Here is a 136,635-nt window from a genome sequence, read left to right as displayed (position 1 = left end):
GCGTTGGCATGTCCATGATAAAACATGCCGAGCCGAAAGTGGCCGGTGGCCTCCGATCCAGGCCACTTCTCTCCTTTTGCACACCCCTGCGTGCGCATCATGGTGCCATGCCCCAAAAGCACCACGTACACTCCACTAAACCCCCACTAGCTGACCACGTACTCGAGTGGCACGGGTGCATGCATTATTGAGAGAGAGCTTGGTCTAGTGCCCCATAACAGCCGCGCGCTGAAGGTAATGAGGCTCAACTCATCGACCAAATTAAAGGCCGTGGCCTTGTCATGCATGCTAGAATGTGATGCAGTCCATGTGTAGGACGCATATGCAGCTCGACTGCTATCCCCATCACTTGCAGTGCAAGATAAGAACAATCAAACCTGTTTTTCTTCTTCTTCTTCTTCAAAGCTCAGGATGAGCATAAACTAGGAAGCAAGCAAGTCAGCAAGAGGTATATGGCTGCAGTTTATTCGCTGGGCACTACCGATGTTTTTATGCCGTTTTAGCTCTTTGCTTAGTTACTCAATGTTGCCGTTTTAGCTCCTTTCTTAGCCAGCAAATCTTGTTGCAATTAGTACCACCAGGTTGCATCGCACTCTTCATAGAAAGGGGTCTCAGCAGTCACACCGAGGTTCGAGTTACGTTTGAAACAATTATGTGTCCTACTCAATTACCTAGTGTATACTATATGCTGTCTTCAAAACTGGCTTTAATTTCCATGTCCATCTGATGACTGTCCACATCATCGGCGCCGTTCATTTGAGCTGACCACAAAACCATAATCTAGTGCAATGCATTTTCAGATCAGGGAGAGACAAAACACAGCTGCCAATCAAGTGGATCACGTACACGCACCGCGGCGACAGATTTGCGCGCCATGGTCCATTCACAAAAAAGATCCTGCCACAGAGACATGAGCTGATGAATTGTGCTGGAGCGGTGGATGGAGCCTCGCACCGGCCAGGAGCTGTAGCTCCCAAGCCCCCATGCCTATCTTCTTTACCCAGCGCTATCGAGTGAGCACGTACCTGCGCCACACGTCGATCGGGGCGCAGGCAATCAACCTATTTGCATTCAATCGCCGCATGTACAGTACAGGCGATCATAGGCACATGGTTTGCATTCTTGTGATGTACCTATATATAGGGGTACCATGCCGCCTGCAAAGCTCTGATTTGTACTCCAGCTCCGGCTCCGGCGCCGCCGCCTACCTTGCTTCCGATCGATGCTCGCACGATGGGTACTAACACAACTCCCGTAGCCGCCATTGCTCCCCGCACCCACAGGCACCTCGTCATCACGTTCGAGCTCAGGCAAACCATGCTGCGGCTGCTCGCCGCCGCCGCCGTCACGGTGCTGATCGGGCCGGCAGCCGACCCGCGCGGCGGGGCCGTCGTCGTCGCGAGCCCGCCGGCGGACCCCGTGCAGTGCTCGTCGTCCGGCGGCGGCGGCGGCTGCACCGTGTCCAGCGCCTACGGCGTGTTCCCGGACCGCTCCACGTGCCGCGCCGCGGCGGCGGCGTACCCGGCCACGGAGGCCGAGCTGGTGCGCGCCGTGGCGCGCGCCGCGGCGTCCGGGACCAAGGTGAAGGTGGCCACCCGGTACTCCCACAGCATCCCGCCGCTGGCGTGCCCCGGGAGCGGCGGCGGGGAGGGGCTCGTCATCAGCACGCGGCGGCTGGACCGCGTGGTGTCCGCGGACGCCGCGAGCGGGAGAATGACGGTGGAGGCCGGCGTCACGCTGCGGGACCTCGTCGCGGAGGCCGCCAGGGCCGGGCTCGCGCTGCCCTACGCGCCCTACTGGTGGGGGCTCACGGTGGGCGGCATGCTCGCCACGGGCGCGCACGGGAGCTCGCTCTGGGGGAAGGGCAGCGCTGTGCACGAGTACGTCGTCGGGATGCGCGTCGTCACGCCGGCGCCAGCCGAGGAGGGGTACGCCAAGGTGCGCGTGCTCGCCGAGGGCGACCCGGAGCTGGACGCCGCCAAGGTCTCGCTCGGCGTCCTCGGCGTCATCTCTCAGGTACGTGGTAACTTGCTCCGCATCCATCACCTGGTTGGGTTGGATTCCATTGCTTCGTTGGTTGGCAACTGTTTGTACTGCAATTTCTTTTTCTTTCAGAAAAAAAGGTATTCCAAGTTTTCAAAAAAAAAATTTCATTTTTGCAGTGCAATTCTAAATGATTTATTTATTTTCTGCTTCTTAATTAAGCTTGCATAAGCTAATAAATTTCTATCCAACCCAAGCTAGTAACAGCATCCACTCAAGTAATCCACTGAGTTCTGCAGTGATCGCTAGATGTGACTATTTTCACGACCTTACCTGAGGACATTATTTTTCATCAAGAGGAAGCACTAGACTAGACGTGACTTGGAATCAATGGCGAAAAATTAGGCGGTTGTTTTTCCAAGCAAATCCGTTTCTTAAAAGCAAGAACACATGCCTGCTTGCACACTCAACTCAAAAGCGGTGCGTACCACAACATTTATTCGTGGAGTGCAAACATTTTGATGAGCCTTGGAGTAGAGAACATGACACATCAAGTACAAATGAAGAATAACAGTCGAAAGCACCACGTTGTTGCCACACGTACTTATTCTTCCATAGGAGCGATCGATCACTTTACACCATGCCGCTCTTCTTTTCTTCACATGCCGGCATGGCATAAGCTTACTTTTCTTCCTTAGTTATTTTAGGGTAATTTTTTTCCGAGAACTTGCCTAGGCAAGCATTAGAAGGAGGAATTTTTTTATTATTCCAATTGCCTTTTTAATCTATTTTGGTACTCTTCCATTCGTTCCAAATTATAAGTCGTTTTGATATTTCTAGATGTATAATTTTTGTTATGTATCTCAACATAGGTGTATATTTAGATATATAGAAAAACTATATATCTCTGAAATTTAAAACGATCTATAATATTGAGGAGGTAGTTATGAGCCAACAATGATAGATCAGTTCGTATCTTATTTCGCTCGGGAAACAATGGCAGCCTGCAGATCCCAAGGCAAAAGGAACCGACATTGGCCGTGATGGTACCACCACCAGTTTATGGACAGATTTTCCTTTCCTAATTTAGGGCAACGCTAGCTACGACACCGTTCCCATTTTGGGTACGTGGCCCATGGGTGCACGTGCACGTGTGTTCACGGCATTGGTTGCCTTCCAATTCCATTATCCGATAGCAATGGCCAGACAATTGCTTGATTGAACAGTAAATGGCGAGCCGACAGAAATTTGAAACTGGCGATAAATGGGACGCACGTGCTACAAATCTCTTTGCGGGCCATATGATCCATGCTGGTAGATAAGCTGCCTGATTGTTCCGGCCCATTCTCAATCCATGGGCCATCCCCCCTCCTCCCGTGTCCATAAAGTTACTGCTCTGTTTCAAATTAGGAAAAGGTTCAATTTACTCTCGTTAAGTATAGCTAAAGTTTGAATAACCCTCTAAACTATAAACTATAAATTAGTTCAATTTACCCTCTAAACTATACCATTTAGTTCATTTTACCCCATAATATAAATTGTCTTTTTTATTTCTCCATGCACAAGTTGAATTTTAATTTCAAATTTTGCAGGGTAGTAGTGGACATCACAATGCATATTAAAAAATTGTTATAATTTTTTATTATTATTTTTCATATAATTATGAACTCCAATGATTAAGTTATTACTAAATATCCTAACCCACCAAAATAATGATAAAAAATTAGGATGTATTTTTCTAACATGTGTTATGATGTGTAATATCGTCTTACAAAATTTCAACTTAAAACTGCACTATGCATGGAGAAATAAAAAAGATAAAATGTATTAGGGGGTAATTTGAACCAAATGGCATAGTTTTTTTTGGGGCGGGGGGTGGGAGGGGTTAAAATAAATTAAAAGATAGTTTAGGGGGCTATCCGGACTTTGGCGAGTAATTTAGACTTTTTCCTTCAAATTATATGTTGCTTTATTTTTCTGAGTATATATATATATATATTACTGTACGGTGCACAGTTAAACATATGCTATATGAAAAAAAATCAAAACAGTAAATTTGGAATGGAGGGAATAAAATTTACATATTTACACAAATAAACAATGCCGTATAGGTCGTACGGTGTCGTTGTCAGATCGGAGTAACGGTGAGGTAAGTGAAGGTTAAAAATTTGAGAGTGATCTAAAGGCTGTAGCCTCTAGCGTTGGCATGCCTAGAGGATGTATATAATTTTACTGGAAATTTCCACTGTATACCTTATTCCTATAATTAATCAAGTACGAACTACAATAGCGCACAATCGTCTAGATAAATTTAATTTGTTATTGCCATTTCATAATGGAATCGATTGCAGGAAAACACAAATGGCAGAGTATTACTTTTTGAGACTTTTTTTCCAAATAAATGATGCATGAGCAAGAATATATGCCTACGTGCACAGTCGTCAAGAGCAGTGCGTACTGCAACATTAGTTATTAATTGGTGGAGTGCAACATATACTAAGGAAAAATCTTGGAGTAGAAAACATGACATCTCAAGTACAAATCAAGGCACCATGTGTTTGGGTGCTTGGAAGAAAAGCACCACGTTGTTTGCTTCACTGATTCCGTAGGACGCATCACTTTTGACGATGGTGTTCTTCTTTTCTTCACATGCCGGCCCGGCATGGCGCATGCAACCCGTTCTTTTACTCTAGTCAATATATAAACCTGTTCTAGGTATTGGAATAATTTAACCTGTTTTAGGTATTTGGAATAATTTAACCTGTTCTAGGTATTGGAATTTATCTTCGGATCTACTTTAGCATTTATGGGTTGATGAGCTTTGATCGGTGTGTGTTTACTGTTTAGGTTAGCCAAATTCCCCACAGGTTGTCTCAAACAAACACATGAATCAGCAGCGCATGTTTGGTTGCTGGGCAAGATCTAGCTAGGCTATGATACCCTCCGACTCCTCCCGTTCCCAACTTCTTTGGCCCCTAGTACATCCTCACCTACGCCATGTCCACCTTCCAACACCGTAGATCAGCAAGCAATGGGCAGACAACCCAGCCTGGTCCGATCCCAAGACAAGAAGGGTCCTAATTTGGGAGGACGTTATTACGATAAATACCACGTCGTGTTCGTGTGGTCACGCTTCAGAACCAACTTGCTCCAATTCTGTTCTTCATCTTTGTTGCATTCCAATTATATTAAATGGCCAGGCAGCGGTTTAACTCAGCAATACTCCAACGACGGTCGGGTGTTGCCGAGTGCCGACATAATGCTAACCCTAACCACGCATGATGTTCAGCGCCCACTAAAGCCCCGTCTGGATCCATTCAGCTAATCCATTAGCTGATTAGCTAGGTTGAACCAGCTAATTGGATAATTATTATAAAGCTAGTTAGAAAGACTTTAGCTGCATATTAGCTGATTCCGTTTGGATCCATCCTAACTAAAATTAGCAGCCCGTCAATTAGCTGGTGGATCCAAACATACTCTAATCTCCACTCAGAAAAAGCAAATCGGCTTCAAAGCATACCTCGCTCTGAGTTACTAACAAATAACCATGCATGATGCGAACATAAACTACAGAGCATGATGCATGATTGCATCACATGGGTCAAATGCTGCCCTCCGGAAACATATCTTTGGCATGTTAATTTACTTGTAAGGGTCGCTCATTTCTGCCTTGAGATGAGTATAGCATGAGGTCTCAAATTTCTCATATTTCTGATATATGAAAGGCTGTCCATGGTCAATTTGCTATTTATTTGATATCTTTGGACTATATTTTTTTTTGTCGCACTGCAAAATATGGCAACATATCAGGTGCAAACGAGGGTATCCGTGCAAACTCCATGCAAACCAACTAACAAAAGTCGCAAAAAATTCTCAAAAAAATTATGTATATACTTCATAGACTACTCTACCACTGTATAAAATTTCAAATTCAAATTCATCATATGTTAAGAGATACTAAAAAGAGAAAATTCTGAGAGATAAATAAAAGAGAAAACTCTTAAAACTTTATCTTTTTTGTATCTCTTAACATATGATGAATTTGAACTTGAAATTTTATACAGTAGTAAGGAAGGCTATGAAATATATACATAATTTTTTTGAGATTTTTTTGCGACTTTTGTTAGTTGGTTTGCACGGGTTTGCACGGACAGCCTCGTTTGCACCTGATATGTTGCCGCAAAATATTGGTGCAAAAGAGAACTACTGTCCACTCAGACCATGCAAATATGTTAATGTGAAACGGCTGTGTGTGACGTGACGACGCAGGTGACGCTGGCGCTGCAACCTCTGTTCAAGCGCTCGGTGACGTTCACCGAGCGCGACGACGGCGACCTGGAGGAGCAGCTGGCCAAGTTCGGTTACCAGCACGAGTTCGCGGACATCGCGTGGTACCCTGGCCACGGCCGGGCGTTGTACCGCGTCGACGACCGGCTGCCGCTGAGCGCGCCCGGCGAGGGCGTCCTGGACTTCATCGGCTTTCGCGCCACCCCGACGCTGGGCATCCAGGCCAACCGCCTCGCCGAGGACCTCTTCGAGCGCGCCGGCAACGGCACCGGCAAGTGCGTGACGTCGCGGCTGACCCACGCGGCGCTGTCGGTGGCCGGGTACGGGCTGATGCGGCGGAGCGGCGGCGCGTTCGCGGGGTACCCCGTGGTGGGGCCTCAGCACCGGATGCAGGCCTCCGGCGGGTGCCTGGTGGGGCCCGAGGACGCGCTGCTGACGGCGTGCCCCTGGGACCCGCGCGTGCGCGCCAGCAGCTTCTTCCACCAGACCACCTTCAGCCTGCCGCTGCGCCGCGCCGCCGCGTTCGTCGCCGACGTGCGCCGCCTGCGGGACCTCAACCCCAAGGCGCTGTGCGGCGTCGAGCTCTACGACGGCATCCTCATGCGCTACGTCAAGGCGTCCACGGCGCACCTGGGCAAGCCCGCGCCCACCGGGGACGACGGCGGCGGCGACATGGTGGACTTCGACATGACCTACTACCGCAGCCGCGACCCGCGGCGGGCGCGGCTGTTCGAGGACGTGCTGGAGGAGATCGAGCAGATGGGCATCTTCAAGTACGGCGGCCTGCCGCACTGGGGCAAGAACCGCAACCTCGCCTTCGCCGGCGCCGCGCGCAAGTACCCCGGCCTGCCGGAGTTCCTGCGCGTCAAGGACGCCTTCGACCCCGACGGGCTCTTCTCCAGCGACTGGAGCGACATGGTGCTCGGCATCGGCGGGGCGTCGCCGACGACGGACGCGCCCGGGTGCGCGCTGGAGGGGATGTGCGTGTGCTCGCGGGACGAGCACTGCGCGCCGGAGCAGGGATACGTCTGCCGCCCCGGCAAGGTGTACAAGGAGGCCAGGGTCTGCACCAGGGTGTCGTCGTAGACACTTAGAATTGGTTAGGCACGCCTGGAATTCGATTTTTCTAGAAATTGAAGCAGAATTCTCCTCCCGGGAATTTGGTTGCTTTCTCCATGATCCCAAACAGAATTCGGTTGCCTACTACGAAGTTCAGTTATGATTCGGAGTATGTATCCTTCATTCCTTCGTCAAAAAAAAGTATTTCACCTGTTACTGCCGAAAAAACGCTTTCAATTTGTCAAAGAATTACCTTAAATTTTGAAACGGGGGGAGTACACGGTACAGTGTGATGCTTGCTGCAGTTTTAATCAGAACTACTAGCAAATCAACTCCTAAGTCCCTAGTGATGATCAGACAGTCGCAGCCGAGGAGGGAGCTGGTGGTGAAGGGTTGGATCAATCATCAATGGCGAGGAAAGAGGCGAGAGAGACAACAAGAGCTGGCACTTTCGACAAGATCTTGGGTAGCAAGGATGCATTAGTCGGAGTTGATAAGTGCGGATATCTCTCATCTTGTATTCTATTTCTTTTTTCCCCTTCAAATCTGACCGGACATGGATAGCGTCGATCGAACACCCATGAAAGCGTGTTAAGGTTTCAGAGTCGCTCCGAAAGCGGCAGGCCTAAACCACGCTCTGTTTGTATCCATAGAGCCGAGGTAAATGAGGCGTTCGTCCGTAGCATCAACCATAAACTTTTGGCCAATGCAAGTTCTTGCTAGTGGAGCCCCACACAGGATTTGGCTACAGCTTCACTTCACTTCTTCGTTCAGGCCAGACATTTCAGCCGGCCGGCCGGGCACCATAAGCCGCGGCTCCCGCCGATCGGAGAAGCCAAAACCGGCATGGCGAAGATGACCTGCAGTTTCTTCAAGCAAGTTGCAACTCCAGCATGAACCCAGCTGCGTGCATGGTGGGGCGCGGCCCCTCTGCGGCGCATCCTAAGCTGCCACGATGGCACCGGTGGGTCTCTCTATTGGCCTTACCTAGTGAAAAAAAAGTTGCAACTCCAGCATGAACACCTGTAACTAGCTAGCTTCATGTCGTAATCGAGCAAAATTGTTTTTCACCAAGTAGAAAACGAAGAGATGTACTGCATGGACGTATCTCCTTGGAGTAGCGCAGAGATCTGGAAAAGGTCAAATAATGGTAGTACGTCCGCGTCAGCACTCTCATCATGTACGTACGTCCTTGTGTTCTTCCTTGGCAGCGAGCCTATAAAACGGGCCGTTGCTCCGTGCTAGCTAGCTCATCGCAACCTGCTAGTACTCGGATCCATCTAGGATATCCTGATTCCTGAGCATCGGGCAAGGGAAAGGTCGATGGCAGTGACGATGCCTAGGGTAATCTCAGCGGTTGTTCTGGCAATGGTGGCCTGCCTTGCGACGATGGTGTCCCCGGCCATGGGGACCGCAGGAACCGCAACTTTCTACACGCCACCTTACACACGTAGGATCATTCTTTTCTCTTTTTTCTTTTGCGAGGACACACGTATGATCAATTTGTCACAGCATGCACGCATGGCATGGCACCTTGCATGGTATAGTATAGATGCAAGTTTTGTTTCCTAATTATAAGTAGAGAAAGAATGTAATTTTTCCGCTTAGTAGTAGAAGCTAAGGTGTTTGCATGGTCCGATGATACGCGTTAATTTAACAGTATATAATATAATGCAGCGTCGGCGTGCTTCGGCAACGCGGCGGAGGGGACGATGATCGCGGCGGCGAGCGAGGTCTTCTGGGGCGGCGGCGCGGCCTGCGGCGACCAGTACGTGGTCAGGTGCACCGGCGCGACGAACCAGGGCGTGCCGCACCCGTGCACCGGCCGGAGCGTCACCGTCAAGATCGCCGACCTCTGCCCCGGGGGGTGCCGGGGCACCATCGACCTCTCGCAGGAGGCCTTCGCCGTCATCGCCGACCCCGACGCCGGCAAGATCGACATCGAGTACAGCCGGTACGCCGATCATCGTCGCGTACACATGCACTGGCATTGGCATGGGCGCATGGCATGAACTAACCCGATAGGTTCTCTTCACAATTAATTTTGGACACTGCAGGGTCTAAATTTATTTGATGACAAGCTCGCCGCCGCCGACGGATGGACACGGTACCAAGTGAATAAATACGGGCTTGAAGCAAAATAAATGCGTGCTCCAGCACTCAATAGCAACTTGAATGGTCGCATGTGAAGGAAATCTTAAAAATAATTAGGCTTTCTACATGCAATTCTACACATACAGTACTGTATGCTACAGTCAGTTTCTGCCAGCTTTTGGCATATGTTTGTACTCTCACTGTTCAAGGTATGTTGGTCACCTCACCTGGCCATGGTGTGCAAGTCCCCTTATCGAAAAAAATGTGTGAAAGTCAGCTTGGTTTTGGCCTGGAACGCATGAAATCCAAACAAAACCATCACAGAAGACATGAAAATGACATTCAATTAAGCTTGCACAAGATGCTAATTAAGTATATGATGGATGTACGCAAACTTCGAATCTAGCTCATATAGTAGTTGTAGGGTGCAACTAATCTAGCAAGTTCGCCTTCGAATCTAGATAACTTTCCCCAAAAATGTCACGTTAATAAAATTTATATTTAGAAAAAAATTTATGCATAATCGTTTCTGCAATGAACTTAGTCTGTGATAAAATAATTGACAATAAGTGTATGAATCACTTTTTACATATTGGCTGAGCTTGGACACAAGTGATATTTTGAGCTGCCGCATTTGTAATTGGCAAGGTTGCAAACTTTGCAGGTGGTTGGGCTTTCATATTCACAATTGGCTGGTTGGTAACCTTTGCAAATGGTTGTGTAACCTTTGAGATTGGCTGGGCTCCAACTTTCAGTGCAGGTTCAGCAGAATGGGAATAACCAACCTTAAAGATTATTTTGGAAGCAGTCACTGGCTGTTGACCATTAGTCATCGGTTGAGGCCGGATATAACTTGCATTCGTATGGTAACTTGCAAGCCTAACATTAGGCTTCTGGAGGCATAACTTGCAAATCAAATTCGAAGTAGCACTGCCTCCTTTGCCACTAACAGATCTTGTAGTGCACTCTTTGTGGCAATTACCTGAAAGCCATCATTAGATAGCAAAAATGTGTCATATGTATGGAAAGCTTAGAAATCTATCATTATCATCTTGAATACTGAGGAGAAAGGAGCAAAATCAAACGACTTAAACAAAATGCCAGCAATCATACCTTGACAAGAGCTGCATTTAACAACATCCCTGCATGCAATTCATCCAGAAGCACAAACACAAAAGATGAAGATAAAGCCAGTATTTTAAAGAAGAATAAATGAATAAAAGGTAGTAAATAGGAAAAGCTGAAAACCTGAATAGAACATCCTTCTTGCATGAGGTGCAGGGATACACATCTCCCTTGTGAAAGAGATAAGAAAAGACATCCCCAGTATATGCTTTTACTCGTGTTGTGATGAAATTGGTGAAATAGTTGGAGTTTGAAATTCCTGGATTAGGCAACGAGCTAATCCCAGCTTTCAGCTCAAATTCTCGCAACATGTACAGTGGCACATGGTTGTCAGAAAACCACAATTTGCTATTTTCATTATGATTACCTTCTGCTTCCATGATATTTCTTGTTACATGCACAGGAAGATACTTCTGGTTGGGAAACTTAAGTGCGTATCTTATCTTATTGTCAATTATTTTTTTCTCACAGACTACGACATATCTGAAAGCAGAAAATACACCATTAGAACTTGCTCCATCTAAAGGAATTTGGTCTGGAGGGATGAGTTCCTTCCATCTAATGTGGGCATCAATACATCTAACCTAAGAGAAATGGATTCTAGGATCACTGCTAATGTAGGTTGACATATTACTATTTGCAGCATCAGGACAGAAGGTGCTAGCCTGCAAAGCAAGTTGAGACGGATTCTGGCTTAGTCCAACACATGCTCTCCAAGAAAATTGCTGAGATTGTCTTGGAAAATTAGAACATTCATGGTAGCATAAACCTGCTATCCTCTTTTTATCACCTAGAGGGCAACAGAATGTATCAGGTTGTACATGTCCTGGAGACTCATAGAGGATTAAACAGTAATAGCAGTAACAATAGTAAAAATGCGCACTACCTTGACGAGCAGCCTTTCTTATGGATGACCTTTGAAGAGCCCCCCTCTGCAGAATACGTTTTGAAATATTTCCGCCGATCCACCAAGTCCAGCTGTTGTCAGCATCAAATAGTAATACCAGATTCAGATGCTAACGAATGCTTTATGTGCTGCCTTCCATCAGCCCTGCGTTTTAGGTATGCTGCAGGACAAGATGCTCCAACCGATACACCAGGAGACACCACATGCCAGTCATCTATTGGCTTCAGCCAGCTTTCAGAAAATGCTACTCCACGGATGTTACTCTCCAACTGCATAGGACATGTACCGATATTTATATAATAACAATTGTATCTGCTTTCTACTGCCACTATGCAAATAACTTTCAGCAATGAAGTTCTCCAGGAGCAATTAGTATGAACAAATTATTGCAGTAAATATGCTACTGTTATATTGACTATATGAGTCACGCTTGTAAAGCACTAGAGACCACAATGAAACCATGTCAAACCAACAAAATCTTGGTGGTCCAAGTAGCATGGATACACCAGGGAATCAGCATGTCCTGCATCAGATAGTGTACAATATGGACACATGGCTGAAACACGACAAATGTGCGTATCAAAATACAAGTCGAACCAGTAAATTTTTGGTGGTCTTCATATCACCGTTAAGCCAGGGAAGGAGCATATCCCACATTGGATATGTTATCCAATACGGGATATGTGGCTGATTTGAAGGGGAAAAAAATCAATGTATCAAAATACAAGTCAAACCAATATGTTATCCTCGATGTATATAGAAAAAAAAAAGAGTGTTCAAGCTATGGGCCCAGAGGCCTAAATTGGGCCAGCAGCAGCCGCACAGAGGCATGTGTGTGCTGCTGCCTCGCTGCAGGAGGCGCAGGCATCCTAGGGGCGCGCCCACGGCCGCCATCGGGTCCACGCTTATATTGGAAGGGAAGCGTAATTTAATCAAATCAAACAGGTCTAGGATATTAAGTGAGGGACTTGTATGGCCCAGTCCATAGCAGCCTGGACACCTGGCGCAACATAAAAATACATGCAAATACTAGTTTACAGGGCGAAAAGAATTGTTTTGCCTGGTCCAAATCGAATTTACTCTTCCTTTTAAGACTGAATTAGTTTATTTCTCAAATATGCCTAATCAGTTTACGTCTTCAACTTCAAATAGGCCTTGTTAGCTTGTTTCTTGAAACGCAACCCCTGTATGGCTGTATGTTACCTCTAGGGCTCTATATGCTGACATTGTTGAAATCGTTCCATAAAAAATTAGACCTAGCTGTAGGAAGCATGGTTCAACCAGGCTCAACTTCTACAGGTTCCTGCACATGCAGCGGCTAGTCACTCAGTCTAGATTACAAATAGGTTTGGACTGGACTTACAATTAGTGAATTAGCTAATCCAGCCCAGCATGCATGTTCTGCATATTCGCATCCTAAATCGTAGCCCTCGCTTTCTGCCAGAAGCATCAAATAGCACAAGCCCCTAACCTCCACCTAGTTTTCACAATCCGCATGGCAATCCCAAATTAGTGATAGGACGCTTAGTTGAGTGCTTTGTTTTCCTGCTGAGTCAAATCTCAATGGTTTAATGGAACAATTTTAATTAGTTTCTATTTCGAGTTAATTTCCTTTATCCAAAAAATACATATAGAGATATTTATGTATCTAGCTCAAGCTGCATAAGAAATCTGAGAAATGTGGCTCTATTTGATGCCATCTCTCACTGCCAACATTCAGAGGCAAATACTAAATCATGAATTAGTTGCACCATATTGACAAGTAACAAAGGATGAATGAAAAATATTGACTGAATATTATTACTCACCTCAAGCAAGAGGGGTATTACAGTTCTACAGTTGGAAGCTTCTCGTAGTTGTTGATGCCACCGTTGTTTGTGCCGCATGTCTTGTAGTGAACTTTCTTCCATGTTGGCTAAATAAGCAACAATGCTGGGGAAATGGCTATCAGAGTTTCTTATTACATGCATGGCACTAAGAATTCGAGCAGAACTTTTAGTGGCATTTGCAGCGGCCATGTTAAGAAAACATGCCTTTTTATTTCCAATTGCTGAACTTCTACGGGCAAGGCACCAATCACATCTATCACTTGGGACTTCCATAAGCTTTTTTTCAGTACTTGGCCAAACAAATTGTGCGGCTGCTGAGGAAAATACTTTCACTTGTAGGGCATTGTCTGCAGCCATTTTCTTCCTGGAGTTTGTGGTCAGTTGGGATGATGAAACTTTACCTTGATCAGCTGTAATAACAGCTAGATTAGCAGCAGCACATGCTGCAATGTTGCCATGATTGTATAGATTCATGTACGCCTGTGGTTTAAAAGATGACAACTTTGCTGCCTTATTGCCACCACTCATGTATTCCTTTATTTGCCTGCATATATCCATATATGCATCTGAGAGAGCAAGTACTTCGAGAACTTTGACAACAACATGATGGTTGTAATATCTTGTACAAGACTCTGCATTTGAAGACATTTGAATCCTGCAGGATTTGCTAGAATTACCATTAATGGAAGTATAGAACAAAGTAGCAGGTCATGCTAAAAATCCATTAGTAAAATCAAACATTGCAAGACTGATTTTCAAAAACTTACATCAGCAAATAGTTGCAGGATCCTAAGAAGATCCTCCCGCCCATATCAATGCCAAAAATTTGGGATCCTCTTGCACCACGCTCAATTCTTGCTGAAGTTGGTGAGAGATTGCTAACCACACATTCATGACAGAACCAAGCTCCCTGGGGAAGAAAACATTTGTTTTGACCAATACACCTTGAATGATATGTCCATGGGCAGCCATCACAGCGTAACACAGTCCCATTCACTCCACATATTCAGCAAGCATCACGGTTGCCATCCTGAGAAGCGTTTTCTATAACAGCTTTTAGATTGTTCACATTTGGAGCTCTTCCCAGGCTTTGTAGATCACCTGTTCTTTTATAAGCAGAGGCCTTTGCAGCTCTAGCAGAGACTGCGCTTGAACCAGGCCCCAAGAAAACACTAGGATCAGTCTCATATTCCATCTCCTCGTTGTAGCCTTCTCGAACCTCCAGTTCTGTTTTGAGTTCTTCTGAATCAATTACATGATCACAGAGTATTTGCAGCACCCTCAGCTTATAGTATTCAGTGGCTAGGAGGCTTCTAGCAAAACTCCGAACTCCTAGATTCTTAATGCAACCCATCATGTACAGGTATTCTAGTAAGAACGCTGGCCAAGTCAATGTGTCTATTAGTGTCCAATCCAGATACCTGCACACAGCTCAAGGAAAGTGACATTATTATAAGAATTTTCAGTAGCAAAACGACACTTAAGAAACAGTTATCATACTTAAGAGGGGGTTAATTTAGTATGTACTTAAAGCAATTTGAAGCAAGCTTAGTGGATTCAGATTCCAGATGCCGCCTCAGTGCCCGCAGTAGGGAGACATGTACAGCATCCAACAAGTTATTCTGCACGGTGCAATTAAGGGCTGCAACAAAATCATCCAGCCCAAATGGACTCAGGAACAGCTGAACACTGAATGACCGCAGGAAGTTATAAACAGCAAAGAGATAACTTATGGACTCTTCTGGCACATCAATATCTCCCGATGACGGTGGCAACTCCACAGCCTGCACTGGAGGGCATGGCTCGGATGGTTCTTCTTCACTGAAATCTGACGAATTGCTGGAACATTCAATATCATCAGAAATATCCGACCCGACCCTGATGCACTCTGCTGTGGCGCATCAGGCATGGTAGGCAGCACACATCCATCAACCCTCTGCCTGGTACTCGCTGGCTCTCTGACATCCAAGGCGCTCCCTGATGGAACCAGCAAGTCCAGCTTCCTCTTCCTGCAGCTGACCTCCATGCCTAATGTGCCATTATACTCAGACACGAGAAACTCCTGGAGCTTAGCAAGTCCGAGATCCTCACCCTGTCCGTCCTCAAACACCACGCCAAAGACCCCAGTGGTGCTGTCATAGGACACAACCTTCCCAATAAGAATGCTTCTTCCATGCCCTGGAGCGCTCCGGCCAATGTACCGGCCCACCACGCATTCCCCCCCAACCTCCTCTTCCACCTGAAGGCCACCAGCGCTTGCCACAGCTTGCTATAGTAGTACGCCCTTGTTCGGCGATGCCGCCCTCATCCACCTTCATATTCTCTTTCGGCACCACGTGAGCCGGACCCAGCACTTCCCCTGGGACGGTTCCCCCATTTGCCCCGCTCCCCACAGGCGCCGCTCCGCCCAGAACGCGAGCTTCATCCGCCTCCATGTTTGCTTCGGGCACAAACAGGAGCTAATGCTAGGCGCTGCCATGCCCCGTTAGCGTCGCTCGCTGCAGGCACCGCAGAGCGCTACTCCGTCGCCCCGTCGACCTCCGCCGCAGGCTCGCCCACGGAGGGCCCCACGGCATGCTCGTGCTCCGCCAGCGACGCTTTCACCCGCCGATCTCGACCTTGCGCGGCGGCGTCAGCGGCGGGTGGCCTGTGCGTGCGGGCGATTGGGACCGGGGCAGTGAGGACGGGTGTGATCGGTGGAGGGCCTGCAACCCTGCGAGGGCGGCCGATGGGAGGAATGGGAAGCGGAAAAGGGAAGGGGAGAGAGAAGTCCAGACAGAGCGGGGCGGAGCTGGATTCGGCGAGTCACGGCGCGACTTACCTCCTTGTATCCGACGTCCATAACAGATCCGACGGCTGCCAGCGTTTCCAAGCTTGCTCAAGCCTTCGCACCAGAAACAGCAAGGCCGGCGCGGGAGACGAACAAATATTTGTTGTCGAACACAGTGGTTTGGATGTTGAACAGGCCTTCAATTTGAGGCGTGCTTAGCGTAAGATTTGTGTTGCTCTCTCCCGACCATTTGCAGCCTTGTATTTATGCGTAGCAAAAGACCAAGAGTGCAGGACATTGTAGACATTTGCAGCCTTTACTCGAGCTTTTCTTATTTTGCATATTTTATCAACTTGGTCACTTGAAGTTTAATTTAAAGTCCCGTTTGAAAACTTAAAATTGAATTACATTCTAATAATCATAATTTAGATAGCTAATATGATTATATATAGAATATATTCATATACTATTGTTAACCATACGAGAAAAATACTTATATGCTATATTTCTACTATATAGCAGTAAGCGAAAGAGCATGCTATATGTTACGGAATAGAAATATAGTTTGGTGATATATACAATCAATTTTTATCTCTCATCTATAAATTTAGAATAGGTTTATATCTAAATTTTGGAAAGTGGTGGGATGTCAAAAGAAAATTCAAATGGATGGAACGTTTGTTACTGATCTGTTAGTGGCGGCCGATTTGTCGGTATATCCACGGTAAATCTTTCCAAGGTTAACGGTTTGTTTTTTTGGAAGGAGTGATTTAAGGAATGCCTCTGCGCGTATTCCGTATTCCTCCGAACTAATCGACTCCCACATCTCCCCATTCTACCGTCCGGAATCTCGCCGGACTTTCTTCCGCCACCGCTATGTAGAGTTGCGCGCCGCCTCCGCTGTTTCACCGGCCGGCGTCACAGCCACATTTCTCTACTCTTTTGCATTTTTCATCTTGACTAGAGAGTTTCTCTGATCTTTGATGGTCTGCGTAGGCACGATCGACAATGGCGCGGCCGCGGATCGACAGGGCCGAAGCGGACGCCGTCCTCCAGGAACTGCGCCGCCGGAGGGACGAGGACGACTGCGAGAACTTCTACCACTACGAGTTGGACGCCGAGCAGCGCCTGAAGAATCTCTTCTGGGCCGACATCGACTCCCGCCTCGACTACCTCTTCCACGGCGACGTCGTCGTCTTCGACACCACGTACCGGACCAACAAGTACGGCATGCCGTTCGTCCCCTTCGTCGGGCTGAGCCACCACCGCACGCCCGCGTTCTTCGGCTGCGGCATCATCTCCGACCAGTCCCTCGACTCGTACGTCTGGCTGCTGCGCGCCTTCCTGATGTCCACCTACCAGGACAGGCCCAAGTCGGTGATCACCGACGGCGGCGACGCGGTGGCCGCGGCCGTCAAGATCGTGTTCCCGGAGTCCAACCACCGGATCTGCTCGTGGCACGTGGAGCAGGCCGTCGAGGAGCACCTCCGCGGCTCGTCGATCCGGAACGAGTTCAGGTCCCTGATGTGCGACGCGTGCTCCCCGGCGGCGTTCGAGGAGCGGTGGTACGGCTTCATGGCGAAGCACCGGACCGCCGGGAACCAGCGCTGGCTGGACGCCATGTACGGCAAGAGGGAGCTGTGGGCCGCCGCGTTCGTCCACGACAAGTTCTTTCTCGGTATGGCTAGCGACCAGAGGACGGAGTGCCTCGCCACGCGCCTGCACACGGGGCTCCACGGGGGCATGTCGTTGCCCGACCTGCTGCGGCACGCCGACGCCTGCGCCGACGGCCTGCGCCGCGGCAGCGCCGCGCTCGACGCCGAGGCCGACAGGTCCCGGGTGGAGCTCACCACCGGGCACCGGTACCTGGAGGAGCGCGCCGCGCGCTGGTTCACGCCGGCCAACTTCTACCTCCTGCGCGAGGAGATAAAGATGATCGACAGCTTCGAGGTCGTGGAGGCGACGGCCAGAGGCCACCCCACGTTCGGCAAGAAGGCCTACACGGTGGTGTTCAGGCAGCGCCGGGGCGTGCTCTTCCACGTGGAGTGCTCCGGCTCCGGCGACGTCGTCAGATGCAGCTGCCGAAAGATGGAGCGCGAGGGCCTCCCCTGCCGGCACATCCTGTGCGTGATGCGCCACACCAACTCGTCGCGGATACCGGACTGCTGCGCGCTGAGGCGGATGCGGCGGCGGGGCGACGCCAAGTCCGAGAGGCTCGACGAGATGGAGGAGCTGGGGCGTCAGGTGTTCGATCTGGCCTCGGAGGACGCCCAGGAGTTCAAGGAGATCAAGGAGTTTTTGGAAAGCTGGCTGGAAGATAGGAACGCTGGCCTTCGCGGCTCCGGTGGTGCCGTTGCTGTAGTGGACAGCAATACTGCAGACGACGCTGACAGCGTCACGCCGGCGACAAAGAAGACAAAATTGATCGAAGGCTGAGGTGCGGGTGCGGCACACGAGAGATTTCCGTGCGGGCTGAATGCGTTCCTTGCATCTAGTTTCTCATTCGTGCTTGAATTTTTTTATCGTAGTAAATGAAATAATTTTATTCATGTTTGGAGTTCAGAGAAAAATTTGTCCCTATGAATGAATTCAATAAGTTTGGAGTGCTCACCACGCCACTGCCTAGTGCCTGCTACCATAGTACCGCGTGCTTGCCTTTGATCCCTCTAAGCCCACCCACCTCCACTACCCACACCTCTCGACGGCTCACCAGCATTGTCGACTAAAAGGATGGGAAAAAAGCGCTTGTAGCATAAGAGTAGAAAACATATGGAGATAGCTAAAAAACCATGTGAACCGATCGTCGCATCATCCCTCTCCACAAAGCATAACCAGCTTATACATCTAGGCACCACAAATTGTAATGCAAATCCACTTCACTGTCACCGTCACCGACGAGTAAGAGCTCCTTTGGCAAGATTTTTTAAAAGGCTCCAAAACAGACTTCACAAAACAGCCTTCACAAAACAGACTTCATAAGAGCTCTCCCAAACGGTGTAATATCCAGCAGCTCCAAACTTGGAGCCTCCGAAATCCCGCTCACTGTAGCGGATTGGGCGAGCCGGAGCTAGAAATCATGGTTCCGTCCGGCTCCAGGTGCACGCCCGCATCCCGCTGCCATCTTTACCCCCGCGATCTCTTCGCACGTTCCACTCCTCGCGCGGTGGTGGGCGCGAGAGCCATCGCGCTGGAGGCCGAGCAGCGGGAGGCCACGCGGCGGCAGGCGTGGCCGGCTGTGGGAGGCCGAGCAGCGGCGGGCGGGGCTGCCACGCGGCGGTGGGCAGGAAAAAAATAAGAATAAAAGGAAAAAATAGAAAAAGTATAAGAGTATTATGGATATTTTCTTCTTCAATCCATCCATGAGAAATAAGGTGAAGCCATTTTACCAAACGTTTTTTAAAATAGCTTCAACTCCATTAGAGAAGCTACTCCAGTAGAGAAATCGGAGCTGGAGCCATCATTTTTTTTTAAGGAGCCGTAGCCACTTCTGCATTTGTTCTATGTTCCAGGAGCTTCTCCAACAGCTTCACGACGAGCCCTGCCAGACGGGTGGGGAGCAAATGGCTCCGGCAGCAGAGCCCCTCGAAACCCGCTGACTGGAGCCATTCCACGGAGCGGGAGCTCAAAATACTGGCTCCCCGCGGCTCCTCCATGCCGTTTTCCACCGCTGTCCTCGCGTGCGAGTAGGGAGGCGGATGGAGGGCGGTGGGCGCTGAGGCGGCTCGCGGAGGCGGCCGCGGAGGAGAAAGATAAGAATTTTGGCGCGGTGGGGATGCGGTCGGCCACGGGAGCGCACGACGGCGGAGGGGACGGTCGCGGGAACGCAAGGTACCGGAGGATGAGCATCGGATTTTGGCGCTGATTTGGAGTAGCGGCGGCGGCCAACATCTAGAACATAAATTAATTTCATTGAATAATTATCCACCATAAAATATAATATCTTGATAGTGCATTTCTTTAATGCAATAGATATTAATATATTTTTTATAATACGGTCGAAGTACTAAAGTTTGGCTCAAAACAAAGACAATGTGAACGACAGTTTTAAAAATATTTTATGTCCAATCATACGGCATGATCAGCTCTATATCGGTGGGCGCCACCAATGACACGAATCCGATCCACTGTCATCGTGGGCAATGCGATTTCAAGCACGCAAAGTGAAAACTGTGTAGTGTCACTACGAGACCACAACAAGTTGTCCCCTCCATCACCCACGAGATTGGTCGCTGTCGTCTCCCCCGCGGCTGGAACGAGTGTGCTCTCGCTCGCTGGTAGCTGCCCGTGCCCATGGACCCGCGGAGCGGCTTCTGCCCGGCGACGAGGACGTTCCGCAGCCTGCGCCCGCCGATCGCGCTCCCGCCGGAGGACGCGCCCGTCTCCTTCCCGTCCTTTGCTCTGTCCCGCCTCCCCTCGCCGCTCCCGGCGCACCCGGCCTTCGTCGACGCGTCCACCGGCGCCGCGCTCTCGTTCGCGGCGCTCCTCGCCCGCGTCCGCTCCCTCTCCGCCGCGCTGCGCGGCGCGCTCGGCGTCGCCAGGGGCGACGTCACGCTCGTCCTCGCACCGCCCAGCCTGGACGTCCCCGTGGTGTACCTCGCAGTGCTGTCCCTCGGCGCCGTCGTCTCGCCGGTCAGCCCGCTATCCACGGCCGCCGATGTCGCCCGCGCCGTCGGCCTGTGCAGCCCGTCCGTCGTCTTCGCCACCGCCGCCACCGTAAGCAAGGTCCCCGCGGCCCGGGAGCTGACCGTCGTTCTGCTCGACTCGCCGCAGTTCGAGTCCTTCCTCCACGGCCACGAACCGGTGGAGGCGGACGGGCCACCGGCCGAGGTGCGGCAGTCCGACGTGGCGGCGATCAGCTACTCGTCGGGGACGACGGGGCGAACGAAGGCGGTGGCGCAGTCCCACCGGCGCCTCATCGCGTCGTCGCTGCAGGTCCCCTCGGCGCGGCCGCGGGCGCCCGGCGGGCCCGTGGTGACGCTCCTGGGCGTGCCCATGTTCCACTCGTACGGCTTCCACATGCTGATGCGCGGGGTCGCGGCGGCCGAGACGACGGCCGTGGTCACCGCGCCCCGGGGCGGCGCGGCGGCCGTGGCGGCCGCGGCAGCGAGGTGCCGGGCCACGCAGATGTTCGTGGCGCCGCCGGTGGTCGTGGCCATGGCGCGGGGAGGCGGCGGCGGTCCGGAGGGGTTCCCGGACCTTGTCCGGGTCGACTGCGGCGGCGCGCCGCTGAGCAGCGCGGCGGCGTCGGCGTTCCAGGAGAGGTTCCCCGACGTCGAGCTGTCGTTGGTAAGTGCGCTGCTGCCCATCTTTGACGGTGACATTAACTTTTGCCATAATTTTGGCATGCTCGCTTATTTTTAATTTGCACCTTGCCCACAAGGATCGCGATCGAAATCTTTGTGGTTCTCTATTCGGGGTGGAAGTTCTCGTTCTCGCGTGGCTCCGCGTTCCGAACATTTGGTGTTTGGCGCCAGTCAGCAACAGTCACGTGGCGACCGACCCACGACACCTCTGGTGCGGGAGGGGGCTGCATGTCAAACTTGTTTTTATTCATATAAACACTTCAAGTGAAATTGCTACATTTACTCTTTCAAAAATAGTTATTGGATTTGTCCTTTAAAAAGTTGCCGGTTTTGTAATTTATTTATATAAATAATCACCATCAGCTGCATCTTAATATAATTTTTACAATATTGGCACGTACATAATATCTGGGAAAAGAATATGGACCATGGGTCAGATAATACTCATTTCAGCTAGAATCAAGAGATGATAAATAGGCACTGTTCCCAACCTGTTTTTTTCTTTTGGATTTGCCATGGTTTATCAAAAAGAATGTTAGGGAAATATTGTTGTGTTGTGCATCCTAAAGTAGTTGTCTCAAATGTCTGAAGGCCTTCTAAGGTGTAAAAACCGTTATACAACTTAATCCCCTAAATCAGTTTTGTGGCTAGATGAAAACTAGTTGGTTCAACTCATCTTAATTTCTCTAGTTTAGGGGACTAGCTGACCTGAATATAATCTCCTTGTATGCTAGTTACCAAGCATGACGCCAAGCTAACATGCTAGCGTTTTAGGTCCAGCTGAGGGGTTTCTGGACCACGGCTGGCACACTCTCACTTTATTCTTTGTATAATAATAAATCTTTGATATGGTTTACAAATAAAGCACAGGCATTAGGATCAACTGAGGGTGGCGTGATATCAAAGATGGTTGGTCATCACGAATGTCATCAGATAAAATCAACAGGCCGACTATGTAGTGGTGTTGAAGCCAAAGTTGTTGACATTATCAGTGGTGGCCTCTTATCGACCAATGAGCAAGGAGAATTATGCATTCAAAGCCCAAGTGTCATGCTAGGTAACTGCGTCACTACTTCATCTACTTAAATTTGCATCATATATCTATCTATCTATCTATCTATCTATCTATCTATCTATCTATCTATCTATCTATCTATCTATCTATCTATCTATCTATCTATCTATTCCATTTTGAGTACAAAGATCCAACAATAAGGTTCCACATCACAACACTATTTTTTTTCCAAATGCAATCGAGAGCCCAAATAAAAAAGTTGTTAAACAAAAGGCACTCAACTATTGTTAGGTATTCTAAGTAATATTAAAAAATTATCGTTTCATGTGTATCACACACAAAAATACAAATTATTTATTAATTACATGATATATAGAAATATTTATTTGTAGAACTTAATATGTTTCCAAAGTAAGGAAAGAAATGCACATCTCAGAAGAATGTCCAGTTTCAATGCTAATATAAGAATGGTGTTAAAAAATGCTAAAAGTTTAATTATAATAAAGTTGCTGCACTAATTTTATACTTTTTTATGAATTTTTATATTTACTTGTATCAGATGATAGTATGTATTATGTGTCCTTATGTTTTTATAGTATTATGCTTAGTTGATGAGTAGTCATGGTCACCCATTTTTGTTAGTTATTTGAATACAATGACAATGTTTGTTTAATCATGACACACCTTTATCAGATGATCAATTGCAAACGTTTCCACCTAAATTTAAAATGCAACTAAAAGTATGATACAATATCCACATGATGGTCCAGTTTAACATCGTGCAACACAGGCAATAAACAAAAATTGCTACATAGAAAAAATAGTATCATAAAAAAAATTTATCGAGTTATTTCCCAATTCATGGCACTTTATGAATAAACAATAGAAAGCATCATTGTAATTAAAAATATAACATGGCAAACAATTCTGAGGAACTTACTTTTTATCACAAGTTTCAAAGTAATGATTAATTTTACCAACAGCTTCATGGGAATGTTAATTCTATATCAATCATATAGGATATGTTGGAGGTAACGAAACAAGAATTTCTGCATTTGACTCCGATGGTTGGCTTAAAACTGGAGACCTCTGCTATTTTGACGAAGATGGCTTCCTTTACGTAGTTGATAGACTAAAGGATCTCATTAAGTACAAAGCATATCAGGTATTTAACATGTTTCTCCTTTTTTATGATTTAGATTTAGTTCCACGGTTAGCATTACCACATTTTGTGCCCTTACATGCAATACATTCATTTTGTACTTAGGTTGCACCAGCAGAGTTAGAGGACGTGCTACATTTGATTCCAGGGATATCTGATGCAGCAGTTATCCCGTACGTTCTCTTATATATACCTAAACAAATGACATGCACCATGCTTATTTTTCATGAACCATTTGAACGATATTTAGATTTCATGGTAAGGTATCCTAATAATCATATAATGTTTCAATATTTTCATTGAAAACTGATATAATGATTCACCAATGATGATTGCGTTGGCACTAAGAATATTTTATTAAAAAAAACTAAAATACATCTCTCAGAACAAAATAAAACATCTATTTATATTATTTCTAAATAGATAAATCGTATTGCAGGTCTTTATCTGTTTCTTTATAGTTACAACAAGATATGTATAGGATAACTTCATATCAATTCAACATAATTTCACTCTAATCAAAACACATCCAATCACATCAACGTGTCTATGTACTCAATATGTATGTAACTATGTACTATACAAATAGGATGGGTATTAAGAATGTCTGCTGTCCAAGAGTTACTGATGGTTTGTTATTTTCAACATTACATGTTTATGAGATTTAAATTTACTCCCTGTTGTACTTACATATAGATACCCGGATGAAGAAGCGGGACAATTGCCAATGGCACTTGTTGTCAGACAAAAGGGGAGCAATAATCTTACAGAGGACCAAATAATGGAATTCGTTGCAGAGCAGGTACATACATTGGCTGCCTAGAACTTGATCACATACTGCATGCATTAACTGACATCTTGCATACAATATATTTACATACGCTAATCGAGTTAACTTTCATTAGGTTGCCCCTCACAAGAAGATACGCAGAGTTGTTTTTGTTGATTCAATACCACGGCTGCCATCTGGCAAGTTGCTGAGGCGTGAGCTGCACAAACAAATCACACGTTCTCAAAGTATTAGCCGGTTGTAGCACACACAAGCCGCTTCTAGCAACGGATGAGGCCAGCCAAGCAGTCAAAATCAATGCGAACAAGGGAACAGCTGCCAAAGGTCCTTGGTTAGAATTATTGTATAGAGATGATTACCAGAGGTCCTTGATCACAATAAACACATGCCCCACATGGCGATAGCTTCCGGAACTTTCTTTCAATCTTTCGGATGGAAGGGAATGTGCCATGTTTAGATACAGCCGCATGCAAAACAGATAATGAGAATTGTGCTTGGAATAATACATGTCCATATGGGCATTTGGCCTACGGAACGCCTCGGGCATTTCTCCCGCATCACGCAACATGGATGCCAGAGCTATCATCTATAGTTCTATACAAACAGTGAAAAAACAGCTGGAGGCAAAAGTTTTTTACTTTTTTCTTTCCGAGGAACAGCGAGTTGGATCTTTGAATCCATATTTTGTCCCCCACATAAACACAACTTTAGATTGCGATCTTAACATTCATCTTTTTTTTTCCTTTTGCAAAATATAGTAACATATAGATTATCACAGACACGCACGCATACTCATTCATGTGAGTGCAACATTAATTGGATACACAAACTTACATATATTGTTTTTGTTTTTTCCTAAGCCAAAATTTCAAACTTTGACCAAGCTTAAATAGAAATATACTATCATATTCAATATCAAATAAATCAAATATTAAGGCATATTGCGGTGGATCTAACAGAACTGATTCGATGTATTAGATGTTGGTTATTTTTCTATAAATTTAGTCAAAGTTAGAGAAACTTAACCTATGACAAAAGCAAAACGACATGCATTCTTGAACGAAGGTAGTATAAACAAAAAAAAACAGAGCAACTAAAAAGTAATTGCAAAGTACATTGTTACATGTTACTCGCCATATAAAAAGGAGGAGGTAAAATACACAAGTGATGAAGTGAGTACGTAAAAGAAAAGAAAAATCGACCCACGATCGGATTCAGCCCAACACTCGGGCTGGCGCCATCCATCACAGGCAATGGATCGGATAAAATTCTGCGTATGAAACGAGAGCAGAATTGCCATGGCTAGAAGTGATCTTTATCCTAGTATAGTCTTCTATATATTGAAGTGGTAATTCTTTTTCTAGTTTTTTAATAAGACCCGTTTGACCTCGACAACTCCTTCTACCCGAGCGTGCTCGCCTAAAACATGCTTGGTAAGCATGGTAAAATTACTCTAGCCCAAGCAAGCAATACTGTAATTCAAACGTCATCCTCTGCGTGCCCAGCAAAAGCTTTGCTTCCTTCTACGGATACCTGTAACGGAAAGCTATATGACAACCGTGTATTTCTTTTATTTCCATCTCACACCCAAATTTTGCTTCTTCCTCTTCCTACCAATTCAAGACTTCTTCTACCTCCTTCCACCTCCGGCGAGCTTCTTCTCCACCTCCGGCGAGATCTCCGGCGAGGTTAGGATTCGAAGTTAGGGTTTGGGCTCCGGCGATCTCCATTGCCGGACTTAGAAGGAAGACCGGGGGTGGCAGGCCGGCCCGGCGGAGGTTGCGGGCGCGGGGACGGTGAGGCCGGCGGCGGTGGCGCCGTCGGGTGGGCTGGTGGAGGAGGCCAGTTGGGCCAGGCTGAGGCGAGGGCGACGACTTCCGACGATGGGAGGAGCAGGCGGAGGAGCCGCCGGCGCGGGAGGAAGGAGGTTGAAGGAAGAAGATGAACAGTGCAAGGAAGGAGATCCATCGTCATATCTTGATCTAATGGCAAAAAAATTCAGGTATAAAGAAGGGAAAAAAATATTCGGGTGTGATATAGACAGCGTCACGCTGTAATGATGCAGTAGGAGTAGAGTAAGCCATACTCCTGTGTTTCTGCCCTTGCTCCCCGCGGCCGTGAGGAGTTTGATCGAGCTTCACCTCCACACGCAGCAGAGACCACCCTGCAGTGGCATGTGGTCTGCCACATGCCGAGTGAACTGTCGCTAGCATTCCGAGGTGCATTAACGAAGCGAGGGCGCCCTTGAGTGCTCCCAACTCCACCGGCGACCCGATCTCTAAAACCGGAGCTGCTTGCCCGATCCCGAGACCATACTTCGTCGCGTCGATCTCTCCGCCTCCACGGCCGGGCACCGACTACTACTCATCGTCGTCGTCATGGCCCTGAAGGTGCCGCGTCATTCCCTGCTACTGCTGTTGGCGGTCGGCGCGGTGCAAGCCGCCGCGGCCTCTGCCGCCGTGCCGCCGCCGCAGGCCCAGCTGCAGGTCAGCTTCTACGCGCGGTCGTGCCCGCGCGCCGAGGCCATCGTCCGCCGCGTCGTCCGCCGCCGCGCCGCGCGGGACCGCTCCGTCCTCCCCGCGCTCATCCGCCTGCACTTCCACGACTGCTTCGTCAGGGTACGCACTCGTCGGAGAACATCTAAGCGGCCGTGTGCCATTGGCGCAGCGACCATGTCCAAGAGATTTCGCCGCCTCTGATGCCGAGAGTTTTGGCCATGTGTACTACTACTCCCACCAGGGATGCGACGGCTCGGTGCTCATCGACAGCACGCCGGGTCACCCGGCCGAGAAGGAGGCCCCGCCGAACCTGACGCTGCGGATGCTCGACGTGGTCGACGACGCCAAGGCGGCCGTCGAGGAGGCGTGCCCGGGCGTCGTGTCGTGCGCCGACATCGTCGCGCTGGCCGCCAGGGACGCCGCGGCCATGGCGGGGAGGGTGCGCTACGAGCTGCCCACGGGGAGAAGGGACGGCACCGTGTCCAGCGCGGCCGAGGTGAACCTGCCCAGCCCCTCCGCGTCGTTCGCCGAGGCCCTGTCCGCCTTCCGCTCCATCGGCCTCGGCGTCGTCGATCTCACCACCTTGCTAGGTGATACACATTCGAAATTTCCAATCGAATTGTGCCAAATATTACTCATCTGATTTTGGATCAAATATTTCAAACCAAATTGGTAGCATTTCGTCTGCGCTTGTCTTGAAATCAAAACAAACGTGGCAGGTTCGCATACCATGGGGTTCTGCCACTGCGGGCTCATCATGAACAGGCTCTACAACTACAACAGCACCAGCCCGTTCGACCCGACCATGGACGCCGGCCTGCTCGCCGTGCTCCGGCGCCGGTGCCCGCCGCACGTGGTGACGCCGCAGAACCAGTCGCGCGACGTGATCGTGCCCATGAACTTCGTCGCGCCGCTCGGCCCGTTCGGCCTCGACAACTCCTTCTACCCGAGCGTGCTCGCCGGCAGAGCCGTCCTGCAGATCGACCAGGAGCTCGCGTCCTCCGGCGCCGCCCGCCGGATCGCGGCCATGTTCGCGTCGCGGCCGGGGAACTTCCGGGTGCAGTTCGCCAAGTCCATGGTGAAGCTGGGGGGCGTGAACGTCCTGACGGGGAGGCAAGGGGAGGTCAGGCTCAACTGTCGACGGTTCAACAGCTGATGGATGTGGTCGTGTAGAGTCAGAAATCCGATGGCACAACCTTACGAGTTCAGTGTCAATGCAGAGAGTAGATAGTAAACTGTTCAGTTGTTCTCTATTCATACCTATATATATATATATAGTAGTACCAATATAATGTAACAATGTTGGTTGATTGTTCTTGTGCAGAGTTAAACTGCGCAGGATGCCAAATGTTGGGGAGCAGAACAATCGAGTCAATAATACATGATCTTTTTTTATGATTTTCTTCCTAGACATGAGATGATTATGGACAAACTTTTTTTTATTTTTGAACGATATGAATGGAGTATGAAACTTCGTAATTTGTTTTTTATATTGCAAGAGAACCAGCAATGCATTTCTTGCAATGTAAAAAATCTGTTGAAGATAAATCGTCGGACTTAAACGTGTCATCACAATGGGCTTATAATTATGATGAGCCGAAGTGGTTCAAAACTGCTAAATTTCTCACGTTATATCCAACTCCGATCCCTTTGTTCCAACTCACCACGAAACATGTCAAGATAGAGAATCTTTTAATATAAATGTTAATATATGTTTTGCTATGAACTTAGCTAGGCAAAGCTAATAAAAGATTGACTTCGAACAAAACTAAGTTTTGAGTAATTGCTAATGGGCTTACGGTGGCCAAGCACTCAAAAAGAGTCCAAAAACGTAGGTGGGCTTGCTAGCCCGTCTAGACATAAGGATGCCAGCCCATTAAGCCCACTATCCATTTCTTTTCATTTTCATTTTTTTTCTTATCCATTTTCCCTTCACATCTGTGATTCTAATTTTCTTAAATTTCATATATGCTCAGTAATAGTCCAAATAAGCAAGGTTCATTCCAGCCTGAGCCAGACACAACCATTCATTATTACAGGCCAATAACAAGTAGTAAAAGAAAGGTGCTTTGGATCTATATTGAAGTGCTTAAAACTTAAGCAGGTTTAGGGGTCTTAAACTATAGTTTAAAGGTAAGGACCTAAGTGCTGCAACTGAGGTACTGTGGCATTCGGAGCCATCGAGGGTGCCGATGTACAAGCACACTAGAAATGGAATGAGTTTCAATAAAACCGCAGTCATTGCTGATAATCATAGGATAACCATCTTATTCAATACTTCATTTCTGTCAAGTCGCACGCGATGGCATGTGAACTTTATTCACCGGTGTTACACATGACACTGATATCTATCTAGCATGAACAACCAGCAACACATTGCTGAGGATAGGCCAGGGGGTTCCTCATGGCTGCTGTGCTGTACATGTATGGGAGCTGCATTGGCATCTGGCACATGGAACCACACTGGCACCGGGGTGCCATCACGCCTTGCATCACTGGAGGAATGCAGTACTGCTGCATCTGCATCTGCTGTGTGATCGGGAACATGGCACCAAGCTGCTGGCATTCTGGTGACATGATGCCCTGCATCATTAGAGCCATGCAACGCTGTTGCTGCAGCATGGCCAGTGGATATGGTTGCATCATTGGCGGTGTGTACCGAAGGTAACTGGTTGCACTAGCACTAACAGCACAGAGAGCTAGGAGGGCGAACAAGGCGAATACCTTGGATGATGCCATGGGGTCCAATAATTACTAGGACTAGATTGTAGGATGATGTGTTTTTGATAGATTTGGCTGTGATGAGTGGGGGAAGTGAGGACCTATTAGGTCCTATTTATAGAGGAATCCATGCTACAAAGTTCATGTAGAAAAGCAAGATATTTGGCCTTTGTGAAATAGAAGGTTGTGTTAAGATAAGAATGGCATGACATGGCATTTGGTCAATCTGGAAGTAGAACAGCTGTTTTTTTCTTGGAAGAGAACGACAGATTCAATGGTGACATGCGCTAAATGCTTGCTGAAGTGTTGGATTGGTGGCCCCTTCTGATAAATGGGTAAGGGGAATGTGATTACTTTACTTTCCATGTCAATGCCACATCAGAATGGTTTGATGGTTCATAAATGTAAGGTTGTAGCGTGATGAGCCCCTGATCTTTATGAAGAGCCTTTTCCAACCAAATTTGTCTTATTTTGCTGTGATACACAAGTCACAAATGGATGGGGGATAGTGTACTTTCCATGTCAGTGCCACATCATATTTGTTTGCTAGTTTGTAAAAGTAAGCATGTCGTAGTGTAACTTCATTAGGCTTACGGCATCTCACTAACTGAATTTGTTTGTCACCATTTGATATAACCATATGAAATAGTACAAAAAACTTGTTAGACAAATGATTCCTGAATCTAACGGTAGCTAGTATTTAAATGGTAAAACTAAAATATAAGCGATTTTCAAAATGGAAGATGTTTAATCCAGGGAAAATAAGTATCATTTTGCATTTGTAGAGAGATATTCAAAAAATTATAAAGCATTAATATGCGATCAGACAAAAAAATATTTACCTAAACAATGTATCCATCGATGAGATCTAGAAGCCCAAATAATCGTCAAAATTTTGAGCAACAATGATTAAAGAAAAGAAGACATTGCAATAAGGCATTCTCCAATGGTGCCAAGTCAGCTAGCTTGTAGGAGTAAAATATAATATTTTATCTAGATGGAAGAGAGAGAAAGAGATGAAAGAGAAGAGCTATCTTTTGATCCAGAGATAGTCTCGTACTTATATACTTTTAAGTGAGGCTGATATTTAGATCCATCTATATCTTAAGTTGTGTGCTAAGAGTTAGACCACTGAAGAAGTGATCTTTTATGCTATCTATTTTTAGTTAGTATGAGTTAGCAGTTGGCTCAACCTTTGCAGGAGGTCTAAGAAATCAAGGGTGCGTGAGATGGTGAAGCAACGTGCAGGGTGAGTTTGCAGGTTTGAACACCGTATGTATTCACGCGAAAAGGTGTGTGGCATGCACTACCACTACCCCAAATAATAAACTTTTTGTTATATACCAATCACGTTGGATACTCGGATGTCAGGCAGGTCGCCAATGTTTCCTTTTTCTTTTACAGGGCAGGTTACCAAAGTTACTTAACTACGACACCAACTTATGTCCATGTTTTAATTAGCCGCCTACTATTTACGTGCATTTCAGCCCAAGTATCACCGTGAACAGCACAGAGAGCAACATGGGAAGAGGCCCACGGGCCACAACACGAGCAGTGATCGATAGTCCCGTGGGCCCGTTTCTCAAACCAACAATATACTAGGCCATAAGATAAATCCCTCAAATCTTTTCTTCCTCCAAACCTGGCCAACACAGCTTCACTATAAACAACTGAACTCATTTTGACTGATACATCACAGATTTGGTCCAATGTCCTACAAACACTTTTCTTTCACAAATGAAGATGCTTTTAAGTATAGTACAACATACACCGTTAAATGTTAATGGGAGTGTATGTAGGCTCAAAAAAAAAATCGCTAACAGTTTCTTGTCAGAAAATGGACCATGATGACTTGTTTGGCAACTGACGGAAAGCTGCAAGAAAGTGAAAAGCACGGCCGCTTTATAACAGCAAAACTTAGCTTTCTTGTGGGAGAGCTTATCCACTCCACCAATCACTCAACACTGTCTGAACTGTGCCGTGCACTTTAACGAGTGGATCCTGCTCCTGCTCCTGGTATGATTCATAGCCAGCATGCTACTCTCTCTGTTTGCTCCTACTTTTATGGCTTCTTCTCTGATTCCTGTTCATAGAAGATCTGCAAACGTTTGTCTCTGCTTGCTGTCAAATCCTGTAGAGTACAAACTTATTCCTGAATACCTGCAAAAGAAGAAAAAAAGAACTTGTTCCTGAATCAAACAAGCAAGTACTTCCTTTAGGATGCCTAGTCAGGGCCTGTTTAGTTCCACCAAAACGCAAAAACGCAAAACGCAAAATTTCACTGTAGCAAAGGAATCTTGCTAATTTGAAGTACTAAATGAAGTCTATTTGCAAAATTTTTTGCATGGATGGGTTGTAAATCGCGAGACGAATCTAATGAGCCTACTTAATCCATGTTTTGCAACAGTGATGCTACAGTAACCATCCGCTAATTATTGCTTAATCATGGATTAATTAGCATCATTAGATTCGTCTCGTGATTTACAACCCATCCATGCAAAAAGTTTTGCAAATAGACTTCATTTAGTACTTCAAATTAGCAAGATTCCTTTGCTACAGTGAAATTTTGCGTTTTTGCATTTTGCGTTTTGGTGGAACTAAACAGGCCCTCACACACAAATGCCAAATGGCGCCCGTCTCCATAAAAGGTACCCTATGTTCTGCATTCGTTTTGATCTCACTCTCTGTCTCCATCAAACAAGAAGCTGGACAATATGCTTAACCTCTGAAGGGAAGACAACTACCTGTGTTCACAGTGTGCTCAGTGAGTTAGTGACTAGTAAAAACTCAATCATGTGTACCTCTTCTAGAAAGCTGAACAAAATACACACAGCAATATCAATGATAAGGTTGCCCGTATGTATTGTGAACAAGGGCAGATGCAACCTGTTCTACTGGGAAAGCACTTTAGACTCCGTTGGGAGAGAGAAAAAAAAGGTAAAAAGACCATAAACCACTTTCCCTCATCTGAGGATGAACAACAGCAGTAAGACCTGGGTCAAACGCGCCCTAAACAAAGTGCACCAGATAAGATCTCACAAGGGCAATCAGGTCGCCAATAATAGGGCTCCAGCAAACAAATCCCTATCCGATCCGACCACGTGAGCCGCACTTGGGGCCTTGAAGCCCGATCCCGTCACAATTCTAATCACTGCTCTGACGCGGCTGATCTGCTCAACTACTCCTTGTCAGGGACATCTCCCAACCATTCCCAAGTAGTAAATCATTGGTAAATGACACCTGTTAAACTTCGTGTTCCATGAAGCCGCCCTCTATCTCATACACTCAGATATCTGACTGCATCACAACTTGTGTTCATACCTTGGGTGTAAATAAAGTAGATGTCGGCTGCAGTTGGATCTAAGAGCTACGCCTCTCCTGTTAAAAAATAATGTCCTCCCATAAGGTTTATAGTGTTTTTTTTAAAAAAACTTTAACCACGTTTCTAAGAGCATTAGGCTTTGTAAACATCCTAAAAATTTGACAGCCATATTTCAGTGATGCCATCCAATAAACCTCTTGTAAAAACGCTTCCTTTTTTTGAAACGAGAAAAACGCTTCTTCTTCTTTTTTAACGATACATCAGACATTGTACAGCGGTAAAAGACGATGGAGTACATTGTACTAATCCACATCGTAAGCAACAAGTAACTAAATCAATCCTGAGCAAGTTACCACAAACTTAGGCGGAGTATTTGCAGACGGCATCTCCATCAGTCACATACATAGCCTGTACATTAGCACACCTCCTAACCTAAGAACCCGGAAACCCATGGCCAATCACATGGCATCATGCCCATGACAGCCGGGAAAAACGACGCTGTCACAACGCTGCCCGAGATCTCGCCGACCGATGGCATCCACTCCCCAGTCCCCACCCCACCCCACCAGCTTTCTATATATCCCGCGGACGCCGGCCGGCCGCCCGGCTGATCACGCACCGCCGCCTGCTCATGTGCGCGGCGCGAGGCTCGAGCCGCCGGAAAAGAGAGCCCAAGCCAAGCAACCGATAGATTATTTTTTTCCTCCACCGAGTGTTGGGGACAAGCTTGTACTCCCTGGTAGCTTGCATTGGCAGCTCTGCACTACCATGGCAGTGCGAGTGCTTCCTCTGCTGCTGGTGCTGGTTGCTTCAGTCCATGGCTACGGCTACGGCCATGGCGACGGGAAGCTCAGGGTTGGGTTCTACAAGGATTCGTGCCCGGACGCCGAGGCGATCGTCCGCAAGATCGTCGCCAAGGCCGTCCGCAAGGACCCGACGGCCAGCGCGCCGCTGCTGAGGCTCCACTTCCACGACTGCTTCGTCAGGGTATTCAGAATGGCCTCCTTTTCCTGAATGCTGACCTTGTCTTTGCTTGCGGCTTGTTCTGTTGGTGAAGGAAGGAAGTGAGTATAGAAAGTATCTAGCTAATACTGTAGATTCTTTTCAAAATGCCTGTCCCTTTCTTTGATTCGTCTCTTTTGGATGCAAGGGCATCCCATGCTGGTTCATAGAGATTCAGTCAGTAGACACAAAGTGAGACAGAAAAAATGACTCTGAAACTTTATCCGGGAAACGGGGGTTGATAAGATTCCCCACGCGGACGTCTCAAGATTGTCTTTTCCATGCCCTTTGTTTCTACCTCGCAGAAGAACATACATTTGCCATGGACGTTTCATGTTTGGACTCTGAAGTTCAAACCCACTCTGTGAAGTGATATGGTGTGGCGGCCAATGTTAATTTCTTCTCCCCATTGATGCAGGGCTGCGAGGGGTCGGTGCTCCTCAACTCCACCAAGGGGAACACGGCGGAGAAGGACGCCAAGCCCAACCTCACGCTGGAAGCCTTCGACGTCATCGACGACATCAAGGCGGCGCTCGAGAAGGAGTGCCCCGGCAAAGTCTCCTGCGCCGACATCCTCGCCATCGCCGCCAGGGACGCCGTCTCTCTGGTCATTGCCTACAACAGCTTGCTTCTTCAGTTTCCATCCATGGCTGCCGCCTGATTCCTTCTTCCTTGTTCTCCAAATTGGCAATGGCAATGGCTGCATTGAGTCTGATTGCTATTGCGTTGAATTGAATGGAACAGGCCACGAAGGTGGTGACCAAGGGGGAGTGGAGCAAGGACGGGAACCTGTACGAGGTGGAGACCGGCAGGCGGGACGGCAGCGTCTCCAGCGCCAAGGAGGCCGTCAAGAACTTGCCCGACTCCTTCGATGGAATCCGGAAGCTTATCAAGAGGTTTGCGTCCAAGAACCTCAGCCTAAAGGATCTAGCTGTTCTGTCAGGTATTCATCTATACAAACTGCCTCATTAATCTGAGTGGGTTAATTTGATAAATTTTATCTGATAGTATGTGTACAGGTGTCAAGAAATGGTATTTTTAAGGTGTCTCTTTTTTGCTTTGTGAAAGTATTTCCTTTTTGGCTGGTGGATTTGTAAAAGGGGCCTGCACAAGTACTGCAGTACTGCTTATTGAATGTGAACTTGGTACATCATTAGGAATATAGTATACATTAAGTTTAACAAACAGGAAATCAGCTTATAACTAGTTAAAACTAGAAATTGATAGCATAGTAGATCTAAGTTATTAATTTTTAACGAATATAAATGGCTCAAATTTTGTATCAAGAAAAAGGTTGAGTTTTTTTTTTCCGCGTAGAATGCTTACTATTCATCGTTTACTTTCGAGACAACCCTTAACACCAAGTGTCGTCTAATTTTATCCTTAACCTTACTAAAGCCCACCCATGCTTTGACGGTGTTCAGTTTTCGGATAGTAACTAGATTTTGTGTTTATTTTCCCTGGAATGTAGTAATTTTTCGTTTTTTCTCTTCTCAAAAGTTAGGGGCACACCATCCAAGAGTCACTGAATACAGTGATGATCTCACGACATATTACTACTCCATAATAAGTTTTGAAATGATCGAAATCCAATGAAGCTGGTTTCAATTCGGTTTGACCTAAGTGGTCCAGCGGACGGACCAAGTTCATGGTGATGTGCCATGCTCCTTGTATTTGGGAACTGAATTGACATTGGGTCCTGGCACGTGGCATGTAGAATTATGATCTTCTTGAAAGGGGTAGCACTCACTGCTTTGCACAATCCAAGAAACAATCATAAGGATATTGCAAAAATACAAAACTTATGAAAACATCGAAATGCTCAAACAGGATAAAGTCAAATGGAAGCGAAAAGAACCCAATCACCTCAAATTTCACTCTTCTACTTCAGAGATCTCCTTGTGATCGAATTTGCAACGCTAACCCATTACACGCATGCTGCTGCCATCCCAGGTGCCCACGCGATCGGCAAGTCGCACTGCCCGTCGATGGCCAGGCGGCTGCGCAACTTCACGGCGCACCACGACAGCGACCCGACCCTGGACAGGGCGTACGCCGACCGGCTGCGGCGGCGGTGCCGGAGCCCCCGGGACAGGACGACGGAGCTGGAGATGGTGCCGGGGAGCTCGGAGACCTTCGACGCGGCGTACTACGGCCTGGTCGCCAAGCGGCGGGGCCTCTTCCACTCCGACGAGGCGCTGCTCCGGAACGAGGTCACCCGGGGGCTCGTGCTCCGGTACAGGGACGCGGAGGAGGCGTTGTTCCTCAGGGACTTCGGGGCGTCCATGGTGAACATGGGCAGGGTGGGCGTGCTCACCGGCGGCCAGGGGGAGATCAGGAGGAGATGCGCCTTCGCCAACTAGCTAGCTAAGCAAGCTACTAAGCGAGCTGCTTGCTATGGTGTCTTTAATTTGTTGCGTTGCCTGTGTTGGTGTTTTGTTGTAGTTTCGAAAATCTTCCGTTTTATACAGGTTTAGGGATTGTTTAGGTTCTATATGATTGTGAACGTTTGGTTTGATGTTAATTGTAACTGAAACTTTGGTGGAATGTGATAACATGTTCCATAATGTGGACACAAGCAGAAGACTAGCTTTGATCCTGGCCGAGAAAGGATGCTTCCTTTTCCTCCTGTCCCGACACCCCCACAATGTGAGGATTTGCAACTCCACAGTGGTAGTTAGTCTTGATGAGTGTCCCGTCAATCTGTTGAAAGATTGAAAAAGGTTAGATATTGGAATATACAAATCTAAAATTATTATTAAACAGATTAGAGATTGGAAGGCATATATATTAACCTAAAAAAGTAGTAAAATCATTTTCTAATTCCTGTCTCTTAACATTCAGAAACAGGAATTCAGAAGGACTTTTGGTCCAGTTGAGGTAAACAAGTAGGGAGGAAATTCATATAAAGCTGAAAGGTGTCTCTTTGGCTGATGGGATGGATATTGTGACTGGGTGCCTGGAGAAATCATGGTGGTTTCCTACTACTAGATCTCTGTACAGGAAACTGGGATTTGGAGGGACAATTGATCAGTGTGCACCGTAGACATTTGGTAGTATAAGATCCAACTCAAAGTGAAAATTATGGATGACCTTTCAGGCAAGGTCTAGTCAGTAGTACAATTGAAGAAGAGACAGTGGAGAGGATAAATACACTACAAAATATGTAAGCAAGGAATTTTTTTTCACCATATTCTCTTCTTATGCCCCTTAGCTCGTTTTCTGTGGACTTTATTGAAAAATGTCTTTAATATGAACAGAATTCCAATATTGCCTATTCCAATGTAGAAGTACCAAAAAATATAAAAAAATGGACGGGGTAGAAAAATGGGACAAACAACAGGGGGCTCCGGGCCATCTCTACGGGAAAAACAAGAGGATAGATTCTGCACGTTCCTGGCGTGCAGCCGCAATGGAGAAGCCAACACCGCCGGCGTTCGTTTACCGGATCAGCACGGCCGACGAGTGGGCGGAGCTCCAGCGCACGGGCGCCACTCTCGGCGGCGACCTCGACCGCTCCACCGGCTGCATCCATCTCAGCGACCTAGGCCAGGTATCCTCCCCCCCCCCTCCCCCACACCACCCAACTCAACACCGCTCGATTTCTTCCAGCGTACGCGCTCCCTAAATTTCCCTAAATCTGCAAAGAGATATCGACTTGCTTTGGCAGATTTGAGCTGCTATTGTGTTGCTTGAGGTGTGGTATGAAATCGAGATAGGTCATCCAGTTCTCAAATCTACGACTTGGAGCAAGACAATGTTGTCTGGAGATGCCCTTCGTTCACTGCACTCATAGATGCGCTATGTTATTTGAGAATTCTAGTCCATTTTATCATAGTTTGTCTTTAAGGACTTCTTGGTGGCAGTACGCTGGGTAGAGGCTTGGGGCTTTTGTTGCCTTCTCTTTACCCAATTATCCATGGTAGATAGCACTGCCGAATGAATCATTAAACTTATATAGGGTGATTGTTACTGGCCGTAAGATATTACTAGCAATTGAGGAAATTATCTATGTATTCAAGATGCGGAGGTCATAATGATTTTTAGCTTGTAAGCCTGGTGGAACCTACAATTGCAATAAGACATTTCTTGTGTGTGGTATGATGCAACCGTACAAATAAATATGTCTGCTGATTCAGCTTGCACTTCTTTACTCTATGAAATGTTCCTTTCCCATTTACAATAAGTTCTTTGTGGGAGCAGGATACATATAAGGTGCTGGTCCAAAAAACAATCAACATTAAAGTATAATTTATCAGAAGTATTAAATTCTAGAGTTTATTCGCTTAAAATGTTCTGCTGATATATGTGCATTATTCCCTCTGTATTTGAGGAAAGGGGTAAAAAGATAATCTCTTGATATTATCTGAAATCCCTACAATTGGTGGAATGAATTTTTTTAAGTGTTTTATTATCTTTACTCCTTCAGGAAGGACATTGTTAACTTATTTGTATATTGGCAACATTGTTAAAATGTTAGTCTTTTACATCCTGCGAGATGCGTGAATTCCAATATGTTTAATCCACTAAAATCAGTGTCATTTCTGTTGTTGATAATTATTTCAATCATATAATTATAATAAAAATCTGTGGTTCAACCTACAGGTGGTTTCCACATGAATGCCATCCATTTTTCATTTTGTCACTCTTCTATAAATTTTCTCGAGAACTGAAGATTGTTTAATCCTTGAACCTGGTGAAGGTGAAGATGACTTTAAAGAACTTCTTTCTTGGAAGGAATGATCTATACCTACTACAAATCGACACTTCCAAGGTAGTTATATTTAAATCCTATCTCATGTTAGTTTGTTAATTCCCAACTATTCTAGTATTTGCAAAGCTTTAGTATCTCTTTTGTAAAATATAGACTGAGAATGATTCATTGCTCATGTTTTTGACTTCTTTTTATGGGAGGTTGGGTACACACATCATCAACACATAAGTTAATAATTTGTTTATCTACATGTATAAACTATCAAAAGGTGATGTTGGTATCTTCTAATGTGACGTTGGCTTCTTGTAATTTATTGTCATGTTTAAGTAATGTGCCAAGAAATGTGTTTAGATAAAAACATATTATGTATTATGTAATGAATTTCGCATTCATATTCTTCCTTTTTTTTCTTGTTTATCTTAGCTTGCAGATGGGATAATTTATGAGGAAAGTGATGATAATAAGTACTTTCCTCATTTTTATGGTCCTGGTCGGAGCTTTGTACCTCTTAAACTAGATGCTGTTGTCAAGGCGGACAAAATAGAGCTTGAAAACAATGATTTTACCTGCAGCCTACTTGATGGAAGTAATGTCCCATGCTGATTTGTAGAGTTCGGCCTTCTCTAGCAATTTCCATGTGAGTTATCTGCCAAAGCTTAGCAACTTTTAAGCAGTTCACACCAGAAGGCACTTATAAGGAATGGCAAATTGTAGCATACAGTGTATTAAAGTCCAGTCATCCATATGGTCTTCCTGGTGAAAGATTTAAATATGGCCATGGGAAGTTCAGAACTGTCCAGAAATTTATGTCATCAGCTCATCCTGATGGGTTGGGAGTTGGGACATTATGCTAAAGAAAATAAAGCTCCGTGTCTTCTTGTAAACTTTGTCCGATCCAAGGATGATGCACTATACTTGTAAAGAAATCACCATGTCTTGTACACTAGAGTACTAGACATAGTAAAACTGAACTTTGACATTTCATGGATCCCTGGGGTCCTAAATCTCCTCCTTAATCATTTGTCTCCAGGCACTAATATTTGATACACACATTCAATTGTACTTCTTGGATGTTCGTATATTCTAACAACACAAAGGTCAGCTATGAAACGTAAATCGTAAAATCCCTGCAACTTCGAAGTCATAGAACTGATGGCTCGTCTAAATCCATCTAGCTATTCGTCCTGAAACATGATTCTTCTATGGTCTTGTCTTTCCTTTTAAGTTTCATGATGTTGTCATTCTCAAGAATTTTGTCACGAGTCACTCTCGACTCTTCCTCTCCATCATCAACCCTATTTTTTCCCATCCATTGCCATCTCAGTGAAGCCTGCTCCAATATTTCTGATCCATGTGAGTCCTTTTGAAATCACTCCTGTGTTCCTATTTTGCCTCCAGTGGTTTTCATGCCAGGCCATCTAATATCAACATGACCAATTGATTAAGATGCCGAGCATCTCATGAGCGCATTCAGAATTCTGAATTGCCTTGCCAAGCTCTGGGTGCTCCAGAGTCCAGACTGCCTCCTTCCGTTGGCTAATAGTGCTCCTATTGTTGGGGGGATTTGTATGTTGATATTCCTGTTTCTACCCCTCTTAAGCTGCATCTTAGCCCATGCAGATATTTATACATGCAATAGTTGTGTGCTTAAATTAAGCATTGCCATTAACAATTCTGTTTATAGGTTTGAAAAAAAAACATGTACGGTAGTAGTGGATAACGCAAAGCGCAGAACTTTAGAAAAATTAGCTAGCGTCAGGCTAACAGATATCGCAGATGAACTCTACAAATATCATTGCATTTTTTCAAGATATAGCACCCTTATTTTGAAAAGATGGTTGCATATAAGTCCACATGTGATTGGATGAGCTTTGCACAATATTATTGCAACAAGTCTGCCATAGACTATTCAAGTCAACTTGTACTGGTATATTCATCTAACTTGGAATAATTATATACATGAACTGAAATTGTTAATGCATGGAATGAGTGCACCACTCTGTCATTATTTCATAAATAAACATGCTATTATGCTCACTTCTTTGATTAGTTTATGTGTATCAGTTTACACTGGTTTGATTGCTATGTGTATCAGTTCTGAATTAATTGAATTAATCATTGAAGTATTTCTGCTGTGGAAGTGCACAACTGTAAACACAAGTAAATACCTCCATCTTTTTGTTCCTACAAAAGTAAAGCACGTTTCCTAACTGGATGGAATAACAAACCTTGGGATCATATTCCTTTTTTTTCACTAGCACATCAATTTATGCAGCTATCATAATTATATGTTAGCCATTAGATATGTTCTGCTTTTACAATAACTGTGGTTCAAGCTATTTGTCCTTGCCACAGAACTGTGCTAGAATTATGTTTTGCCCCAACCTTACTAGCTTGTCTCAGATCTTCTCAGTTGCAATTTGCTCGCTTCACCTCAGGCTTGTCAATTTGACTACAGGCTTTGCCGCTTGATCTCTGCTCCATCTTGGCTAAATAGTTGAAGTTCAATTACATTAGGAGTTCCAATCTTAAATGTACAATATTTTTCATGGCATTTTCTTCATATCTAACTTCAAATAGAAAATATTTTGCATGTATCTTATTGGTTATGGTGCAGCTTATAAGTATGTTGCTTAGTTTTTTAATTTCCACGTGAGCAAATGATTTCATTTATATACTTTGGGTCCTGTCACAATCATCAAACAAGGTGCTTGATAGCGACCCAAAGGCCCAAATAAGGGACCAATAGGATAAATCGGTAGGCCAGTCCTAAGTTAGCAAGGAGGAAGATTAATCTGCGAATAATGCTAAAAAAGGGTGTTTTTAGGCTAAGGATAAGGCCCTGTTTGGCTTAACATAGAATCTGTGCTAAGCGGCAGGATTGTAGCAGCTTACCAATAAGCACAATCGAAGAATGAATTGAATGAGCAGAATTTGTTTTCCACCAGTTTTTCCAAAAAAGCAGGTTTTTCACAATCACAAGCTGTGCTAGAAGGTGCATAATTGTCCATAATTTTCTTATTATACATCTATTTATTTGGCACGTGTTTTTCAAAATGGTGACAGCCCAATATCAAATTGAAATGATTTCTCCTAGCATTATTTGATCCTACACAACAGGAACCTCCATCTTTCCCTGGCAGATTCTGAAGGGGCACAGCTTGATCATGAAGGCGGCATGAGTTTTGTGAATGTTGAGTTTGTTGGACCTGACAGCATTCCTGCTGATGAACTTGCCAAAGACTTCAACATATGAGGGTTGTGGAGTTGAACTACATAGGAAACTGGTGACGTGTTACTCTATCTGCCAAACATAATAAGCTAGAAAAAGTCGCAAAATGCTGTCCTGACAAGAAGGGATTATCTGATGGGTTGATCTCTCGAAGTCTCAAAGGAATATGCTCTATTTGAATTAAGTGTTACTTTCAGTCGTAGAGGAAAAAAAGGGTCTCTTAATGTGCTAGTAAATTGATCTTTGCTCTCATTCGCCAATGTTTTGATGTGTCGTCCCAATGAATAACTTGCAGATTCTATCGATCCATACACGGGGAACTTCAGATCCAACTAGAGACTTCAGCTACATATCCTGAAGGTCGCCCATATTGAATGGGCATTTAGTACGTTTCTATTTGGAAATTTTCCGCAAAAGAAAGATACAATCTATTTCAAACTACCCTTTGCGCATGGGGTACGATTTCTACATGCCTGACTATTTGAACACATCAGGTGCTAAATTTGACTTTGACATGGGTACGGTACGGCATTTTTGATTTAATCACCACTACATGCATCGTAGGCCATAGCAGCGTGACAAAATAAAACGGGTACTTCGAAGGTAAAAATTTTTCGATGCGTAAAATTTTCTTGCCAATAATTTATCACAAGCCACTTTTAAATTGAACTTGCTAGTTGAGAAAAATACGAATTTAGCTTATTTTCTTGTTATGCATGCAGTCAAATCAAGAGTCCAACACATGATGTTTTGGAAAGAAAATTCACCATGATAGGGATGCAAGAAGCAGCATGACTTTGAGAAATATATTCAGCACTCAGTAGGCTGTTGTTAGAACATTCTCTAATCCGATGTATCTCTAAGCAGACGCTGATTTGGAAACAACATTCATTTCCCATGAATGGCTGGTTCGGAAGTCATTCATGAACGAAATTTTGCCTTCTTTAGGACGATCAATCTCGTCCGTCCGATCTCGGTAAAATTGTCATCCCTGAAGCGTAGGAAGCATGAGTGAGTGTTTTGGAGATCCAGAAAGGAACAATAATCACTTTTGTTTGTATTTGATTCCCTTGGAATCTTGACTATGCACGACGTCACAACAATCTGACAATTTACAAGTGCCAACCAAACCACCGATGCAGGTTGGTTAGTGGCAGTAGCTATCTTAGGAATCGAAGAACGGGGACAGCTCGTATCTGAGGCTGCAGCTCCCGCCGAGCACCCTGCCGCCCTCCGGCGCGCACCCCCTCGCCACCAGCTGCCCAATGGCGGCCTCCAGGCACGCCTTGCAGTCCCCGCCGGAGAGGTCCTTGGTGCACTGCGCCATCGCGCGCAGCCTCTGCTGCCCGCCGGCGCCGGCCGCCGACGTCCGGGCCTCCCCGGCGGCGAACATCAGCGGGGAGAGGTACGCCGTCCTGGTCAGCCGCCGCAGCATGCCGGCGACCTCCCGGTCGAGCTCGGCCGACCCTGACGACGGCGGCGTGGTCCGGAGAACGACGGCGGGCGCGAAGGCGCGGTGGTCGCGGTCGACCTCGCCGAAGAAGGGGCGGCCCGCGGCGTAGCGGAGCGTGCAGGCGTCGAGCCACACGACGGCGTCCGTCTTGGACGCGCACAGGCGCCGCGCGTGCGACGCCGCGGCGCGGACGCACTCGGCGCACGCCGCGCGCGCCACGTCGCCGCGGCAGAGCGCGAGGCCGTGCACGCGCTCGCCGCCGTCGCCGGCCGTGGCGATGTCGAACCCGAAGGCGGGGGCCTTGGTCTCGAGGAGGGACATGAGGCGGCGGAGGTTCCCCGCGAACGCGCCGTCGGCGGCGAAGCTTCCCGCGCCGGAGCACGACGCGACCGGCTCGTCCGTGGCCGAGGAGGAGCCGGCAGCCGAAGAAGCTGCAAGAAGCACGAGGAGGAATGCGGCTTGAGGAGCCATGGCGCTGCGGTGCGGTGGCGGCTGAAACTGAAAACGATGGATGCGGAGCTGTGAGCCGAGGGTCGTAGCGTAGAGCATCCGAGTGACGGTGTCCGCCTCTTATAAAGAGAGGAATGGGATGGGAAGGAGCCAGGAGGGAAGACGATGACGACGCGGGGGCGCCGGTGTTGAAACGACCCCGGACGGACACGGACGGTCGTGGTGAGGAGTTGTTGGGGCTGGACCGGGGCGCGGGTGGGGATGTTAACGGAGAACAGGGCCCGGCGCCTCCTGGACGAGGTCGTGCTCGCCCCGGCCGATGAGCTCGCGGGTTGCTGGACACGGTCGCGTTGGGGAGGGTGGCAGGAAAGGCAACCAACGCTGACCATGGGACTCTGGGTGTGGCTGCACGAGCATCTGTTACTGTCACGTTGCCTTTCTGGGATTTTTTTTTAATGATTGGTTACAGTAGGGAATATATATATATTTTTAGCACGTGGTTCCTGGAGCTACGCAAACAGTAACTGTCCCGCATGCAATTGGTCTGAGAAGAGCTCTGGAGAAAAAAATTCGGTAACACTTTTCAATCGGATTGAGCCGGCGAAAAATGTTCTTTTTTTTCATCCGCCCCCATTCATGGTGTGCTTAAATTTTAAAATTTACCGCCCCTTGTTTAGAAACGCAAATTTGACTTACTAATGCATAAAGGAAATAAAAAGGAGCTACTTCCCCCCTGATTGAACAATGGTTTAGATCACCTATGCTGAATGTTTCATTCCTTCCTTCCTCTTGAACTTCTTGTAACTTTTGTATCTTATAACCATTACTAAATACAAGTCAATTATAGCATCGATACAATATGATCTCTTATATAACGATGGATTGGCTCGTAGTAACATCTATAAAAGGATCCAAGCTCCAAAAATCATACTAGGGAAATAAAAAAAGACCCACCGCTCCGCTCCACTCGCGTCGCCCCGAGAGGTGCGGACCACTGCCGCTGCCCCGCGGTCCCCCCGGCTCCCTCCCCCACCTCGCCGCCGCCTGAGTGCCCTCGCGCGGAATTCCGCCGGGCTCAAGGACGGCTGCGGCGGGGCCGCTTTCTCACGAGCTTCTTCCCTCTTCCACTGTTTCTCTCCCTTCACTCTCAACCTTCATTCTCGACGGCAAGCTTGGCTGGGAGATGCCGGCGCTGCGGTCCAGTGGTGGTCAGATCCACCATGTGCTGGGCTGGATCTCGCCCCCTCCGTACCTGCGCCAAATGGTGGGGGGCTCCACAGTCGAGTCGCCGCCGGCGGCCAGCGTGGCTTCCGGACCCTGCAAATCAGTTGTTGCCGGATCCAGCACTACAACGGCCTGATCTGGTGCTCCACTCCGGTTTGAAAGTGCTTCCGCGCAGATCGACGCCAGGCTCCCTGCCTTCTGCGCGGCGTCATCTCCTCCTGCTGCGGACCTAGACATGGTAAATGGTTGGTTGCGGTCGCGTGCAGGTCAGCAATAGGCGGCGGCCACCGACGGTGTTGTGCCTTGCTACTCGTGTGAATTATCAAGGATTCAAGCGGTGCGCAGAACCCGTGGTGGTCTGCTGGCCAATGCCATCTGAAGCGTGTTGTCTCGCGACGCGGTTCTTGGGCAGGCACGTCTTGCGGCACGCGCCACCGTGTCATCAGGCTCGCCGCTCTTCGTCGTCGTCTCCACTTGTCAGTGGTTGTGGTGGTGAGGGTGCGGCCTGGGTGCGGCAATGCCCAATGGTGGTGTGCCTTGCTGCATCGCGCGAGCCGCTAAGGGCTCAAGCAACGAGATACATGGTTGGTGGAGTCGCTGGCCAAAGCCTTGATGGAAATCTAGCCGGCCTCGACGAAGATGACGTCCCTAGTGCCATTCACCTTCTTGAAGGCATCGTCATTACGGTTCCACCATTCCTACACTTGTCCAGAGTTCCTAAACGTAGCGAATACTTGGTCGGTGCTTGTAAACGACGACAGATGTGCAGTGAAAGCATTGCGCCCGGTGTGTAGGGAGGTGCCCACCTCTGCACATCAAGTATATTGCAGGCTTGAAGCTTCCAAACTCAAAGGCGATGCTACATGTCGGGTGTTATGGTTTTTTGTCGGTGGTTATGCCACATTTGAGTCCTTGTGGTAGGACGTATTGTTATATGTGGTCATGCCACAATTTGTCTTATGTTGCGCATGGTGTTGCTTGAGCTATAGTTTAGCTAGGTAGCATGTCACAGTTTTAGCCCGGTTTTTCCAAATTAACCTAGCGATGTAGCGTTTCGTCTTGTTTTCTCCAAAAACGGGGCCGTTGATCTGTGGCCTGCCACACTATTTGAATACAATTTAGATGGGGACGCTCTCTCCCGTGATCATTCAAAAAGAAACATCTATAAAAAAAAGTATACATGATTTTACCAAAATACTTGTCGTCAAGCCGTCAAGCTCAAAGAAAAAGCTAAATACGACAAAGATAGCAGAGGCACAAATTGGGCGGGATGACGAATTAGTAAGATGCAAATGTCCCTACCCATCGCTTGGTGATGCTGAGCAATCAATGTGCTTACGCGTCGCCTTACTACAGGACACTAAAATACACTTTTTTGAGACAGACTAAAACACACTTAGCCACTAAGTTATTATACTATTGCTGCAACCTACTACTCCTGGCGCCGTCTTGTTTTGCTGATGAGGAGACAGATTCCGCGGTCGCACGTTTAACTCCGCCACCGTTTGTTTATGCTCGTCTGGGAAACTTCCTTCCCTTCCCCGGCCGCCGAGGTCAGGGTCAAACGCGGTGACAACCCCCGCGTGCTACGATTTCACAAAGGCTAGACTTCCTGAGACCGTACGAGCATTGCAAATTTGCAGCTCTGCGTCGTGCTAGAGTAGCCGGGCACGCACTCCGCTGCTCCTTTTTTTTAAGACCAAGACATCTGGGTCCGTTTTTTGGGAAGGATATATAGAAATATATTGTGGACTACAAGTGGGAGAGTTTTCTCTGATGGAACCAAACTTTCATCAGATATAGATTCGTAACGGTGATGGATACTGTTCTGATGATCCCTTTCATTTATATAAGTTCGATCTTCACAATGTAGGTCAATCAATGTAATGATTTTCGTTTGACAAGCAAGATCTTCAAGATATAGATTAATAACTGCATTCAGTCTATTTTTAATTTTCTTGAACGAGATCTTGATGATAGATCGACAAATGTGATCGTCTTTTTTAATATGGACAAAATGAAAATATAGGACGATAATTGTGATATTCTTTTTTTCTCTCTTGAACTGTTGGATCTTAAATTTATTAGGGTATAAATCAATCTGTGTAGCGGTCTTTTAATGTATTTCAAATGAGTTCTTTTGATGTAATAAATAATAACTGTGATAATTTCAAATGAGTGAGGCTTCCTTGCCCATTGTTGCTTTAAGGACAAAAACAATGCAAACTCGGAGATGCCAGAAAAGAAAGTAAAATCCAAAAAGTACTTGAATGGAAGTTGTGTCAAGCTAAGCAGCTCAAGGACACGAGCAAGTAAAGTACGTTGGTACCAACCTCTGTTCTGTCCGATAAATAAATAAATTTTGCCGTCGCGCGTTCAACTTGGGCATTTGTTTATGCTCGTTTCGGAAACTTCACCGGATAACCCGCCGGGGCCACCGAGGTCAAACGTGGTGACGCCTCACCTGCTGCTTTCATGGCCAGGCGCTTCAGCTCCGAGACCTAGATAGAGGCCACAACGGGGGGCATGGCCATCGAAGGAATCAGTCACCCCAACCCAGTGTCCCGATGTGTACTACTGCTGCAACGAGTTTTCAACGCCGGCAGGCCAAGATATGTTTATTTTTAACACAATTTAGTTATATGCACACACTCACCACCATTGTGAGTATAGGTATACATATAGAACTATCTTTATGGTTTATGGTTGCCTAAGTGACTAAGTGAGGCTGGATCAAAATATCTTGGAATCGACAAAGACGTTATCATTGTAAAAATAAATTAGAAGAAAATACACATTCAAAAACTCGTATTCATTCGGTTAAATATGTTTCAAATTATTTCTTAGCGGCGCCGAGGACTATAATAATACCGCAAAACGAAACTACAGCTACAACTACCTCTACGTATGGCCAGGTGGTCGTACAATTCTCTTTCTCTTAATAAAAATACTACGTATGTCCTCGAAGGGGAAAAAAAAGGAGAGATTTAAGGGAAACGAGAACTTCGCTGTAGCGTTCCTGCAAACTAAAACTAACGTGGCCAACTTGGCTCGTGTCATCCGTCGAAGTCTGAACCTCTTGAGAGAGAATTGCGGCGACTGTTACAGGGCGCCGAGAGCTCGGGCTTGTCGTCGGAGCCAGATTGCATTGCCCCCGGCAATCCCTCGGAGGTCAAAACACGGTGACGCCTCACCTGCTGGCTGCCGCCGGCCGGGCCCCGAGAGAGAAGGCTGCAACCGGGGATGCATGTGTAATACTACCTAGTATTAGCGAAGCAGGCAACGCAACGCATGGTCGTCGCTGAATGCTGATAGTGGCTAATAAGCGTAGTTTGGTAGTATTATTTTCATACCTCTAGATCCAACCGGAAGAACACAGAAAAGAAATATTTGTCATCTTCAGTACGGTGCCGTTTCTATTGTTTCATTAAGTAATCTCTACGAGTTGGAAGCAAATGTAGGTTATCTCTACGAGTAGTTTATCACAAAGCCGTCTACTCCGTGTGATGGTCACCTGAGGAATGCCTGGTCGGCACAGCTGATCCGAGGCACTGCCGCCGCTGCTGATGACCAAGAAACAATTGCGATGCGGCATTGCAACTTGCTATACAGAAAGTGAGAAACCAATCTTTCTAAGATGCTTGGGTGACTCGTAAATGTAGAAAAAAGGATTTGCAGACAGAAAGAAACAATCTTCTTGCTAGTCGCAGACTCCAAAGTTGATGAAGAGTTCCTGAGATTTCCACTACATGTACTCGACACATTATTATCCGGTTGGAAATTTGTTTGGAAGTGATTGTCCAACTTGTTGTAATCCAAGGGGTCATACAGGACGAGTCGCAATTTTCGTCTAGCGCGTCCCAAGCTTCTCAGGTTATGCAGTTGCAACTTTCCCTGCGCACAACAGTAGACTTTTTTCATCGCTCCGCCTTCCCATGCACCATCTAAGCTCGTGCAAATGATAAATGCTGGTTGAATACTTTTTCACACAAATATGCACCATTTTTTATATATATGATCACAAGTTGGCAACTTGCTATCTCAGCTTTGCACGCCGTGTTACTTACACACCAGCAGCTAGACGAATCACATCAGGGCTAGGTGAGATTTTGTACATCTAGCTCGCGCTTGCAATGGTGAGACCCATATAACCAGGACACGTAAAACTTTTACAAATGCAATAGCACACAATACTTTTCCATACCGCTCATCGAAGTCACCATCATGATGCACAGCGAACGCCAAGGAGACTGATGCGCATCACATAAAAGACCAGCAGAACCTACATTTCTAAACCACGCCAATTTAACTTTGCCACCAAGCCTAACGATTCAAATAGTCATTGAAATGAAACTGATGCGCATCAATTTCACCAGAGAAATTCTAAACCGAAACATTCAATGCAGATGATTTTTATCAAGCTATCATCCAAAAGATGTAAGGAGGGCATCAACTAAGATTTACCATTGTCTTGTTAAACCATATAAAAGTACCATATATTATATCAGAGTTCAAAATCGGGACCTCTCTGTTTGAGTGACAGAGACGCAAATTCAGCTAAAATGACTTGGATTCTCTCTCTATTTCATACTACAGCAGCTGAGCTGCAACCTCAAACTTGTGGCATGTCATCGCAATCCAAGCGATGCTCTACTTCAGCAATGTCAATTTGGATGACTCCGTGACCTGAAATTGAAACAAGCAAACCATAAAATATTTGTCTGCTGTAACATAACAACTAAAAGAGGACAACTCGGATATACTGCATGCACTAACTATTTCACTGCTTGTTACTTCAAACCCTAGATAATCAGTTTCTATGTGGTAGCATTCTATTTACTTTTAGACCACCATGTTATATACTAGTTAAATACTTTTTTTTTAGGGGGGGGGCATACAGGATAGTTTCGTGGGCTATATTTTACCTTCACCTCACACAAGGGGTGAAAATCACAAGTTAAAACCTTCCCTCCAAACAAAATAAAAGTTATGCTAAAGAATGCTTACAGTGAAACTAGATTAATATTGTCAAATAAATTTTCTAGAACACATCACACATCAAAACAGTATGAGTTTCTTATACACAATATTTCATAATCTATACTTTACAACATTTTCCTGAATATATAATTACGAAATTCAGTTGTCAAAGTGGCATCTCACTGACTCAAGAAAGATCATATCTTCAAAAGGAGTATGGACTCTGTAGACATGTTCCACCTAGAGTGCAGAACCACAGGTACAACTTAAAAATTTGAGACCGGAAGTAATATGAGGAAATATACAAGACACTTCAGCAAACAGACTCTGCCTGAACCACAGATTACACATAACTCTCCAACTTATATATGATCGAATAAATAATTGCACTTGTGCAAACACCATATATCCAGTAAGAGTATACCATCAAGTCCCCATGTTGTTGTACCTCCAGAAATTTATATTGTGGTAAACATAACAAAACTAGAGCAATATGAAAGAATTTCCAGAAAATTAATTTATTAAGTTTGTTCGTAAGACCAACATAAGGAAATGTCGTTGGAACCTCACAATTGGGTGGGAGAATGCGAGCCTAAATTTGGAACTTCTGATCATTGGCCAGCAGATAGTTAAAACTGTGCAGAATTAGGGTTCAAACATGATTAACTTAATTGAAATATGTTGTTTTTTTCTTGAATTATAAACAGCTGTTTGAGTTATGAAAACATAATTTTTGAGAGTAACAATAAATGCTATCATGCTGCAGAAAATGGCATTGTATGTCAAGACAGCTTAAATTATTTATTATTCATAACTTTGGTGTCAAAAGGAAGCCATCTGACCAAAATATAGCACATCTAATCTTTAGATGTTTACAGAAGAATCATGCATACCAAATCCTAAAGATACATCGGACATTGTAACTTGTAACACTACTTGTTCATGCAAGACAAGTATTGCACACCATATGAGTGGAACCAATGTAGAGCCATGGAGTGCATGTGACACACAACAATCTTCTACATAATGCAGTACTAACCTTAACAAACAGAACTGCAACTTTAGAAATACGATGATACAATTTACTCACTTGTGTGCACGTGCACATGGCTCAACAAGGATCAAACTACCAGCACAAGAGCAATACTACAAACAAATAGAATTCTCAAAAATGAAACATAGAAAAGCATAGCATGCACAAACGGACATGTAAATTGCAGAAGCAGATATTCAGTGGATGTCAATATCAAACTAGAGGACCAGTAGAGTATAAAATATACAAATACATGGGTTTGAAGAGAAATATCGACATGATTACGAGAGAATAGGAAGAAATGGAAAGGGCAAACCAAGCTTACGGAACAGAGATTAAGAAATTCCAACCTAAAACAGTTGTCTATCAAGTGTCAAGTTCGCTTGAGTCCTAACAGGCACAGTAGCCCAACGAAACATTAGAGAATAAGTTATGCCCAAGGATTTTCTTTTGTTACGCTACCAGATTATTGATTGTTAAATATAACAATGGTCAGAGTGAATACTAACACAATTTGTTTTTCAGAATACTGAGATTACTTAAATAATGCATTCCAGCAGCACAGTAAATGGGAGGCAAAGCAAGCAGTTTCTTATGAAGATGTGTCATGCCAATATGTTATTTCAATGCTGGATTATCATCAGGATTCAGGAATGTCATTTTCGGATTTTCAAGTCAGGCATCTTCTGCTTAAAACACATTTGCGAACAGCTGAATTATGCATCCAAGACAACAACATTGATATTCAGGGACGCTCCAATCTTAATCCAACAATCCCGACCAATATGCCGATTACAGAATTGGAAAAGGAGGGATATTATTCCATACCTCTGAAACCAAATGAAGGAAGCACCCATCGCCTCTGGGCCAGCATTTCACCTCCAGCTGCTCGGCCAGAAGGTATGAATGCTATAACCAGTCTTCCAGTTATCAAGGTAGATCACCTTCCGAACAGCCCACCATCCAATGACCATGACAGCCAGCATCGCAAAGCGCTGCGTCTGCAGGCTCTCCACCCTCACCAACACGTGCGTCACCCCAGCAATCATAAGACCCACGAGCGTGTACAAGAACCCGACGGCAAACCCCTCAGCCCCCAGCTGCATCCCCGACCCCTGGTAGAAGAACACGAGCTTGTTGGGATCCGAGCGGTCGGTGAGGAACATGGGCGTGTGCCTGATGATCCCGTACATGCCCCCAGACACGCTGAAGAAGTAGACGAAGAGCGCCCCGGCCATCCAGACCCTGCGGTCGTGGAGCAGGGTCTCCCCCTCGATGATCCTCTTGATCATGAATGGGATGGAGACGAGGAAGAGGATGCCGAGCAGGATGATCTGGTTGCGGGAGAGGAGCGGCGGGCGGACGATGGGGCCGACCTCGAGGCCCGTGCGGGACTCGACGAACTCGGCCATGGAGTCGGCGAGGCGGGAGAAGTGGGACTGGTCCATCTGCTCGGATCCGCCGAGGGTGGCGTGCTCGGGGCGGACGAGGCGGACGTGGGGCAGCGAGTTGACGCCGAACTGGTGGAAGGAGTGCTGCGACTCGGCGAACTCGATGTCGGCGAAGAAGAGGTCGCCGGAGCCGGGGTTGTGGGCGAGGAAGGAGGCGGAGAGGAGCGCGAACTCGGTGCGGAGCTGGGGCAGGTGGAGGTCGGGTTTGGAGTGGAGCGAGGCGGCGTCGAAGAAGACGAGCACGGAGTAGGGGCGGCGCGCGGCGGGGCCGGAGAGGAAGCGGGTGACGGAGGTGTCGGTGAGGTGGATCACGCCCGACGGGGACCGCGCGCGGAGGGACTGGAGCTCCGCGACAAGGTCGTCGGCGCGGGCCGTGGAGGCGGCGGCGGCCGCGGCGAGGAGCAGGAGAGGGAGGAGGAGCAGGCGGCGGTGCGGTGGAGGCGCCATGGGGATCCTCCGCCGGGGACGACGGGATAGATAGATCTGGGAGAGGAGAGTAGACTGACCCGACGGTGAAGACCGACTTCTGCGAGGGGAGAGGGGAGAAGAGGTTTAGTGGGCCTGGCCGCCTGGGGGATGACCGGATGAGAATGCAAAACGAGGCCCAATGGATACGTATGGGCCGAATCACGTCAGCAACTTAATTGGTTCTGACGATTCCATTATACAAAAATAAAAATAACTTCCTTCTCCTAAAACATGGTTTATTCGCCTAAAAATAGGTTTAGTATTCTGCACCTAAAAAATATCTTCCATTGATTATTTGTGCTTGCGGGATAAGATGTGAAGCGTCTCATCCTCACAGTTTACTTGCTGACAGTCATAGGCCCATGAGTTCAGTCATTATCTGGAGTGCACTTGGATGTGCCATTTCATCCAAATAATCTGGAGATGGACGGCAAACTGTGGATGCTCGATGCCCAAGGGGCCAAGGCTTTGGGACTCCTTGTATTGCCTCCCGTACTGAATATGCAGCATTGTACACAACATGCAAAGGCTACTACCATCAAAAAAACGTCTGCCTCATGTATGCTGTGCATGATGGATTCTCAGCTCAGGGATGTGGAATGGCCTCTTGCAAGTTGCAACAGGAACTATCTAGCGACAGCATGAATTCATCAGAGAACTTGAAGTACTGCAAGTGCCTGCATAAACAGAAACTACTGAACGACTTGAACAAACATAGTTAACCCTGTGAGGCTTCAGAAAGTATTTAGGGCACTGTTGATGATTTTTCGGCATCAGGGGGAAACCTCTGCCATGCATAACAATATAAATAAGCGATTGTATCTCTCTCTGAAGAAGTGAAGGTGTGGTGTATGTTTCTCTCAAACACTGCTTACAGTACTAGCTGAAAAATGTTCTAAGAAAGCAGATAACAAAAAGGGTGGATGAGAAGAGTCACGAAATCTAGAAATGGTTCAGACTTTAGAGTGCATATGTGAAAAGCCTTTGTCTTGCTATCTCACCAGATTTTATGAAACTCTCTACCCAATTCTTCACTACGACGCCGGGCCCAATAAAAACAGAGCTGAGCATGCAGAGGCTACATGGAGTCACTCAGATGCCCCCACAATATGTCTTCGGCTCTTCGCAGGTAGTCACTACAGATACAGAGGGTAACAGACTCATAGGTGTTTTTTGCTTGTGGAATTCTGCAGAAATTGCAATAGGAGCAGGTGTTACATTTGTGAAGCCATGCTGCATTTAAATGAGCACCGAAAGCTTCCTCAACAAAAGAAAAGAGCATTTAAACATATTGCTCATGTAGTGTTTCAAAGAAAATTTCCTATCTCATCAATTGAAGTGTAAATAACCTTTTGCATCTGTCAGATATCAGAAAGGGTAACATTAAAGTATAGGAGGCACTGCACTACAGAATCACAAACATCAAAACAATTGGATAACACTACGAATTATAAAGCAATTAGCATTTGTGAAACCCTTGAGTACAAAACTCAAGGCTTAAGGCACTAGAAGTGACTAGAAGATGATTAGTAAATAGTTAGCATAACATCCATAAAGCATACTTTTCTTTAAAAAAGGACAAAAAAGCTAGTTACCTTTCTATTTCAACATTGTTGTGTGGTGCTTCGATAAATATGCCAAAAACACATTCACCACAAAGCACTCCATGAATTTTTCCTGGATGCTCTTTCCATCTTGTTTGCAAGGAAGATTTAAGAAATAGTTAAATACTATGGATTCCGCAAACCATTACTAACATGAAAAGTAGCTGTTTATATTAACATCAATGATAATACTCTCTATCCTTCAAAAACCTGCAGCAACGATTAGTTCAGCCAACCATTTCTTTTGCACAGCATAGTTCAGCTAACCATAACTAACATTAAAAGCAGCTGTTTCCATTCACGCGAAAATGATAATGCCATAGTGATCGTGAACACCAGACATGCAGTTGCAGTTCATGCAATGTGAGGAAAGTGACAAGGAATTAATAATATACCCCGTTGTTCTTAACTCCTGCATTTTCCACCATCTCATTTTATTTTAAATATAAAACATGGTTACTAAAGTCAAACTAGCTATCTACCTAGTAGACTTTTTTTTGCCCTTACACATAGATTGACCAATAAAAATATTCAACTAAGAAGCTAAAGGTAGTCTCATCCTATCAGCCTTTGGCCCCATACTACCCACCTTTTGTATAATAAAATTATGAACTGCAAATGCTTAAAATGAAGTCACTCGCAAAAAAGGTTTATGAAGAGTGTGTTAGTGCTTTGCTGGAAGATACGATAGCTAAAATATATGTTTCCATAAAATTTCGAGATGTGCAAAAAAAATTCCCTAAATACTGAAAGAAAAATAATAATAGGCAAAGTTTCATTTGACAGAGCAGCAAAACTATGTGATCATTAGCTTCCCAAAAATACAGGAGCCTCGAAAGAGGGTTCATGATGGAAAAGAAGGCAAGCAGATCTCCATGAGTTTCAGAAGCAAGATAGCATCCCATATTCGCTGGCATAGACACCTATTACACCACTGCTTAAAAAGTTCAGGCCAATCAAGCAACTAGCAAATTTGTAATCTACTCAGTAGTTTCATGGTACATTTTCTCAGGCATGCTGCATCATCGATAAGCCCATTGAGGATTGTTGATCTCTAGGAGACGGCCAAAAGTTGCTAATGCATCATAATATTTGCGGATCTTGAGATACCCCCTTATTGCAGAAACATCAGACTCTCTAAAGTCAGCCTTTTCTATAACCAGTTCAACAGCACTAATTAGATAATCATCCATGCCCAGATTTAATAGACCTTCAGCTAGCATACGGAAAGATGAAAATTCAGGCATGAAACCCTTATTCACCATCTCCACTAAGAAATCAAAAGCTTCTTTGATAGGACCTCCACCACGACAAAGACCACGGAATACAATCTTATATGTGAGGGCATCAGGAGGCTCAGCCACTTCAGTCATCTCCCTGAAAAGATTAAGGGCATCTCTTAAATTATTCCGTTTAAACAAAGACTGTATCACAGGGTTGTAAGCTTTTGGAGTAGGCCTCATCCCTTTAATTCGCATGCCTCTTAAAAGCTTCAAAGCAACCTGAGTCCTACCAGCTTTGCATAGACCATTAATGAGTGTTCCGTATGTGACAACATCAACTTCAAATCCATTTGCTGTCATAGTTTCTAAAATATCAGCTGCTTTCTTGATGTTTCCTTGCTTGCAATAATGTGTTAGAATAGAATTATAAGTGATATTATCAGGTTGCAATCCTTCCTTTACCATTTGTTCAATAAGCTCCGTTGCATCGTCAATCCTTTTGGCCTTGCACAAGCCATCAATAAGTGTATTAAATGTGACCGCATTCCTTGAAATACCCTGTAGATCCATTTGATCAAAAACCTCCTCAGCTTCTTCTATTCTCATTTTCTTGCATAACCCATCAATTATTGTGTTATATGTCACTGTACTCCGAGGGCATCCACTGGATTCCATCTCCTTCAACAAATCCAAAGCATTTCCAAGCTTCCCCAATGAGCAAAGATGATCAATCAATATATTGTATGTAACTTCATCAGGGGTGCATCCACTGCTCTTCATCTCCTCGAACAATCGCATACCAAGCTGAGGATCTCCTACCTTGCAAAGGGCATTGATCAAAATATTGAAAGTATAAACATCCGGAGAAAGTCCCTTCACAGTTAGCTCACGTGCAAGGTCCAATGCTTCCTCAAGTCGATTCTGTGAGCATAGAGCAACAATGAGAGTGTTGAATGTGGCAGTGTCAGGCAAGCAGCCCCTGTCCACCATCTCATTTACAATTCCTTTAGCCTCATCAAGCTCTCCATTTTTACTGAGGCAATTAATAACAGTATTGTAGGTGAAAACATCAGGATCATGGCCCTCCTGAATCATAAGGTCGATGACTTTCAAGGCATGACTGACATATCCGTTTTGGCACAGCCCATGGACAAAAGTATTGTATGTGACCTGATCAGGTTCAAATCCATCAGCAATCTCTTGCTGTATGTAGCCAAGAGCATCTTCCACTCTCCCCAGCTTGCAGTACCCATTAATCAGAACATTAACTGTTACCCTTGTTGGAGAGCATCCCGTCTCCAACATCTTCGCCTTTACCCTCAATGCCGCCTCGATGCTTCCCTCCTCAACAAAGCCTTGCATCAACGTGGTGAATGTGGTCTCATCAGGCGCCACACCATGGCTCAGCATCTCCTCCACCATCAAGACCGCAGTCCTGACCTGATGCGCCCGGCACAGCCCCTTGATCAGGGTATTGAATGTCACAACATCAGGTCGGACACCCCGACCGGCCATCTCGTTGTAGACTGACTCCAGGAGCTTCATCTTGCTCCCCTCCACAAGAACATTGAGGAGGTGGTTGTACACCACCGTGTCCGCCTGAACGCCGAAGAGGTCGAGCTGGTTCAGAACCAGGTCGACAGCGTCGTCGAACCGCCGCACCCGCGCGTAGCCCTCCACGAACGAGTGCACCACGCCAACCTTGACATCGTGCCCTTCCCGCCGCATCTCCCGGACAAGCCCCTTCATCAGGTCGAACGCGCCGGCCGTCCCGAGCTTCCGGATGATCTCCTCGTAGACGGCGCGGCTCGGGGCGAAGTCCTCCCGCGCGAGCGCCGAGTTCAGCATCCGGAGCGCGGCCTCGGGGTCCGCCTGCTCGCACAGGGCGGTGAGGAGCCGCTCCTGGTGGTCGGAGGCGGCGTACGCCCGGAGGGGCGCTGGGCGAGGCCGACGCCGCCGCGGCCGCGGTTGCGCATGGCACGGGCACGCGGCCGCCGCTGCCGGCGCCGCCGAGGCGCGGGAGTAGGAGGCTAGGTACGACGCGAAGGCCATTGCGGCAATACAGCGAGCATCTGGCGCGCGCCTCGAGCGGCGGCGAGGGATGGCGAAGCCAGAGGCCGGCGGTGCCCAAGCGCCGCGCTGCTGAGGAGAAATCGGCGTGGGGATTGTTGGGCGGAACTGAGAAGAAGGCGGGGTGTCGTGGCAGAGGAGCTGGAGGCTCGCCGCTGCTGGCGAGCAGGGTAAGAGAAGAGGAAGCATGAATGCCAAGGGATAGGGTATAGCTCATGACAACGATGGGAGAGCATATGGAGTTGTGTGTGCATAATTCCATTTCAGATTTTTGCCCATGCGATTTTAGAGCTCCTAGCTAGCAAAAGATGGGATTCCATTGGAACACTTACAAGCATGCCATCTTGGATCACAACTCTGCAATGGCACATTCATCACAGTGGCAGCATCTAACTGGATTGAGCTCCATCTCTGTCATTACCTTCCTCAGGACCTCTTCCTGCCGCTTCCTTTTGCATTGGTGGCGTGTATTTGAGCAGACAATACTTTTGGACGCCTGGTTCGGCGGTCAAATTCTCTATTACATATGTACCCTGTACACATCAGAATAAAAACATTATTACGAGGAACAAAAATAATGACAAATAATGAAAAATCTAAAATCATGACCTTATGATGAGAAAACATCAAACAGACATTAGGGCCTATGAATCAACAATTAATGAGCCCTTATAGGAGAGGTAGAAAAATACGCTAACTAATAAGCGCACTCTGTTAACTATTCTTCTGCTTTTTATTCGATGAACTAACAAATTTATATCGAGCAGTTCCAATAGCGTGTTATGTTCGTCAGGTCCTATGTAGGAGTGTTAACTTTGTATTTTTCTTTTGATTGTTTTCACTTAGAGAGAAAATAAACAGAGCATAACCATGTACCTTCATAATAGAAATGTTGAATTCCTTGCAGCGTTTGACCTGAATAAATGATGCAATGCAATTAGTGCTTTTATTTGAACAGTTCATCACATCCTTATTATCTAAAGATGATCATAAGATGCCTCTGGTCACGGAATGTATTGAGGTACCAAAATACACTGTGCATTGCTTAAAGGCCGAAATACTTTCTGTATTTATTTCTATTGGTGAGGGGCTAGACGAATGGTCTGCAAAAACCTACAAAAGTGAATGATATATTTGGTTAGTCAACATCAAGCAATTTAGTTTCGTGTATGTAGACATATACTTAGCATGTGTGACTTAACAAGTACAACATCGATGTTTACCTCATTGTGTTGATAGTACGTACCATCCAATGGGAATACTCCTTTATTTGCCATCCGGCAAGGTATCTGTTATTATGAAATAAATTACTTTAGAATTATTCTTTTGATCTTGGAACTTCTCAAGAGAAATTGGCGTCACTCTTATAATATTTTTAAGTCTATGATTATGACTGACAAAGGAAATTGAAGCATGATTTACTCATCAGAATTGTAGTGGTCACAGTATGTTCATCCAAACGACTACGAATTATTAAGAGGTATACATTGCAATCACCAGGAACCCTCGGGTCAAACTAGTATGTCAAGAAATAATTCATCATTCAGAGTTGGTTACTCAAATAAAAAAGTAATGGATAGTTAAGAAAATAATAATAATGTAAGAGTTATTTTTATAGAAGTACAACTATTTGCGTTTGACTAACAAAATGCTACACCTAACTTCTAGGTTCAGTTTCACATAACTTAGCTAATTCTGTCATTAGTTCGAACCTACAACATTCTATATAGACCCATATGTCTACACATAACTTGTATGGCTGACATGTGTGAGCCCTTGCAAAATGTTGTAGGAAGAATGTGAAATTGAGGCTTTGAGTAGTTGCAGTTCCGTTAAACTTATCCGAGGAGTTGGAGTTCTTTGAGAGTTAGGTGTACATAGTTACAGTTTGTGAAATCAATTCATGAAGAATGAAGTTATCAACTACTAACCTTGTCCAAGATTTCATGCCCATCTGGGATCTCGTACCTGCAATATAACAATACAAAAACAAGCATATTAGAACATAAACATGTCACATTTTTAACATAAATATTTTTATTTTGCATAAGATAGAAATTCTGCCATACACACTATACTCTGTTCGTAGACGGTATCTCTTAATCATTGGAGTTGGGCTGGCTCGCGGTTGGATTGGAACAATCTCCTTTCCACGTGCTGGCCTTATCTCTGCATTCTCTATTGGCTTAATTGGTCGAAGGTCTATCACTTCATCATAACCTATATCTTCTATATTATCATCATGAAACTCCTGTTCAAATTCTTCGTCACTTTGTGCTCCTGGGTCTTCATATGGTGGAGTTGGTGGTATCTCATCATGAAACTCTTGTTCAAATTCTTCATCACTTTGTGCTCCTGGGTTTTCATGTGGTGGAGTTGGTGGTATCTCGATAATAGGCTCATTGCAATGCCTTTCTGTATCTTTTCTCATTTCAATTTGGTACTGATGCATCTGTTCAGGATTTGGTCTAGCAGTTAGAGTATATCTTCTGCTGTCGTCCATGTTTGTTTGCCCTCTTTCATGCTGCTGACTAGACTCTGGGAGTGCATGCGTGGCTCTATTAAGAAACATGACATCGCATAATTTTATTGGTCAGAACAAAAATATAGTTCATGGATATTTAAGAAAATATAATTTAAAATGTTACTACTACTATTAATAAGAAGCACGGGTAGAGAACTATAATTTTAATTTCAGTAGTTGAAACCTTCATAAGTTTAACTTCTCAAGCTAATAAAAAAATCATAAATGCAACAATACATCAGAAATACTGTAGTAAATAGGCTTTATATCAAAAGCTAACCTTAAAACTTTGACTTTGGAAGTACTTGCACTCTGTAGTGAATGGGCAGGCGCCACAATTTGGTCATCGTTTGGTGCATATTGTCTGTCATCAAGAAATTCCAATCATCAATACTGAGAAGCGACAAAAGAAAATTCAAATCCATTTACATACCTTTCCAAATGTTATCTGTTGACAATGTAGTTCATACCTATATTTGTCAGTATGTTAGATTATATCATTGTATTCCCTCTTAAAAAATTCTTCCAAAGCAGCAAAATGACGATTGAAACTAGAGAACTTACACTTCATCTGCAGGAATCTTGCACAATAAGGGATCAAGATACTTTTGAATGTCAGACATGACAGGATATCTGGAAAAGGACAAAAGAAGTTTATGAGAAATATTGAAGTTTGAGCGTGTGAATTTGTGCATGGAACAAGCTGAAAGGCAAGACGATGTTACGTGTTCACCAAATGGAACTCCTGAGAATCAGCTAGAGGTTGAAGTTCGACCCATCCTAGCCTTGTCACTATGCGAGCTACATTTGTATCAACCTAAAATAAGAGGAATTTGTCACATTTTTCTGTAGTTTTAAATGCATTCTCCTACCAAAGCAACTATTTTTAATGGAAGTGGTAGCTTGCCGGGAATGCTCTGTGTCTCAGAGACAAGAGACGGATACAGTCAACACTTTTTGCTCCAAGCCCATGTATGCTCCGTAGGTACCTCCTGAATGGCCAAAAAGAAAATTATACATGTTATAGAATTTCATAGATAAATATCATTCGTTTTGTACTTTAAATTTTTTATTTGCACAAGTTATGAACTTCACTGTCAATTCACTAGTAAAACAAATATGTTGCCCTCAATATACTTTTTAAGGTCCTAAACAGCAACATTTTGTGTAAGCTTACAAAGCACTAGTACGATCATATTACTTCGCCTTACATTGCCTTTGCACGGGGAACGTATCTAAGCCACTCCAGATCAATGCTTCCATGGTCTCTCTTGATACGAATCAGAAAAGCCTGTAAAGGTATAAAAGATCAGAGAATAGTCAGAATACTCTTTTTGTTCAGCTAAAAAGCTGGAGAAGTAGTTGTAATTGGGTACCAGTATTCTCAATGCCATCTGGGACTGATTCCCACGGTCCCTGATGCACCCTGCAATTTCAGCAAACGGTGCATGCAGCAGAGCCTCCCAATCGACCGTTTCGTCCGTATCTTCCTTCCGGTACCCATTGCCGTAGGCTTCTTTGAGCAGAGAGTTCCAGTGGGATGTATCTCTGACAGAAGCAATATCACTGTAAATCTTGGCAGCCGTCGAGTGCTCGAACCTGTCGCGCAGCACCTTCCTGATACGCTCCTTGCCCCAGCTCGACACCTCTCCTGTCCTGAGCGATGCGATGAGCTCCCCGATGCCCTTGTCACGGCCGTTACCCAGTTCATCAACAGAGCCGGCATCGCCAGATTCAGACTCTCCTAGATCACGGCCATCTGTTAGTGCCAAAGGTGCAGTTGTGCTTCGGTCGATGACATTGCTTCTTGTCTTTGATAAGGAGAACTTCGCCGCGAGGTTCATGAAAGCGTTGCTGCAGGTTAAGGGAGATGCATGGTTAGGACTGTCCAAACAACTCCAAGCCAAACTAGTACATTAGAGTCTGGAGATGGATAGCTCTGTTTCTTTTTACTTTACCTTGACATCTGGTCAGTGACATTTTGTCTCAGGAATGTGCCGACTACTGAAGTAACTACCGTTCCCTCCCATGGATCATCGAACTTCCTGTCCCCTTCTCATTATAGAGAAGTGTATATATATATATATATAAATAATTCAGGGTTTTCTTGTTGTTTCTCCAGCTCCAAACTCATGACAACAATTGCATCAATCAAACACAGAAGAGATGACAAGAACAACTTGGAGGCGATCGATCGTTACCCATGATAAGCCGCGCGTGGTTCATGAAATGTTTCACCCGGACCTCCAAATCCCGGCGCTTCTCCTCCAGCTGGGGGCTCTCGGGGATGTCCGGCAGGTCCTCGCCCCGGCACGTCTCCTCCAGCCGCATCAGCTGGCTGTACGCGGCCTCGATCGCCGGGGTGATGCCCCTCACGAGCCGGCCCCGCGTCCTCGTGCGGGCGAGCTCCACGGCGGTCCACCGCGGCACGAGCGTCGTCCCGGCGCCTGGCCTGCAGTGCACGACCACCGCCATGTGGAAGGGATCTTCGGCGGCGGCGGCGGCGGCCCGCTTCCTGTTGTAAGGGACCAGCACAAGCTCGTCCACCATCGTCGGCTTCTTCGCCCGGCTCTTGCCCTTGGCGTCCTGCGCTTCGTCTGCGGTGACGACGCCGGCGGCCGGAAGGTTGTGGCGCTTGGCGAGGGACCGCAGGTTCTCCATCAGCTGGACTCGGCCAAAAGAGCGCAGATTGATCTTGGGCGACACCGGCGGCATGCGTGGTGGGTTGTGGATCTTCAGCGATGCCGCCGGCGGCTTGTCGGTCAAGGCAAGCTTAGCGAGGGACTCAGGCTGTCCACGAGCGTGGCCCTCCGGACCGTACTTTTTGCAGTTTAGCCTGTTTTTTTTAAAAAATTCACATTTAGACCCCTAGAGAACATATGTTCAAATTTGGACCCTGAGGCTCGGCGCCGTGACTCACAGCGCTGAGGTAAGACGTCTCGGTGCCGTGTGTCACAGTGCCCAGGTATCTAGATCCTACCACATGCCCACCCACCTAGCGCTGACGTGGCGCCAAGCTCGGCGCCAGGTCATGGCGCCGAGCTTGGCGCCGCAGATCGTGGCGTTGAACTCGCAACTATAACCAGCATGTTCGAGCCTTCATCCCATATTTCTTACCCGGTCTCGGTTTTTCTATCTCTCCCCCACCCATCCAACCTCATCAATCGACATATTTGACCTTGAAAGCTTTAATTTGATCCACAGATCTTCAAGAGCAAGGTATCCTCTCTTCCCTCCTCAATTTTTACGTATCGATTTGATCTATATTATGTGTATTATTCAGTGTAATTGCTTAAAGTTTAGGGTTTAGTTATTAATATGTATAATATGCAATCTTAGATGCCTAGACGTGGTAAATCTAGTAAACAAAGGTGATAACTGGAACAACATTCACCCGTTTGCCGCTGCCTAGTGGTGTTCCTATGCCGATGTGCTTCTGCGGTGATCCTTGCAAGGTAGCCAAGTCAGATGAAGAGGATTCATGTAACCAGAGGTATTGGATGTGTGAAAATTATGCATTCGACGCCACTCCTCGTCAGATTCGCATTGGCTTGCTGGTAAGAATATTTTTTTAATAGTATTTTCACTGTCATATAGAATTATGTATGCCTCATGAGTAATAGTAGGCGTGTATCAATTGAATATTTTGCAGACCCCTCCTCCGCTTTGAGACTTTGAGCAGTGGATCGATATTGAGATCAAAGAGGAAGATAAGGAGTATCTGCGTAGAATGAAGGCATGGGATACGGAGCAGAAGGAGTTGTTAGAGTAGAGACAGCAAGAGGAGGAAGCAGAAAAATAGCGGAAAGAAGAGCTGGAAAGGAGGCATGCTGCTCAGTACAAGGAGGAGAGGGAACGGAAGCTGTAGCGTGTTCGCCGTGCGAAGGCACCAATGGAGGAGAATCCAGATGCATTGAGGAAGAGAAAGTGGCCTCGTTGCACTCAGTACTATGCAAGATTTGCTAGTTGTATGATTTATTGAAGTAATAACCTTATCATTATGTTCTCATGTACTTGATTTACTTTTTATGTTGTCATTTATTGCATCTTCCATGACCTCAACTGGACTAAACCTAACAAAATTACATGCATTACATAATTGAACACGCACAACACATGTAGTGGCATGTGAGGACCGTACGAAACAACGGTAAAGAGGTCCTGGACTAAACCTAACATGCCTTAGGTAATTAAACGAAACAACAAACACATGGATATAGCATGTAAATAAGACAGGTTACTCCTAGTACTCTCCCCACATAGCAAATTGTGTTGCCTCTTCTCCATAGTATCCTCCTATTGCAGGCGGCGGTGGCGGTGGTGATGGAGGCCCCTTGTTCCTATAACAAGGGCAGTTGCAATATAGATCAGTGCACGGTACCTTCTGTGAACTGGCACCATTGTTGTTGTCATCCTCTTCATCGTTCTTGTTACCGCTGCTCACTTCCCTTTCTAGATCGAAGATACGATTCTGCAGGTAGTAGATGTACTTCTGATGCGGATGAAATGTAGGAGGATCGACCCACCTAACGAACTCGCAGTTTTCTGGAGTATCTGAAGACTGTAACAAACATCTCATGTAAGTTGTAAAAAACAAGAGAAACATATATAACAAATGAAATGTACTAATAATTACCAAGCTCGCGAGCATTTGAAGAAACGACGACCTCCATCCGTCCCCTCGACGCACATCTGCACTAAGCAGTCCTCACCACGCATGCATTTTGGCCAATCTTCTTTGCAGTCATCGTATCCTCTGAGAGGCTTCTCCTTGGTGAATTCACATTTGCTCTCAACTGAAAACTCATACACTGCTTCCGAATAGAATTCAGGACCAACAGACCCCTCCCACACAATAGGAGGTCCCTTCCTTCCTCCCTTCCCTCTCCCAGTGCCGAAACCCTTTCCACTAGATGACCCTCCAGACATTCTTACTGCAGTGTCTCTTATTTTTGAAGTTAGAAACAATACATCCAGCAATGTGTACATATAGACCGATGTAGGTTTACAACCCGATATGTGGCATCGTAAATACACCTGAAAAGCCTACAGCCTAGGGAACTATTAATTGAAAAGCCTATATCAAAGGACACTGAAAAACCTATACGGAAACACACTGAAAGACTTACATGAAAGCACACTGAAAAGCCTATTCCAATTTAACTGCAAAGGCTAGATCCTTTTTCTGATTGGGCAACACATGTTGCAATAAATACACTGGTACATTCATAATTGCCATAAAGTCATGTTATGTGCTTCTGTACCGTGATGAACGAATCACAGGAAAAATTCGCAAGAGCTTCATCTCTTCGTTCTGCATAAGCACTACGAGAACGACAAAGATCGCTGAATTCATGAACTAGTGGATCACGGTCAGGACAAAAAAATTTGATGGGCTCCATATCTTCTTCGCTCAATGCTGCAACTGGGCGGTCATCATTTAAATTAACGGCTCTTACATTCCCATAAGGCTCCTCATCATCATCTTTCCGAACATCCACACTATTAGAAGCCCGTCCTGTATTGGAAGATGGAGGCACAGGGAGGACACCAATATTATCTGAAATATCTCCTGCATTTAAACAACAATTAAAGATGGTATTGGAACAAATGAATGGAATTAAGGGTGAATAACAAAAGAAAAGGTGGTGTTTCTACGACACTTACTTGGTTGGTTCTGGATCAAAGGAATCTCCTGGGGGGCGCACCGACATCATCAATCCGATAATATACACGATCATGAGGACAAATGCCAAACGCATTCGGGCCGGATTGAGCATCAGAGACCGCAACCGCATCTTCCTGATCCACCTCAAGGTTGGGTAACGGAAGGTTAGCAGGTGACACATTAGGGGCTGAATGCACATGAGGGCTGGGAGCATTTGAGAGCTTCCGCAAAACCAAATCCAAACATTGATACTCATTCTTCATGACAGTATTTACATTGTTCTCCCATTCAACCTCACATGTTATGTCGACCAGCCGTCTGAAAATCTATCCCGATTTACCAAAGTGGACGACCCCTTGAACATAGATGGCATCCTCACTAAAAATGCATGGAAGCTCATCACGAGCTCTACCAAACACCTCACTATACAACAGCCGATCATTAAATATCAGGGAGACCCTGTGCATTCCATCATCAAAAGTGATATTCCCAAACACATCTCTCTCGATACTGCCTCCATGGTACAAGATCACTAAATTGTCCATCTAGTTCGCATGCACAACACGAAGGTTATAAAGGTTATGACGGGTATAATATACAAAATTAACTAATAATATTTTCTAACTATCTAAATTACCTAACTAAATACCTAGAATTACTTAAAAATACCTAACTGAACTACCTAACTAAAGTACCTAACCAAATTACCAAACTAAATACTTAAATTTATCTAAGTAAGCTACCAAACTAAATACCTACATCTACTGTCTAACTAAATTTTCTAAATACTACTGTCTAACTATATTTTCTAAATATGGTTTCTAACTAACTACAAGAAATTACTAACTAAATTATCTAGCTAAACTACTAAAACTAATTAAATAAATTATTTAAAATTACCTGAATTGCTAACTACTACAATACGTAATTAAATTAAAAAACTAATTTAAAAAACTTACGGCCCGGCGAAGGCACGGCGGCCGGCAAAGGAGGCCGCGCGGCGGCGGAGGAGGCCGGAGGACGGCCGGGCGGCGGACGGCGGAGGAGGCCGGAGGGAGAGCAAGAGAAGAATAGGGCGCGGGGAGAGTGAGGAAGAGGGCACGGCGTATAGAAAAGGGCTTGGTGCCGTGATCTGTGGCGCCGAGCTCTGCCACGTCACCGCCGTATTAGCGGCTACATTAGGGATCTCGGCGCCATGGCTCATGGCGCCGAGATGTATTACCTCGGTGCCGTGACTCACGGCGCCGAGCCCTAGGGTCCAAATTTGAAAATAGGTTCTCCGGGGGTTCAAACGTGAATTTTTTTTTAAAAAAAGGCTATAATACAAAAAGTGCGGCCCTGCGGAAGTTCCCACTGACGGTGGCTGGAGCACCGATCTTGGTCGACCTGAGCTCACCGTCGAGGTCAAGCTTACGCCGGACTGGTTTTGGGCAGCTCTCGCCAACGACGCCATCGCTGGCTTTCCTGCTCCTCTTCTAAGGGGCGACCGGCCCCTTCGGGGTCGTGGTCCTGGCGTGCTTCACAAGCCTGAGCCTGGGCTTTCCCTTCTGGGAAGGCTTCTTCCTCCACGTGGAGGGTGGGGTGAGCTCCGGCATGCCGGAAGCCGTCGGTGTGCCACCATCATCGGCAGAAGGCAGATCTGTTGCCATGACCGAGCTCCGAGCCGCACCAGCCAACACCTTCGCGAGTTTCTTTTGTTTGGATTGGCAACCGTGTATATCGATCTATCCCTAACTCAAATCTGCAAAAACTGTCTGATACAATACAAACCGGTTGAAAAAACAAATTGGACTCGGTGTATGTGAGGTGATCGAGCAAAGCGAGTCAAGGAATTCAATGCGGAACCGGCGGTCCCTCCGAGCCGGACACGATCCAACCGCCACGTCTCGAGTCCCGGCACTATAAAACGCAGCTAGCGCCCACCGAAGCAGCGCCCGCGCCGTCTTCTCGAGTTGACAAGGGCTCGCCGCACCAGAGGGGTTTACGTTTACCTAGTAGGGCGGTGAGGATTTAGCGATGGCCACCTACAACTTCGATCTGCTGGAGCTCGTGGACGGTGAATCCGGGGAGGCTGCTGTCTCCGTCGTCGTCGACAAGAAGTACAAGGCTACTGCCGCCAAGCTCGCTGACGCCACCGACCCTGCCCAGCTGGCCACCCACGACAAGCCCAGATACTCCTACTTCATCAAGCTGCAGCATGATAACGGTACCCATCGATCCCCCTCCTCATTGTCTTATTCCCCTAATCTTATATGTCAGATTAGAATTAGACAATCGTTGGCTTGCTGGTTGATGCGATCTTGCATAACCTGGTTGGGTTGTTCTATGTGGCTAGAGATTGGGTAGACCCGTTCATCATTAAATCTCTTATATGTTCGATCCGTTTATCAATTTGTGCGTGGTGTCATGTCATCTGATGGTCCAATTCTTTATAATTTACTCGCTAAGTTATAGTTATGCGATTCTGATTCTGATGTTGTTCGATTAAATCTTCTCATATATTGTATATTGTATTGTATTTGCATGATGCATTCTTGCCGTTTGTGTCTATTGTCATACTCAAGTGATTGGTAGATTGATTTTATTATGTTATGGTAATCATAATCTTTTGTGACAATTGAGTTATGCCATGATTAGTTTTCATGTGCACTTTGATTTGCATCTCACCCCGTCATGCTCTTGTTGGTGTCAGGTGTAAGAAAGTATCAGCAAGAGCTGAAAAGATTGAGGGAGGTTCAAATAAAACTGAGGGAGGAGGAAGCAAAATTGAAGGAGAAGGAAGGGAATGAAGGCCGTGCCAAGGAGTTGTTCGAGGAGCAAAGAAGACTGAGGCAGGAGCAGAGGAAACTGAGGATCGAGGAAGCTATATTGGTAACTAAAAAAAAAGCATTCTATGAGGAGCATAACATTCCTTTGGAGGAGGATGAGAGGAAGAAATCCAACAGTTCCAATTTTGCTAATGCAGATTCTCGGAATAATTATGATGGGGTTAATGGCAATGTCTACAACAATAATGATGCTGGCAACTGTGGGGGCAACGACCAGGTGTGTGATGGTGGTGAGCACTACAAATATGGACATGACGAGAGGCAGGTTGAGAGAGGTCACGATAACTACAGCAATGGTGAGAGGCAGGGAACCGTCACGGCCAGCCCAGGATGAAGAAGGTGTACATGCGCAAGGTGAACACATCCTCTGATGTTGGAACAACGGTTGAGGAAAAGCTTGAAGACAACGTGGTGTCTGCTAGAGCGATAGAACAGAAGGATGCCAATGCTGATAATGCCGACGCTGTGCTTGCTTCTGAATCAGATTTGTCTGCTGGGTAAGTTCTAATATCATGTTGTATAAATTCTCTAAATAGTTCCTTATGCAGATGTAATATTTTTATCTGAAACTTATCAATGTTTTGCTTTATTGTCACGGGTGCTGCTCAGATGGTCCTAAAAAAGGACAAGGTACTGACACCGGAGAAATGACATTTTTCCAAAAGGAGAGGCTCAACGGCTCTGAGAAGAGAAAGAAGAAAAATGCTAAGAAAACAAACGGCAATGAGCCGGAAAAGGCGAAGAAGCAAGATTCTGAGGTAGATGGTTCTAAGAAACATGCTGACAAACAACCATTGGAAAAAGAGAAAAAGATAATGCCTCGCTAAATAACCATGCAATTTCATTCAGTTCTTACTTGTCGAGTATTTGCTGACCTTCATAATTTGATCAGACCCTTGTTGAGTATGAGAGGATGCGTGAGGAGAAGAAGTTCTCGGAGATCACAAAAATTGAGATGAGGAAGGTCACTGCTGAAGAATTTAAGGGCTTGCAGATGTTGGAGAAAAAGAAGCTGGATGATGAGGAAGCTTCTACGAAGGCACAAAAAGACACAGCCCAAGGTTAAGGAGGCTAGCAAAAAGGAAGAAACAGTTAAGGCAGAAGGAAAGAAGGCTGCTGCAAAGGATGCCAAACCTAAGAAGGTATAAGAATTTTCTTAAAATAATGTAGTTTAGTGCTAACTTGATGTGCCGTACGGAATCTAATATTTAACAAATGTTTTCAGGTTACCGTCCCCCGCCAAGATCTTGGGTTCAGGCCACCAAGACGTGTCTCTTATGATCGGGAAGCTGCCGTCCAAAACGGCAATGGTGCACCAACGAGTGGCTACAATGGCGGTGGCAACAACGCTTCAAGGGTCGGCTACTCTGGCCCTGGCCGCCACGATGGGTACAACAGGGGCAATGGCGGATACAACGACGGTAGGGGCAATGGTGGGTACCGACGATAGCAACAGCAGGGCGACAACGTTGGTAGATTCCAACAGGAGGGTGCTGGCAATGGTGGCTACTACCTGCAGCATGGCGGGCAGCAGCAGAGGCGCGCAGCCAATGATAGGTACTACCGGGAGCACCACAATTCTACACTCGTCCTAAACGTCGAGGATATGTCCAAGTTCCCTGCGCTGCCTGTAGCGGTGTAGCCGCCTCGGCTCGATCTGCTGCGCCGACCCCAGCTGAGGCATGTGCTCCGGCTTCGGCCTAACTCCTAACTCCTCTGATTAGTTTCCCTTTTAATCTTTGGATGAGAGATGGAGAGATGCATGTGAGGAAAGTCTCATGTAATTTTGTAACGGATGCTTATTCAGTTGTCTCAGAAAATTTCATCTTTGTTGATTGAAATTTGTGCGATTTGATACGCACCTCCTATAAATTTATCAAATGCATGAAAATTTTGCATAGTCAAGACGACATCAATAGAGAGGCTGCCAGGGGAGAAGCACTGTTGCTGCTGAACTTAGAAGGGAGGGTCACGGGAGTATGTAGCCATGTAGGCATGGTAGAGGAGGTGGTCTTGAGGGCGGGGTGGTGAAGCGGCACTACCACTGCTGGACATGCGGGGCTGCTGGACACGGGCTGCGTGAGAGACGGAGAGCTAGTAGGTCAAGATCGCCGCGAGGGAGCAACAAACGAAGAGGTTAATGTGACGAAGGAGCCGGACATAGATCTACTGGCAGCACGTTGCCGGAGACGGTGGAGAGGTGGGGAAGCAAGCTAGCGACAGCGTCGAAGTCTGAAAGTATTAGTAACTTTGATGAGCTAAGATGACATTGAGGAAAAACTATATTTACCTCTCTTTAAACATACGACTTTTTTTTTGACTCTGGTCATTAATTCATTCATTTCCCCGAGCAAACTCAACGGACATACCCTGCCAATGGATTGGTTGTTTACTCATTCATTGCTAGAGTATGCAACGAAAATGCCAATCCATGCACAAACAAAGGCAGGCATAATCTACGGTTGAAGTATAGTTGAGCAACGTAAGATACATCGAGTCCACAAACATAGGGGAAAAAGGGGAGAAAGAGCACATTTTGGCCAAGATATATTATCATTTTCTGTGTCTCTGTACCATTGTTTCTTCACTAGTGTCTACTGGGTTCCTTCAAGACATTAACACAAACCCGAAAATTAACAATAGAACAAGTTTTCATTAGCTAGTCCAGCATATCATAAACCTAGGAGATGTCTTGTCATGTGAAGAAAAAGTTACTACTGTATCTCATATCTCAGGTTATACTTCACCTTTTGAGGTTGCTGCCGCCTCAAGCGCAAGGATCTCTTCCTTCAGTCTATCTATATTTTCCTTCAACTCAGCAATTTCGGCCATTCGAAGTGCAGATGCCATTTTAATCATTTCCATCGTCCCAACTGCACGTCTTGGCATGTTAACATCTGGATTTCCACCCGTGCAATTTGCATCTTTGTCCCAGGCATCTTTCGTCCGATAAAATCGACTAAGATAGTAGACAGTTTTTGTACAAACTTTCGTGCCAACTTGTTTGATGATTCCATCAACCAGCCTGCTCGACGAGGGCCTCTCACTGTTTCCTACAAAAGAAAAAAGAGACAAGGAAAAGGTTTACTTTGAAGTTTGATATGCATTTCAGTTTGAAGGATAGGGCAGTTACTTCAATTATGATACCTGATTTCTTTCTATTGGCTTCTGCAAGGTTTTCAATCACAGATTCTAATTCTTGATTTGATACTAAGACATCTTCATTTCCTTTCTCATTACAACGCAGAGGACCTATTTTGTCCTTGTGCACCTTGTCTCTTGCGACAATGCGTTTCTGCATTTCTTCAGTTGGTCCTCCTGAGTGACCAACATAAGTTTGAATAGCTGCAGAATGAGCTACTACATGTGGTTCTTGTCTGAGAGTTGTCACTCAGAGTAGTTTCAACCTCGCAATCCCTGATCACCAAGATGTCTTCAGTTGATGGTAACATATCAACTTCAGATCCTGCTCCAATAATGGCTTAATTGCTTCCACTATTCGCTGCCTGGATGATGTTGTGGAACAATAAATCACCACATTCTGGTCTGCTATTCTTTTCCTCATCAGAGATTACAAGGTCTTCCTCTTCAGTTTGTTGGAGACATTTGTTTAGTGCCATTTTAGTAACAGAACCACAGGACAATCCATCAACCATACTTAAAGAGCTGACGAATTCATCAGCTACGGCATGCTCAATATCTGTGTTGCCTTCTTAGCTTCAACACTTGCAGATATTGATCTAAAATTGTTTGCACCTTCAACAATTAGCTCCTGCTCAGCACTTTTCACCGAAAATTCCGTGGTATGCTGCTTATGCATCATCTTGATGATGCTATTGAGCCTCTCCACAAGAGGAATTTCATCCTCCAATTCCTCAGCTGCATCTGATGCTGTCCGATGGATCCTGATGGATGTGTCAACATGCATCTTTTTTGCCAGAATTAGCAGCAGGAAGCCCTTCCATTTTTCTTTTTATTGGACTAACCAAAACACACAGTCCTTGAGTCTTTACAGAATTAGCAACTGCAGTAGCACATGCCGATGAGTAACGCTCCCACCATTGCGCATACTTAACCGTCACGCCCGGCTTGTGATCTGGAACAATGAATGCAAGAGTTTTGGCTTCAATGTTTTATGTATCCCATGCTTCCTCCCATCTTGAGTTTACACGGACCACATTTCCTGGCACATCCTAATCGAAGCCCAGCTGCCTTGCAACACGATGAGGACGGTACTTCTCAATGCACTTCATGCCTACAAGCTCACAAGTGCGCAAACAGCGCGCAAATGACAACAGTGCTTTGCTTCTTGTGATATCCGGGCCACGCACCCAGCAGCCACAGGTTTTGGGCTGCAGAGCAACACTGCTACTTCCATAGGGTCGCCACTCAAACTCCTTGGGCGACATGAGCACTCCGTAAACGTACCTCGTGTCGAGCACACTGCGAGCGTCATGCCACCGGGCAACCCTTGGCACGCCATTGACATCAGGAGCCGGGGATTTTGCCATCTCAGGGCGCAGCTCGGGTAAACGCTCCCAGACCCAAAGCTGGAGGATGCGCATCGGTGCGGAAACCCCGAAAGGCGGCTCCTTTCTGTTGCGCAAGCCCAAGCGGCGCTTGAGAGCCGAGAGATCGCTGTAGATGCTGGCGAGTGCGGCGGGCGCGAGCGCCACGCTCTGGCCGCGCGCCAGACGGACGGCGACGGGGAATGTCCCCGGGTGGACTACGTCCAACGGCGGCGACGGGAGCATGAAGCGAGAAAGCCACAAGGACAGGAAGGCGCCGTGCTCGACCACATCGCCGCGGCCACCCGCGGCGGATGCCTCCTTGTCCGGCGCGCGCTCAAGAAAGTGTTTCACCCACCCTCCATACGACGGCTTCCTGTACTTGCTCTGGTTGAGCACAACCCGGACGGCCCCGAGCGCGCCGACCTCCTTCTCGAGCTCCACCGACACCGGCGCGCGCACGGGGCCGCCGACGAGGGGCAGGCCCGCGAGCGCGGCGACGTCCTGGAGCGTGACCGTGGCCTCGCCCCAGGGAAAGACGAAGGTGCTGGTGGCGGCGGACCAGAAGGCCGCGAGCTGGAGCAGGGCGCCCTCGTCGCGCCGCACCCGGTAGGTGGCGGCGAGGATGGCGTCCAGGATCCCGAGGTCCCGCCACAGGGGCTCGTGCCGCGGCCGGAGCTTGTCCACCCACCGCCTCCACAGCTTGGGGCAGCCCGGCCAGCCCCGGAATTCCGCCAGGGCCCCGCCGCGGCCAAGAACGGGGCCGGGGTCGCGGGGTGGGGACGGGAGGGCCGGGGGACGGGGCCCGGGCTCCGCGCCGGGGAGGAGCGTGTGGGCCAATCGGACGCAGCGGCGGGAGGGGTCGGCGGCGGAGACGACGGGGGCGGCGGATTCTTGGACCAGGGGCTCCTTGCCGTCCTCCATTGCGGTGGTCGGTGGTGGGGTTCGCACTGGTGGGGGAGTTGAGTTTTTTTTTTCTGAACTGGGAGTTGGGGTTTTGTTTGACAGCGACGGGGAGCGTGAGCGTGAGATGGTGCTCTTGTTCGTGTTGGTGCTCTTGTTCGTTGGCTGAGATGGACCACTGCGTGCGCAGCCTGCCAAATCCGTTTGCCGAGGGTCGCGGTTGGATCGGCAGCGTGCGGTTCGGATGGCTGACTCCCAAATAACGTTGAAACGAGCGACTGCAGAGAGGATTTGATTCCGTAAAATTTGTAGAACGAGTCCCTCTGTATTGTCAAGATTAACTAATTTCTTTAAATAAATTGTACTCTAGGTTTAAAAACTTATCCCGTAGTTTTATCTAGATCCTTAAACTCTCAAATTATCCATTTAAATTCTTAAATCATTTAATATCATATTAAATGGTACATCCAAGACAGCGTCGCCTGGTCGTAGGCCATCGTGGCGGCCTCGGCGCTGTCAAAGGTGCTGAGCCACACCCGCGCGCCGTTCCGCGTGGAGTCCCGGATCTCCACCGTGAACCTCCCCCACGGCTGCCTCTGCACCCCAATGAACGCCCCCTTGCTGCTGCCGCCCGGCGCCACCTGCCCCGCCGCCGGCACCGCTGAGACCTCGGCAGCACTAGCTCGGCGCCGCCCATAGCTGGTGCCGGGCACAGCGGGCGTCGGCACCTCGTCACCGCAGTAGCCCGTGCTGAACGGGAACGGTCGAAGGACGAGGACGAGGATGAGGACGTCGTAGCGGTAGCGCCAGTGTAGAGAGAGATTGATCGGGGGAGGAGCAAATGGAGAAGATAACACTATGCTGGGGAATTTTTGCAAATGTTTGCCACCATGGTGCCACGTGGCATTCCACGTAGGTTTTGGATGCTTGCATGGTGCGTTTGGGATCTTGGATGGACCACTTAACACGGTTTAGCAATTCAGATGGACGATTTGAGAGTTCAGGGATCTAGGTGAAAACTGCGGGATAAGTTTGGGTACATGAAGTGCAATTTATCAATTTCTGATACGTGTGCCTTTTACTGTTACCGCAAAGAAACTATTTTCTCCGTAGCTTTTTGCCGACAGAATAAGGAGACGGGAAAAGGCGCATGTATCCTTTTTAATCATTTTATTCAGTTGTATCCCTTTTTAATCATTTCGTTCGGTTGATTAGTTGCAAAATTATCGGCCGGCTGTTGGGTTGCCGCACTAAAATTAAGAAGATTTGCGTATCTTCTATTACTCCCCGGTCCATTGAAATGGATTTGTTTACAAAATTATCACATCCCGCCAGAATACTCCCGTCTAAACAAAAATTCCTGGCGCCTAAATATTGCCTGAAGGTTGCACCTTAACACATTTAGCGGACCTGCGCCTGAACAAAAAGAGAGCCAGCGCGTAAATAAAAGAGGGCCAGCGCCTAAAAAATTTGGAGCCAAAAAATCCCTTGGACTATAAATTCAGCACCTCCACCAGCAGCCGTCCTCCATCATCCCAAAAAGTTGCGCCAGCACTAGAACCTCCAGCAGAAGCCATCCCTCCATAGTTCCAATTGATCATATTACAGCTACAAAATTTCTATACCATAGATCAGTTACCATGCCAATTGATCTAAATTCCGAGCCAAGTGCAGAAGAAGATGGAGTAGGTTCTTTTTCCGTTTTGCGGTTACTGCAAAGAAACTAGTTCTTCTTTCTATTTCAGTTTACATCATTTATTTTCTTTCATAACACAGGTTTATGGAAAAGAATGTAAAACAAGGAGGAGTTCTCTTAGAACGCCACCAGCCCTTTGTTTATCAAGTTTGAAGGCCTAAAAATGTAATCACGCTTTTATATCTTATCAATGGTCAGATAAAAATTGGATCAACTTGATGTATCATTTACTAGAAATAAAATCTAATTGGATAACAGAAAAAAGACAACGTACGGAAGTTGAAGGCCATGCGATATTTGCTCCTTGAACATCTCCAATTATATTGTAGTTTTTGTATGGTCATATCAGTGGTTCATCATCTGCCACTAAATTACTGACACACACCATCCAAAATTCTTTACCCAAGCTGAATACCTTCAAATTTCCATGTTGGATCACAACTTTTTTTTTCAGGCGAAGGATACTACTATAGAAAGAGCAGCAAATCTTATTTTATTTTTTCAGTAACAACCTAGTACACATATATATGAGCGCGTGAAAATATAAACAATAGAAACATACTGCTACAACGGATGGGAAAAGTTTCCTTGCACCAAGGATGAGAAACATGGCTACAACGGATACAGTAAAGAGAAGCTGGAGCCTCCAGTTTTGAGGGAAAAGATGCTTGTATTTTTTTTTCCCCTCTGGTGTACAATTCAGAAACAAAACACATTGTTGTGATTCAAAATTCTCATATATCACTTCAGCATCAGTACAGTTTGCCAGTTTTGAATGCCAGGGAAAAGACATTTATATATTGTTCTCATCACCTTATATGATATGAATGCCCAAACCGAAGCTGCACAACTTATTAATCCATCTTTGTCTTTTAGTAAGACGGAAACAAGTTCAATCCGCAACAGTGTTTGCATGCAGCCTAGTAAACTGTATATTATATTACATCAGCTCGATCATGGCTGAGAACGGATCGAATAAATTAAAGTAGATCATATGTGTTTGACATATATCAACCATCGAAGCACTTCGTTCAATCGTCAATTCAATTCTTGGTGAAAAACTTCATGGCGACCACATCCATGGTTGTCATCCTTTGCTCATTGCATCCCTCCCTTTTATCCCTCCACCTGTAGTAATCTCCAATACCTGAACCAGTAGGTACCACTGAATATTGTCTACATAATATAAAACATATAATGGTTAGCCATATAGCTTATCATAGAGCAGATACCCATCAATATAATGGTTCATTTTTGCCTAACATGAAACAAAAATGCAATGCACAACCTCAAAAGGTAAATTGCATCTGGCATGGAGTCATGGAAGTACACTTACGAAAAATTTAAAGAGGTAATACGTTGAATCAAACAACCTAGGAAGGAGAGAAGGGGCACACATCCTTTGCCAACAACGTTTCCTTGGCGCAACGGAGATTTTGCCGTTCATCCATTTCGTTTGGTGGCCAAACCGCCAAGAAAATGATCCTTGGCGATCGAGTTTCCTTGGCCCTCTATTCTTAATGGATTTCGCTTGGCGGCTGGCCGCCAAGGATCATTTCCTTGGCGGTTTTGGTATATTCCGTGGTGGTTCTTGACCGCCAAGGCAATCCGATTCTGGTGTAGTGGTTTATATTATTATATATATTTTGTGTTTCTGACTTTCAGTAAGGTGCTTGGTTAACATTGTAGTTCAACCCTATTTGCTGCTGATTATTATTGGCCCTATAATACTTACGCATATTCACTTGATCAGGTGCCCTAAGAAAAAAAGAGTATCCTTCAAAATCCATAAATGAAATAAAAGCAGTTTTCTTTCACCATTTTAGCGCTGAAAACAAGTTGTTCCATTCTAGTATGTGATTCACAAAAGAGTTATGGAAAACGTTGCAAATAAAGTATCAACTTGATGTTTATTTGAGCCTATACAATAGAGCTGCTGCAGTTTCTTCATCGCTACTAGATTTAGTTCTTCAAAAACACATTTAACTAGTGACACCAACACTCCATGACGGAACCATTATTCCTCAAGCTACGACCCTAGCTAACCCATCCTTTTATTTAACTGATATCATCAGGGCCGGCGATATGCAATGTAATATCTTGTGAAAACAAAACATTAATTACTACCATACCTGAATTGATGCTCTACTTCTTGAGTGTCTCAGCTGCCTCTTCCTCCCGAATCTCTTGCGCCAGCTTAGCAATATTTCTCATCAATTCAGCTATCTCAGCCTGGCGTATCTCAGCTGCCTTTTGAATCATTTCCTCCGTCCCAACTGCTCGTTTTGGGTGGAAAAACCCTTGATCCGCACCCGTGCTATTTGCATCCTTTTCCCAAGCTTCTTTCGACCGATCAGATCGACTAAGAAAGTAGAGTGTTTTAGTACAAACTTCATCGCTACCCAGTTCAGTGTTTCCTGCAGGTGACAGCCTGCTAGACGACCTCTCACGGTTTCCTGCAAAAGAAAACGAAAGAGAGACGACAGAGAGTAAGGGCACACTGTCAAGTTTCATCTGCAATAATTCAGCTAATTAATTCAATGTACAATAAATTAAATTGCCACTTCAACAATTATCATACCTGCTGATCCCTTCTTGCTGGCTTGTGCAGAGCCTTTCAAGCGAGGACCAAACCCTTTATTTGATGCCATGATACCTCCATTTCCTCTCCCATTTTTACCCTCGCCATCCAATGTTACCTTGTGTGCCTTACCCGCTGCACCAGCCCTCTCAGCAGCGGCAGTAACAGCACATGACAGTGAGTACTGCTTCCACCACTGAGCATACTCATCTGTCACACCTGGCTTGTCACTGGGAACAGCAAACGCATAGCACCCTGCGCCGATATCGTATGTTTCCCATGCTTTCTCCCAGGAATCTGAGTTCAGCCGGGTCACGATCCGGGGCACGTCCTGGTCGAACCCAAGCTGCCTCGCCACACGGTGAGGCCGGTGCTGCTCGACGGAGTCCATGCCCACGAGCTCGCACGGGCGCAAGCACCTTGCGAAGGACGGCACCGCCCAACTTCCGTAGGGGCGCCATTCGAACACCTTCGGTGCCGCGAGCACGGCGTGCAGGTAGCCCGGGTCGAGTGCCCTGCCAGCGACGTCGTGCCAGCGGGCAGCCCTCGGCACCGGCACGTCGCCGCCGCCGGCGGAGTCCGGGATGCCCGCCGGCGCCGATGGGCGGAGCTCGGGGAAGCGCTCCCAGACCCAGAGCTGGAGGATGTGCATCGGCGCCGAGACCGAGGGCGCCTCCGTTCGCTTGGCCCACACGAAGTGGCGCCGGAGCGCGGAGAGGTCGCTGTAGATGCTGGCGAGCGCGGCGGGGGCGAGCGCCACGCTCTGGCCGCGCGCCAGGCGGACGGCGATGGGGATCACCTCCTCCTCCGGGACGGCGCCGAACGGCGGCGACGGGAGCACGAAGCGGGAGAGCCACATGGAGAGGAAAGCGCCGTGTTCGAGGAGCTGCTCCTCGTCACGGCCGCCGGCCGCCGCTGCCGTCGTCTCCTCCGGACGGCGGCGCTGCTGGTGGCGGATGCGGAAGTGCTTCATCCACCCGGTGCCCTCGCTCCGGTTCATCAGGAGATCGCGGACGGCCCCGAGCGCGCGCTCGTCGTCCATCTGGAGCTTGTCGGACAGGGGCTCGCGCACGGATTCCCCTACGAGGGGAAGACCCCCGAGGACGGCCACGTCCTCCAGCGTGACCGTGGCCTCGCCCCAGGGGAAGACGAAGGTGTTGGTCTCGGGGGACCAGAAGGGCACGAGCTGGAGCAGCGCGCCCTCGCCCCCGCGCCACACGCGGTACGTGGTCGCGAGGATGCCCTCCAGGATCCCGAGCTCGCGCCACAGGGGCTCGTGCAGCGGCCGAAGCTTCGCCACCCACTGCCCCCAGCGATCCAGGGACTCCGCCTCCGGCCAGCCGTCGAAACTCGCCCGGATCCCGCCGTCGAGAACGAGATCCGGGCTGCTAGGCTGGGACGGCAGGTCCGGGAGACGGGTGCCGCCGCTCGCGCGGGGAAGCAGGAAGCGGGGCGACCGGCCGACCGGGGTGGCGGCGGATTCCCGGGCCAGAGTCGCCTTGCCGTCGGCCATGGCCTTGCGGATCGGGTGGCGGCGTGGCGCTGCGCTGCGGGCTGCGGCTTGGAGAGGAAAGCGAGCGAGGGTGCGAAAGCGAGTTGGGGTTCTGCGGAATGGGGAAAGCCTCGGTGCCCTCGTGTTAAGTAGGGCACTGGCAAGTGACAGCCGGACAGGAGGCTGCCAGCTGGGCGAGCCGTTCTTGTTTTTTTTTTTTACCGTTGTAGCCTTGTAGGACCTGAGATGCGATTTTACACACGCATAAAAATGTGAAAACGCATTGTATGGTATCTGGTTCCAGAACAAGGAATGTTTAAATGCGTTAATGATAATCGCCTCTACACAGATAGCCAAATCTTTGGAGGTGGTGATGATGCCAGAGAGGATACTGTTCGAATAGTTGGAGAGCAATCAATATAGATATTAAAAATAAAAACTAGCTAAATTCAGTACTATCACACGGGATTTTTCTTCGAGGGTTCTGATACAACTCAAATTAATTTAAAAAATGGAACCATGGCAGAAATTTAAACGTGTGTGACTTACATTATTTAAATAAAGTACATACGCAAATTTGTTTTCTCCTTTCATGCATATCAACACATTTGGTATAGGGTACGTGGCTTGCTGTTTCGTGTTGCGGCCTTGCTCGCTCACAAGCTAGCTTATCCCTTTCTTTCTCCGCCTTTTTCTTGCACACTTCAGCTATGTGTCATAGTTGATTGGGTTTTCGTGAACTGCATAATAACCTAAGTGGAGAGGACTGTCAAAAATAAAATCACTGGGATCATCGACCACGATAGGCTACAGTGGCTTCCGCCCCTGCTTGAGGACTTCGATCACTTGAGACAATATTGTATTCATTTTCGTTTGCTATCTGGCAGCAGCGATGTGCATTCATCTTTCATACAGTGTTGTCTAGGTAGCAGCTTAACCTTTTTTTTCTAGGTGTGCTGTGTAGCTAATCCCTATTCACTACTTATCCTTTTACTTTTTATTTTTATTCATTAATTATCTATACCTTATTTAAGAAAATGGTAACGAGTTCAAGCTTGTGCAATTTTTGCAAGTTTTTCTTTTTCTTTTGTTTTGTTGTCCTTTTTATTGTTCCATTAATTATTATTCCATTAAACGAGTTCAAGCCTCTGTACTTTTTGCATGCAACCTCTCATTTATATTGCATCAGCTCATGGCTTAGAAAGCATCAAATCAAGTCCACAAGATGGTGTTGGGCATGTATATAGACCATCATCAGAAAATTCTAATATCATTGTCTCTCATTCTTCGTGAAAATCTAACATGGTGACCACCTCCAATGCTTAGCTATAAGTACCCTGAATATTGTGTACACAAAATATGTAATGGTGCTTTATTAATAACAATATTATTTTAACGTAGGCATAGCTCAACTTAGAGCGGCCACCCATCAATGGTTCATTCTTGCAACAAAAATTCAACACGTGCACAACAAAAGGTAGAATTCCCATAAAACAGAATTTGGATGTGGCACAGTCCATGGTGATGGAAGTACACTTAGGAATGATTAAACAGATATATAGTAGATTTAGTCGAAATAGGATGGACAGTGCACATCTTCATTTAGAAACAGTTTATATCATTACATATTTTGTCTGTGTAAGGTGGCTTTGTAATTTGATTAACATCAGGTTGGTAGGCCTTGTGGCACTTATACATGTCCACTAGATCACCTGGTACTAATATATATATATATATATATATATATATATATATATATATATATATATATATGTTTGTCATGATAGAAAAAAAACAATTCCGTTTGCTCCTGTATAATTTGAGGTGTGCATGTTAAAAGCGAAAAATAATATTTAGCACTTTGTTCTTTTCTATTGATCATCTCTCTTTACTTGTATTTGTTTTACCACTGACAACAAGATCATTGGTATGAACGACGGCAACGTAGCGTTCTGAAGAAGGTAGCAAAGTAGCAACTCGATATTTTAGCCTATAAAATAGAACTGGTGTAGTTTTCCTACTACTGGACGAGTTCATTAAGATATATAACCTGTGGCACAAACAATTCATAAAGAAACTGACCTCTTTTCCCAAGCAGTCCTCCCATCGATCCTATTATTTATTGACTAAACATTAGGAGATATCTAATAAAGAATGAAGTGCACCCAGTGTCCTCAAACTTATTTTGGATTCTCGTTTATATTCGTGAACTCTCCAAGTGAGTATTTGGGTCCTTATTATGTGAATTGTTCCAAATGACAATTCAGGCCCATAATTGGTCCTCGAGTAGTAAAATTTAGAGTGAACGCATGCACACTTATTCTTAGCTGTGAGCACCTGTTGGAGACTGAGTCTGCATTTCTATTTCGAAGGCGCACATCTTATAAATTGATTTTCAGCAATACAGTGAGCAGTCCGTTTCCAGGGCAATAAGTACCACTCTACCCCATCTACTCTTTTTGTGCCATTTGATTCTATTTGTTCATTCCAAGCGTTTTTACTTCTTTGGTTGTGCTTATGCACTATCAAGTTCATTTTTCATACTCGCGCTCCTTTGTTGGCTCCTACAGAGTTCCCCACGAGAGAATCTAATTCTTTATTTGACGCACCTTATATATATAAAAATCCATTCTACATGCGCTTGTAGTTACTTCTACATATGTATCTCATGATGTGGGACGTATCTGACCCAACGAAAGGTATGCACGAGGTGTATATGATCATACTAGACCATTTATGATGATATATACATTTTAAGTATGTAACCCTACATGGAGTATATGAACATACTCATTTTTATATACTAGTACTAATATATAATTATGATATATTTAAAAAGTAGGGTTGCTTTTGAAAATTTTCATGTATATCTCTTTGAAGTATCTTAGAATTAGTATATGAATATACTCAAAGTGATAAATGAATACGTGAACATACACATGATGGTATACTGATAGTGAGAGTAGCTACGAGCGAGTATAGATAAAACTTGTCATATTATATATATATATATATATATAATATTAATGTATTGAATAGTATTCAACGCACTGGCGGAGCGCCGCTCGTGGGCCGGCTAGAATCCCATACTTACTGTGAGACCATAAAATCCTCTTAGTATTTACTCTCGGACAGCCAAATCCGGACCACCATCCCGCAACCGTAGCGCAATAAATAGCTAGCGTTTTTCCCTCAGCGCTGTTATTCCGGGTTCTTCACCTTCCTCTCTGAGATGGCTCTAGGCGATTTCAATCCAAAACGATGGCTTAGCAACGCAGATCGATAATGGGTCCAGACGTCCAGTGATGGGTCCGACATCATCTCACTGGCCATTCCCCGGCGTCCCTCCGCTGGCGGTTGGCAGGTTTGCCCCCATCCGTACCTCTCCTCCAATTTCCAATCTGCATGTGCACAGGTTGTTAGAGAAATTCATGGTTTTCCCGTTAGCTCTTTATGTACAGATGCACCGTGAGTATTAATTTTAGCATGCTTGAAGAAGGCAGGATCCGGTGAATCGCACATGCGGCAAGGTCAATCATCGTGGGAACCCTAGCTGCCCCCATCATCTTCCTCCACGACATCTGGTAGTGCATGTGCTCCTCCATAGCACTGGTGCGGGTAAGTTTTGATCTATTGTTGCTCTTGATGGATCGGATCAGTCAAATGAAACTACATTGGTTGTGCGATGGAGTAGAAGTAGCGGCCAGAACAGGAAGGAAAGAGAAACCATATAATCACTCACAAATGCCGGATCCGAGTCGTTGAGTTGATTTTGGACGCAGATTCCTACTTGCTCAAGCAGCACGTGACCGGCCCCGGTGCTTGAGTTCTAACCGTAAAGGCAATTTCACTTATTAATTTCAATTTTTATGGTTTTTCAACCATGTGCTTCCACGCTACTGGGTAGATGCATGCTACAATAGTATATTTTATAATTTTTAGAGTAGTATTTTGTTCATATTCAAGCAGTATTTTCACAACTTTGAGTAGTATTTTTCATAAATCATACTAGTATTTTTTTCTTATCCAAGTAGTATTTTCCAAAATTTAGAATAGTCGTTTCATTATGTTAAGTAGTATTTCATAATTTAGAGTAGTATTTTTTTTTTACTTTATAGTAGTTCATACATATGAATCACTACTAGAGAAATAGGCTATCACCACAAGAAATATTGCAATAACATATAAATTATTGTAATAAGTAGGTGATATTGCTATAATTTCAAATTTGGTGGCAATATATCTGTTGTATTGCCATGAATTTTATTGCATTGCCATATATTCAACTTTTGTTGCAACAAGTTAACATCTACTGCAACATTAGCTTATGTTGTTGCATTAAGGTGATTGTTTGCCACGCTAAACTAGTGTGGTAATATTTTAAAAATTGTGGCAATAATATTCTAACTATTGCAACGTTTTTTATTCATTCTCATGGTGAATCAAGAGATAAGTGTAGACTATTAGCAAAATATACAACAAAAGTTATTGTAATGTGGTGGTAAAGGTTTGTAGTCCTTTAGGCCCAAGGTTCAAAGCCAACTAGTAGCAATTTTTATATTTTTTACTTCTAATTATTTTTTTTGCCATATAAATATATCGATGCAAGAATACTTTATTGCCACCATTTATAAAAATATGGTGGTTATAACACTTTTATTACCACGATCATGTTTGTTGTAATTGTTACTACTTGTTGTTGCAATATCAATATACTATTGCCATGATATCGGTCATTACAACTACTATCTAATACAATACTTCATTACGTGACAAATACCATAGCTATTGCAATGAAATAAAAAAACGTGACCCAAAGTTTTAACCATGCAAGTACTTGCCACGGCTGCCAATTACCATCATGTCGTGGCAATTGAGATATATTGCCACGATTTGACCCTTATTGCCACAATTACTCAGCGTTGCAAAAGTTCAAATTTCTATTAGTGAATCATGCGATCATGTGGTCATGCTGCCACACAACAGCATGACCATTTCAACAGTCCATGAGATGCCGTACTCTCATGGTTATAATTCTGCAAGTAATTAGTCACGTTTGGTTTTCTTTTTTTGTAAGCTATGCACTACTGAAGGCAATATGATGAACTATTGAGCTAAACAATTTGTTCTCTCACAAAATGAAATTTGGGCTTCAAGAAACCAAAGCTGAAGTGGTGCATTATTGCTACTACAGCGGAGGAATAGAGCAAGACAATAACTTAAAAGAAAAATAAAGTTAGTTAAATATTTTGTTTGCTATTCTGAGTCGTCAAATGCTCACTTTCCTATTGTACAAACAACTAGTGATTTGAGGGATGCGATATGTATTACTAACACATATTTACAAAACATGTATGATTCACTCTGAGTATAGTTCTTATATGGTCCATGTATAAACAAAAATTTGGTTTTTCATACCTTTAATTTGATTGTTACGGTTGTGTGCATCAAATAATTACTACTTGTTATGCTTCAATTATCTTGATACTGCCTTATTACGGCTACGTTGCTCAACCTGCGAGGGGCTAGGTCAATCATCGAGATGGCCAATATATGAAAATTACTCCTAAAATTTAAAACAAATACCCTCATCATATATACAAATCGCTCATCCAATACTACAAAACTACTCATGTAAAAACAGAATACTACCCCTCTAGTATGGAAAAAAAATAATCATCTAACAAGAAAAGTAGACCTATCATTACTCTTCCAATATGAAAAAACGCTCTAGGACTTAAAATAAATTTAGATCACTACACAACTTCAAGTATTTTTTTTTGTATGTGTCTCTCACTCATGTACAATCAAGTACACTCTAGAATCACATTTGAGTGTTGCTTGCATGTAGGGGCTACAGATCTCTCTCAAAATCTCTACAGATCTCTCTCAAAATCTCGTCCATGCTAATCATGTGCAAGCAAGCCTTAATTGCACCTGAAATCCCTCTCTTGCTCTAAATTTTCTGCAATGAGCCTCTATGGAGGCCGCATACACTGCATTCTAAAAAAAGGTCATACATGGATCAATATGGTTTAATTGGTCGTCAATCCTTCAACAAGCACAAAGATAGAGGCGGTGATCACGCCTATCCACTTGACGTCAATGGTGAGGTGACAATGTGTCATTGATGGCAATGACAACCTGGCATTAAAACCAGCATTAAACCAGAATTGTAACTAGGTTGTTGCGTGATTTTTTCTACCCACGATGAAAACAGAGTAAAAAGTTGTCTAGAGGGCCCGTCAGAGCTCCGGGCAGAAGCGGCAGCGCATGCTAAATATTACTCGTCGGAACTCATTTTTAGGGTTATAGGGTGTATTTGCTGACAAATTACAGTCATAGGATTACGGTCACAGGACCTCATCGGTGCTCCAGGAGCAAGCTGCTGTTAATTTTTACGGCTGCAACACAAAACAGACAAATTTTACGGTCGCGGAGGCTTGCCGAACCTTATAATGAAAACAAATTACTCCTTATAATGAAAAAAGTACTCACGTTAACTTTTTGAGATAACTACTAGTAGTATCCTACTATTTCCTACAATCTCTTACATATATTTATTCTTATGATATTACCATGGAAGAATATGAAATTTTGAGAGAATTAATACTACATTATAAAAATATTAATTGTAATATTTTGAACCACTAAAACATATCCATCCTTTTTTCTTTTTGAAACAACCAGGTCTGTGCCCGTGCGTTGCTACGGGATATCTAGTACAATACAACTACCAAATCATTGAGAAATAGCCCAACATTATATCTTTATGAATAGTTCCTAAAATATGAAGAATATGAATACCTTGCACATCTAATAAGTGATAAACACAACCAGTCACCTGGAAAGGCATAAACAACCTTAATTTTAATTTTATGTTCCGTGTACATAATGTGTTACGAGCCATCAATCAGTTAACAACCACTAAAAGTATCAGCCCCAATGTCCCAAAAACATGGCAGCCATCTTATTCACAATCTCTTGCTTTGGCGGCAGGCATAGGCCACGTCATGGTTACATCGCCATTGATATGTTGTCTTCATGACGGTTCGATAGGCCAATAGGTGGTTAGAGGAAAAGCATCAGCAAGATGTCCAATCGTGTCTGCAGCAGAATGGACTTCGGCAGAGGCAACATGGCCCTTAAGCAGCTTCCTCACAAATCTTCTTGCCCTTATCCTCATTGTGCCATTATGTCCTTACCCTTGAGTTGCATACTGAAAGCAGCGTAATAATAAAGTAAACAACCTAGATTAATTTCATGATCAAATAGAAAACAATCATCCTCATCAAACTGGTATTTCCAACATGCAAACAACATAGGATCTGTAAGATATCAACATTAAGGAACCTAATGGTTTCTTAAATAATCCGACTAAGACAAATGGAATAGATCATCAAGCACTATATGATATTAATTGGCTGCATCATGTGTCTACTTAATAGATCATAAGGTTTCTCACCCAAAAGTACCCATGATTTCTAAATGGGAGCAGGTCTAACGTGCCCCTTTAAGAATCAAAACCAGGGACAGACTCCTCTGGAAAGGAAAAAGACCAAGGAGTTGCTATTTAATTTATGACCTTCCATGCACAAATTACCCCATATTTTGATGGCCTACTTAATTCAGAGAAATATCAAATAGACAGCATCAGGAACGCCAATCTTAAATTATACATAGAAAGTTTAGAAAACAAGGATAGCCAAAGCAGAGCAGATATTTTCAAAAGAGCAATTTTAGTCTTTGATGGTTACCTCAATATATATTGCCCAAGACTGACTTTATGGTGATCATTTCGATGTCATTATTGTTCAGCACTTAATTCCACTGCCACTATGTTCTTTTCCTACAGGGAGAGCACAGAGCTTCCTGAAATCATGACTAAAATGTTCATCCAGGTCTTACACTGTTCCTTAGCTGATAAATTGGAATTGGCCATCTAGGAAAATGTATGCCACTATCCTACAGAATCGACATGTTGACATCAAGACATTAATAGAATTAGTTTACTATAAAATTTACAAATGCAAGCCGAAGCACTAACAATTGGTTCCCTGCAAATTCGCAATCCTTTGAAGAACACAGTAGGTTATAGGTCTTCACCGAGCTTGAAACTCTTTTGTGATATGCTCCGAAATTAAGTGTTGACCACATTTGAATTTGATGTGAAGCTCCACCGCTGACCGTATAAATAATGGATGGAAAAGAGTAAGCGCCAAATGCCACATGAAAGGAGACTATGATAATGCTCAGACGATGATCAATCATAACTTTACATGAAACGTGATTTGTGGATGTGAACTCACTGTTGCCAAAGCCTGCTGTGTGCAGTTACCACTTCAGAGCACTGTTTTGTGCTCGGAGGTCGGCCAGCTGAGCTCCACACGGTAGCTACAATAGAGATGATCAAACAATGAATCCTTAAGTAACCAAAAAGAATACCATTGTTTATATGCATTTACCAGAATTATGAGTGTTGCTGCCTCATGTGAGTTGCGGCCACCATTTCCATGATATGCACCTCCGCTCGCCACCATTCCTTCTGTGCCATCTCATTTGCTCTCCACCATTCTTTGTGCAGTGATTTTAGTAGCTCCTCACTGACGCAATATTTGAACTCAGGCAAAGCCCTTGACCAGTGCACCTGTTTGCTAGGTGTCACATGTTGAAATGTAATGGCAGGGTCAAAGATTAGTGTGCAATTGTTCATATGTAGCTACCAGCTGGACATTGATGTTTTCGGAGTACGCATTAGTGGGAGTGGAGAAACCAAATGAACCCAAGCCCTGAACGCCCTTGCGAATACCCATGGAGGCCATGGGCCCATGGCAGTATACTTCCATCTTATTACTGTGAGGCAAAACATTGGAACTTTTAGACAACTAAAAATACTACTGGTGACATGGATTTTGTTTGCTATGTCGCAACACTCACAAATGACCTCATGAAGATCTCATATTAATAAGATGTATTTTAAATGACACAATACAATGGGAATACATGTGGTCTTAGAAAATGATCTCACATACAGTCAGTGAGTAATGAGGCTATGATTGGACCATTGGCAACAGGCTAAAATAGCATCAGTACAACTTCATGCAAGTTCATTAAATGGATAGGAAAGAAACAGCAAGGGGTAAACCTTCCATTCCTTTTTGTGCTTATGAGGGAATTGTTGGCCTGACACGTGTCTTTGAATATACCCGAATGGGTTGAAATGAAATGCCATCAATGGGCATTCGGATTTCATCAATAATCCCTATCATCCATGAACCTTCAACAACCCCAATCCTGCAGTGATATGATTTACAATCAGATCTACAAAGTAGAATGTATCCTAAATAGAAAGCTTCATATCCACTCTGGAAACTGATATTATAGCAGAGCATGTCCATCAGTACCAAGTATTGGTTATTTCAAGAGAAAAAAGAAATGCATAAGTTTGCAGTTGCACAAAGAAGAGATAAATTTCTGCTTACACTGGAATTTCCCGTGTGATGCCCTCGAACATTAACTGGTTTGTTCCCATGATGAAGTTCATGAATTTTACTGCCCATAATTCTTCCGCAGATCTAATGGTAACTTCCACTCTTTCAACAACCTGTTCCAAAATGAAACAAGTAGTGAGATACGTTCAGAGAAATTCTCCATAACAAAGTCGTGGTGAAAAAGCATAGATTATTAACGGGCATTTCAAGTAGAACCCATGTAATGAAGCAGCATTCGAATTGGGCGAACCAGAAATGTAGGACTCACCTCTTGCTCGAGCTGCACATGGCGTTCCGAACCTGCCCTCATGGCCTCGGTCCTCTCCGGCTTGCCGTGTTCGAGTACGAACTCCATCTGTTTCTCGCACCATTCCTGCCGCAAGGGGGGCTCTCACCATCAGAACCACTCGATGCGAGCACATCTGACCTCCCCTGCCCAGGAGACAAGGAAATGCGAAAGGCGCGAGCTTTGGGCGTGGGCGACGTTGTTACCGTTGCAGTAATGTCGGTGATGGCAAGCGCGCGGCGCTCCCGGAATCGCCAAGGAGAGCTGGGCGGCGGCGCGGCGGGCGGTTGAGGACACGAGGGGGCGGGCTTTCGCTGCAGCAGCTGCGAGCGCAGCGTCCGGGCGGCGGGCTACTACTGTCGCACCAACCTGAGAAGTGCGAGACGGACGGCGGCGTGGAGGAGCCGAGGAGGTGCGGCGAGGACTTGAGACGGTGGCGTGAAGGAAGCGTCCCTCGCGGCGGCGGTGCGAGGCGCACGGCGGCATGGAGGAGGTCCAGCGTCGTGGATTAGCGGCGGTGCGAGGCGGACGGCGGCGCGAGGCGGCGTCCGTGCTGGGACGCCGTTGTGGTGGGCGCCGTCGTGGTGGCGGCGCAGGAGTCCCTCCCGGGGGTCGCGAACCGGCGGCGCGGCGAAGGAGGGTGGGCGCGGGTCGCGGCGGAGGACGGAGGGTGGGGGTGGGCGCGGGCTGCGGCGGCGAATCACTTCGAGGAGAGGAACCGTGAATGAACACAGATTGCGCCGGGGATGGCGAGTGCGGGGCGTTGCGAGATTCTGCGACTGTTGCGGGCTGCCGTTGTTGCGCCGTAACCATTGATCGAACGGCTTCAGGTTGCGCGCGGCAGAACGACGATTACCAGGAGGGGGGGCTGGAGGGTGATCGCAAGGCGCGATTCTTATGGGCTGCCGTTCTTGCGCCGCAACAATTCATCCGACGGCTGCATGTTGCGCGCGGCAGAACGACGAAGCAGGGGGTTTAGCAGGGTCGCACCAAAAAATTGTCCCCAAATTAGTGTTTTTAAGGAGTAGGGACATACTACATCTTGCCTGCATACCAAATTAATATTCTTACATGCATACTTTTTACTGTCCCGAGTGCATGCTGGAGCTCTGGCTAAAACTGTAGACCTCGAGAGCTTTAAATCGGATGCGCAATTAGGACGCTCCCCGATTTTTACTGCACATGCTGTAAACGGAGTAAAAACTCGGCCACAAGTGCTCATCGGAGCTCCGATCAAAAGCGGCGGCGCGCGCGCGGGATATTATTCAGCTCGCAGGGGGAGATATATATATATATATATATTGTCCAATATCTCAGCTAAAAAACTAATCTGTCATACATGGCTTGTCATTTGGAATAGCAAATGAATTATTTTCTCCTGTGCTTTTTCTCCCAAAAGTTAGTTCAATCGGGCTATTACTTTGTTGAAACCAAGCTGCCTTGAAGCACGATGAGGACTGTACTGCTCGATGCAGTCCATGTCAAACAAGCTCAAAAGCGAACACCAAGCAAATTAAAGGGCAACACTGCCTTATTACTTCTTACAACATCACGACCACGGACCCAACAGCTACGTCCGTATATATAGGGCCCCGCTCCATCAAATTCCCTCTCTCTAACGGGCACACTGAATGAACGTGCCTTGGTCCGGCGCCTTCTATGAACGGCATGCCATCGGGCATCTAAGAACACCAATGTATCTGACCAAATAGTCCTCAGCAGTGGACCCCTATATTTACAGTAGTCTATAGCTATTGTAAAGTCCACAGTGTTCAATGCAAAAATAAATAGTAGTAAGGTGATATGGAAAAAGGAGGAGGAAGGAGAGAGCGGGAGACAAAGAGGAGGAAGGAGTGGATAAATTGATATTTGGTTAGTCCATAAGTTTATGGATACCTTTTGCATGGATGGACTACATTCGCAATGATTGAGGTAGGTTGGTTGGAATATTTTAATCTATATGGACTACTTTTAAAGCATATTGTGGTCGCCCAAAGGTGGGTAATGACCTAGCTCGGCTCGATAAAGCTCAGCTCGTTAATGCGTGTTTCGATAATGAGAAATTAATGAGCTGAAAAGATAGTTTGGCTCGATTCATTTAGAAAACTTGACAAAACTCATTTGGAATGTATGAATATAGTTCGGAATTTTATTTTGCTAAGAACAAACATTATATTAAGCAATATGTCATAATTTAAGCATTTTAGTAATACATAAAAATTGGTAACTCATGACAACACTATGTAAATTATCAACATAAGCCAACAAAATAGAAAAAACGCATATACTTTGAGAGTTAAGATATTTTTACCAATATTAATATACCAGGATTGACTTATGAGTTTAATGGCAAAGCTTGTTGAGGCTAAATTGTAATGATACCACATCATAAATAAAATTGGAGTTTGGCCTTATGAGATAATAGAATAATTCAGGAGTGGCTCATGAGCTGGTTCATTTAGAAAAAGGACAAAAATGCAAGCTTGGCTCGGTTTTATTGAGAGAAAGTGTCAAAAAAACTTCTAAAATTGGTAAAATTGGTTTCTGATGAACTTTGAGAAAACGGTTTTGAATTGAGAAAACGGTTTTGAAAATAAAATGGCGGTCCATCCATTTACCATAGCACTATCAAACACTCTGGTATTGTGGTTGTTTTCAACATATATGCAACCCACTTGGCGGTCCAATGGATTTGTTTATGGGCCTGTAAAGGAAATGGAAAATTGTAGCATGGAGACATGGGTGTACACACCGTAAGTTGAAAAGCTGTAACAAAAAAAGTTTAATGGTAAAGCCATTTGAGTCCCAGTTTTCCAAAGAGAAGGTAAAAAAAAAACGGTTTCATTAGAGCACAGACGCCATTTTATCATCCGGGGTGACCAAGCCATCCGTTCCAAAATCCCGATAAAAGGGTCCATCACTTGTCCGCTGCTTGGAGTCCCTGCACAACAGCCAAAAGTTTTTGAGCGTCTTCCCAGTTCTTGTCCCCACTACCTGCAATCCAACCCATGTAAGTCTCTAGAGATGTAAATCATTACCCAATATATATTGTCTCTTAGCTAGATTATCCCTTATGTTTAATAATTATGAGATATAAACCATAAGAAAACAAGAATTTAAGCAATTGCCCATTTTCAGGTATGTAAATAGGTACTAATCCTACAAAACTGACCATAGCATAAAGTGATAAAACTGAATAGATGGCTATACATTGTAAACATACCTCACAACCCCTAATGGTACAACAGTGGGTCATATGGGAAACAATTTTCTCAGTAGTCCATGTTGGGAAATTAATCACAGAATAAAGATAAAACCCAAATGCTACCAAGACCGCACAAGAACTAATCTGCCCCCACGAGAGCAGGGCCTTCCTCTCCAAATGGGTACTCCAGTTTTCTCACTAACAGGGTGTATATCCCCCTTTCTAAGCTTTCTATGGTGGAGAGGAACTCCAAATTAATTCAAAAGAAAATGACTAATCTTACAACAAAACAATAGGCAAAAGCAATAGCATTATCGCAACTAACATTGAAGGGAATCAAATCACATTTATCTGATGACTGTTCAATAGAGACCAAAATCTAATTTAAGTTTCTAGCATTGTACATTAAAGCCCAACAATATTTTCAATGTCTAATTCTCATACCTTCACTCTTATGTGATTTGGAAATGCCTACTGAGAAATATCATGCGATCATGCAAACTTTTACAAAGGAAACATTAAAGGATGTGTTTTGGATAGTTTGTTTGTGATGCTGATGATCTCGGATGATCTTTGTGAGCGGAGCACCAATGAATGCATCAACAAATTTTGTAGTATGTGGGAAAGAAAAACTCCATGAGCGTCCTCCAACAACTATAATAAAGCCCGAGATGCAGTTAGTCTTCAACAGACTTTCAATCATAGCTATAAAATTTACATGATAAATGCATTTGCATACATAGCATGTAGCAAAAACATGACCCACAGAAGTTTCTGTTTGAAGAGGAAAATAGCATACTATAAATAAACATCTTCATTGGTAACATCTTGCACAGAATTATAAAGATACCTTGGCATTGTACTTGCATTTTCTTTTTTTATCTCGAAGAGTCACCAGGAAAGACTTCACTGTAGGACAGGAACCCCATGATATCACCGTCCTGCACTGGGTCTATGCCTATTAAGAACTAAAGCTCAGATTCAGATTGCATGAGAGTAGTTCAACAGCTTCTTGCAATCTCCATGGCACGCAGACCGGTAAAGCTCAACAATTAAGCTTAGATTACTGATCCATGCTGAAAAGCCCTGAATGCATTCTAACTTATGGGAATTACCAAAAATGTGAAAGGGGTTTGATACTTGAATACGGACACTTGAATATGGACAAACCTAAAATTTCAGATTTGATACTTGAATATGGACAAACCTAAAATTTCAGATAATGGATGATTATATGAACTCATTCAGGTGCATAAAGAAATTCTGCAATTCCATGTTTTCTGGGAGATATTCGGCAGTGCCTGTATCAAATTCTAAGTTTAACAGTTACAAACCACCCTAGACCCAAGGTTCAGAAACAGAGCTATGAACTAAAGTCCCAGTCGGAAATAAAACAATACGAAGAACCTCTAGTACTGAGGGAAAACATTGTTGAAACATCTTCGTTTGTGTAAATACAGTGTGCCACTTTTTATGCAAAGGCAGTTTCTTCTGCTATTTTATTCTCACCACCTTAGTATCAGATGATTATGCAGCAGAGGCCATTCATGTGTCTTCTACAATTTCCTTCCAATTCACTTTGTTACAAAAAAAGGTTATTTACTCTCAAGTACCAGAGAGTAAGTCAGAAGTTAAATGGCACGTAAATGGCTTATTCTTCACCAAAGTAAGCAACAAAAACGCTACCTTACATCAAATACTATTTGGTGCAGGTTCCAGGCTAACATTAACATTAGGTTAGTAGCTGTAAGACTTGCTGCCTAGGAGACCAGCAGATCGTGAGAAAGGTATATTCTAAAAGTCAAAAGAGTTTCCGAGAAGACCAAATCAAGAACAGTAGTACTTCCATTCTATGAACTAGTAATGGGAGCCTAAATGGACTGAAGTGCTGTTGTTATTTCAGTACTTGGATCCTTGGACAACGTTGACAATTGACAGCCACAGTCCACAAAAGAGACTAATTTCACCAGCAAGGCTAACCTATTCTATTACTAAACTTAATCATCAGGACACGTTTAGTGTCTTGTACAATATACTAGTATATTTCAAGTCGCGTTTTACTATTCGAGGGCTCCCCTTACTCAGCTCCCTCAAGCACCAGAATCTCTTCCTTCAGAATATGAATCTTTTTCTTCAACTCAGCAATTTCGGCATATCGAATCGCAGATGCCTTTTTTATCATTTCCATTGTACCAACTGCTCTCCTTGGCAAGTAAACATCTTGACCTGTACCTGTACTATTTGCATCTTTGTCCCAAGCATCTCTCCCCCGATCAAACCGACTGAGATAGTAGAGCGTTTTAGTGCAAACTTCACTGCTAATAAGTTCAGTATTTCCATCTAACATCCTGCTAGAGGACCTCTCGCTGTCTCCTGCAAAAGAAAAGGAGGCAGAGAGAAAGGGCTTATTGTGGTATTTGATTTACATTTCAGATAATTTGGAACGTAGGTTTGCTGTTTCAGAAATTCTTATACCTGATCCGTTTCTATTTGCTCCTGTGAAATCTTCCATAGGAGATTCTAAATCTCGGTTTGACACTAAGTTGCCTTCATTTCCTTTCTCATTGCAATCCAGAGAACCAATTTTTTCCTTGGACACCTTGTCTGTATTGTTAATCTCTCCTGTGACAATGCATGTATGCAATTCTTCAGTTGGTCCTTCTAAGGGACCATCATTGATTTGAAGAGTAGCAGCATGAGTTAATAAATCTTGCTCTTGTCTGAGAGTTATGTTATTTGGAACACTTGCAAGTTCACAATCACGACTGTTTTGCACCGTAACTTCCTTCACTACTAGGTTGTCCTGCTCATCGTTTGTTTCGCCAACCAGCTGCTTTTCTTCATTAGGTTCTTGTAAGATGGTGGACCATGTTGCTTCTATCTTGGGGGACTTCAGATGCATATGCATGGTACCCAATCCATCTTCCATGCATGTTGCTTCATCAAACACCATATCTTCCTTGCTCGCTTCTTCATCAAGATCATCATCACTGATTTCCACAATGTCAACATGATTTCTTTGCGCGGCCATTTTCTCCAAAACTTGGCTGTCCTGCATGTCGTTTCTTGCATCAACAAGCTGGGTGTTTTTGTTTTCCACAGATTTCACAAGCATTGTATTCAACTGACATTCCTTGCCACTTGATGTATCACACTCGTCGTCATCAGGGATCACCAAGAAGTCTTCATGTGTTGGCAGCATATCAGCTTCAGTCCCAGCTCCAATAACTTCACTGCTTCCAGCGCTAACTGCACCAGGGACGATATTAGGGAGCAGGACATGACAACTCTCTATTCCGCTATTATTCTCCTCACTGGAAATATTAAGATTCTCCTCTCTAATTTGTTGGAAACATATGCCCTGTGCCTTTTTAGTAACTGGCCCATCAGACAATTCATCAACTACAATAGCTGTGTTTGCCACTGCATCGGCCAAAGCTTGCCCAACATCTTTGTGTAAAACTTCCTTCTTTGATCCAACACTTACAGATCTAGGTTGCATGCTTCCAGCATTTTGCTCCTGGTCACCACCCTTCACCAAACATTCTGTGATTTGCTGCTTAGGCATCTTAGTAATGCTATTGAGCCTTTCAGAAAGAAGAATGTGATCAAGCGGATCGTTGGATGCATCTGGCGCTGGCTGAGGCATCCCAGTGGCAGCAGTGGCGGGCATTGCTCTAAATCTTAGGTGGGGCGGACAAGCACGGAGAACAAACCCTGGCACTGCCGCAGCTCGTCTTCTTGCTGCCTGGCTGGCTGAGTGGGATGGGTAGACGTTAGAACTAGTCAGTATGTGGGGCGGCCGGCCCCGGGTGGCAGGGTCCACATGCAGCTTTTTGCCGGAATTAACTGCAGGAACCCCTTCCATTTTTCTTTTCACCGGAGTAATAAAATCACGGCGTTCTTTCATCTTTGCCGCATTAGAAATGGCAGTACCACATGCTGATGAGTAAGGCTTCCACCAACGTTCATACTGAACCGTCACACCAGGCTTGTGATTTGGAACAATAAATGCAGAACTTTCGGCCTCTATGTTGTATGTATCCCATGCTTTCTCCCAATCTGAGCTTGCGCAGGGAACCATCCTAGGAATGTCCTGATCGAAGCCAAGCTGCCTTGCAACACGATGAGGACTGTACAGCTCAATGCAGTTCATGCCGACAAGCTCACAAGCGTGCAAACATCGCGCAAAGGACAAGAGCGCTTCACTTGTTGCTATATCCTGGCTGCGGACCCAAGAGCCACCGGTCTCTGGCTGCAGAGAAAAAAAGCTGAAACTTCCATAGGGCCTCCACTCAAACTCCTTTGGTGACATGAACACTGTGTGCGCGTGCTTGGAGCTAAACCTTTTGACAACATCGTGCCACCGGGCAGCCCTTGGCATGTCATGGTTGCCAGGAGCAGGGGAGCTCACTGGCTCAGGGCGAAGCTGGGGAAAACGCTCCCAGACCCAAAGCTGGACGATGTGCATTGGTGCCGAGACCACAAACATCTCCTTTCCCTTGCCCAAGCTTATGTGGCGTTTCAGCGCGGAGAGATCTTGGTAGATGCTGGCGAGCGCGGCAGGCGCGAGCGCGACCCTCTGGCCTCGCGCGAGGCGGGCCGCAATGGGGAACACCTCTCGGCGAACCACGTTGAACGGCGGCCCCGGGAGCACGAAGAAGGACAGCCACATGGCCAGGAACGCGCCGTGCTCGACCAGCTCGCGCGCCTCACCCGCGCCGCCGACGCCCGCGGCCGCCGACGCCGCCTTCTCCTTCTCGGGCGCGCGTTCGAGGAAGTTCTTCACCCACCCGCCGTAACTTGCTTTCTTCTTCTTGCTCCGGTTCAGCACGGCCAGGACGACCTGGATCGCGCCCACGTCCTTCTCCAGCTGGCCCGAGACGGGCGCGCGCAGGGGACCGCCGAGCAGGGGCAGGCCCGCGAGCGCGGCGAAGTCCTCGAGGGTGACCGTGGCCTCGCCCCAGGGGAAGACGAAGGTGCCGGTGGCGCCGGACCAGAAGGCGGCGAGCTGGAGCAGCGCGCGCTCGTGCTTGCGCCGCCGCACCCGGCACGTGCTGGCGAGGACGGCGCCCAGGATCCCGAGCTCCCGCCATAGCGCCTCGTGCCGCGGGCGGAGCTTGGCCACCCACTCCCGCCACCGCCGGGGCACGCACGCCCAGCCCCTGAATTCCGCCTGGACCGCGCGGACGCGGGCGGGGGAGGAGCTGGGGTCGCCGGGCGGGGCCGGGAGAGGGGCGCCGTCCCCGGCGCGGGGCCGCAGGAAGAGGGCCGGCCGGACGCAGGGGCGGGAGGGGTCGTCTACGGATGCCATGGGGACCGTGGATTCCTCGACCAGGGGGTGCCCGCCGGCGGCCATTGCGGTGGTCGGCGGTGGGGTTTCGTTGGGGGGTTTGGAGAGCGAGGGGTGTGTGAGGGGAGGAGGTGGGAGGGGGAAGGGAAAGGGAGGCCGCTTTTTGGGCTTCATTAAATGACACGCGGGGAAGCTTCCTCGGTAAGGCTCCTGCTTTCTTTAAGCTGACCGTTGATTGTTGTCAACCACACCTGAGGGCTGAGGCCCTAACGATTCGGGTTTTAAAATTTAAATTGCCGCTACACCCGAGACCCTAACTATTCGGGGTTTAAAATTTAAATTGCCGGGAATTATCGTACAGTTTATTTATTAAAGAAATTCCGTCAGAGGATGTGACCAGAACTGATTTTTAAATCAGATGCGGAAGCATATAATGTAACCGTGTTGTCCGCTATTCCTGGTAATGCCCTTTGTTTTGCTATGAAACATTCACGTTCTGTTTGGATTCGTATATTTGGATATTAATTAGAAGTATTAAATATAGATTAATTATAAAACTATTTATATAAATGGAGACTAATTTACAAAACGAATCTATTAATTTCCATCACCAGCACATATTTACTGTAGCACAACATTGCCAAATCATAAACTAATGGGCTTAATGGATTCATCTCGCGAATTGGTCTCCATTTATGCAATTCGTTTTGTAATTAGACTATTTTTAATACTCCTAATTAGTGTCCAAACATTCGATATGGGAGGGAGCAAAGTTTGTTCCAGGTATCCAGACACCCCGTCGTAGTCTCGAAGAAGGAAAAAAAAAAGCGGCCTTCGAACCTCAAAGTTGATTTCACCATGTTGAGAAGCTCGTGGAGAAGATAGAAATAAAGTTATAACATTGACGTGGCTCAAGCTGAAAGAAGTTGGTTTGCCGATCCAAAACTTTTCGCCGACAGCCGAACACCGTGGACCATCGCCCAGCTTGAGAGTTGAGAGGGCTCACCAAAAAGCACTATTGGAGAAATGAGCCTAATCGAGTCCAAAGGCCGGTCGACCTCACATCCACGCCGGCCGGCGCTACAGCCTTTCTCATAACACATGAAGGAAGCACAGCTCAAGAAAACACTAGGCATTGGATTGAAGGTCGGTACAATGGAAAGTCGGGTGACCTGAATCGCACAACCCATCATCCGGTCCAGATCCTATCCACATGGCGAGCATCCACCTCGTAGATTTGTTGTTTGCTAAGTCGGTCGTACCATTTTCAGACTCTATATATGGTGGTAGATTTGAGAAAGTGCAGAAGATGTTAAATGGCACATAAATTTTAGAAAAAACTTCATTATCCCCAACTTATATTATACTCCCTGCATCCTAAAAAAAGCCATCCTGAAAAGTCCCAGACAAATTAATAAAAATGTGACTTTTTTTACCCCTATTTATTAGTCATATTTAGTGCTAATCGACCGTCGCATGCACACACATGCTGAAATGGGTAACAATGGTAAGAATTGTAGAACAAATTTCGAACCACATAATGATTTTTTAAAATGGAGTGAGTATGTATCGAAGCCATTAGCCCACCAGAAGTAGGAGCATTGCAAATGCTAGGTTGCCAAATTAAGAAAATACCAATAGTAAACTAAACCACATGGAAAATGAAAAGAACCGAAACCAAACTGAAGTTTCTAGATGACGATTGTTTATGGCTGAAACGACGAACGACGCATCTGTTTAGCTTCTCCCGTTGCTTATCAGATCAGCAAGCCTTCTAAAAATTGTTCACCCGCGCCGATTAAACGAACCCCAACTGAAATCCCCAACTCAAAAACAAACTAGAGTTCACGAGCAGCCCTTGCTCACCCTATTACCGAACAAATATCTTTGGGGGGGATACATAATGTCTTGCAAAGACCAAGATCACCACTTGCATCTCAAGTCACTTCTTACGGTTGAGCCGCTCCTGTTCCTCAGCGGCCTCTAGCGCCCGAATCTCTTCCACCTGTTTCCTGATTGCTTCCTTCAGCTCAGCAATTTCAGCCTGTCGAATTGCCGATGCCTTTTCAATCATTTCCATCGTCCCAACCGCTCGCCTCGGTTGGAAAAGGTCACCACTGCGGTGTGCATCTTTGGCCCAAGCATCTTCAGTCAGATCAGATCGACTGAGATAATAGACTGTTTTAGTACAAACTTCAGTACTATCCTGAGCAGGTTTTTCACCTGCCGACCTGCTAGAGGACGTCCCACCATTTCCTACAAAAGAAAAGGGAAGACAAGAGTCAAAGGGAGTGGAAATGAAGTAGGAGTATTTTCTTGAAGAAAAGAAAAACTGAACGAAGTAGGAGTGACACTTTGAAAGTTCTCATACCTGATCTCTTTTTATTGGCTTCAGAACGATGTTTCATCAGAGACTCAATCTGCTGGTTTGGTGATGAGATATCGTTATTAGTTCCTTTGTTATTATCTCCCAGTGAAGCAGATTTTCCCTTGAGCGCTCTCTTACCCATGCCTCCAGTAACAACAGCAGGAGTCCCGGTTTGTTCGGTTGATCCTTTCATAACAGCGGCAGCACCAGCACCAGTAGCTGGTTCTAGTTGAAGAGTGAGATTCTTCAGAGCAGAAGCAAGCTCAGAAATATCAAACTTCGAAACTGTGTTGCCCTCATTGTTTCCAGTGCCCGCTGGTTGCATCTTCTCACTCTCACCTGCCTTCTGCAAAAAGGATGCTGTGTCCCCAAATTGGGTTTGCGTGACAAGCTGATGGATCAGCGCCTCAGCTTGTTCTGAAATGCTATTCTGTTCATCAGGCATGGTAACAGGCTGCGGTGCATCCTCTTTGCTTTGCTGTTGGACAGACTTGGATCGTTCCTTTCCAGCAACTGATGATCTAGGTTCGTCGGCTGCATTCATCAAGATTGCTGCAGCACCAGATGAACCTTGCAAAACCTTCTTCCCTTTCCGTGACGCTGTTCTCTTTGTACCGCTTCGAACCCATCCTGGCAGCTCATCCTCCTTCGCATTTTCTGCAATTTGCATCGGTCCATCAACAACCCTTGCAGCTTCGGCGACGGCGGCGGCGCACGCCCTCGAGCAAGGCTCCCACCACTGCTCATACTCGGCCGTCACGGTCGGCTCTTTGCTAGGGACGATGAAGGAAACCTTGGGGTTTGCAGGCCCTATCTTGTAGTTCGCCCACGCGGCAAACTGATCCGAGTCAGCGCGGGCGACGGCTCCCGTCACGTCCTGATCGAACCCCAGCTGCCTCGCCACGCGGTGCGGGCAGTACTGCTCGATGGCGTTCATGCCCACCAGCTCGCAGGCTCGCAGGCAATGCGCGAAGGATAGCAGCTCCGTGCGCCGTGCTATGTCCTGGCGGCGGTAGCTCCCGGCCGGCGGGGACAGGCCGCCGCCCCCGTAGGGCGCCCACTCGAACCTCGCCGGCGACATGAGCACCGCGTGGACGTACCTGGGGTCGAGCACCTTGCGGGCCTGGGCGCCGTGCCAGCGCCGGACTGCCCTCGGCACGTCGCGATCGTCGGGGGCGGCAGGGGTGGGGGTGCTCGCCGTCTCCGGGCGCAGCTCCGGGAAGCGCTCCCAGACCCAGAGCTGGAGGATGTGCAGCGGCGCCCACGCCACGAACGGGCGGGACCTCTCGCCCGAGCTGATGTAGCGCCGGAGCGCGGAGAGGTCGCCGTAGATGCTGGCGAGCACGGCGGGGGCGAGCGCCACGCCCCCGCCGCGCGCCAGCCTGGCGGCGACGGGGAGCACCTCCGCCCGGACCGCGTCGAACGGCGGCGCCGGGAGCACGAAGAGGGACAGCCACATGGCCAGGAACCCCGCGTGCTCGTGTGCTCCATCCTCCGGCGGGAGCTCGGAGAAGTGCTTCGCCCAGGCGGCGTGGCTGGGCCTGGAGTTCCAGCTGCTCCGGTACAGGGAGGAGCGGACGGCCTCCAGCGCGTCGGCGTCCCCGCGGGCCCGGCCGTACGGCGGCTTGCGCACGGACTCGCCGACCAGGGGAAGGCCCCCGAGCACGGCCACGTCCTCCAGCGTCACCGTGGCCTCGCCCCAGGGGAAGACGAACGTGTTGGTGTCGCCGGACCAGAACGCCGCGAGCTGGAGCAGCGCGCCCTCGTCCCGCTCCACCCAGAGCGTCGTCGCGAGGATGGCGTGGAGGATCCCGGCCTCCCGCCACAGGGCCTCGTGCCGCGGCCGGAGCTTGTCCACCCACGCGTTCCACAGCTCCGGAGCCACTCCCGCGGGCGGTGACGTACTTGGGCATGGCAGCTGTGAGGTGGCCAACGGAAGTACTCTTCAGTTAATGCCTGATCGAAAACTGAAAAAAAAATGCCCGATAGAGTAGAGTTCACGAACAGTCGAACATTATATAGTAATATAGTTATGGAAAAAAAATGTGCTGGACACTTGTGCTACCCTGTTGACAATCAGCCAAACTATAGTTGAAGAAAAAAATGTGCTGGACATTTTGTGTCACAGTGTACTAAAAAAATCTAACCATAAACAACAAATGCTTCACAAAGTAGAATACGATCAACGTGCACCAATACCATAATAAAAAATATTCTAAGTTTAGCCTTAAGCTTATAGTCTAGCCATAAAGAATAGAAAACCGATATCTCTCATTTCCCCTTCCCCCACACTCCATGGTACGCGAGCTATATTGGTCTTCTATAACAGGTAAGAATAAACACCAACACTCATCGCCCACAGGTACAGCACAATTCATGATGGAAAGGTAAAGAGAAGCATACTAAGCAAACTTGTGGCTAATGACCGGTGACTTGCAGGTCCGGTGAGGGGCAGCAGATGAAGGATAGAGCGACGAGGTGTTAACAACACGGCTATGGAAACGACCGTCGGTTCATCATGTTTCGCTTATGAGCTCTGGTTGGTGCTGGCAACGGTGGCGGCGGAAGTGGTGCCCCAACAAGGTTGGGGTCCAGCCCTAGGGACGAGATGGGGTTAAAGGTAAGGTGGGCAGGTGGCGGCTGGGAGATGGGGAGAATGAGTTGAAACCCTAAATTGATTAATGCTTCCTGTATATAGTAGTATGTTGGACCCACATGGCAGGTTGGTGTAGCGGGTATATATGGCTAAACGGGCCGCGGCGGAGCGGCGGCTAGCAGAGAGGAGAGGCTGGGCAGAAGGCTGGCGGTGCGGTCGAGCGGTGAGATGAAGGGGAGGGGGTGGTGGCCGTCGGCGAGCAGGAGGGTGGCGACAGAAGGGAGACAAAGGCGAGGTGGTGGCGGCGGGGTAAAAGGTGAAGAATGGAAATTAGTGTCAGAGGTTTTGGTATTTGTATGGATCGCTCGGGCTATGATTTAAACAGGCCATGCCTGGGCCGCTCGACGTGGGCCATGCGGTCCTATTGGGCCATGCCGGCCCGGGCAAGACGTGGTTCGGGCCATGCCATGCTTGGGCTGTGCTTTAGTGGGTCGTGCCTGGGCCGCCCATTAGGTCCGGACCATTTGGCCATCCATAGTAGCGGGTACATACGGAGTTGGTGGCGGCTGATGCTTCATTGCTAGAGAAAGAGGCTCTAGTACCGGTTGGGAGACCTCATTTAGTACCGAGAGGCCCGCACACGCGCAATGTAAGTCACACGATCTTTTCACGTGTAAATGCGCATACGCACTCTGTGGGGTTCGAACCCACGACCTCCGGCCTCGTGCGAGCCTTCCTTACCATCCCACCTACACATCACTTGTGACTAGATGGGAGATGCTTACCTTTTTAAAGTAATCTATGGAGGACCATTTAGTAACGGTTGATAACACCACCCGGTACTAAGAGGCACCATTTAGTACCGGTTGGTATTACCAACCAGTACTAAATGCCCGAGACCATTTAGTACCCAACCATAACACCAGTCGTACTATAACACCAACCATACTAAATGATGGCATTTAGTACCGGATGGTGGTATGACCCCGTACTAAATAGCCTCATAGGGCTTCAAAATTTAGAACCTGTACTAAATGACCCCTAAGGTTATTTAGTACCGGTTTCAAATATGACCGGTACTAAAGGGCACCGACGAATATCCAATTTTCTAGCTGCGCTTGGTACGTCTGATATAGGAGGTGAACAGGTTGAAACTCTAAAATCGCTACTTGTTTCCTTATATACTAGTATGTTGGATCCACATGTCAGATGGATGTGTGGATACTTACGAAGCGAGTGGCGGCTAATGCCTAGTGCGGCTAAGAGAAGGGACGAATGGGTTGAAACCCTAAAATTGCTACAACTTTCCTTATATACTGTGCTAGGCCCATATATCATATTGATGGAGCAGGTAATACATTTGTGATTTTTTTTATCCATGGCCCTATACCCTTTATTTTGAAATCCAAACACACACACACTCACTCATGTCGACATAAAATAATACAGCAGCACAATACAGTACATAATATGTTCGAAGCCCAGCATTTACACCCTGAAGCAAATTGGCCAAGTTGTTCTTGCTTATTCATTGTACGCACGTGAAATCGATAGGCACATGTTGTACAAATTAAACAACAGTTAGAAAGATGCGGTACATGCTAAATACATGCTAAAAAATTTTCCTTTATTTTGAAATCCAAACACACACACACACACACTCATGTCGACGTAAAATAATACAGCAGCACAATACAATACATAATATGTTGGAAGCCCAGCATTTACACCCTGAAGCAAATTGGCCAAGTTGTTCTTGCTTATTCATTGTACGCACATGAAATCGATAGGCACATGTTGTACAAATTAAACAACAGTTAGAAAGATGCGGTACATGCTAAAAATTTTTGTGCCCCGCAGGATTCAAACCCGAGACCTCTTACCTCACATATAACTTCCTTTCCATCACATCTACGTAGCACATGTGACTCTAGTTGGGATACTATTCTTTTGAACTAACCCATGGAGAACTCTTTAGTCCAAATTGGTAACAACAACTGGAACTAAAGGGTGACCCTTTAGTTTGGGTTGGTGGTACTAACCGGAACTAAAGATAGACTTTTAGTCCTGGCTGGTGACTCCAGCCAGAACTACAACCGGAACTAAAGAGCACTCCCACCCCGTAGCCGTCGGATCCGGAATAATGCCTAGATTAGTTCCGGATCCAACTTTGTTTAGGATAAATGTGAAAGACGAATGAGGCTTTCTGTACTAGTGGACGTCTAGTGGCGACATAATCCATAACTAGATAAAAAATAAGAGTACATCAATTAGAACTGTGTAGTGGTGAATGTCATGAAACATTAATTGTTTCATGAGATTAAGAACACATAGCACGACTACGGCATAGATTATGCGCCACCCAGTGCCGAATCAAGGATCATTGATCATCTACCATGTACCATGACTAGAATCATCCAGATCTAGAAGTAAACAATAACAAGTGTATAATCTATGAGAGAGAGAGAGAGAGAGCCGACTCGATCGGCGCAGATAAGCACAATACGGTAGTAACCCTAGCGGGGATGGTTTTGGTGCCTACACAATGCGGGTACTGGTCTGCACAGGATGGACCCATAAAAATGACTTTGCCGGACGTTGGCCATCCTGCACAAGCCGGAAATGAGATTGAAAATCATTTCCGGGTGTGCGGGCCGTACTGGGCCGGTTGCCCAACCCAAGCCTCACTAACCCTCATAGGCAGGCCATCAAACAAGACGGACCTGCATATGCTAAAAGCATGCTATATTAGAATTTTTTCTAAAAAGGGGATTAAAAAAAATCGAAAAAGGGGTGCCAGTTGGGAAAATTTAGAGAAATGGGTGCCTCCCGCCCGCTGAACGGGCGGAAAGGAGCCTCCCGCCCAACCATAGGGCGGGAGGCTCAAAAAAAATTTCCAGGAACCTCTTCACGAATAAGAAAACTTTTTTTATTCGCGAAGAGGTCCCTGAAGCAGGCCTCCCGCCCGGCCACTGGGCGGGAGGCCTCCCGCCCGGCCACTGGGCGGGATGCTCCTGGTCCATTTTTGCTATATTTTTTCTTAGATTTTTTGTTTCAGAAACTATTTGCAATTCAGAGTTTTTTGAAATATAAGATTTATTCGCCATACTCGTACGAAGAAGATTTATGCATATAAAATTTTATTTCAATTTTATAAGATTTATGCATATAAAATTTTATTTCAATTTTACGAAGAAGATTACAGTATCTAAAACTCGTACGAAGATAGTTAAACGATAACGTTTGCAACGTAGAATCTAAATATTACGATAGTACAATACATGAAGCCATTAAAAATAAAATAATATGATAATTAACATTACAAATATTACAAATACATGAATCCAAATATTGTGTCTTCAGTCAATGCGGCAAATATTACAAATACGTATCCAGATATGATAGAATCTCAACGCAGCAAATATTACATATGAGCAAACAACGTTTAAATAAAATTACAACTAAATGATGCCTGATGACGTACTAGCACTCGATCGGCGACGTCTCCCACTTCTTGATGCAACCGGAGATCTTCCATTTGTAGCATCACCTGCAGGGCCAGCTTCAGCACAACTGGGCCCAGCATCATTGGTTGGACAACGTTTATACATGTGTCCAATCTGATTACATGCACTGCAGCGGTGTATCCTCGGACGGAGCTCTGACTCATCCATATCATTACGAATATGCCGCGACTGACGGCGCCCTCTCTTAACCCGTGATGATCTTGAGTCTGGAATATATATAACAGGATTCGCTGTCTCAGTGAACGATCCAACCAAACGGAACCCATAGATCTCATACTGCCAGGTGCTAGCAATTGTCTCCTTTCTGAAGTAATGTGAAACATATATATCGACAGGATGTCCAATATCCGCACAAGCAGCCATTACATGAGAACAAGGTAAGTGCAGCAACTTGGGCCTCATGCATGAGCAACAACAAGTTCCATCAAACTTGAGAATGCACTCCTTTACAGGAGTTTGACGTCTCATGCCATGTCGCGCCCTGTCTTTAGGAGATACCTCGAACTTGAGCTGCTGTGTTCCACATTGCCGTACATGGTGTAGTCGGGCGCTTTCTGCCTTCTTAGTCATATATTCTGTTACCTTGAATCCAAAATTTCTGTCTGGATCTCGCATGAATACCTGATTTTTAGTGAACCGCTCCCGAAAGTAATCGGTACACCCGCGGACAATGAATTCAACAATTGCAACCAGTGGAAGCCCACGAACACCTCGCAGCACCCAATTGTAAACTTCGGCGAAGTTGGTGGTCATTATACCGTACCTTGCACCATCGGTATCATAAAGTAACGCCCACTTCTCCTTAGGTTCATTCTCAATCCATTCAGAAAATTTTTTCACCGCTGACCTAGACCTTCTGCGAGTACGTGCAGTATCTGTTGGTAAAGGGCACAAAGCCTCTGCTTCATCCTGTGCAGTTATGTTTTTTGATGCGTCCTCGACTCTTTTCTTCCCGGTCAGTTCATCAAGTTTCTGCCACTGCTTGTTAAATTTTTGCTGATTCGTTTCCTTGCATAGTCTCTTGAACATATCCATAAGGTGTTTGTTCTTGAATTGCCTGAAAAAGTTTGTACCGATATGCCTCATGCACCACCTACTGCGAATATCACGCCACTTGGGCGGCTCTCCGGTCTCCACACACCCCTGCTGCAAATCTAGAATTGCCCTCAGTATGCCGGCGTGACGATCATGAATCAGGCAGACATCTTCCCTATCCCGAACGACTGCAAGCTTAACCCGTTCCAGAAACCAGTACCAACTGTCTGCGTTCTCACTCTCAATAAAAGCAAAAGCAACAGGCAGCAATTGATTGTTTCCATCCACTCCAATAGCTGTCAGCATTTGCAATTTATACTTTCCTGTGAGAAAGGTCCCGTCGATGCACAGGATAGGCCGGCAGTGATGGAATGCGTTAATGCATGGACCCAAGCTGAAAAAGACCCGCTGCAATGTGTGGGGCGGACCTTCTCCTCTGTCTAGAGTTTTCAGGTCATAGTAGCTTTCAGGATTTCTCTGACATAGGACGGCCAGCATTCGAGGAACATTATCATATGCAGCCTCGAACGTACCAAACCTCATCTCCAACACCTTTTGTTTCGCACTCCACGCCTTGCTGTATGAGATGGTATACTTGTACTTTTCCTGAATGTACCTGATAATAGACTTTGGTTCATATGACAAGTTCTCTACTATCGTCCCGTACATCTCATTTGCGATGTATTGCGACGTGAGGTTGCAATGGCTCTTCTACACCCCAGGCAAATGACAAGTGTGCTGAGTGACAATGGAGCATTCCCAATAATCTTTCCATTTACCCTTGTAGGCATGCACCCGCCATGGACAGCTATCTTTCACACATACCACATCGTACTTACGAGATTTGCACTCGACTGTCTTAAACTCTCGCATAAGAGAGAGAGACCAGCACTTAACAGCTTCCTTCACCTCTTCAATTGAGTGGTACCTTGCACCCTGGATAATTTCATTCTCCCTGCAATCCGAAGGCCAGCTACATCCGTCATCTACGACAAGATGACTGAAGTCGCTGCTTACCCAATCTTGAGGCACATCATCGTCATCATCAGACGAATCGGCATTCATTGCTTCATCCAATTCACGTTCTTCGTCTTGCAGCTGTTCAACAATGAAGGGTATGTTCTCCCCCTCATCAGCCACGCATTGAGGTGCTGCGGTCCCACCTGCCTCAATGTTTGCCTCCTCAACTTCTTCATCAATATTTTCATCCTCCGGAGCAGCTTCAATATTTATCAAAGGATTCTGGTGCACACTGACAAGGAGTACCAGTGGCCATTGCCAATGACTTGCATTTTGCAGATAAGTTAACCAGTCCTCATTGCTTGCAAGTGGCTTCAGCTCCCAGATCAAAGTATGAGTGGTACGATTTATGACGCATTGAACACTCACAGTGTGTGTCTCCTGATTAATCCTTAATCCCCTCATTAACCAGTTGTATAGGGATTCAAATGTCCTCTCGTGCGGTCTGGTAATTTCTCTGACCGCACAGTTGAATTCACTTAAATCTACCCCATTCGGCCCATAAATCACATTTCCTTCTCCGTAATATATACTGAAAATACCCTTCTCGGAAGACATATCTGTCAATCATTAATAAACTAGTTATACTACATATTAATACACAACGAACGACGATCCTAAATTTCAGCGACTCTCAGATTATATTTTACAGATTCTAAACTATTCAGATTATAAATTATACTAAAAACAGATGAAAATACTAAAACTATTCAAAACATAACTACTCTAACAAATATTTCCTAAATTATAGTTATTTTCAAGTACTTATATGGCTAGAACGAGAATATACCTCAAAATCGACGTGTGGACAGGGCTTCGCCGCTTCCTCTTCTCTCTTCCTCTCCTCTCTTTCTCTTTTTTCTGATTTTTGCTGGATAAAATGGCATTTTTGGGGCAGGTTGGGGCTTATATAGCCGGTGGGGGGACCTCCCGCCCGACCAAAGGGCGGGATGCCCCTCAGCACAACATCCCGCCCTTTGGTTGGGCGGGATGCCCTTCCAGGGACCTCTTCGCGAAGAAATTATTTGCGAAGAGGCCCTCGGGTGACATCCCGCCCGCTGGGTGGGCGGGATGTCCCGGGCCCCACGCGTCCCGCCCGTTCAGCGGGCGGGAGGCACCCATTTCTCTAAATTTTCCCAACTGGCACCCCTTTTTCGAATTTTAATTTTTTTTAATCCCTTTTTTTTAAAAAAATCTGCTATATTAAAGGACTGTGTATGGTGAAAGCATGCATTGTATGTATTTATGTGCGGTGGTCCAAACTATAGACTATGTGTGTTTGAGCCACACAACTTAACAGCCCAAGTGTCCTTCTAATAATATTATAGCTTAAGTCATCCGTTATATCCACACTAGAATAAAATACAACAACCAGTAGGGGTGCTAACCCCTCCTGTTTCATAAAAAAAATAAAAAATAAAATACAACACGACTAATATACACCAAGCGTTATGTACTAATGAAGGATCAAAGAGAACTTTCGCTCATTTTCAATAGTGTAATTTCGCTCATTTCAATGGTAGAATCTTTGTTCCAAGAAATTATTTTTTTATACACATAATACGCGAACGCTCGTATACATGTAAAGCCCCTATGAGTACAGAAGGCAATCTCACCTCCTGTAAGCACTTTTCAGTTATATCTATCTTGTTTATTCAAATTCTTCTTATTTTTTAAAAATAAAGTTCTATTTCCCCAACTCTCAAACACAGCGCACAGTCCGAATGCTTTATATTCCAGGCCAATTAATAATTCTTTTGAAACGCCTCCATGAATCCAACTTTATTCAGGTGTGTTTACCGGCACTTTGATTCGTGTAAGTTGTAACTAAACACTTCACCAGCCACTAGTTGCAGCCGCACTCATTCTTTTTCCATCTGCTCGTCCGAGCACATGAGCATTATACCAATGTAAGAATACCATATTATTCATCAAAACAAAATCAAAACTATTTATTCAAGGGCAAAAAAATGAAGAACAAACAAAAAAAAAGGAAAAAAATCACTGCCACTTTCATCCTCTCCTCCAAACCAATCAACAAACGTTTTGACCGGTCAGACGCCACCGCGGAGCTGGACAGCTGGGCGACCTACACGACTCGGACAGCAGCCGCCGCTGCCACGGCCAGTGGCGGCCTCCCCCGCCCCATGGTGAACCCGCGCGTGCCGTCCGGCATCCTCGGCCCCTGCGCCGCGTGCCTCGGGGTCGCGGCGAGGGACTCCAGGTGCGCGGCCGCGCCAGCGGCGTGCGCTGAGGAGTGCTGCGCCGCGGCGGCGGCGGCGTGCGGCCGGCCGCGCCCTCTGCCCCACGGCTTCCTGGCGCCGGCGTGCTGGTCCTCCTGCTGCCGCCGAGATGCGAAGGAAATAGTTAGTTAGCGGCAGACATGGTCGGCCGGTGATAGCGTGCCGGGGCGTGGCGGTCTCGGCTTACGCTGTAGTCAGGCAAGCGCGCCGCCGCCGTCGGGGAGTCCGGCGAGCGCTCCTCGTCGGAGGCAGCGAGGTGGTCCAAGTCCGGCCGCTTCAGACGAGTTACCGGCTTGGCCTGCAGTGAGTTCAATGGGCGCCGGCGGCGGCCGGCGTGCCAGGTCAGTGGTCAGTCCGGAGATCGGGCAAGAGCCGATGAGTGAGTGGGTGAGGGGAGAGCTTCGGTTACCGGCCGGCGCAGCACGGTGCGCACGCGGAGGCCCTTCCTCCAGTTCCTCCCGTCGTTCAACTTGTCCACCTGACAGAACACAAAAACAGATTTCAAAAGCACAAGTGAGCGACGGGAACTGGAAGAAAACTTTCAAGTTTCAAGCATGCCTGAAAATGACTTACTGCTCTCTCGGCTTGCTGCGAGGTCTCGTACTCTATGAGAGCATGCAACTGTGACAGAACAGAAAGCCAAATTTTCACTTTTCAGACGACGCGTCTGCGTTTGCGAAGCGTGTGACTGAGTACTGAAGTGAAAAACAAAGTGTGCGAGCTCTGAGTACCTTGTTACCGACCAGCAGTGGGTTTGCGTCAGGCTTCGAAGATCTGGAAGAGCTGGGCTCCTGCGGATGGCAGATTCTGATGTTCTTCACACTGTAAACTTGTTGCATCGCGTGGCACACGGTTAGGCGACGCTACATCGCATACAGTACACTACAAGTCGCATTGAGATCAGAGAGGCGTTGTGTGTTCTGAGTTTTCTGACCTGCCAATGACGCCGAAGATCTTCTCGAGGCTGTTCCTCGTGGAGTCGTCTGGCAGATTCTCCGCGATGACCATCCGGGACTGCTCGAGTCAGGGTTAGTTTAGTCTTTAGATGACTGATGATGCAGCAGTTTCCATTTCAGGAACCAACACCTTGTCATGCTCGGAACTACTGACCTGCAGCTCTTCTTTGTGTCTCTCGGTGAATGGCTGCGCCCGTCGCACTCTCCTGCCGTCGTCGCTGACAACCTGAAGCCAAGAAACTCGAAAGTGTTTCATGATACTGCATGGTCTACCATTTGTTGCATGGAGGTAAGGTAGCAATTAATGGCCGGCTTACGAGCTTTTCCGAGGTCCGAAGAGCCCTGACCAGCAGTTGGTTTGTCACCCCCATAGCCTTGATCTTCTTCCATGACGAGATTACAGACAAAGGAACTGGTCAAAACGGTGAACACACATTCAGTTTTCTGTTAAGGCCATTCTTCGGAGATCCGTATGAATCTTCCAAAGAAATAATGGTTGTCACTCACCGTAGCCCTCAGGATCCTTGTTCATGATCTTCGTCAAGAAATCATTCGCAACCAAATTAGTGTCGCTGAATTGGTACTCAACCTGCACAAGGCCAGCCACTCCAAAATCAAGAAACAGAAGGAAGAACATCGTGAGGAAAAGAAAAGGTCAACAGCACGATCTTTTTTTTTAGATAAAGGAATGCCCCGGCCTTGAACAGCACGATCTACAAAGATTCGAAAATAACGAGGATCGTCTGATAACTGAAAATATCATGAAGACATAAATAGCTGCATCAAAGGTTTAGGATGATAATCAAAACAACCTGCCATGAATTCTAAGGCCATTTCCGTGACCTGTTGCCACGGAGATCAACTACACCGTACTCTGCATTTTCAGTTTCAGTCTTTCAGGATCTATCTACATTTCTACGCGATGTGATCGATCGGCATAAAAAAATGAATAGAAATGGGCACCGGAAAGAACCGTGGAGATCATCTGTGGTTCCCGAACCTGCTTGATAATCTTGTGCGCGATGTCGGCCGGACTTGCGCCCTTGGGGTGTCCGGTGACGCCGGCAGCACCGGCGAACTCGGCGTGCCCAAAGTCCGGCAGGAAGAACGTGGGGTCCGGCTCGGCAAGGAAGCTCCAGTCCGCCGCGCCCAGCCCAACCCCACCGCCGCCGCCGCTGGGCAGCTGCAAGAACGGCGGGAAGTAGCCGGCGGCCGCCAGAGCGCCGGCGCCCATGGGTCCGGCCGCCGGCGCCACCACCGGCACGAACTCCCGCGCGTGCACGTTGAACCTGAACGGCGTGGAGCAGCCGCTGCTGCCCGCCGACGCCGACGCCTTACTGGTGGAGCTCTCGCAACCGTCTTGCGCCATTGCCAGTTTGGTCGGCCGATGCAGAGTGATGTGCCTTGCGATCTGGATTGCCGTGTGAATTAGTATCCGGGGGTTGGGGGACGGGCTGTGTCCATGTGTAAGCTTGTGGCACGTTTGACTACTTCTTTCCAAGCGTTTGTGTGGCGGGAGTGTTTCTTGCGCAGGTTGTTTCGCTGTCATCTCTGCGTGGCGCTCAAACCGTTACATGTAGGGGAAAGCCGTTGACCACAGTGCAAATTACTCAGGCTTATTAAAATCTGAATACTAACCATGGACCTCTTTACTTACCAATATTTTAACAATTCTGGAAATTTTCAGGGAGAATTTTTTTGCAGTTTTTTTTTCAAAGAGAGTCTCTTATAAAAGCTTTTCAACATTTTTAAAGTAAGGTTTTTCAATTTTTGAAAACAAAATTCTGAATAACTGTAGGGAATTTTTTAAGAAGAGGAGGAAGGGGAGGAAGGTGACATTTGACAGTTTTGGGCCGAAAGTAAAGGCATAGCGAAACCGGCCCACAAAATGAAAAGAAAAGCAAAACGAAAACTAGAAATCCCGTATCAGGATGCGCCACCGCCGGACCAGCAGCGCAAAGCCAGGCGCCGATTTGCTCCCCCGCTCACCGCCGGTGGCTTGCTCCTGCAAAAGCCCCTAAACTCCCTTCACCAATGCCGGCGCTGCCCGCCCCGGCGCCGTCCAACTCTTCGTGGCGCCGGCACGCCAGCCCCGCGGCGGCGGCGGCTTCCTCCTCCACCCCCAAATCCCTCCTGCTGCTCCTCCCGGTCCTGCTGCTGCTCCTCTTCGCGCTCTCCAGGGCCCCGGATCTCGCCTTCTCCAGCACCTCCACCGCCGCTGCCGCGGCCGCCCACTCCTCCTACTCCTCCCGCCACCTCCGCCCCTTCGACTGCTACGCCTCGCCGCAGGCCTCCCCGGTCGTCGCCAACCTCGTGGAGGGCGTGCCCCGCCCCTTCTTCTACTCGCTCGCCGACATGGGAGCCCTCCCCGACCGCCCCCACAAGAACATCGCGCGCCTTCTCAAGGGCAAGCGGTTCCGCAAGCCCGACATCTCCGAGACCATCCAGGGGCTGCTCGGCGGGGAGGTGGGGAGGGGCGGGCCGTCCGGCGGAGTGGTGGTGGACGTGGGGGCCAACGTCGGCATGGCGTCGTTCGCGGCCGCCGTGATGGGGTTCCGGGTGGTGGCGTTCGAGCCCGTGTTCGAGAACCTGCAGCGGATTTGCGACGGGGTGTACCTCAATCGGGTGCGGGACCGCGTTGTGGTGTATCACGCGGCGGCTTCAGATCGAGTTGGGAACATTACTATGCATAAGGTAGTGCTTCTAACGCTAGCTTTTATAGCATACTAGTTTTAATGGCTGTTTCTTCAATGGAACTGCATGTATATTGTCTGAGGGGTATATGTAGCTTATAATTAAGGAAGCAGTAGAGACAATATGTTATTACTTACTAAGCGATGTATAAGGTTGTGGGGGTGAGCTCAGACGACTTGGTAAAGTTACCTTAAACTGTGTTCTTGATGTGTGTCATGGGCTTAAAAATCTAGATCATTAGACATCATCTGTTGTTTTAGTTTGTTGCTACTGCAACTACGAGAACGGCATATAGATTATATAAGACAGTGCAGAACAATATTTCATTTCTGAAACCATTACATCGCTCCTGAAATGATCAACTGAATATCCATACTTTTTCTGGTCTATTATGGGGCATAGAGGAGTCTCTTATTATTGGTGATGGTGATGCTCATATGCAAATAAGTCTCATGTTTGATATACTGAAGTTTGTGAGTTTGATTTTCATTTACACATTAAGTTATCATTAGAGTGTTGAATTTACTTCTATCGCTGTGCTATAATTGCTAAATGGAGTCACTTGGAAATGGAAGATGCTACGCATTTTAGGAATAAATAGGCGCCTTTGTCATACTGAACTATATAATTCTGGTATTTTGTTCTTGTTATTGTGAACAAGCTTACATGAATGTCATGTAACTGATGGAACAAGTTCATATGAAAAATCAATATTCCAGATTCATACTGCTCTATTTTGATATTATTAAAACAACACAATGAACTTTGCATTACATGATTACCATTTTTCTTGGTAGTTTATAGCCTGTCTATTTTTTAAAACATTCATGTGGAATAATTAGAGGAGACACAAATGTATAAAAGACTATGCATGCACATAAGATGTTACAGCTTGCCAGTTATTCTGATTTTTCATATGGGGTTATGCATATTGTAGAAATCTCAGGTTCCTTTCTATGTGTCTGGATAGTGCTTCTATCTTGCCTTATACACAACTTATGAGTATTGTTGTAACCTAGGTGATTGGCCGACTTGACAACAGTGCTATTTCTGCAACTGGTGCAAAGTTAGCATTTAAGTCTAATGAGGATATTGCTGTTGTGGTTTCCACAATCCCATTGGATGAAGTCATTCCAGAAACCGAGCGAGTTCTTATGATCAAAATTGATGTTCAAGGTTGGGAATACCATGTACTGAGAGGTGCATCAAAATTGCTTTCAAGGACAAAAGGTGAAGCTCCCTACCTTATATATGAAGAAGATGAACGCCTGCTGCAGGCAAGCAACACAAGCTCACAGGAGATAAGGGCATTTCTGTCTAGTGTTGGTTACAATGATTGTACACGGCGTGGCACTGATGCTCACTGTACAAAAGAATAGACAAATTGGTTTTTGAGTGGTGCTCTGATGCTCCTAAGCTCAAGTTGTTCAGACCAGGGGTTTAGAAATTTCATGTGTCCAATAGTTGGGTTGCCTTGAGTTCCATGGTACTCTCTTTTTTTTTTTACCTTTTTAGGTTAGTATGTTAATTGCTGGGTCTTGTTATAATAGCAATTTTAGCCATGATTATGTAGCTTCTTTCATTAAATTTACACTTCTTCTAGAAATATATGTGGTCACATTTGACATCATGAATCATAGCGGATGTTTCCAGATGCTAGTGCATTTTTTTTGGATTATGACCTTGGAATGTGTGCTAATTATTGAATATCATTAATATAGATGTTTCAGTTATCCAGCGTTTTGAGAAGGATCTAGGAGATTTGTCTAAAATTGAATAGCCAAACTAATTTATTTGGCTTACCACACATATTTCCTTTTCATTTACATAGGTTCCCACTCAAGTAACTTGATCATTTTTAATTAGATTTGACATTACTTTTACCTTAAATGCTTAGATCTTACAAGCTGGATTTTTTCTCCCCTGAGAGGGCAGCATGAATGAATGGTTACAAAAATAACAGTTGCACTTAGCTGATTCTATCATTTTAAGAAGTATTATGATAGTTTACATAGTAGTACTTCTTCTGAGGCTCTGAGTTAAACTAATCCTTTTTACTTTTAGAAGTATTTGGTACACCAAATTCCTTTCCTAAAGTCAAAGTAGCATCAACATGGCAATATCTATTGATATTGTATTCTAAGTTTCAGATTGAGAAAATATACTATTTTCCTATTTTCAATTTCTGCTGCAGAATTTCACCATCTATTTCGACCCAAGGGATGTGTGCAATCTTCGGCCAGTCAATGCCATGTTCTTTTATCAGTCTCTCCTTGAGCAGTGGGTGACAGAGTGCAACTTCAATCTTTCTAATGGATAGTGGCAGCGGTTCCTCTGGCAGTGATTCCAATGCAGGGCAGTTCCATAAGACCAACTTATACAGGGACTGTATTCTGGACAGGGTTGAAGGGAGTGATCGCAGAGTATTGCAACCACTGATACATAAGCTTTGGAGTGACTTTAGCTGTAGGAGAATATTGTTATCGTCTGCGCTGAAGGAGGTGATTTCTGAGCAATCTTGGATATCTAGGCTCTCAATGAGCTCAAGCCTTTCTCTCAAAAGAGGACACCTGAGTATTGTCATTTGATCAGTGATAATGCTTCTAAGTAACCCAAAGCTTGCAGTGATTTCAATGGTCATTGGTGAGGATAATCTTGCAAGTAACAAGGGGCAGTTGAATAAGCAAAGAGATGAGACACTGGATCTAGCAGTGGTTGCATGTGCCAACTTTACATCATGGTGGTATGGCATCCAGTACCCTTTCCTTGCTATTGTTATCTCTGTAAGGTTAGGAGGTACTGGAGGCAGTACTTTGAGCTTATTGCAATCCTTAATCACAACATTGTGTAGATTCCTCATTGTATGGCCACTCCATAACCACTCATTGAGTTCTGGCATGTCATCAAGCACCAGCTCTTCCAGCAAATGGAACGGCTCCTGTTGGCTGCCACTGCCATATGCCTCTGGGCCTATCTGCCTCAGCATTTTCAAACGCTGCAACCAGATTGTTTTGATGGAGGGAAGTTGACCAAGTGGTGGAAGCTGCTTCCATGCATTGCAGCCACTTAGGAAAATATGCTTAAGACTACTTAGCCATTCGTTCTCAAGCCAACTAGGGGATTTGACTCCCATCCAACCCATGATGTCTAATCTCTTTAGATTTTCATGTGGTTGGAGAGCTTCTAGCACATCCTCTTCCTTGTTTGTATTTACCTCATCTAGATCAGGTGCCCACATTAGCTGCAGCACAGATAGTTGGCCTTTCTTACACAGCATGGCTTCCTTTGCCTCATCAGGAGTATTGATATTCTCAAGGTTTCTGATCTGGAGGGATCCTTGGAGCTCTAGTAGATGCCCAAGCTGAACTATGCTTTGTGTTTGCTCTCTGGTAACCTTAAAAATTGGCAACCTCTGAAGGCATTTCAACCTGCCAACGTCTGTTATGGAGGAAACAATTTGATTAGCTGCTGTGAGATGTCGTAGATTAACCAAGTTGTTCATTCTGGAAGGCAGTTTTCCAAGCCTGCAACCTGCTAAATTCAGAACCTGTAGGTGGTAGAGTTTGCACAAGAATTCTGGTAGTGTGGTGATGATAGTTGATGAGATATTTAGGTACCGGAGATGCACACATTGCCGTATGCTATCAGGAAGTCTGTCTATCATGCATGATGATAAATCCAACACTCGGATGCTTCTTACATTATTGAGAACCACTTGAGGGATGGAAGCTTTGATTGGAGCCACTGTTCTGCTAGCGAGGAAAATCAGAGTGCGCAGATTCTTGTATGGGATTGTGTCATCAAGTGCTGAAAGGCTATCTAGGTGCACTGACAGATGGCGTACTGATGATGGGATTCTTATCCATTCGTCATCTCCTATTCTGAAGCATTCTTCTGTTGCAACTGATTTTGCAAGCTTATAAATTACAGGAGGTATCACATAATAGCTGGCAAATTCTTTCTTCTGAACTGTGAAGAATGACTTATTGCACAGATCATTTATGTATTCCTTCCCAATGTCCTCCATTCTCCTGCAACCATCTGGGTGTACAAAACCTTGTGCCATCCACTGGAGAATCAGCTGCTCAGCTTCAAATTCCCAGTCCCTGGGGAAGATGCTGCAATACGCAAAGCACTGTTTTAGGTGGGGTGGCAGATTGTCATAGCTCGTTCGTAGAATTGGCATGATTTCCTCCCATACTGCATTTCTCTGCAAGACTTGTTTCCACTCATCTACACTGTGTTTATATTTCAGCTGTCTAGCTACAACCTTTGCAGCAAGAGGAAGACCACTGACTGTCTCAGCAATTTTCCTTCCGATGTTCTCCAATTGTGAGTTGATGTTGTGGCTTGTCTCATCAAACATAGAAGACTTTATCAGGGACCAGCAGTCATTAACTAGCAAGGCCTCCAAACTAATTATGTTGGATGATTGCAGCATCTCAGCCACCATACTTGACCGAGTTGTCAGAAGTATCTTGCTCCCCTTTGCTCCATCCTTTAGGGGGGCTAGCAGCTTCTGCCAGTTCTCTTGTTCTATTGCTATTGTAATGTTGTCATTATTCCAAACATCATCTAGGACAAGGAGGAACCGTTTTGAAGCAAGCCTTGCCTTGAGCGCCACTTGAAGTCTATTTAAATTTGTTGTGCCATCATGCCTAAATCGACTGCTGGAAGCTGACTCCAGCATTTCTTTTGTGATCCTCAACTCGTCAAAGAGATAAGTAACAGAGATCCACATTCTCACATTAAAGTTCTCAGTTATTCTAGTGTCATTGTACACATGCTGTGCTAAAGCAGTCTTGCCTATACCACCTAGCCCAACAATAGAGACAACAGAGACTGGATTCTCGTCCTGAGAGCTTGTTAGAGTGGTTACCAACTGTTGGGCTTTGAAGTCGCGTCCAATGATTTTCCCAAGGGCTATTGAGCTAGTCATGATGTTGCAATTATTGCTCCTGATGTTCCTGGGTAGGCTGAGTGCTTCACTAACTCCACTTGCAACCTGCTCAATACGCTCCAATAGATCTACCATCTTATTCTTTACCTTGGTTGATCTATCCCAACATGGCTCCGGGCTAGAAGCTGGGGCACCTTGGTCATGAAACCGGGAATGCATGAAGGCGCTGATTGGGCTACTGCTGCTCTCGTTTGCACTTGATTCTTCCATTTCATGATGGAGGCGGTTGTACTCAAGCTTGTCTAGGAGATCCTCTGCATGATACATGACATCTCGGAGCTCCTGCATCCATGGAAGAGAGCTGTGGGAGAGTGTGGGCGCCAGCTCAGTTCTGTGGAGAACTGACTGTGTGCGAAGCAAAGCAACACGAAGCCTGTCTAGCTCATGGCCGATGCCACAGTTGGCTGCCCACCTCTGGAGCTTGTAGGAAAGATACTTGTCGAAGATAACCTGGATGAACCAGCCACCTACAGCCAGGTAGCTGGAGATATCCATACTGCTGATTATTGAACTTGCTGTTTCTTCTTAAGATCAATATTGATATATGCTGCCAGGCTACCAGGTCAAAGTCTCCCCCCAAGTCTTCCCCCAAGTTATATATGCTGCCAGGCTACCAGGTCAAAGTCTTCCCCCAAGTCTTCCCCCAAGTCGAACCTATCCATTTTTGAAAATGACACATTTCTCAGCTTTACTGATTTATTACATCTCTATGAACCTTAATGTACTCTTTTCAGCTAACCCTTCTTGCTACATTGACCCGTGGTAACTTTTTGAGTTCAGAATTCAGTATCTAGTCCTAGAATTTGTTTGGATATTGAGTATCACCAATTTAAGGAATTTAGGACAAATTCTTACAAGTGGTGGCTGCGGTTCAGGCATTATGTTGTATCCAAACAGAAAGAGGAAGACATATATCAGAGAAATTTGAAGGTAACAAACATTTATAGTTCTGTCCATATACCACTGGTTAAATCCTGTGGAACCATTCATATTATAAATAAATTGTGGAGATTCAAATTCCCAATGAAGAATTGGTTCTTTACCAGGTTACTAAACCGTAATTCTAACCGTGCCTATGGATAATCTGTTGTGACCATTGGATACTTTGTTATGAAGATAGGCTGGAAATACTAGCTACATTTGTGGTCACCAACAAAGCACATAACATCTGTTTTTTCAGTTCTTTCCTTTTCGCTGAATTTGTGTGGAGTACATTTTCTAGGAGTTCTGGTGTGGAGACTACTAAGATGTTTTGGTTGACTTTCTTCACCGGTGGAAATATCAGCTTCCTGCAAATTCCAATTGTCTTTGGGCTGATTCTGCTGCTATTAGCTGGGCCCTTTGAAACATGCTGGGCCTATAGACCCTGCTGCTGCGTACAAGTGTAAAAACTTGTGCTTTCCTCGCATACTAGTAGGCAGGTTTGTTCTACACTACTACTCATCCAGGGGAACACAGGAAGCCAGACTAATAAAGAAAATATATTACCAAGTGATGCAGAAGGTCCCTTGAGGAGGGATGGTAATGTTTAAATCTCCCTGATGTTATGGGATCTTGTTAAACCGTTCTAGGCTGTTGCTGGATTAGTTCTGTGCCTTCAGTTTTGATTGCTGAATGGTGGCAGCCTGGCAGGCGGGCTGCTGCCTCCCTCTATGCAAGACTTGCGGACTGATTGACAAAGGGATCACAAGGGAGGTTTTCTTCTTCCACTACTGATTCCTTTTGGATATGTAATTTTACGAGATACGGAGTTCCCTAATTAGCGGCATCGGATGGCTATTTTCTAGCACAGGTCAGCGGCTAAACTCTTTCTTTTTTTCAAAGGCAGGTGACGACGTGACGTGCCCCAACTGCTGTGTTGCTGAGCCCGTGGAAGAATACGGGGTGGGCAAACGGCGTTCACTCCAGCTCCCTCCGTGTCCCCTTGGCGGGCGCCGACCTCGCCACTGGAGAAGCTGCAGAGCTGAACCCAAACTCCGGGAAATCGGGACGCCGAGCGCCGGAGCAAATGGAGCAGCTGGTGGGAGTTCACCATCACCACCACCACCATCACTCCCTCTCCCCTCGGACCCCTCGCACCCCGACCCGCGCGCAGGCGCAGCCGCTCCTCCACCACCTACCGTCCAACCGGTCCCGGGATCCCCAGTCCCAGATTCACGCCGCGGTCGGCAGGATCCTCCGCGCCACCCCGCCCTTCTTCCTCGTCCTCCTCGCCGCCGTCTACCTCCTCGCCTCCGTCACCATCTTCTCCGCCCCCACGCCGCTGCTCCGCCTCCGCGGGACCTCTCCTAGGCCCCTCCTCCTCTCCATGCCCGCGCCGCCGCCCGCGCCGGAGTTCTTTGAGCTCCACGGCGGGAGGCTTCGGGTCCGCCTCACCAATGTCGGCGCCGCCGTCACCTCGCTCCTCGCCCCGGACAAGAACGGTGCGTTTTTTTATCCCCCGAGAAGTTTCTGCTTGCTCGTGCCGTTTGTGGTTCTGAATCTTTTGGCTAACAGTGTTCTGCTTGTTATCCTCCCAGGGGTTCTAGCTGATGTGGTGCTTGGATTCGACTCGCTGGATCCATATCTGGTAAGTCCTTGATGCATGCGTTCCGATTTTGCAGCCATTGATTAGCACATTTGGCTCGTTTCTCCGAGTTCTCGGCAGGACTAGAGTTAGGATTGCAAGAAGATATTTTCTTGGTTTCTGACTTTCGGAAGTCAACTTGTGCTATAGCCTCGTTTTTTTCTGTATCCAAGCACTGCATTTGTTTTGGTTGGCTTGTGTAAATGTCTCCGTGTTTGTGCTAGGGTCCCTTTCTTATTGTTTTGGCTCGTAGGTTACTTCAGTTAAAGCCTGCATCTTGTAATAGTTAAGTATACAAGAATAAGATAAAGTAGTAATTTTAAAATTTTTCTCGACAAAAGTGCAGCAAATTCATTGATTCATGTCATCAGAAATTTAAAATAATGTTAGTACCTACAGTATGATTATGTAAAAGTGTCATCTTTAAAACACTTTTGCCAGTAATAAATGATTTAACCTTCTCTGTAAGTTCTATTTTTAGCATCTGCTGTGTTAAGTCAACTCTACTAAAACATTTGGTCGTTCCATTGACATGATTAATGTTTTTCTCTTCTCTTCTCGATTTTTATTGGTTTTTTGTTGTATTTTTCTTCATGGTCAAAATGATGAGTGGTGAGAAGGAAATGGACATATATGGTGTAGGGGTAAAAGACAAGTGCCATTTTGTAAAAGTAGATGCAGATGATATAATAGATGTTTGTTCAGCGGCAAAAGGAAATTCTCCTTTGAAGTTGAACTGTAAAAGGTAAATCTAAAAAGTGAAGCCTCTTATGGTTTAGATACGTCTCACTCTTTATCTTATAGCACTAATAATATGTCGTGAGTTCAATGATTATGCCTGTGACATCATAGTGCTATAGGCAACTTTGACTTCCTAAGATCTGAATTCTAGTACCATTTTTTCTTAAAGAGTTAACAATTCCTTAACCCTAAGTAACATTTCAACTTGCCAGCATAATTTAAAGTCATAGCGTTTAATATGGAAATAACTTTAAAATAATTCATTAATCAGTCACACTTAATTTTTGTTTTAATATGTGTTCATTACCGTAGCTTGTTGTTGGAGTTTTATTCAGTGACTTTTTTAAGTTATTGTACATATTTTCCTATTTCTAAAATCTTTCAGCCTTGCATATATTACTTAATGGTAGTATGATTTGGTGTTCCAGCAGCTACTTTAGAAACAACAGGTCGAAGATTGTGGCTGTGTGACTCTTCCACAAACCGCACCCTTTTTTCAGCTTGAGTCACACTTTGCCAAACTGCATTGTGGTGGCCAGCTGGCACTGCTAGGAAGGAGTCAACATTTTGATACCTGCTATAGAAGTAAATGTTTTTGATTGTTTAATTATAGAAACGTGGTTACAGACAAATGAATTCTGAAGTTAGTCTTAAAAATCATATGTAATTTGTCTTAAAAGTACTCAAATTCAGTAGTGTCAAAGTACCCATCAAATACCATGTCATGTCCAAAATGTCTAATTTTCTGACTGGAGACAGTACTTTGCAAGTCCACTAGTCTTAACCTTTTTTGTTTTGGGAAAAGTCCGGTTTACACTCTCGAACTATCGCAAAAGTCCGATTTTCAACCTTCAACTACAAAACCGGATAAGAGAGGCCATCCAACTGTCGAAACCGGGCAAATTTGGCCCTTAGGTGGGTTCAAAGGTGGTTTTGTATTTTTTAAAAAAATTAAAAAAATTCTAATTAGATCTAAAAAATCCAAACTAATTCATTTTAAATTAGAAAATATGAAACTAGTACCAAAATTTTTCTAAAAATGTAACCTATCATTATTGCTCTATTTGAATCTTATTTATTCAAAAATAATAGGCATAACTACAAGCAACCAAATACTATGAACATAAAAAAATTGGATCCGAATAGCTGACAAGTATAGTGCCAATAGATAGGTTACATTTTTAGAAAACTTTTGATACCCATTTCGTATTTTTTTTATTTAAAATAAATTACTTATGAATTTTTAGTTTAAAATTGAATATTTTTAATTTCCATAAAATGGAAAAGCACCTTTGAAACCACTCACGGCCAAATTTGCCCGGTTTTGACAGTTGGATGGCCTATGTTATCTGGTTTTGTAGTTGAAGGTTGAAAATCAGACTTTTGTGATAGTTCGAGGGTGTAAACCGGACTTTTCCCTTTTGTTTTTATCTTACTTTTCAAGTTCTGTAACTCTAGTTTTCTAGTTGAGGCTAACTTGTATTGCTTTTGAGTGCTGTAGTCTTAATTTTCTTGATGTGTAGATCACTGTGTGTTGTTGTGTTCCTCTTGACTCATAACTATGAAGTATTACATCTCCTTTGAGCAGTTACCTAATTGCCTGCTAAAATTGTTCTGAAATGGGTACTTCTCTTATGACCACTTGCTGTCCGCAACTCTGCGTGCTGCCATTTTACTTGTTCTTACACTGCATTTAACAACATGAAACCGGCTCGTTTTGTGTGGTCAACAATTTTAGATTCATGGATGTGGTTGGGCAACTTATTTAACATATTGCTCTCTCTTAACTAAGAAAGCAATCTCTGCAATAGAAGTTCATGGTGTCATTGTATGCTAACTAAGAAAGCAATCTCTGCGATAGAAGTGTCATTGTATGGTAGCTCCTTTTCCATCAAATACTCTCTTGAAGAAGTTTATGAAAGGCAGGCCAGGCGCAATGGTAGAGTTTCTCCACTTGCGTCCAGGAGGACCTGGGTTTGAATCAGCCTGCTTGCAAAACAAGAAAGGATAAGGCTGCTTAGAAATTCCATTCCCTGAATCCCACCTAGTGTGGGACTTTTCAGCAATGGGTATGGCCTTTCGCTCTGTCGAGAAGATTGAAAAGTAAGATTTTTAGAATGAAAATTATTTGGGGCATTGATATTCTTATTAGCTAGCATTTTCTATTGCATAGAAGTCCACTCAATCCCTGAACTTCAAAGTGACCTTCCAACGCAGCCATAGTTAGAAGGTTATCCAGTTCTGTAGTTCAGGGGCTAAACACAGTGGGTGTAAAATGAATTATTCCTAAATTAGATTTATGCGTTGCTTTCCTGGTAGGCTTTATTTTTTTAAAGAACCTTTTCCCTTTAGGGATTTGTCCCAATTTTGAACGTTGTTTATCTTCAGTTTAAATCGGTACTTACATATATCTCAGTGATCAAGAATTGCTTTGGTGCTAACAGTGTAAATCTCTTTGATCAGAATGGAACTTCGCCTTACTTTGGCTGCATTGTTGGTCGAGTTGCAAATAGAATCAAGAATGGAAAGTTCACTCTAAATGGGGTGCAGCACAATCTGAGTATCAACAACCCACCAAACACTCTTCATGGTAAGACGAATCTGGAATGCTACATTTCATAAGTGGATTATTTAAATTTATTTCAGCATGCAAGTATAAATGATGATGAATATTTTCTTATAACAATCCTGGTACTAAATGACTGACAAACTAGGATGTGACTGCATATGATCATTGTATAACAAAGGCTAACTACATATCCATGTTGTGTAGTTTGTACAAAGCTTTCAATGGGGTAGCTTCTTATTGGTGAGCTATTAATTGTAATGGGCATAGCTTTTTATTGGTGAGCTATTAATTGTAGCCACATGATGCAAAGCTTTCAATATCCACACTGTAAATTGCCTGTCTCATTAAACACATTGCTGCTTTCCCCTTGGGGTATTATGCACTGTTTTTTTTTTTGGTAATCACCTATATGTTGAATAACACTATCATGGATATGGTCCTAGACCCAAGTAGTAAAATGACACCAACAAATAGCAGCCGCACCACCAGGACAGGATAAGAGGAGGTTGGGACTTGTTTGATATTAATCTGTGCTGGAGTAAAAACCTGGTCTCATGGAGGCCTACAGAGGCAAACCACCCATAACCGGCCCCATGAATGAATTAATCTGGAATTAAAACTTGAGAGGGTTTGATGGACCCGAAAAATAGTTTGATGGGGAATAAAATGCTGTTGCCTTGATACTTTATTTTGCTTGCTGAGTGACAATAACTGCTTGCTGCTCTTTTTGGATCTAGTCAGTAGGCACAGCCATAACAATTGCACTCTAGAATTCCTCAAACCACAATATCACTTGTTTAAGCTGATTAATAACCATTGACCCAAACCAGTCATCAAATACCAAATCTCCTAGTCAAATAACTAATAGGATATGCTATCAAAATAGATAACGAGGCTTATCTTGGAAGCCACCTTGTACGACAATACCTTTATCCCTGACTTTTGCACATGACAACTTGCCCACTAGGGCGATGGGATGGGACACAAGTAGCCACCTTTAAGGCCAGTTGAGGCAAGGGGTTGGCATTTTCATTTCCATAGGCAAACAATAAGAATGAATAAATCTAGTTGCACCTCAATTGTCAGTCTGAACCTCCTTAGCACGAGATTGAACTCTTGCTCAAGAAGATGGTTATGAAAAAAGAGAAGGCTGGGAGAAAGCGTGCGGTAGTGCTGCTGGAGTCAGCTGTTGAAGTTGAGATGCTGGCGACTACAACAGCCATGGTGCTAGCAGTATCTGCTTTTGTGTTGCCCGCTACTGAACTATAGTCAGTTAATATGTGTTTATTGCCAGATATTTTCTGTTGTCTGCCCTCTTATTTTGATATTCCTATTGTGTTAGGGATGCTTCCTAACCTCGATCTCCAGTGCAGATGCATGTTTGGACATAGAAAAAAAGATATCTACGTCACTTCAATTATTTGTGCTTCCATGTTCCATTAACTAATGCATGCAATTCTTTATTCAGGTGGATTTAAAGGGTTTGACAAAACCATATGGGAAGTCACTGAATATAACAAAGGGGATAACCCTTCAATCACCTTTAAGTATTATAGTAAAGATGGAGAGGAAGGTACTGTGACAATTAACTTCTCTGAACAATTACTTTCTAAATGCCTTAATATGATGAATATTAGTGCTTTCTGAAAAACAGGTTACCCAGGTGATGTTTCTGTTACTGCCAGATATTCCCTTCTTCCAAGTGCAACACTGAAGCTTGAGATGGAAGCCATACCATTGAACAAGGCCACACCCATCAGTTTAGCACAACACACCTATTGGAACCTTGCAGGCCACAACTCAGGGGATGTGCTTTCACACTCGCTCCAGATATGGGGGTCCCAGATAACTCCGGTAGATCAAACCTCAATACCTACAGGCGAGTTCATGCCAGTAAGCGGAACTCCCTTTGATTTTCTGACTGGGAACAGGATCGGAAGCAGAATTCATCAGGTCCCTGGTGGTTATGATCACAATTACGTGGTTGACTCTGGTGAAGAGAGGTTAGGCTTGCGACATGTGGCAAAAGTGGCAGACCCGTCAAGCTCGAGGGTCCTAGACATTTGGGCAGATGCACCTGGAGTGCAGTTCTACACTGGAAATTTTCTTCATGGCATTGTGGGAAAAGGAGGTGTGGTCTATGGGAAGCATGCTGGCCTCTGCCTTGAGACGCAAGGTTTCCCTAACGCTGTTAATCAACCTAATTTTCCATCAATTATCATTCAACCCGGTGAGAAGTACCGGCATACGATGCTGTTTGAGTTCTCTACTGAGTGATGTAGTTCCTGTGGATATCACCATTTTTCTTGTTGTCATTAGTTGCAATCTATGGTGCAGCTGTTGTTAAATTGATTCTTGATAGGGCTAGATATATAACAGAATGTAACAAAATAGGAAAGGGGCAAATTTGCCATGAAAGTGTAGGTTTGCATCTCATGTTTTGTACTTACCAGTTAATGATAGTTCATCCAGTATTACTGGATTAACAATTCTTGCATGGAGTAGGTTAAAATACCATTTTCTATCGAGGAAAACTGAATATAACTTGAGCTATCCTAATATTATAAAACCACCCAGAAAAGTAAATAGTTTGGTGGAAGATTAAGTTGCGTATGCTGGATCTAACAGCCTTATATACACTTATGAGTCGGTATCTTTTTTCTCACAATTATAGCCATGACTCAAAATTGAACTGTTTCATAGCTGGTCTTCTCCCTTATGTTGGTTTGTGGATCATAAATGTATTAAGCAAGCACTCTGTAAATCATGTCTGGTGAACAGGGACTTGTGTCCATGCATCTCATCATACACCTTTCTCCATTAACAACACTATCATAGAAACATTTTTAATAGTCGGTTGAAATTCTAGAAGTTCGACTGCATCTTGTCCAAAAGCACAAGCATTTGTACATCTTTCAGGAAATTAAGCATGAAAACTTTTATTGACCTCGTCCAAATGCAGGACTAAGTTAAAAGGAACGAAACAGCGCATTCTCCCTAGAGGATAACGCAATGGAAGAAAACATTCAAAGTAACGCAACCAAATTTGGCTCGAATTCTGAAGCAATTCTGTGTCAATCATAGCAGGATAGGTCACTATGGGCTAGCTAATCTGATGCCTGGAGCACAAGCAGTCAAGCCATGGATACAGGTTAAACGAGAAGTCGCACATGATTCTCTGATCTACTAGTCGTAATAAACAGTGAAGACATGGAGGGGAAACCAAAAGAAATACACGGAGAGAAAAGCGAAGGACAAGAAAGAAATCACCCAGCACCCATCAGCACATACACTTCTTCGGATCTGACGCAGAATGCTCCACCATCCATCCTGTACGTCCTCTGATCAGCAGCTGCCGGTTAGTCCTCCTGAGGCAGAGCGTCCCCTTCCTCCCCGAGAGGCCGGTACCGGACCCTCGCCGGCCGCTCCCTCCGTCCGCCGCCGCTGCCGGGGTCCTCCGCCACCTCCGCCGACGAGCACATCCTCGGCAAGAACGGCCCGCTGCCTGCGCCGCCCTTCTTCTTCCTCATCTGCTGCTTCTTGCTGCTGCTGCTCCGGGGGCTGCCGCCGCCGCTGGCCGCGACCTTGCTGCTGCTCTTCTTGCCGTGGCCGCCGCCGCCGGCGACCTCCACCCTCCGGAAGTACTCGACCTCCCGGAGCACCAGCGAGCCCACCGTGCCCCGCGCGCCGACCTCGACCGGCGCCGCCATGCCGCCGGCAACGGCAATGCCCGCCGCCGCAATACTTGCTCTAGGCTCTAGCTAGCTACCAGCCTACCACCGCTGCTAGCTCTAGCTTACGGCTCGCTTGGCATTCACTTCAGTGCGAGGTCTCCCCACGGAACAGTGGCGGTAGTGGTACTTGCCAGTGCCAGCCATGGTCCTCTAGCGGCGAGCTTTTTGGGCGCATGCTGGAGGCGTGGACGCTACTCCACTACCCGACGATCGGCACGCGCGTGGTGTCAAGCGCAAGTGGTTGGCCCTCCCGTGGATGCATTCGTTGGAGATAAGCAATTGCAACCATGGGCCATGCGGCCATTGGTGGAGCACGGACCCCTGTGTGGTGATCTTCCTGATGAGGCCGGCCGTACGCCTGGGGCCGCGGTGTAGGTGGCCAATGAAGGACATGCGCGTGCTTCCATGTGTACCCCCAGCTGGTACCACGTACGCCATCTGCCTGGAACTGGAAGGGAGTAGGGAGCTAGGGGACCATGGCCATGACCATAGGTGGCCCCACCTTGTTTTTTTTAATTTGTGGTACAAATGTTTCTCAGAAAAAATTGTAGGAAAGTGGGCTAATGATACTTTGATCTCATGACCATATTGGGCTCTCGGTTGTTGGATGCGGGGAGCTATAGTTGGAATGGGGTTGTGGGCCAAGGTGATGGGCCAAGCTGCAGTGGTAATGGGGCTGTGGGCTGAGCAGCAGGTAGGTTGGTTGGTTGGGCCAACGAGGAATATGTGACAAAAATGATGTCTGTAAAACTCAAAAAAAAAAAATGATGTCTGCAACAACGCCAATGCTAGAAAAAAAAATTGAAATGGCCTGCTGTAGCATCATCGTACAATTTACCTGAAGGAAGGAAGCTTCTCCGTGAGTCACTGCTAGCCGACAGCCTTTTCTTGACTTGTTGGTCATATACAAAGGGCCTGTTTAGATCAAAATGCAAAAACGCAAAATTTCACTGTAGCAAAGGAATCTTGCTAATTTGAAGTACTAAATGAAGTCTATTTGCAAAACTTTTTGCATGGATGGGTTGTAAATCACGAGACGAATCTAATGATGCTAATTAATCCATGATTAAGCAATAATTACCGGATGATTACTGTAGCATCACTGTTGCAAAACATGGATTAAGTAGGCTCATTAGATTCGTCTCGCGATTTACAACCCATCCATGCAAAAGGTTTTGCAAATAGACTTCATTTAGTACTTCAAATTAGCAAGATTCCTTTGGCATCTTTGCGTTTACAGCTTTTTTGCGTTTTGGCGGTAGGAACTAAACAGGCCCAAATTACTCTGCAACCTGTAGTTGACGTAGCTTCTCGAGGTCGTTGTCTACTCCTACCAACGCATTCAGAACCGTGCACGGCATTGCGCCAAGGCAGGGTCAACTCGGCCGTGCTGAGAAAATGGCAAGTGTGCCAACGAGGAACTTGCATAAATAGCAAGTGTGATTTTATCTGAGTTCATTTCTGCAGGGATGATATATGCAGTGTACCATGTTTACCATAGAGATAATTTGAAACTTGGCTGAATCGTGATGACAATCATATTGAAACTTTTTTGGATGAAAGATGAAGTAGAACCTCCAGCCATCAAACTCACAAACATCTGGAAAGTTGGACACACACCAGAAAAAACCTAAGGCTCCATTTGAATCCTTGGAATTGAATTCCATTCTAATAATTATAATTTAGACATAAATTAATTAAGCTAATGTAGTTGCATATGGAATATATTTATATATTATTGTTGGCCATATATAAGAGATACTTAGTTACCGCACTTCTATTATAGAAAAGCGAGTTGAAGAGTGTGCTATAAATTTCCATCTACCACCCCTCTAAATTTAAGATAAGCTTATATATATTTTGGAAAGTTATGGAATATCATATTCCAAGACAAATAGCTTACTCAATTAAGTAAATTCCAATTCGGATCCAAACGGGCCTAAAAGAAAAACAAACAAGCTATACGAAAACATTGACAGGAAATGCAACGAAAAATTATCTTGGTCTCTTTTCCGATCATTCATGCATGACTCCTATGGAACCTTGTTGGCACGACCATCAGCGGAATTTTCTTGTGGAACGTCAGTGCTCCCGCCTCCTCCATGCTCACGTCTTCTCCTCGCACCCCCTCCGGCAGCTCCCAGTCGAAGCAGTAGAGCAAGCTGGCCAGGATGAACTCCACGTTGGCCACGCCCATCGCCAGCCCCGGGCAGATCCGGTGGCCGGCGCCGAAGGGCAGGAGCTCGAAGTGCGCGCCGTTGAAGTCGACGTCGCTGCCCCGGAACCTCTCCGGGCGGAACTCCTCCGGGTCCTTCCACGCACCGGTGTCCCTGCCGATCGCCCAGGCGTTCACGATGACCTTCGTGTCCGCCGGGATGTCGTACCCTCCGACCTTGATCCCCCGGGTCGTCTGCCGGGGGACGAGCAGCGTCGCCGGGGTGGAGCCGCAGCGTCTCCTTCACCACCATCCTGAGGTACCTGAGCTTGGGCATGTCGTCGTGCCGCACCAGTTCCTGGCTGACTGCTACCGCTGCTCTGATCTCGTCCTGAACCTTCTTGAGCTCCAGTGGATGCCGGAGCAGCTCCGACATCGCCCAGTGCATGGTCACTGAGCTGGTGTTGTTGCCACCAACGAAAGTATCCTGAAATTGAAAAAAGATGTGTGCTTGGACTTGTTAACGACTTTTGCATGTACAGTGAATTGATGAATAAAATTTGTATCTATTCACTTGAAAAGAATAAAGATTACCATGAGAATGGCCTTCACATGGTCCCTGGTGATGCCTTTGGCGGCTCCGTGCTCCCTCCAGAGGTCGATGAGCTCCTGCACGAGGTGTGACCGGGAGCTACCATCATCACCGTCTGAATTGGCGCGAGCGGGGTCCAGGTGCTGGTCGAGCACGTGCTCGAAGAAGCCGTCGAGCTTGCGGAAGATCTTGTCACGGCGGGACGCGAGGCCCATGACACCACGTGAAAACATATGTATATCGGTAACGGGCATTGATGACTTTGGTAACGGGCAAAGCGCTGTTACTGATCTAGCGTTACAAATGAGCGAACAAAGGTAACAGGCAAGTGCCCGTTACTGATAACACGTATTTGTAACGGGCAACTAACAAAGACCGTTACCACATGTAGTTACCGGTCACCTTAAATGGCTGTTTCTCTGGGCCCACAGGGACCTTTGGTAACGGGCACACACACGCAACCCGTTACAGAAACCAAAGAAACGTAACAGTCTTTTGCATGCTGCCCGTTACAAATACATTTTTCCACGTTTCTCTCTGGGCCCACTGGTCAAAAGTTGTAACGGCCTTTAACTAATGCCCGTTACCTTTAAGAAGTATCCGTAACGGTCCGTAAGGTAAGCCCGTTACAAATGTTACACGTAACGGGCGCTGAATCGAAACCCGTTACTTTTGGACCATATCTGTAACGGTTCTTTTACTATGTATCGTGCTTTAGTTAACGCCCGTTACTCTCTGATCTCACTATGTATCGTGCTTTAGTTAACGCACGTTACTCTCTCTGATCAGTTGTTGTAACGTGCTTTAGTTAACGCCCGTTACCTATACGTAGGCCATCCCTATAGTAAACAGGCTTTTTTCTGGTTGCATCCTGGTACCAGCCAGGATTTGGCAGCCACCAGACCATTGGCTGCATCCTGGAACCAGCTAGAATTTGGCAGCCACCAGCAACTAGACATCACAAACACATTCTCATCGCATATATACACAACCAAGTAGATATCACGTATATACACAAGATCACATCAAGTTCCTCATCAGACATGCAACAAGTTTCAAGCCCTGAATGCAACAAGTTTCAAGTTTCTGGCTACAATGAACTCACGGTGCATCATAAATAGAAGGCACTATAGAAGTTGCCCTTTGGGTCGAGGGTCTCCTTAAGAATGAACTCGCACGGCATCTCCCGGACCGGCTTTAGATCTTCTATAGAAACTGTTAGGGCAACTTTGAAATCCTGCAAAATACAATCATTATGAGAATATAAGTACAAATCAGTTTCTAAAATCAAATGTAGAATATGAGCAGAGACAAGGCTGAGCAGTATATACTTACAGCAGCTTTTTTCATTATAGGTATGTCACCGACTAGTTTTAGCATATTGAATGCCATATAGAATCCACACAAAAAGGTCCCCGATGGTTGTTGAACGCACTGCAAGAAGGTACCAAAATGACAAGTTAATGCAGTACCAAATAGGTATGAAGGGACAAAAAAAAACCTCAGTCTTACATTAACATCTATCCTGTGCGTGAGTTTAGGTTTGGTTCTTGGCTTTTTCTTATTTGCTTTCATCATTTCTTCCATGCGCGCATCAAAAGCCTTGCATGATCAGCAATACCGATTAGAAACACTAAGAGATTGATTTTTTGTGAACAAAATTCTGACCAGTTCACAATATGTCGGATGTCCGTGAACTTTTGACCGGGAAATAGTTTAGCAGAATCTAAATACCAAACATCTTTGTACTTCATAGAGATGATCACTGTTACCCAGTGGCCACCGGTGTTGTAGGCACCCACCACATAGTCGTTCTTCATAGCATTTTTAATTGCTTGTGTTACAGTGCTAGGCTGGTGAGAAATTACTGTGGCGGTGAAAACCTGGGGGTCCAAAAACCCAACACTGCACTGCATCTCTGCTGCATTCTGCATCATTTTCCTACAAATAATCCAATTGTTAGCATGCATGGATTTTGTGGTCAAAATTAAAGAAATATATTTTTTGGTTTGAAGGGACTTATGATGTCCACAACCTAAAGAAGCTAACATCCAGAGCATCCAGGGTTATAAGGTCATACACGTCATTGAATGCAACGTTTAACATTAAATCACCATCACCTTGAAAGTAGGCTTGAGCCACCTTTGCTGGAAAGCCAAGTTTATCCTTACTGTGTTGCATGACGTAAGCATGCAACCTGGCACAATAGCGTCCAGCAGCCTCTAAATCCGCTTCTGACAACATAGGCACACCAGGCTTGTATTTTGGATTCTGTTTTGTCCAAATAGCGTTAACAAGCTCATCTTTAGGCAGAGGTTTCCTGGCCTGCTTCTCCTCCTGCGGTGACTGCTGCTCAGGCGGAGATTGGCTGCGCTCTCCCTCCTTCTGTTGTAGAGGCTCTGGTTGTGGCTGCTGCTTAGGCGGAGATTGCCTAGGCTCCTCCTGTCGTCGAGACTCCTGTTGTGACTCCTGCTTCTCCTGCTGCTGCTGCTACTGCGTAGTTTTGCTGATCTGCTGCTGCTGCTGCTGAGCCTTCTCTTGCGGACGCTGAGCTGCAGTACCTGCATCTGATGCTGTACCCCTGCTACCTGATGCGGTTACAGAGTTGGGCTGTCTCGTCCTGGGTGGTATAAGGATCCTGTACTTTGACCATTGGATCCTTGTACCGAGAGCCTCATCTAAGGTTGTTATCTCATCCCCCCTACTGGCACAGGCAGACGGAAGTGATTCGTATTGGACCACACATAAGTAGATTGCACCACTGCATACCCTTCCTGCACCGGTACACAATGGCAAGTCTCTTGATATGGATAGACAGTGGCTACTGCGAGCTCCAAGTTATGCCCGGTGCCATCCAAAAGGCTGCACTTGGTTGGCTCTGTCAGCTTATCTATTGTGTCCAGTATAGATGATCGACTATTACTGTGTTGTACATTCGCTTCGTTCTCGTTGAATGGCCCATGCTCTTCCCCGCTGCCACGCACATATTCTTCCTCACTGACACTCGCATCTTCTTGCTCGCTGCTACTGATGTGTGTTGCTTGGGTAGGACACAGAGCATCCAGTATAACCACGCCTGCTTGTCTTAGCATGTTGATAACTCTGATGGTTGTTTCACCAACTATCTTTTCCTTCTCCGCATCAGACCTCTCCTTCATCTTCTTCCTCTTCTTTCTGTACATTCCAGCAAACTCTTCACCAAACCCTTTACCCCAGCCAACTGAACTAGACACGCCTCGGACCCAACCTTGATGCTCTGGATTCTCAAGTGCCGCGGTGAGGATATCATTCTCCCTAACCCCAGTGAAAGAACCATCGTTAGCCTTAGATGCAAGGTCTTTCACCTTATCTGCTAGCCCCACCACCGCAGGGTTACTGAATGTTATGTCCCCGCTTCCTTCACTAATGCCTTCACTAGTGGTCTTCCTCTTCGCCGCCCTTGCCCGCAGATATGGCCTCGAACGTCCAGGAAATTGGTCCCAAGGGTTCTCTTTTCCTTCTCTAGCTAGCTTTGCATCCTCCTCCTCCCACTCTTTCCTTTTATCATGATAACCTTTTCTTCCCGTCTTGTGCGGCTTATTATGCAATGCTCTCTTATCTTTCATCTCCTGGCTCACTCGCTGAAAAAAAGGAGAATTGGTTTCCTGCACAAACACCTCCCAGTCTTCTGGCTTCAAAAAGCCATGCTTCTCAAAGAGAGACTCCTCTTGCCTCACATAAATTTTTCTTAAATTGGCCTTGAACCGCCGTTGCAAGGTTGCAATCTCTGACATAGCTGCCTTAATTGCCTTATTGCGAACATTTTGTTCTAGATTGGCTGGGTACTCTAGCTTTTCCAGTAAAGCTTTGAATAGCTGTTCCTTCCCAATTGGTGAGAGATCCTCAAGCTTCCTGTTGATTAACACCCTCTCTCGAGCAATGAGGCCACAGACCAATACAAATCTTTCCCTTGCAGCATCTGGGATAGGCCAAAAATTTTCATCAAGTCCAGTTGCAGTCAACTTGTCTTCTGGCCATTTGGTTTGTGTCCTTGACCCGCGGGATCGAGTACTACTCGCAGCAGTCTGCACTGAGTGAGCCTGTGAAGAAGGTTCACCGTCGTTGCGCTGTGATGATGCACTACTGTCACTACAGGAGTTTGTTGTTGTGGGAGACTGCATAGATGATATGTCAGGTTGTCAGTAGAGCAACATAAGCAAGATTGAAAATGTAAATAAAATAGCTAATATTAGACTAGAAATTAGTACAAGTCCTAAATAAAATCAGCATAGACATACATGTCATATTTTACTTAGCATAGAGGTTGGGGATAGGTGCTAACCATTTTGACAGGGTGAAGCAATGCTTATATATCAAAGCAGAAACTAAGTTCCTTCAACTGCTTCCTTGTCCAACTTCAGAAGCAATGAATTGTGGGTTCCATGTATACATGCAACAAGAGGATAAAGCAATCAGTTAGTATGATTATCACAGCAAAAAATAATGTACACTCCAAATAAGTTACAAACAATTCGATGGCCTGATGATTGAGTGAACCATGTAGTGCCACCACACCGGGGATTACAGGGCACAAGCGATACGAAAGAAAATCGCCCATACCCAAACCACTCAGGTGGATTTTGGTTGGCTATGCTT

At 45.7% G+C, this 136,635-nt stretch overlaps 20 protein-coding genes and 5 pseudogenes across 38 annotated transcripts; 10 read left to right on the top strand and 15 right to left on the bottom strand.

The window, feature by feature from the left end:
• Positions 1-1,184: 1,184 nt before the first annotated feature.
• Positions 1,185-7,545, top strand: LOC112873947 (L-gulonolactone oxidase 2-like). Its single transcript, XM_025937057.1, has 2 exons — positions 1,185-2,016; positions 6,253-7,545. The coding sequence occupies exons 1-2, from the start codon at positions 1,234-1,236 to the stop codon at positions 7,354-7,356; spliced, it is 1,887 nt and encodes a 628-aa protein (XP_025792842.1). The 5' UTR covers positions 1,185-1,233; the 3' UTR covers positions 7,357-7,545.
• Positions 7,546-8,652: 1,107 nt separating this feature from the next.
• On the top strand, positions 8,653-9,473 carry LOC112872782 (EG45-like domain containing protein). Its single transcript, XM_025935833.1, has 3 exons — positions 8,653-8,779; positions 9,007-9,302; positions 9,387-9,473. Exons 1-3 carry the CDS (start codon positions 8,653-8,655, stop codon positions 9,471-9,473), a joined length of 510 nt encoding a protein of 169 aa, XP_025791618.1.
• A 528-nt stretch (positions 9,474-10,001) lies between these two features.
• LOC112872781 lies at positions 10,002-15,763 on the bottom strand (annotated as a pseudogene).
• Positions 15,764-16,812: 1,049 nt separating this feature from the next.
• Positions 16,813-18,622, top strand: LOC112877764 (protein FAR1-RELATED SEQUENCE 5-like). The gene has a single exon (XM_025942125.1). It carries the CDS (start codon positions 17,063-17,065, stop codon positions 18,488-18,490), a length of 1,428 nt encoding a protein of 475 aa, XP_025797910.1. The 5' UTR covers positions 16,813-17,062; the 3' UTR covers positions 18,491-18,622.
• Positions 18,623-20,231: 1,609 nt separating this feature from the next.
• On the top strand, positions 20,232-24,877 carry LOC112873911 (4-coumarate--CoA ligase-like 7). Of its 3 annotated transcripts, XR_003224848.1 has the most exons (7): positions 20,244-21,340; positions 22,228-22,414; positions 23,392-23,537; positions 23,640-23,707; positions 24,231-24,336; positions 24,440-24,648; positions 24,689-24,877. XR_003224848.1 is itself a non-coding variant. In XM_025937006.1 (6 exons), exons 1-6 carry the CDS (start codon positions 20,345-20,347, stop codon positions 24,566-24,568), a joined length of 1,632 nt encoding a protein of 543 aa, XP_025792791.1. In that variant the 5' UTR covers positions 20,244-20,344; the 3' UTR covers positions 24,569-24,854. The 3 variants fall into 3 exon arrangements, 1 of the variants encoding a protein (XP_025792791.1); XM_025937006.1 differs by having other exon boundaries at positions 24,440-24,854; XR_003224849.1 differs by lacking the exons at positions 23,640-23,707; positions 24,689-24,877 and having other exon boundaries at positions 20,232-21,340; positions 24,440-24,581.
• A 1,825-nt stretch (positions 24,878-26,702) lies between these two features.
• Positions 26,703-27,978, top strand: LOC112872780 (peroxidase 57-like). Its single transcript, XM_025935832.1, has 3 exons — positions 26,703-26,942; positions 27,064-27,412; positions 27,542-27,978. The coding sequence occupies exons 1-3, from the start codon at positions 26,703-26,705 to the stop codon at positions 27,976-27,978; spliced, it is 1,026 nt and encodes a 341-aa protein (XP_025791617.1).
• A 1,098-nt stretch (positions 27,979-29,076) lies between these two features.
• Positions 29,077-29,613, bottom strand: LOC112877857 (10 kDa prolamin-like). The gene has a single exon (XM_025942231.1). It carries the CDS (start codon positions 29,559-29,561, stop codon positions 29,175-29,177), a length of 387 nt encoding a protein of 128 aa, XP_025798016.1. The 5' UTR covers positions 29,562-29,613; the 3' UTR covers positions 29,077-29,174.
• A 3,845-nt stretch (positions 29,614-33,458) lies between these two features.
• On the top strand, positions 33,459-36,487 carry LOC112875799 (peroxidase 27-like). The gene is made up of 4 exons (XM_025939772.1): positions 33,459-33,852; positions 34,286-34,474; positions 34,612-34,810; positions 35,821-36,487. Exons 1-4 carry the CDS (start codon positions 33,634-33,636, stop codon positions 36,228-36,230), a joined length of 1,017 nt encoding a protein of 338 aa, XP_025795557.1. The 5' UTR covers positions 33,459-33,633; the 3' UTR covers positions 36,231-36,487.
• Positions 36,488-37,207: 720 nt separating this feature from the next.
• Positions 37,208-42,267, top strand: LOC112877048. Of its 5 annotated transcripts, none has more exons than XM_025941250.1 (4): positions 37,208-37,420; positions 38,570-38,641; positions 39,005-39,218; positions 41,725-42,065. In XM_025941250.1, exons 1-3 carry the CDS (start codon positions 37,280-37,282, stop codon positions 39,182-39,184), a joined length of 393 nt encoding a protein of 130 aa, XP_025797035.1. In that variant the 5' UTR covers positions 37,208-37,279; the 3' UTR covers positions 39,185-39,218; positions 41,725-42,065. The 5 variants fall into 5 exon arrangements, with proteins under 5 accessions (XP_025797035.1, XP_025797034.1, XP_025797037.1 ...); XM_025941249.1 differs by having other exon boundaries at positions 41,702-42,065; XM_025941252.1 differs by lacking the exon at positions 41,725-42,065 and adding an exon at positions 41,040-41,226.
• A 573-nt stretch (positions 42,268-42,840) lies between these two features.
• Positions 42,841-44,181, bottom strand: LOC112877047 (cysteine-rich repeat secretory protein 38-like). The gene has a single exon (XM_025941247.1). It carries the CDS (start codon positions 43,813-43,815, stop codon positions 42,979-42,981), a length of 837 nt encoding a protein of 278 aa, XP_025797032.1. The 5' UTR covers positions 43,816-44,181; the 3' UTR covers positions 42,841-42,978.
• A 5,197-nt stretch (positions 44,182-49,378) lies between these two features.
• Positions 49,379-52,930, bottom strand: LOC112874031 (probable dolichyl-diphosphooligosaccharide--protein glycosyltransferase subunit 3). Of its 2 annotated transcripts, none has more exons than XM_025937178.1 (2): positions 51,782-52,929; positions 49,379-49,626 (listed from the first exon to the last, which is right to left on the bottom strand). In XM_025937178.1, the coding sequence occupies exon 1, from the start codon at positions 52,849-52,851 to the stop codon at positions 51,829-51,831; it is 1,023 nt and encodes a 340-aa protein (XP_025792963.1). In that variant the 5' UTR covers positions 52,852-52,929; the 3' UTR covers positions 49,379-49,626; positions 51,782-51,828. The 2 variants fall into 2 exon arrangements, with proteins under 2 accessions (XP_025792963.1, XP_025792964.1); XM_025937179.1 differs by lacking the exon at positions 49,379-49,626 and adding an exon at positions 49,653-50,555 and having other exon boundaries at positions 51,782-52,930.
• Positions 52,931-55,249: 2,319 nt separating this feature from the next.
• On the bottom strand, positions 55,250-58,040 carry LOC112874030 (pentatricopeptide repeat-containing protein At3g53700, chloroplastic). The gene has a single exon (XM_025937177.1). The coding sequence runs from the start codon at positions 57,956-57,958 to the stop codon at positions 55,499-55,501; it is 2,460 nt and encodes an 819-aa protein (XP_025792962.1). The 5' UTR covers positions 57,959-58,040; the 3' UTR covers positions 55,250-55,498.
• A 155-nt stretch (positions 58,041-58,195) lies between these two features.
• LOC112872779 lies at positions 58,196-66,506 on the bottom strand (annotated as a pseudogene).
• Positions 66,507-69,119: 2,613 nt separating this feature from the next.
• Positions 69,120-70,239, top strand: LOC112872778. The gene is made up of 4 exons (XM_025935830.1): positions 69,120-69,286; positions 69,460-69,547; positions 69,682-69,828; positions 70,015-70,239. The coding sequence occupies exons 1-4, from the start codon at positions 69,120-69,122 to the stop codon at positions 70,237-70,239; spliced, it is 627 nt and encodes a 208-aa protein (XP_025791615.1).
• A 1,119-nt stretch (positions 70,240-71,358) lies between these two features.
• Positions 71,359-74,221, bottom strand: LOC112877707 (annotated as a pseudogene).
• A 4,384-nt stretch (positions 74,222-78,605) lies between these two features.
• On the bottom strand, positions 78,606-79,990 carry LOC112872777. The gene is made up of 2 exons (XM_025935829.1): positions 78,663-79,990; positions 78,606-78,612 (listed from the first exon to the last, which is right to left on the bottom strand). Exons 1-2 carry the CDS (start codon positions 79,988-79,990, stop codon positions 78,606-78,608), a joined length of 1,335 nt encoding a protein of 444 aa, XP_025791614.1.
• A 9,089-nt stretch (positions 79,991-89,079) lies between these two features.
• Positions 89,080-89,820, bottom strand: LOC112872775 (annotated as a pseudogene).
• Positions 89,821-94,695: 4,875 nt separating this feature from the next.
• On the bottom strand, positions 94,696-98,390 carry LOC112873764. Its single transcript, XM_025936810.1, has 2 exons — positions 95,427-98,390; positions 94,696-95,324 (listed from the first exon to the last, which is right to left on the bottom strand). The coding sequence occupies exons 1-2, from the start codon at positions 98,308-98,310 to the stop codon at positions 95,029-95,031; spliced, it is 3,180 nt and encodes a 1,059-aa protein (XP_025792595.1). The 5' UTR covers positions 98,311-98,390; the 3' UTR covers positions 94,696-95,028.
• A 1,796-nt stretch (positions 98,391-100,186) lies between these two features.
• LOC112872774 lies at positions 100,187-102,965 on the bottom strand. The gene is made up of 3 exons (XM_025935828.1): positions 102,960-102,965; positions 100,616-102,530; positions 100,187-100,500 (listed from the first exon to the last, which is right to left on the bottom strand). The coding sequence occupies exons 1-3, from the start codon at positions 102,963-102,965 to the stop codon at positions 100,187-100,189; spliced, it is 2,235 nt and encodes a 744-aa protein (XP_025791613.1).
• Positions 102,966-110,584: 7,619 nt separating this feature from the next.
• On the bottom strand, positions 110,585-113,403 carry LOC112876429 (la-related protein 6C-like). 4 transcript variants are annotated; one of them, XM_025940541.1, is made up of 10 exons: positions 112,990-113,402; positions 112,497-112,578; positions 112,307-112,401; positions 112,144-112,215; positions 111,968-112,047; positions 111,765-111,855; positions 111,607-111,654; positions 111,443-111,511; positions 111,221-111,331; positions 110,585-111,131 (listed from the first exon to the last, which is right to left on the bottom strand). In XM_025940541.1, the coding sequence occupies exons 1-10, from the start codon at positions 113,356-113,358 to the stop codon at positions 110,880-110,882; spliced, it is 1,269 nt and encodes a 422-aa protein (XP_025796326.1). In that variant the 5' UTR covers positions 113,359-113,402; the 3' UTR covers positions 110,585-110,879. The 4 variants fall into 4 exon arrangements, with proteins under 4 accessions (XP_025796326.1, XP_025796327.1, XP_025796329.1 ...); XM_025940542.1 differs by having other exon boundaries at positions 110,585-111,128; XM_025940544.1 differs by having other exon boundaries at positions 110,989-111,128; positions 111,607-111,700; positions 111,777-111,855; positions 112,990-113,403.
• A 429-nt stretch (positions 113,404-113,832) lies between these two features.
• On the top strand, positions 113,833-117,254 carry LOC112873950. Of its 2 annotated transcripts, XR_003224857.1 has the most exons (3): positions 113,833-114,683; positions 115,703-116,169; positions 116,878-117,254. XR_003224857.1 is itself a non-coding variant. In XM_025937068.1 (2 exons), the coding sequence occupies exons 1-2, from the start codon at positions 114,024-114,026 to the stop codon at positions 116,060-116,062; spliced, it is 1,020 nt and encodes a 339-aa protein (XP_025792853.1). In that variant the 5' UTR covers positions 113,833-114,023; the 3' UTR covers positions 116,063-116,342. The 2 variants fall into 2 exon arrangements, 1 of the variants encoding a protein (XP_025792853.1); XM_025937068.1 differs by lacking the exon at positions 116,878-117,254 and having other exon boundaries at positions 115,703-116,342.
• Positions 116,719-120,138, bottom strand: LOC112872773 (disease resistance protein RGA2-like). The gene has a single exon (XM_025935827.1). The coding sequence runs from the start codon at positions 120,136-120,138 to the stop codon at positions 116,848-116,850; it is 3,291 nt and encodes a 1,096-aa protein (XP_025791612.1). The 3' UTR covers positions 116,719-116,847.
• LOC112873949 (aldose 1-epimerase-like) lies at positions 119,658-128,016 on the top strand. Of its 8 annotated transcripts, none has more exons than XM_025937067.1 (7): positions 119,658-120,120; positions 120,198-120,260; positions 121,472-122,066; positions 122,163-122,212; positions 125,414-125,540; positions 126,988-127,092; positions 127,174-128,016. In XM_025937067.1, exons 3-7 carry the CDS (start codon positions 121,652-121,654, stop codon positions 127,794-127,796), a joined length of 1,320 nt encoding a protein of 439 aa, XP_025792852.1. In that variant the 5' UTR covers positions 119,658-120,120; positions 120,198-120,260; positions 121,472-121,651; the 3' UTR covers positions 127,797-128,016. The 8 variants fall into 8 exon arrangements, with proteins under 8 accessions (XP_025792852.1, XP_025792851.1, XP_025792850.1 ...); XM_025937066.1 differs by having other exon boundaries at positions 120,866-122,066; XM_025937065.1 differs by having other exon boundaries at positions 120,519-122,066.
• Positions 128,017-128,564: 548 nt separating this feature from the next.
• LOC112876829 lies at positions 128,565-129,573 on the bottom strand. Its single transcript, XM_025941009.1, has one exon. It carries the CDS (start codon positions 129,227-129,229, stop codon positions 128,879-128,881), a length of 351 nt encoding a protein of 116 aa, XP_025796794.1. The 5' UTR covers positions 129,230-129,573; the 3' UTR covers positions 128,565-128,878.
• A 1,700-nt stretch (positions 129,574-131,273) lies between these two features.
• Positions 131,274-132,233, bottom strand: LOC112872772 (annotated as a pseudogene).
• Between the last annotated feature and the right edge of the window lie 4,402 nt (positions 132,234-136,635).

Source organism: Panicum hallii, chromosome 9 (genome assembly GCF_002211085.1).
Source record: "Panicum hallii strain FIL2 chromosome 9, PHallii_v3.1, whole genome shotgun sequence".
In the NCBI taxonomy this organism is placed as follows: Eukaryota; Viridiplantae; Streptophyta; class Magnoliopsida; order Poales; family Poaceae; genus Panicum; species Panicum hallii.
The sequence above is the reverse complement of the archived record's forward strand: the minus strand, read 5'-3'. Positions and strand labels throughout refer to the sequence as shown.

Coding starts and splice junctions, on each gene's coding strand:
- LOC112873947 (XM_025937057.1), top strand. CDS start 1,234: ATGGGTACTAACACAACTCCCGTAGCCGCCATTGCTCCCCGCACCCAC. Junction 2,017..6,252: donor TCCTCGGCGTCATCTCTCAG/GTACGTGGTAAC, acceptor GTGACGACGCAG/GTGACGCTGGCGCTGCAACC.
- LOC112872782 (XM_025935833.1), top strand. CDS start 8,653: ATGGCAGTGACGATGCCTAGGGTAATCTCAGCGGTTGTTCTGGCAATG. Junction 8,780..9,006: donor CTACACGCCACCTTACACAC/GTAGGATCATTC, acceptor AATATAATGCAG/CGTCGGCGTGCTTCGGCAAC. Junction 9,303..9,386: donor GGTACGCCGATCATCGTCGC/GTACACATGCAC, acceptor TGGACACTGCAG/GGTCTAAATTTATTTGATGA.
- LOC112877764 (XM_025942125.1), top strand. CDS start 17,063: ATGGCGCGGCCGCGGATCGACAGGGCCGAAGCGGACGCCGTCCTCCAG.
- LOC112873911 (XM_025937006.1), top strand. CDS start 20,345: ATGGACCCGCGGAGCGGCTTCTGCCCGGCGACGAGGACGTTCCGCAGC. Junction 22,415..23,391: donor AAGCCCAAGTGTCATGCTAG/GTAACTGCGTCA, acceptor TCAATCATATAG/GATATGTTGGAGGTAACGAA. Junction 24,337..24,439: donor TGGAATTCGTTGCAGAGCAG/GTACATACATTG, acceptor AACTTTCATTAG/GTTGCCCCTCACAAGAAGAT.
- LOC112872780 (XM_025935832.1), top strand. CDS start 26,703: ATGGCCCTGAAGGTGCCGCGTCATTCCCTGCTACTGCTGTTGGCGGTC. Junction 26,943..27,063: donor TCCACGACTGCTTCGTCAGG/GTACGCACTCGT, acceptor TACTCCCACCAG/GGATGCGACGGCTCGGTGCT. Junction 27,413..27,541: donor CGATCTCACCACCTTGCTAG/GTGATACACATT, acceptor CAAACGTGGCAG/GTTCGCATACCATGGGGTTC.
- LOC112877857 (XM_025942231.1), bottom strand. CDS start 29,561: ATGGCATCATCCAAGGTATTCGCCTTGTTCGCCCTCCTAGCTCTCTGT.
- LOC112875799 (XM_025939772.1), top strand. CDS start 33,634: ATGGCAGTGCGAGTGCTTCCTCTGCTGCTGGTGCTGGTTGCTTCAGTC. Junction 34,475..34,611: donor CCAGGGACGCCGTCTCTCTG/GTCATTGCCTAC, acceptor TGAATGGAACAG/GCCACGAAGGTGGTGACCAA. Junction 34,811..35,820: donor GGATCTAGCTGTTCTGTCAG/GTATTCATCTAT, acceptor CTGCCATCCCAG/GTGCCCACGCGATCGGCAAG.
- LOC112877048 (XM_025941251.1), top strand. CDS start 37,280: ATGGAGAAGCCAACACCGCCGGCGTTCGTTTACCGGATCAGCACGGCC. Junction 37,421..38,569: donor ATCTCAGCGACCTAGGCCAG/GTATCCTCCCCC, acceptor AACCTGGTGAAG/GTGAAGATGACTTTAAAGAA. Junction 38,642..39,004: donor TACAAATCGACACTTCCAAG/GTAGTTATATTT, acceptor TGTTTATCTTAG/CTTGCAGATGGGATAATTTA.
- LOC112877047 (XM_025941247.1), bottom strand. CDS start 43,815: ATGCTCTACGCTACGACCCTCGGCTCACAGCTCCGCATCCATCGTTTT.
- LOC112874031 (XM_025937179.1), bottom strand. CDS start 52,851: ATGGCGCCTCCACCGCACCGCCGCCTGCTCCTCCTCCCTCTCCTGCTC.
- LOC112874030 (XM_025937177.1), bottom strand. CDS start 57,958: ATGCTTCCTCTTCTCTTACCCTGCTCGCCAGCAGCGGCGAGCCTCCAG.
- LOC112872778 (XM_025935830.1), top strand. CDS start 69,120: ATGAAGAAGGTGTACATGCGCAAGGTGAACACATCCTCTGATGTTGGA. Junction 69,548..69,681: donor CGAAGAAGCAAGATTCTGAG/GTAGATGGTTCT, acceptor TAATTTGATCAG/ACCCTTGTTGAGTATGAGAG. Junction 69,829..70,014: donor ATGAGGAAGCTTCTACGAAG/GCACAAAAAGAC, acceptor AAATGTTTTCAG/GTTACCGTCCCCCGCCAAGA.
- LOC112872777 (XM_025935829.1), bottom strand. CDS start 79,990: ATGGCCGACGGCAAGGCGACTCTGGCCCGGGAATCCGCCGCCACCCCG.
- LOC112873764 (XM_025936810.1), bottom strand. CDS start 98,310: ATGGCCGCCGGCGGGCACCCCCTGGTCGAGGAATCCACGGTCCCCATG. Junction 95,325..95,426: donor AGCAAATAGAAACGGATCAG/GTATAAGAATTT, acceptor TTTCTTTTGCAG/GAGACAGCGAGAGGTCCTCT.
- LOC112872774 (XM_025935828.1), bottom strand. Junction 100,501..100,615: donor AGCCAATAAAAAGAGATCAG/GTATGAGAACTT, acceptor TTTCTTTTGTAG/GAAATGGTGGGACGTCCTCT.
- LOC112876429 (XM_025940541.1), bottom strand. CDS start 113,358: ATGGCGCAAGACGGTTGCGAGAGCTCCACCAGTAAGGCGTCGGCGTCG. Junction 112,216..112,306: donor TTCGGACCTCGGAAAAGCTC/GTAAGCCGGCCA, acceptor TCTTGGCTTCAG/GTTGTCAGCGACGACGGCAG. Junction 111,132..111,220: donor CGCGCTTGCCTGACTACAGC/GTAAGCCGAGAC, acceptor TCTCGGCGGCAG/CAGGAGGACCAGCACGCCGG.
- LOC112873950 (XM_025937068.1), top strand. CDS start 114,024: ATGCCGGCGCTGCCCGCCCCGGCGCCGTCCAACTCTTCGTGGCGCCGG. Junction 114,684..115,702: donor GGAACATTACTATGCATAAG/GTAGTGCTTCTA, acceptor GTTGTAACCTAG/GTGATTGGCCGACTTGACAA.
- LOC112872773 (XM_025935827.1), bottom strand. CDS start 120,138: ATGGATATCTCCAGCTACCTGGCTGTAGGTGGCTGGTTCATCCAGGTT.
- LOC112873949 (XM_025937062.1), top strand. CDS start 121,652: ATGGAGCAGCTGGTGGGAGTTCACCATCACCACCACCACCATCACTCC. Junction 122,067..122,162: donor CCTCGCCCCGGACAAGAACG/GTGCGTTTTTTT, acceptor TTATCCTCCCAG/GGGTTCTAGCTGATGTGGTG. Junction 125,541..126,987: donor CCCACCAAACACTCTTCATG/GTAAGACGAATC, acceptor TTCTTTATTCAG/GTGGATTTAAAGGGTTTGAC.
- LOC112876829 (XM_025941009.1), bottom strand. CDS start 129,229: ATGGCGGCGCCGGTCGAGGTCGGCGCGCGGGGCACGGTGGGCTCGCTG.